The following is a 144,179-nucleotide window of genomic DNA, read 5'->3' as shown; positions in this document are numbered from 1 at the left end:
ACTCTATCATGACTCTGTTGCAGTAAGTGAATAATTACACAAATTAACAGCCGCCACAGTAACAACAAGCTGCAAATTTAGCTAGTTTCTTGTGTTATTTTGGTTTTTTATATTAACACACAAAAAACATGCCGACTCATGGAAATTAGAATTATACGCAGAGAAAGACCCATGTGACCAATTTATTTTCACTAAAGTTTATTATATGTTCAGACAAAACTTTAAATTGACTCCCTAAAATTTTAGGAATTTTGCACATTTTTTAAATAAATTTAGATTTTTTTGCAGTATTAAATTAGTATAAGAAAATCACACATAAGTATATTTTATTTCAAAATTGTGGTTGTTACTGGTTTAAAATTCTTAAGTCTCAATAATTCCAAGAAATCGTCATAATCATTACCTGAGACAATGTTGACTTTAATGTGGACTACATGTTTAAAGACATACGAATATTGTGTGTCAAATTAACACGACCAACTGTCAAGTATTCAGGAGAAGGAGAAGAAACATAAGTTGCCTAATGTAAGAAATTTCTATAGGTAGCGTGCGAACTGAAGATCTGAGACAATACTGAAAAGTATAAGAATATCTTTTCTGTTATGAAATGACATTTAAAGTCAACGAAAAGAAAAAATGGCAATCCTTGAAAAATAGGTCTGAATAGAACTTTCCATACTAAGAATCTCAGTCAATATGTACATATAAATAGTTCACAGAGGAATTTTTCATTGATATTCTTAAACCTTGACATGCGACGTTCGCAATTTAGAGAGTATACTGTTGATGTTATTTGGCTCATTGAGAAATGATATCTACCTAATTTGCGTTATATTTTGAATCATATATATATCTTTGATATATATAGCATTGATGGTTCAATTTACAGGGGGTTTTTTACCGATTATTTATCGTCTAATGAATATGCATTACCCATGCTATCAGAGATGTGAGAAATTATAAAAGATGTCGAAGTGCTTTGAGAGAACAGCTGCCTTGAAGACCTAATTTCACTGTGGTATTTTTCATCCACTGGGTGAGCATTTTTAAAGACTATGGGATGGCCTCTGAACAGCACCTAGAGTCGTAATCGGTAGACCAAAGCACGAATAAATAAATAATAAAACTTGGTCTTGTTCTCACACTGTGATAAATCTCGTATGAACAGCGTAAACCCTTAACATATCCGGACACTTGTATCCATCACCATTCAACGCAGCATTCTTATCATTCATCCAACTCACTCATTCTAGGTTTACGGTTGGGCAAGGATTGCATTACCTTACATGCATCCCGTATCATATACACTTGAAACCAAATTATTTACAATGCTTAGTCCCATAGTGACTCCTCTGTGGGGTATCTGTCCGTTCATCAGTATTTTTACCAGCATTCATTGGGTTTAAACCATAGCCACCACTTGCACCCCGAAAGGACTTCTCCGGGACAAGACAAAGTCCGAAGAGGCTAAATGTTCCGGTTCCCATGGCATCAGAATTTGTGGTTCTCTGGTTCGACCCGATGTCAAATCATTCCAAGGAAAGTCCGGAAAAACATTTGATAATCAACAGTTTATAGTCCCGGCAGACTAGAAGTACTGGTAGCACATCTTTTCCCGGGATTGCAATAACACCAAGACGAGGGTTTTTCATCAAGGTAACATGCCTCGGCTTTGTCTAATCATACGGTGTCCAACCAGTATCCCTTTAAGAAGTCTTAACGAAAGACAGTTCCCGAGAGTTTTAGATATCCGATATGTGATAAAAGTGGTCCGCGGGATTGCAATAACACCAAGACGAGGGTCTTTCAACAAGGTAACATGTCCACGGCGGCGTGCAATCATACGGTGTTCAATTAGTATCCCTATAAGAAGTCTTAACGAAAGATAGTTCCCGAGAGTTTTAGATATCCCATACGCTTATTTGTCGTTTCTAGTTGATATCGGAGCCAGGAGAAAATTACTATTATTTGTGCAATTTAAAGGACATTACGATGTTATTACATTGAAACTAAGAGCCTAGACCTATATTCAATCATTGGATTCTTTCTTCAAAAAAATACTATTTAAAGAAGACAAAGACTATTCTAGATAATTCCTGAGCCAATGTTTTGAACCTCTAATATATGTAGATTGGTCTGTTATGAAAAATACAACAATTTCTCAATGCGTTCGACGAAATGAGTTCAAGAACTGATTTAGTGGAATTGATCTATAAGTATATGTAGGTCTCACGGACGGTCTATAATTGTTTTCAAACTGAACTGTGGTGTAGAACTCATTGCAGCTAATAAAGCCCGTAGTTTCATCTTGTAAAAAGATGGGCTTTTTACCTGCTAAGAATAGAAGTGGCAGATGGCTTAACACATTTTCCGAATAACGTTTCCACGACATTGGGCTTATCCATTAAAGATAATCTAAATTTTAGGATTTCATATCTTCTAGTTGGTTCCATTATTTGTAAACAAAATAAGAACTTACTTTTTAACTGTTTCTCTAGAAATAGCTGCAAAAAAAAGAAACTAATATTGAGCGAGAGAATTTTAATACTGTTCTTCTGCCACAAGTGGAGAGGAGTAAAATGTTTCGCAGTTTTGGTTAAATATATGTTTTTTTTTGCTGCAAAGCACTGTTTATGGTTGTTGCTGTATTTCCTTTAAAAAAAAATCTAGAAAAAATAAACAAACATAGAAATGATCGCGAACCACTTTCCAAACTCAGCCAGACAAGCAGATGTTGTTGGTTTGTTAAAGTTGCACTTGGAGCTAGAAAAAATGCAGAACACATACACACATATATACATATGGCTACCAACCAGCCATATACTCGAACATATACATAAGCTTTGCAAAGATTTACTAAATAAAGCCAGACGAGACGAGTTAGTAGACTTTACTTAACTGTCTTAGCCTGATTGTTGTTCTAGTACCTCTGACTATTGATGTTGCTATTATTGTTGTTTTGGTTGTTGTTTCGTCTTCTGTTTGCCATCCAAGTTCCAGAAGCTTGTATTTGAAGAGTTCTTCAAAAGCTATTTGTAATCAGCACAAAAAGTGGTAGTACGTCGTTGTTGTTTTGCTGTTGCTATAGAATAACAAAAAAAAAATTAAAATACATTCAACAAATTTTCGTTGAAAAAAACAGAACAACAACAACAATAATTAGCAGTTGGAAAATAACAAACAGTGAGAAGGAAAATCTGTATGATTTTTTACACTAATACTACATTAACTAGGCAGTGTGTTTGTCTCTATCGATCACCAAAGCTTCATTTCAAACGACCATGTGGAAAGTATGAACTGTTGTCGAATTGCTGGGTTATAATATCGATCTGAGATACATAGATGAAAAAGTTAAATAGCTTGAGGTTTTGGTGATCTTTTAAATCGTTAGTTTTTTTCCAACGAAGAGTCCCACGGTCACCCCTCTGTGAAGTACTGAACTTAACCAGAATTGGAAACATTACCATGTTTCAGTGTTTTAACTGAGATTCGGAACTCTCTAATAAGACAAAGTCAGAGACTTGTGGGCTACTGGTTGCCGTGATACTAATTATGTGGTTCTCTGGTTTTTGCTACTGGTTGTCGTGATACCAAGTATGTGGTTCTCTGATTCGACCCTATGTCAAGGAAAGACCAAGGATACATTTGGTCATCGCCAGTTTACAGTCCCGGAAGAGTAGAAGTATTGGTAGAACATATTTTCATCAAGGTAACATGCTCTCGGGGATGAGCTTATCTTCAGAGTATTCGAAGACTGAGAGCTCTAGTGGACGATTGCAGGATGACTCGCGAACAGATCTACACTTGCCGTCGGTACTGAGTTATTTTAGCCTTGCGACGTAACTTTAATACTGTTATTTCTACTTTCCATCACAATCCCTTTCTGCCACCTGCGGACGCGCTTGGTCTTTCCTTGGAATGATTTAACATGGGGTCCAAACAGAGCACCAGATAATCAGGTACTACGGGTGGCCTATTACCCGCAGGACTGGCTGGTCAGTTGGTTGAGGTTCCTTCGGGATCCACGTAGTGGCTGCAGTTGTAACCAAAACTCGCGGGAATAAATTTCTAGCAGCGGTCCAAACTACAGGGTGAGGGTGTGGATTAAAAAATTTTTGGATTTGATAACGCAAAAATTGGGTACTAGTTGGTGTATGATGTACCATCGGATACTTGTATCTGATGGATGAGAGGGATTCTGAGTTGTTTTTGAGGCGTGGCCACTGTAGTTCCTTGTGGCCACTGAAATAAGTTTTGTCATTTAAAATGGACCAGTACATCGAGCATTCTACTAGTTGTCGTTGCAGAAATAAGGGAGCCATCTCGGTAGTGTGATTGTGCGACTTTAAGAGGTAAAGGAATGCGCTGGGGTGAGTCTTTAGATGATGATAATGTTCTAGGGATAGAGATTGATACGCCCCTTTAATTGACTCTAAACAAGTGATTGTCTTTTCCTTTTGAGGGGTATGTATTGACTCTTTGTCGAACTGCAGGGTAGTAAATGCAATGTATGTGTATGTACTTTGTCGAATTGGTACTGGTTCCAGAGCATGGGTTGAGGTAAAAACTTGTAGCAAAAATACTTTTCCAATTTTCAACTTCACTGTAACTTATCATGCACAAAAAAGATCTAAACTACATTCATAAAATCAAACACACATACACACATATTCACAAAACACTTAGAAAGCACAGACACATTAATGAAATGAAAAAAAAAACAACAACGACAACAAAGAAGAAGCAGATGAAAACAACAACAAAAATCGCACAACATCTAGCGGTTTTCTTTTGCAGTTATTTACAATGAAAATAAAGTCTCAAACTGGCAGCAGAAGCAGCAAAAAAAGCTAAGTTTAAGCTTGCTATGACAGATACTCTTACATGGATATACATATAAACATAAGTATGCGGTTGGAGCACAGAGCTATACCAGCAGATTACAAGGTACTGGGATACTTACACACATCTATTGGTAGACGGTTGGCGAATGCTGGCTGTCAGGCAGCATTTAGACTACAAGACAAGTTAAATAAACGCCTCAATATGCGACGAATGGAAGGACGGACCAACTAACAGAACTCACCGAAACACAAGAAGCGAAATTAAGGAAAATATCATACTGACTGGCGGAGATTCGGTAATATGCAACAATGTCTTCTAGTTTGACGCAAAATTTCAATGCAGAAAAATTTATTCAGAAGATCTGAATGCAAAGGGGAAACCAAAAAGGAGGGAATACAAATAAGAATTATTATTTGCGCGAAAATGATCAAGGAGTACCGGTTAACTGTTTTCGTATGTATTCATTATGAAATGTTTTCAGCAATTTTCATCAAGTAAATATCGGCCTTGAGCAGCCTAATATTAAACTGGATTTCTATTGCTGACTAAGGTTCCATGTTTATTTACCAATATTTTACTTAAGGTATAAAAAGTTTAAAATTTTACAAAGTTCCTAGGTGAACTCATACCGAGCAAACATTGCTTAAGATTACACATTGTGATTGACCACCAGTTGAAGCTACTTCTTCTAGTTATGTTATTCAAACAGAATTTGTTAACTTAGGAGGGGCAAAATGGTCTCTTATTATTTTTCTCCCTGCAAGTTATTGCTGTTTTGGCCACCGACTCAATGAAGTTCAAGTTCATGCTTGTTGATTTAGTTTCACTCAAAATGTTTGAGTTAAATATCTCAATGTTTGTGATCTGGCAAAGGTTTTGTGAGTTGAAGTTATGAGTCAAGAGAACAAGTATGGCAAACATCTCTGCTGCTTGTTTCTGTTTTTTTTTTGTGGCTGAATTTTTGTCTCTACTTTGTTGCATTTATGTTAGTCGTTATTGCTGTTGTAAATTCCTACAAAAATTTTGAAGAAAATTTCTGAATAATGTTGGAGTTTGGCAAATTTACGCATGCGCAAAACATTTTTTAAGTTGTTTCTTCAAATATTTTTTCGGTTGTTGTTTTTTCTCGTTTTTTAAATTTTTAATAATGTTGTTGTACCTGTGTTATCACCTGTTTTTTGGTATGTGGTTTTAGGCTTGTGTTGCATCTCCCCATTTTGCTTTGGCATCGTATGCTTGTGCCTGGTTAGGGCGTCAGGTAGGTTGGGAGGCTGTCACTGGGTAGAACTGTTATGGTGGGAATTGTATCTTTAAACTTGATTTGTTATTTTTTATTCGTTTACTTTTCTTGTTCAATTTTTGAAGGATTGTTTGGTTACTCGGCTCTGTTATAATTTGAAACCGTTTTGTTGCTTTTTTATTTTGTGTTTTTTGATATTCTTATTATGAAATGTTCGTTCTTAAATTGAATGCTTTTGCAGAATCGTGATAATACTTTAAACGTAGTATTTAGTTTTTTTTGTTGATAATAAAATCAATTCTCATGCGTATAAAATGGGAGTTACAGAAATTGGTTGCAGTTACATATTTATGTTTAAAATATAATGTTATGGAGAGGGTTAGTTGTTGTAGCAATTCATTTTTAGACTTTAACTTTATAATCATTTTATGGGTTGTCTTTAAAGATTAGGGGAGCAATATTTGGAAGATTAACATAGATTTATTTCGTAAGTATTTGAAGGATGCACGAGTTGTGTTGCCTTTGAGTAATGTTGCAAGTAGAAACTCACAGTGATTTTGGGGCATTTTAAATAATAAACAAATATACTAGTATATTTTCCTTAGTTATGAGTTATGGACCAATTTCAACAATTTTCAATAGGCCCCGTCCGGAAAATATGTATGGTCCAAATTTTATCAAAATATCTAGCAAATTGTGGCTTGTACGAACATTGCATTAATCTAATCAGAAAGTGCTTCTGAGTCCATCGTTATACTTTGAGGTGGTAGGACCAATATGTGAGTGCGTTACAAACATTACCATAAAAATTTAATACATATAAAAAGGTATACAAAAAGGTACACAAAAGAGTTAGTTAGTTAGTTAGTTAGTTAGTTAGTTAGTTAGTTAGTTAGTTAGTTAGTTAGTACATATATTTCATCAAATCCAGTTAGGATGGAACTCACTCACTATGCTATAGGATGTTGGTTTCACTTTTATAGCAAATCGGCAATAAGTGACCGTCTGAGTGCAACATTGAGTTTAATGAGGGTATTAATTGAATTTCAACATGTTAACTGTTTTTTGCAGTTGAGATTTTGAAAATGCTTATTTCGTGTTACAGTTCACATTGATGTACGTACTTTGGGCTTATCTGCAGACATTTCATATTTACTATTAATATGGAATTTCATGACATATTCCCTTTTAAGGTAATATGGCGTTTTTGCACATGACTTCTTCGGTAGGTCTAGTACTGTTAACGACGTCTTAAGGGTATGTAAAAAACGGCGGCAAAGTATTTCTTACATGTGACATTCATATTGAATTCCCCGACTTTAACTAGAGTCTAACTTTGTATAAAGATATGAAAAGAGATGGAATTCAAAAATATACATACATATGTATTTTAATAAGTCATTTTTTCATACATATCAGAAACTAAACTAAATATTTTATTAAAATGTAAAAATATTTACAATTTTTCCAACTAACTAGAATAAATACAATATTTTCATTCAAACAATTTTCACTCTGTCCGACTACCATAAATTATAATGAATTTAAATGAATATATGTAAGTACATATGTGTATACTCTATATATATACATACACACTTACAGCAGGAGGAGATGTTATCATGAACGTTAAGAAATCCACATTACAACATTTTCTTTAAATTCATTACAATTCGTTTCTTTTTTTTGCAATCACGACATTTCCACCTGTTGTAAGCAGATCTTTACAACATTTTTATTTCTTTGCATAATAACTCTTTTTTGTTCATTTTTTTCTGCTGTTTGTTGTATGTTCTACTGTGTAAGCAAAAAAATAAATAAATAAAATGAAATGAAAGAAAAAAGGTTCAAGGTTGTCCATGTAAATCTTGGCAAATATCGCAACGAATGCCATCATCATCGTCATCTCAACCTCCTTTTAATCTGCTCCTCATGCTACGAAACGAAATCAATCGTTTTCGAAATTCGAATACAACTGAAGATATGAGCAAAAAAACAGCAACAACAACAATTTGTGTATGCAAAAAATTAAGAAAAAGATACATTTTAAGAAGATGAAGAAAAAAACACAATCAAGACAACATGCAACCGGATTTGGAAGACATTTGGTGAAAAATCACGGTATTGCAACTGCAACATTCAACAAAACATGAACAGAAAAAAAAATCACAAAAATTCAATACAAACTAACCAAAAGCCGAAAGTCTCGATTGACAACTTTTCTTCTGCTAAAAACGGCTAAAATCAAAACCAAAAAACAACCAGCCAACCAACAACAATAACACAAAACATACATACATACTTCTTAACTGAAAAGAAATTGTTTGTAGACGAATAAAATACAAAATACGACTTTTCAACTTTAATTGAGTACAACCAAAATCTATGTAGAGAAGCTGGAATTCATCTTTTTTCTTTTCTTGCTGACTTCTTCTTTTTTGCTTTAATACCAAATAAAATTGAGTCAAGTGCAACAAAAAATATTTAACATATAAATCTTTGAATTTTTTTGTGAATGATTTTAAAAGAAAAATCACATTTCAATTCAACTGAACTCAATTTTTTCGCTGCACACAGAAATTCACTCAAGCAGATAAAAATTTAACTCAAAATTTGTTCAAAATCAAAAATCCATTACATGGTTTACAAGTTGGTGAGAAAAAAGCTGCCAAAGCAAACTACTCGTACATGTGTACGGCGCATGAGTAAATGCTGCAGCCGCTAGCTGCTTATAGCCGACAACTTTGGTAACAGCAACAGCAGCAGAAGAATGAAAAGAACTTGATGATGGTGTTGTTGTTGTTTCTTCTTCGAGTTGAATCGGTAGCAAAGAAAGCAGACCATCATCATGAAAAGCGTCTGTCTGTCTACTGAACTGTGATGCCAACAAAGTGAAGGTTTGAAAAAAAAGCGTTTGAAGAAGTCAGCGACTGCTCGATAGACTTAATAAGTTAAGTCTAATTTGAGAAAATCACTGTAATGTCGTTCTAAATTATGTGCTTTTTCAGCAATTATTGAGTTAACCAGCAAAAAATCCGTAATGACTTGTCCTTATATAAAAACTTACATTTCAGTGACTACTACATAACGTCTGCATTACTTTTAATTACTCTTGTGACTTACACCTAAACAGATCCGTATGAGTTTTGTAATTTTTCAGGAATTCTAATGAAATATTTTAATGCACGTATCAACCTCATTATATGTATATTGGCCCGGTTCCATCCATGTCTACTAGATCAATTTTTCTAACCCAAACTATGGTATTTTTGTGCAATGTTTATGAATAAAAAAGTTTTGGAATGTGTGTTTGTGTTTGAAGTCTATAGACTAATAACTTATGGAACGATATTCTTGAAATTTTTATAGTGTCGCCTATTGAAATTTTAAAGGGGCTAGGTGCCACGCCCACATATAAAATAGGTATTAAAAGTCGTATATACATAGGAAGGAACCTCAACAGCTAGAAAACATAAATTTTTCGCGGACAATTTTGACATGTTAGAAACATTAATAGAGGGCGTGGCACCTCCCGTATGAATGAAATACTAAAATTCGTATGTCTGGGTAACAATAAGAGCTAGAGTCACCAAATTTCGTTCCAATAAGTTTAATATCACTATAAATAGTCAGAATAAAAATTACCTCATATAACATAAATATAAACCAAATAGCAAGATACTAGGAAATTATAATAGCTGGAGACCTCAAATTTTTTATGGTCATCTTTGACTTTCTTATAACTTGTTGGAAAAAAATTGGATCAGTAATAGTGGGCGTGGCATTAATATTAAAATTAGAATATCTGGGAAACTAGAAGAGCTGCAATCTTAAATTTTTTAAGAGTAAGAACGTTTCTAATATCAATATTAAGAATAAAAGTAGACCAGCAATACATAGTGGGCAGGAAACTCCCTGTTAAGCACTAGTCACACAGTCATTTCATTTTACACGGAAAACTATCAATTGAGAGCATGCAATCTGAGGGTAGAGAAGCAGACACGGTATATCTAGTTTACAACAACAATTTATATAAAAGCATGCCAAAACACAATACAAATTTACATTAAAACTTTCGAAATTACTATCACCCTTATCTACTACAGGGAGTTCAGCGTACATACTGCTTGAGTATAAGTGTTGCTACGTCAACCAAGGCTCTAGAAACATTGCTAGATATTCAATCCATATATGAGGCGGCATTTACAGCCGAACGGCTCATAACTTACACGTCTTCATTGTTTACTGGACACATTGGAAGGCTATACATAATCATCGGACGTGCCTTATAGAATACCAAACACATAATATGTCGAAAACTTTGAAACACTAATCCCAGATAGAATGTCATGATCAAACGGAACATTAAAGCAAATACACGTAGGAACTCGTTACAACACGGATGGCTCTAAATTGATCCTGGAGTTCTATATTGAAGACCCAGATAGTTCTGTATCTACAACACTACACTATACTTCACAACACTAGCTTTCAGGTAGAAGTCAGAGCAATAACGTAATGCGTAAATTGGATTAGAATAAATTTTGCGCCCATAGGGCTTAACATATTTACCGACAGCCAGAAGGCAATTAGGCGTTATCAGATGATATAGTTAAATCTAGGACCGTATTGTATTGTAAAAAAGCTTTAACCGAATAGTCTCCCAGAGGTAAGGTAAACATTATATGGGTACCAGGTCACTCGGGAGTAGTTGGCCACGAAAGAGGGAATGTAATAGTTTTAAAGGGAAGGGAGCTCGAGGTAGTTAATCTGACGAACGTAAAACCATTCAACGAAACGAGGGGAGAATTAAATATATGGATGAGAGAAATTCATAAGGGCTCCTGGAATAATGAAACGGTGGGTAGAATCACAAAGATCCTTTGGGGTGAACCTAACGAGAGCAGGACGAGAATAATCCTCAAAATTAGCAAGTCTGAGGTTTGTATTCTGATCGGAAACACAGGATTACGGGTACAGCTATACAAAATTGGACGTGCCGATTCAGTCGAATATAGAGCATGTAGAGAGGACTGTGAAACTTTGGAGTACTTTCTTTGTTATTGTCAAGCTATCGCCCAAAATACATCCAAATATCTTGGGAATGATATTCTTGCGGATATAACATTTAGCACGAACTCTGATTGAAAATTCTTAGCAATTACGTCGAGGAAATTGAGTTTCAAAAATACTATATAAGGTTTATGTTTTTACCTACAAGCTTTTCCATTAAAAGAAGAGCACAACAGGCCCGATAGTGGCCTAGGTTTATTTATTCGGATTTAATGTACATCTTCGGATTTAGATACATCTTCTTATCAAACTAACCTTACTACCACCGTTATTTTTCATTAAAACTTCCGCCATTACATAGAGCGATTCATTGTGTGGCGCCATATGTTACCTATTTTGAAAATCAAAATACTTGAGTGTTAAAATTTACATACAAAATAGGAACATTTGAATCTGTGGATTAGAATATATTTTATAATATATCTGTACTATCTTTGTAAACAAAAGTTATTAGTTGACCTTAGGCTATTAAAACCGTTAATTATTAGAAAGTTCCATAATAAAACAGAACAACAAAAGCGTCTCTCCAAAACAATTAAAATATATTAAAAAAAACCGCTAACATTAGCATTACTCAAAGTAATCTAGCAGCACTACTACCTCCAGCAGCAACCGTAAGAAGCAGGCAGATGTGGATGGCTGGCAATATGACCAACAGTTAGACAAATACGAGGCCAAAGAAAGTATCGCGTTTTCATACGCGTATTTTGTCTTCGTCGTTCGTTCAGTTAACACGTCTGTGCGGTTGGCTAAAATCCACAAGATAAACAATATTTAACGTTTTATTTTCTTTTTTTTGGTTTGTTCTGTTTCTCGTTTACTGTCTGTATAAATATTTTTGTTGTTCTTTTATTTGTACCTACGAATGAGCCGAGATCAAAGTGTGTCTCAAGTTCTGTTGTTTTTTTTTTCGCCCTGTTACGACGATTCATGTAGTGAAAAACAAGTGCTTTTTTTTGTACCGTTCAGTTCAGTTCTTCTTAACTTGTTGGTCTTTTGTTTCGTTTTACGTTTAAATTTTGTGAGCGTTTGTGCATGAGTTTTTGAATCTGTTCTGATTCTGACCGACAGGCACTTTTAACAAAAAATTGTGTTGAAAATATACAACAAAAAAAATCTAAAGAAAAACGAATTTGTGCTAAAATTGCTCAAGTACAAAACCAGCTACAAAAAAACAACAACAACAACATAAAAGTTCTACATAAATAACAAAAAAATTTAAGTGTTTTATATCGTGTTTAAAGAAATTGTGAGTGTGTAAAATTGTTTTGGCTCCTCAAATTTTTTCTTTCATACACATTTTCTGTGTTTTATTGAAATAAATACGCGGCATCATTCAAAAGAAAAAATAATAATAAAAAAAGATTTAAACACAAAAAACCTAAAGCAAAAAAAAATATATAATTTAAACGTTACAATTTAACATTAAAAATCCCTCTGCTCGTTATCTACAGAAGAAGAAAAAGAAACAAAATAAAAACCAAATTGCAGTATCAGCTCCAATTCCAGCTCCATTCAATTCAATTCAACTCAACTGGGAGATTGAAAATTGTGTTAATAAGGTGCGAAAATCAAAAGAATTTTTTTTTATTTTATTTTAAAGAAAGCAACAAAATGAAAATGTAAAATAAACATGAATTAACAACATTGTTAATGGAATAATTGGAATATTGTTGTGGTTATATGTATGAAATTTATTCATTTAACATTTATATTATATTTAAGTTTTTTTTTCTCTTATTTTTCTGTTTAAATTAATTGAAATTGTTTTACTATGTAAGTGTGTTAACAATTTTAAATTAACTTTGATTTGTGAAATTATAATCAAGTTCAAGTTTAAAGAAAAGAAGTTTAAATTTCTACAAGATACTTATCATCAGAAATAATAATATCAAGTAATTTGTTTGATACATTTGTTAAGACAATTTATATATCATTAAATATGATTGCGGTTGATTATTTTCAATAAGAGTAGATTTTCTTTAATATTTTGGGTTTTAGTATTTAGAGCTTTTTCTTGTTGATGATGACAAATGGCTGCTGATCTATGAAATGATTTATAGTTCAATGTTTAGAAAATCAGTTTTAGACCTAGTTTCCTGGAATTAGAATTTTCAAATCAGTGTTCTTGAGGGAAGAGAAAGTATTGTACTTTCCATTTTTTATAGTTCTTAGGGTAAACTAAGAATTCGCACCATCCATACCATCATACTAAAATCGGTCTTATTTATCCTGAGAAGGCTACTCGTCTTGCTTTGTAAGTGGCCGTTAAGTTTTCTTTAACACATCGAACAGTTTTGCATTCGTCAGGTCAACTTCCTCAAACTACCTTTCCATTATAGCGCTAAACTTTCATTACCCCTGATATTTAATTTAATTAATTGTACATATTCCGAGATTGCATTGACTACCGCCTAAACATTAATATTGGTTGGATAAGAAATAAATTTCAGACTTTAAGTATATTTCCTCAGAACCGCTTGGGTTTCTTTCATGTTCCGCTAGAACAAGATCTTCTATCTGTGGCAATTTCACACGGTTTCCGACAATTTATGTTTCCGCCAAGCTTCGGTCAATTTGGGGCTAACAAATTTTTAACGAAGAGACCAAAGTATACTTTCTTTTAAAGGACTTTATTTTAAAGTCGATAGATTGGACTTTTAGATGACATAACAGATTTTATAAATAAAGGTATATTCACACTGCTATAGCGTCTCAATAATGGCCAAGAAGGGGGTTTTATCAAACTTCCTGAAACGATATGTGGAATAAATAATGGACAAATTCTGAAAACAGATTCAGAGTCAGCGATGGTCAATCCCTTGTACTCTGGGTTTCCACATTTTACATTTTTTTGACCTGTTTTATTAATAGAGGATAATCGATTACAACAGTTCGGGGTGACTGTGCCTATTAGGGTTTCTGTCATCGTCATCAAGAGGACTGCAATAGTCGCTACTGTGTTATCGGCGGTTAAGAATATTGCATGAAAGGTATATGGAAATTCTCCTGTCTACCATCAAATATATTTACATATTAAATGGCCACTGATGGCTTATAGATCGTGCTATTAGTTATGGAAAGGGACCACAATTCAACTCAATTAGACCGTTACATTTTATTGGTTTTCGCTATATTGTACAGATTTCTCAAGAGGCTACCATGTGTCTGGATTACGAAAGAATTTGTACTCTCAAAATGACTTAGTTTGTACTCTCGAAGAACACAGAAGGTGTTCTAGCGCTTCATCACTGTCCAAAAAACTTGCTCAGAAACTATTACGTATGGACTGACATGTGCCCAATCATGCAACGTATAGAAATTATACCTACAAGAAGTCTGATCTTATGAATCTAGTCTAGTCTATAGTCTAGTCTATAGTCTAGTCTATAGTCTAGTCTATAGTCTAGTCTATAGTCTAGTCTATAGTCTAGTCTATAGTCTAGTCTATAGTCTAGTCTATAGTCTATTCTATAGTCTAGTCTATAGTCTAGTCTATAGTCTAGTCTATAGTCTAGTCTATAGTCTAGTCTATAGTCTAGTCTATAGTCTAGTCTATAGTCTAGTCTATAGTCTAGTCTATAGTCTAGTCTATAGTCTAGTCTATAATCTAGTCTATAGTCTAGTCTATAGTCTAGTCTATAGTCTAGTCTATAGTCTAGTCTATAGTCTAGTCTATAGTCTAGTCTATAGTCTAGTCTATAGTCTAGTCTATAGTCTAGTCTATAGTCTAGTCTATAGTCTAGTCTATAGTCTAGTCTATAGTCTAGTAGTCTAGTCTATAGTCTAGTCTATAGTCTAGTCTATAGTCTAGTCTATAGTCTAGTCTATAGTCTAGTCTATAGTCTAGTCTATAGTCTAGTCTATAGTCTAGTCTATAGTCTAGTCTATAGTCTAGTCTATAGTCTAGTCTATAGTCTAGTCTATAGTCTAGTCTATAGTCTAGTCTATAGTCTAGTCTATAGTCTAGTCTATAGTCTAGTCTATAGTCTAGTCTATAGTCTAGTCTATAGTCTAGTCTATAGTCTAGTCTATAGTCTAGTCTATAGTCTAGTCTATAGTCTAGTCTATAGTCTAGTCTATAGTCTAGTCTATAGTCTAGTCTATAGTCTAGTCTATAGTCTAGTCTATAGTCTAGTCTATAGTCTAGTCTATAGTCTAGTCTATAGTCTAGTCTATAGTCTAGTCTATAGTCTAGTCTATAGTCTAGTCTATAGTCTAGTCTAGTCTATAGTCTAGTCTAGTCTATAGTCTAGTCTATAGTCTAGTCTATTAGTCTAGTCTATAGTCTAGTCTATAGTCTAGTCTAAGTCTAGTCTATAGTCTATCAAGTCTAGTCTATAGTCTAGTCATATAGTCTAGTCTATCGTCTAGTCTATAGTTCTAGTCTATAGGTCTAGTCTATAGTCTAGGTCTATAGTCTAGTCTATAGTCTCGTCTATAGTCGTAGTCTATAGTCCTAGTCTATAGTCTAGTCTATAGTCTCGTCTATAGTCTAGTCTTAGTATATCTAGTCTCTAGGTCTATAGTTGTCTATAGTTTAGGTCTATAGTCTTAGTCTATAGTCTAGTCTATAGGTCCTAGTCTATAGGTCTAGGTTCTATAGTTAGTCTATGTAGGTCTATAGTCTAATAGTCTAGTCTATGTCTAGTCTATAGTAGTCTATGTCTAGTCTAATAGTATAGTCTAGTCTATAGTCTAGTCTATAGTCTAGTCTATAGTCTAGTCTATAGTCTAGTCTATAGTCTAGTCTATAGTCTAGTCTATAGTCTAGTCTATAGTCTAGTCTATAGTCTAGTCTATAGTCTAGTCTATAGTCTAGTCTATAGTCTAGTCTATAGTCTAGTCTATAGTCTAGTCTATAGTCTAGTCTATAGTCTAGTCTATAGTCTAGTCTATAGTCTAGTCTATAGTCTAGTCTATAGTCTAGTCTATAGTCTAGTCTATAGTCTAGTCTATAGTCTAGTCTATAGTCTAGTCTATAGTCTAGTCTATAGTCTAGTCTATAGTCTAGTCTATAGTCTAGTCTATAGTCTAGTCTATAGTCTAGTCTATAGTCTAGTCTATAGTCTAGTCTATAGTCTAGTCTATAGTCTAGTCTATAGTCTAGTCTATAGTCTAGTCTATAGTCTAGTCTATAGTCTAGTCTATAGTCTAGTCTATAGTCTAGTCTATAGTCTAGTCTATAGTCTAGTCTATAGTCTAGTCTATAGTCTAGTCTATAGTCTAGTCTATAGTCTAGTCTATAGTCTAGTCTATAGTCTAGTCTATAGTCTAGTCTATAGTCTAGTCTATAGTCTAGTCTATAGTCTAGTCTATAGTCTAGTCTATAGTCTAGTCTATAGTCTAGTCTATAGTCTAGTCTATAGTCTAGTCTATAGTCTAGTCTATAGTCTAGTCTATAGTCTAGTCTATAGTCTAGTCTATAGTCTAGTCTATAGTCTAGTCTATAGTCTAGTCTATAGTCTAGTCTATAGTCTAGTCTATAGTCTAGTCTATAGTCTAGTCTATAGTCTAGTCTATAGTCTAGTCTATAGTCTAGTATATAGTGTAGTATATAATCTAGTCTATAGTCTGGACTATGTACGAAGTGAATTAAAATTTTTCTAATTAAAGTTCGTTAGGGATGATACATTTGGAACAATATCACTCCGGAGACATTTAGATCTAGTTTCGGCGAAAGCTGGAAAATATAGTGTTTCAGAGTTTCACTGTCTGTTTCTCATTCTCTACATTCGTATCAAACCACTCGCTTAATCTTCCGCAATACTGTGTGAACACAGGATCATCACGTTAACCTTCTCGTCCTTTTATCATTAGGGTTGCCCCATTGGATCCTTGAGGTTCAATCCATTGGTTTATTAATCCAACAGTATTTGGTTGGGACTCTCTTCGGCTTGGAATATAGTTTTGCAAATAGGTAGAATGTAGTGTACTTCTGGTTCGCCTGCACATACTCTGTTATGTTGCACATAATTATTTAAGGTGCTTTTACTTTAGATTTAAAATTTCTCTAACATTTCTTTGATTTGCTTTAAATCTCGACCCACTATTTGTTACCAATAAACTGATCTTTCACAACTAGTAAATTCATTTAATCTGTAATAAAATAAAAATTGACAAACATTATAAATTTCTTTTATTTTATATTTAAAAGAAATAAACATTTTCTATTTGTAGCTATTCAAATAGAAAAACTTTTCTGCATAGAATTACATTTGAATAAGAAAAGACTTAAGACATAAACATGTCTCAGTTTTTATGGCGGTAATAAAAAAAATGAAAAAAGACTTAAGAAACATGCAGCATTATTAAATTGAGAACAATGAAAGTTGTTGTTGTTGTTGTATTTCTTTTCGCTCTCATTTGACTGCTGACATTAAAAACCTAAGACTTAGAAAACGAACTTTAGAAAAGAATATAAAGCTGTTATTGTAGTAGTTGTTGTTGTGGTGTGTATTGATATCTTAAGACTTAGGAAACGAACTTTGTTTTCATTTAAATGAGTTCAATGGAATTTTCATTCATATAAAAAACTATTATTGAATGCATTTTGTTTAGTATAAAAAACAAATGAAAGGAAGTTTTTAAAACTCATCAATGATATTATAAATTTGAAAAATTTTAAAAGAATTTATTGTTTCTATTTCTAGACATTAAAGTTTAAGTTTTAGTTTTTGTGGAAAAAGAAGTAAAAGTGATATTTCTTTTAAGATTTTTAAATCAAATTATCTTTTGTGTTTTATTTTATATTGTTTTTTGGTCAATATTTTTTATAAACTTTTTGTGTTAAGAATATGCTTAAATAGTTTCTATCAAACAGGAATAATACATTGGCACCTGCTGCTTACTTTTTAATAACATTTATGTAAAACAAGGTGTAAAACAAATTGCAACTCATCTTATTTTTAAAGAAATAACAAAATATTCATTCACATGGTGGTCAGAAAAGTATAAAAGAAAATTCCCATTTACATAATTTCTTATTTACTTACGCACACTTTAAACTAAAATATATTCATTTAAATTCAACTGAAATTAAAAATTAACTGGAAAAAAATTAAGAAATTTTCATTAAAGCGTGTTACGTTCTTGTTATTCTTTCGTAGCCAGTTAAATAAATATTTAAACTCTTTATTAAATTTAATTAACGAAAAAAAAAAAACATTAATGTTTTCTTTATCAAATTAGAACCCCTTCAATTGGAATCATCATTTATGGAGTAAATGTCATGCTTTCTAATTTTCAAGATTCTGCTTTTATCTTGAAATTCTTGTCTAATGAAACTTGCGTAACGGCGTTCTAATAGCAAATAGAAAAAAAACTAGAAATATTTTAGTTGTTTTTTTTTTTTTTATTTTTTTTGGGTAACACCAAAATAAGCCGTTAACAATGTAAACATTAAAATAATGAAAAATTAAAAAAAAAAATATTTCCACATACGGAGAATGAAAAAAGTGTGTGTGTGTGTATGTTTTTGATATTTTATGTATGAATTTTTGGTTTTTAATAACACACCTGCTTAAATGAAAATGAACATACACACAATAACCCGGCAGTTTTATAGAGAGCCAAGGTATCCTTAAGAGTCAACATATTAAACCATCAAACATTACTTTAGAGAACTTAATCTAGAAAATAATCTGCATCTTTGCAATAAAAGTAAAGTCTTATCCTAGTCCCCCTAACAACCTGCAGGGCCACCTGACCAGCATATACTCATTCGCAGACATACAGTTAAAAAGATGAAAAAAAAACGTATGAACACAGAACAAGTAGAGATTTTCTCTAGATACCACACGCTCTTGTACAAACCGATGGACAGACAGAGTGTGTGTATGTGTGTGTGAATATCTTCACATGCAAACACACTCGTTTACATATGAATAATGTTGTTGTCAAAGTATTTTAAGTGGTGCGCTCTGTTGATGGTGGCGGGTTTTCTGTCGTTGCATTTTTTTTCAAACTTGCTGCTTGTTGTTGTGGTTTATGCCACAACTTTTCTTCAACCACTTCTTTTACAATTAAAATATTTTGTTATTTTAGCGACAAAGTTAAATTTCTTTACTTTGGTTTTCATTTCCTTTGCTTAGTTGTTTTTGTTTTTTTTTTTTTGTGGTATTTCTTTTATTTTGTGGTTAAAATATTTAACATTTTTAACTTTATGGATTTTTCATGTTAATCACGTGTAAATTTGCGGCTTTCGTAAACAGTTCTCAGGACTTTAATAACACAGGTGAAGATGGATAGTCGTTAGTGATTTCTTGCTCTACATGGGTGTACAAAAAATGACTTACTTTAATTATACTGATCAATAAATGTTTAACCCAGTGTTAAAAGTATGCTGTTTAAAAAGACTGAGCTGCTCTGAAGTTATAGAGGTATCGTGTCCTTAAAATTTAAAAAAAACCCAGTTTTTGGTCATATTTAAGACGTTGTAAAAGCGAAAACACACTTTTATTTATAAAATCTGTCGACTTCAAAATAAAAGTTTAAGCCCTGTTCTTCATCCTGCTTCGAGATACCTTAACCTAAAACTTGGAATAGCCATAAATTAAAAAGAAACACAATTTTGAGGTTAAATCTTTATTTTAAAGTCGACAGATTGGATTTCAGATGTTGCGGAGAAGTCAGGATTTCGTCCTGGATTTCGACTTTGAACAAAAATCGACATTATCAATATTAAGCTTTTATACTGTTTTCCATATTCAGAAGAATTAAAATTTTATATAAAACTAGCTATACCCAGTGTGCTTTGCTATCCTAAAAGCAAAAAAAAAACCACTTACACATGGGAGATGCCACTCAAATTATTGCAAGTTCCCCAATTTTTCCGTATTTAATTCATATGGGAGGGGCCAATCGCACCCATTGGAAGTCCGCCCATTTTTCTCTAAATGTTCACATGAATGTCAAAGTTCTTCATGTAAAATTTGAAGATTCTAGCTTCCACAGTATATCAGATATCTAGTTCTATTAGTTTCTTAGAAAACATATTTTGTTGTATTTAATTCATATGGGAGGTTCTGCTCCCCCCATTGATAGTCCGCCAATTTATTACCCAAAATATTTACATGGATGGTAAAGTTCTTTGTGCAAAATTTGAAGCTTTTAACTCTAATAGTTTCCAAGATAAACGAATTTGTGTATTTAATTAATATGGGAGGTGCTACGCCCCTTGCTGCTAGTCCGCCCACTTTTTATACTAACTAATAATATTTAGACTTATGTGGCTCCGACCAAATTTGAGGGCTCTAACTGTTACATTTTCCGAGATATACTGATTTAATATTTTCTTAATATGGAAGGTGCCACGCCCACTATAGTCATTCCACCCATTTTGTCCAATAATATTTTTGTGAATGTCAAAGTTGTCCGTGCAAAATTTGAGAACTCTAATTGTACCAGTTTCCAAGATAATTGACTTATAATAGTTATTTAATAAGTAGGCGTGGCACCTCGCCTACTCGAAATTTTAAAATAAAAAGTAGCCTATAGTTCCGTCCAGATATAAAGGAAGGTACTGTTAAAATTTCAAGAAAATCGGTCCCTCCGCTTAGCCGTCTATAGACTTCAAAAAAAAAAAAAAAACCCACAAACAAATAAACACACATTCATTTTTATATATATAGATAGATATAGGAATATTTATTTCAAATTATTATTTGTAGCAAAACCTTTTATAGGTTTTTATTTACGTCGGGATTTACATGCTACATTTCATGTTTCTAGATTCAATATTATAGAAAACTCAAAAAGACCCAGTTAAAAAACGAAAAAGTACCAAAAAATAGTCCTCAATACCAGATTAGTATATTTCACTGTCCTCCCCACATACTCTGAATCCGCACGTCCAATTTTGTATAGCTGTGCCCGTAATCCTGTGTGTCCATTCAGAATACGTACCATCATACCAAATTCAGACTTGCTAATTTTAAGGAGATTTCTCTTCCTGCTCTCATTAGGGTCACCCCATATAATCTTTATGTTTCTACCTACCGTTTCATTATTCCAAAAGCCTTTATGCAATTCTCTCACCCATATTTTTATGGGTTATAGATTAACCATCTCGAGCTCCTTTCCCTTTAAAGCGAATACATTTGTCCTTTCGTTTTCGTCTACTCCCCAGATCTTCTACCTTACTCTGCTGGTCTATTTGAATTTCGCCTATTGGATTACCGGCATTGTAAACTGCACAGCAGAAATCGAACCGCAGTCTTTTCTTAGCGCCTAGCTTCTTCTTCCTCACTTTTCGCCGCTTCTTTTGAGACACCTTTACATTGGAGGTTGATTTCACCGATTTTGCTCGCAGTATACTGACTTGAGGTACCTTTATATGAGGTATGGCTTAGTTTAGGCTGTAAATTAGAGGACCGGGAGCTCTTTTTCTTCATAGGTTTATTCTTGGTTGCCAAGTATTCTGGAGAATTGGTCCTCTTTGCATCACATATTGAGATAATTTTAATGATCTCCTGAAACATCTTTTTCAACTTCCTCCTCTGTGCTCCAGAAAGCCTTTTATTAGTAATAGATAGTTTGGTTATGCTATCACTCACCTTTTGTACCATTTGCTCTACTTCATCCTTTTTCGGATTTGCTACAACACCATCAGGGTCGGAACCCAGCCTATACTTAAAGTATCGGAGAGAGCTCTAAGCTACACCAAGTACATCTTTCTCATTCACCCTTATGTTTTTGACATGCTGTACGCTTGATGCATTGTCCACAATGCAGGACTCCGTAATAGTCTTTTGCTCACTATTGCAGGATGATGACGACACATGACTCGTGAGCAGATCAACACTTGCCGCCGGAACTGGGTTATTTATGCCCTGCACAATCTGCCCTCCCTCAGCTTAAGTAAAACTATAACTGGAAGAGGACAGAGATACTACCACCCCCTGTTCGCCACCCGGGATTGTGCTCGGCAGGAAAAACATTATACTAAAATATTTCGTACAATTTCGTATATACTACGAAACAATTTCGTGGTGCGAAACAAGAAAGCATTCGTACAATGTACGACATTTTTCGTATATAATAAACATGTATTTTTTCAGTTTATGTAATTACTAGCATACCCTGGGTGCTTCGCTACCCTAACTTAAATTAAATACATACAAAATTTTGTTTACTTTTATAAAAAAATTAAAATTGATTAAACATTTTTTTAATGTTTCAGTTTTATACGTTCAATATCACGTGATTAAATTCGCATTCAGTAAGAAGCTTGTATTTTTAGTTTCATTCGTTTAGCTTCCACATTATAGAAAATTTCGAAAGTACTATTTGAAAAAAAAGTACTATAAAATACCTCTAATAGATTAATATTTAATCAAAAATTGTATGTTTCTCTGTTCAAAATTATATACAATTCAAAAAATATAGTTTGATGAATGAATGATAAGTATTAAAAGTCCCTTTCAGTAGATTCTCATTCACTAAGGTCCTTACATTTTAAATTTTATTTTCAATATCTATGTTCAATATTGTAAAAATATCAAAAAGTACCATCGAAAAAACGAAAAGGTACAAACATTTTTCTCAATAAATTCTCATTTAATAAGGACCGTGTGTTCCGGTTAACCATTATAAAGAATCTAAAAGTTACCATTTGATAGAAAAGTACCAAATAGTTCCCACTTAAAGAATATTATTTACTCAAGACCATGTATGTTAAAATAACGTTCCTAGGTTGAATATTTTAGAAAATTGAAAAAGTACCATTTATGAGATAAAAAGTACTAAAAAGTTCTCTCTCAAAGAATCTTATTCAATGAGGACCGTGAATGTTTAACAATCATGTGTTTTAAATTCATATTATAGAACATACAGAGTATCATTTGAAGAATGAAAAAGTACCAAAAGTGGAATAAATTTTACCTTAGTGGAAAGTACTAATAAAAATAGTACAATTTTTCCTCTTTTCGCTTAGAAATATACTTTTTTGAGAATTAAGTTTACAAAATGTTCCGTACTTATGTAAAACTATATATAACAGATAAAACTCAAACGGTTCATATCTGCATTCATTTGTTCCAGAAAAATATTGCTTTCAAAAAGTACCAAACAATTTACTCGAATTTGGTCCTATATAGGCCTTAGTACTCGAATTCCAAAATAATATACCAATAGCTTATTTTGTGTGAGTAAATAAACTACTTTTTCAAATTTTATAAAAATTGGCTCAATGAGTTTGAATAAAATTAAATTTCTCGTTTTCCCCTTTTTGGTACTTTTTTCCCCAGTGAAATAGCAAATATTTTGTTTCAACAAATATTACAGAGTTGGTCCGTAATTTAATAGGAATACTTGAATAAATCGAAAAAGTTTTCTTAATGTGCTAAAAAAAAGTACCAAAAATACAGTTTTCACCCTTTTACACCCAAAAATGGCTGAATTTTAAAAAAAGTACGAAACAGGTGTCTCCTAATTTTTGGAGATATATTCAAAATATTTACAAAAATTGTATTTTGTTTATTAGTTAAAAAGTTATAAAGGACCAAAAAAGGTACCAAAATCACCTTTGTTACACATTTTCACCCCTTAAAAGTACGAATATCAAAAAAGTACCAGACACCCATCAGCTCATTTTAAGAGTAGATACATGTGCATTTAAAATTTTTCTTGTATCACTAATATTGTGTAAGATAATTAAGAAAACCTGTTTTACCCGTTTTTCCCCTTTTTACCCGTAAATGTACAAATTTCCAAAAATTCCTCCTACATAACCAAAAACACACATCTACTGTCAAAATTTCATGATTCTAGGTTCAGCCGTTTGGGCTGTGCGATGATGAATCAGTCAGTCAGTAACGCTACTCTTTTATATATATATAGATTATGCCTCAAGCCTGGTACATGGATTCCTTTAAACAAAATTAGTTTAATAATATTAAGAATACAAGTTTAAGGTTTAGAGAACCTTAGTTAGGGGCAGCCTTAGAATACTTATAGGATTAAATATTAACACGATAATATAGTCTTAGATACCATCAATTCATTCTTGGTAATGCTGCAGCTTCTGCATAGTGGCCAGGATATTGTGTATGTATATAGAATTAATGATTTTCACTGCTACAAAAAATGCATTTCAAAACTTATTAGAATGAAATAATTTTGTGTAATTAAATGAAATAAGTTTTATATTTAAGAATCTACACTTGAACAGAGAAATATATGGCATCAAATAACTCTATTCGTTTTCATAAAAATAACAAATTTACTATACTTCATAGAAATATTTCAAATTATTTTTCTTATAACACATAATTACAATTGGTATAAGTATATCTTTATACACTTCACACTCCCCCAGTTACAAAAATTGGATTTTTATCTCAAGTTTTAACAAACAAACCTCTACTTTACCAGTAGTACTCACTCTATTCACATATTTTTTTTAACGTCTATGAAGAAAATTTTTTATTTTTGTTTTGTTTCTTGTTGTTTTTCATATTTTTTTTTCCAATTTACTACTTTTTCCATCAGCATACTTCATTCTCAGATACTACAGTTTTATTATTTATTTAAGTTTTATTGCATTTTACAGATCTTGTTGACTTGTTGAGCACGCGCAGCTTTACGTATGAGTAGATTTCGTATACACGAACAACAGCGTATGAGTGTGTCTGTCTGTCTGTTTGTTTGTCTATCGTTATGTGTGTAAGTGTGAATATGATTCTCTGATTTGTCTAGTGCATATATGATCATAGGAATAAACATTCCATAAGAATGAACAGAAAAAAACTCGCACGAGTATGTACTTTTTTTACAACCATCCACACATAAAATTATTTTCATTTTTGATTATTTATGCTACCATTTTTCTCCGTAAAAATTTTATGGCAACAGACAGACAGACACACTCACTCACACAAAACGATAATGCAGTTGCAACAATAGATCAATGCAGTAGATGTTTGTTGCATGTTAATAAAACTTAAGAAGATGAAAAAAAAAAACAACTCAAAACGAATGCACTTGTTTCGTTCGTGTGTGAGTAAAAATACGATCATGTTTTTATGCCATTCATCATATTTATTGGAAAAAAAGTATAAAAGAAAAGAAGTAAAACAACGTTTTAAAGAAAATACATCTGTATGCCGCATTTGAGCTGTAAATGGTGGTAAAGTGCTTGAATGTATCTATCTATTCTCTGTCTGTCCGAATAAGTTGCTGCTTCATGTTGCTTTTGTGAAATTTTTATCGTTTGTTTTTGTTTTTGTTTTTTTGTGGGCTTGATAAACAGTCGTTTGTTTTTGCTTCATGCCATTGATCTACTGATCTATATTTTATATTAAAAACGTTTGTTCGTTTGTTGCTGCTGCTGCTCGTTGTTGTTTTAGTTGTTGTGTTGATTTTTGTGCTCTTTTAGCTAATTATCAATTTTTTCCCCATCAAATGTAAAACAGAAAACAAAATAAACCTCAACAATGTGTTTTACTTATTTAAGTAGTTGTTGTGCTTGACTCCTCACTTCAGTTGCAGAGTTTTTTTTCTTTACCCAATAAACATAAATTGCAAGTGTTACGATAATGATTTAGATTAGGAATATCTTTATTATACTTATAACTATTTATACATATACATAGTCAGTCAGTCATACATATCTATAATTATATGGCAGACGAAATAAAAACATAAATGTAAAAACTTGTTAAAAACTGGATGATAAAAGTGCAACTCTCACATTTGGCATTATTTTTATAATTTTTTCCCCATTTTATAAGTTTTCATAAATTAATAAAATATTAGTTTTTTTATATTTATTAGATTTAATATCTTTGTAAAATTATTAATTTTAATGAAAACTGTTTGATCGAATATTTTAATAAGTTTCGAACAGTAAAGTTTGAATATTGAAATTTTAATAACTCTGACTACACCACGATAAACTTAGAATGAATATCTAATATGGGGGACTAGACAGGGAACTTTTTTTTTACCAAAATTAGGGTCAAATGAGGCCTAATCATAACGAAAATCATCAGTGTCATTTAGACTTTGTTGACGAATTAGAACATTTAACCTAATTATGAGCTTAAAAGCCCTAATATACCAATTTTAAGTATTTTCAATACGCTTCGTCCTTGGGTCAAGACACATATGTGCCAAATTTCGTCCAAATATCTTGAAAGTTGCGACCTTTAGTCTGCGCACAAGCTTTACAAGGACACATAGACAGACGGACAGACAGACAGACGGTCATAACAAAATCGACTAAAAAGAGATTCTGAGCCGATTGCTATACTTTATGGTGGGTATAGGACCAATATTTTTGAGTGTTACAAACAACATCACAAACGCATAATACCCTTCGCACTATAGTAGTGTAAGGTATAAACTCATTTGTTTTAATATATATATATTTTGAATATATAGTCCATACTATTCTAGTATATACTTCGCCCAAAATAGTGGGCGTGGGAGCTTCTATATAAAGTAAATTTCGTGTATTTGGGAAACTATAATGGCTAGAATCCTTAAATTTTTTTACAAAAGTTCTAAATATTTGTACTGACAGTAGAGTAATACAGTCAATACAAATATTTAGAACACAAATTTGAGGACCAAAAATAATGATGGGTGTGGCACTTCCCACATAAATAAAAAATAATTTTATATAAAAGGAATACTATAAGAAATATAATTTTGAAATGAGTAATATTACTATACATTGAACTAACTGTTTGGGATCAAAATGGGCAGATCAACAGTAGTGGGCGTGGCTTCTAATAATATTGAAAGAGTGGAAATTACAGCAGTAATTACTATAGTTTAGCGAATCACATTAAATATAGCCAGCATAACATAAAATCTATATATATAAAAGAGTATCGTTACTGACTGACTGATTCATCATCGCACAGCCCGAACGGAAACACCTGTTTCGTACTTTTTTAAAATTTAGCCCTTTTTGGGTGGAAAAGGGAGAAAACTTTATTTTTGGTGCTTTTTTTTAGCTCATTAAGAAAACTTTCTCGATTTATTGAAGTATTCCTATTAAATTACAGACTGACTCTGTAATATTTATTAAAACAAAATGTTTACTATTTCACTGGGGAAAAAAGTACCAAAAAGGGGAAAAATGGGAAATTTAATTTTATTCAAACTCATTGAGCCAAGTTTTATAAAATTTGAAAAAGTAGTTTATTTACTCACACAAAATAAGCTATTGGTATATTAGTTTGGAATTCGAGTACTAAGGCCTATATAGGACCAAATTCGAGTAAATTGTTTGGTATCTTTTTGAAAGCACAATTTTTCTGGAACAAATGAATACAGATTTGAATCGTTTGAGTTTTATCTGTAATATATAGATTAACACGGAATAATTTGTAAACTTCATTTTCGAAAAAGTCTATTCCTATTCGAAAAGGGGGAAAATTGTATCTTTTTATTAGTACTTTCCACAAAGGCAGAATTTATTCCACTTTTGATACATTTTCATTTCTCAAATGATACTCCTTGTATGTTCTATAATATGAATCCAATACACATGATTATTAAACGATCCTTATTGAATACGATTATTTAGCATGTTTTAGTACTTTTTATCTTTCAAATGTTACTTTTTGAATTTTCTAAAATATTCAACCTAGAAACATAAATTTGAAGAGGAATGGTCCTGACTGAATATTAATCTGAGGGTGGGGACTCTTTGGTACTTTTCCATTCTTCAAATGGATTCTCTATAATGGGGAACCGGAACACATGTCACACAGTCCTTATTAAATGAGAATTTATTGACAGAGATTTTTGTACTTTTTCGTTATTTAGACGGTACTTTTTGATTTTTTGATGATATTGAACAAAGCAATATAAAATTTAACATGTTGGGACCTGAGTGAATCTTTCTCGTTTCCGATTCCCTCCTGGTGTTTTTGGAATTCAACTGATCTATTTTAACCATTAGCAGATCTACCCCCTTGGTTTCGTAAAAGTTTAATCGTTTTATGAGGAAGACATAGTCGTAGTAATCATCCAAATGCATCGTGTCTTGCCTAGTCAGTTCGGTAGCTCATCCCGGAAAGTTTGAAAGTATTTCCACTAATTTTTTTGAATTTGAATATTGGAACGAGAAAAAATATTTTCTCGTTAAAATATGCCTCAGTGTAATTAAATATTTTTTTAATTGATAGAGCAACTGTTCTTATCTGGGGGGAATGTAAAGAATGGACGCGTTTTAATATGTTGCATTAAATTGTTTGCTGGGTAATGTTTTGACTCATTTTTAAACACATCAAAATCAGATTTTTGTTGTTTTATACGGTAAATATTTGTTTTATATTTGTTAGTTTAACGTTACTTTTCATTCTACTTGCTATTTTTATTTATTTTTACAATTTACACATTTTAAACAATTTGGCTGGCGTCTGGCCAAAATAATTTACAAAAAAAAAAAAAATCTGTAATGTTTGGTTTACTAATATCTCATTCACATGCTTTGAGAATGTAATTATTTAAGACCTAATTTTTTTTAGAAAAATGTACTTATATAAAAATATTGTTAAAAATTATTTTGATACAAATAAACAGATTCTAAGTTAATAATGCTTTTATATACTTTTTAAAACTTTGCGATTGAACTACAAATCAAAATTTAGTCATAAAGAAAAAATTTTGTATTTAATTAATTGTTTTTTTTTATAATTTTTTATTTTAGTTGCAATATTCATTGCCGCTTAATTGTGGAAAATTAATTTGATTAGTTCCGGATACAGAGACAAAATAATTAACTTTGGAGTCATTTGAGTCGTTTCATACTACACATCTTTATCGTTTCTTGTTTTTTAAGTGGTAAGTACAATATTTCTTCTTTATATCTAGAATGGATTAGGTTCAAAGGTTCTCTGTTATTCTCTATTTATTATTTTAAATATACACCACAAACTATTGATGTAAAATTAACTACCTAACTTCAATTTCTTGATTTCTCACGATTCAGTATTGACAAATATCCACTAAATCACAAGCAATTACTTGGCAAATTTGTCTGGGAGCCATAAACTTAACAAGCATTTAATTTCTTAAATTTATTGATTTAAGCAAAAAATAAAAAAAAACAATTAACTTTTTTTGTTCATAATGTGCCCCTTAAAAGCCAACATTATAAATGTTCAATAAACTAACTTTTGCAAAAAAAAAAGAACAATATTTTTTCAAGCTCCTTCAAACAGTCAAGTCAATCAATTTCTGAAAGAATTATTGAAGAAAAACTAGAAAGTAAAATGCGATTCTTTCTTTTCTTTTCCTTTTCAAAATTTGAATTAGTAACGTATAAGATATAAGATATTCAACCAATCGTTCTCACAATAATATTCTGTCAAAGTAAAATGTTTTGTTTGAAGACAAATAAAAAGAAATTTAAACATCAATCATTTCGTATGAAAACAAGTTTAGTTGAGATGAGAATGAAAATTAAAAATGAATATTGTAGTTCATATTTTAGATGTATAGGTATGTGTGTGTGTGATGTTTTTTTCTGACGTTTTCTTTGTTTAAGGTTAAGTTTAGTAGGTTAAAGATACATTCACAATATTTAAAATAAGAATTGTAAAAAACAAAAACACAAATCTCAAAGACAAAGATATACAGGTTGAGATTGAGTTGATGGTGAATACTTGTATCTGAAGCATTGTTTTCGATTGTCAATACACAGTTGCCATGCAAATGGATGGATAATGAATGTATGATTTTCTCTAGAACTTTTATTTCTGTTTAGTATTTTTTTATGCACCCTATAATATACTTCAGAATGAATAATGGTAATAAAGTGATATGTTTTCCTTGAAATATCTAGAATAGGACTAGGTTCTTCAGAAATTTCCACAGAATTTGTATAATTTTCCTATTTAGATAAATTTTTAGAAGATAAATCGAGTTGCAGACTAGGTTCTATTTTGTATCCAAAGTCTCCAGAGTAAACTTTTGTAAAGAGTTGAGCTACGCTGAATCTTCACACTAACGTCAGTTTTTTGAGATATTGGATTGATTGGAGGATGTATGCCACTTGAAATCTGAAGAAATACTTACACCTAGGACACCTATCTCGCTGAACTTTTGTACGCTGCTTCGTATGGAAAATGTTTTTTGGAAGAAAACCTTAAATAGTGATGTTATTGTCCGAAGTTCAAAAACTCGGTTTCCTGATGCAAGTTCTTAAGAATTTTCCCATCAGTGTTCGTGAAGGACGTTATATACGGAATAATATCGATGCCAAGATCTTTGTGCTTCCTAGATTCACTGTCCTATTCACATGTTCTACCTTTGTCTGACTTTGCAAGTCCAACTTTGCATAGTTTTCCTGTATATCTATATAGAATACTTAGTAACCTAGCTTTTGTTCATTCCGAGAAGGCTTAACCCATAGGTTCTACCTACTGTTCCTATATTCCAAGTGGCTTTATTCTATTCTCTTGCCTATGTAATTAATTCAACCCCTGTTGAGTCGAACCGTTTTGCGTTCAGTAGTTTATCTTCCCCTTCCCTCTATAGCAAGTACATTCATTCTTTAAATACCTATTATTACCGAGTGGCCTGTTAAGTATATAAATCAAAGCTTATCTATAGGAAAGTATTTGGTTAAAGTTCTCTTAACCCTATCACTGATGGTTCCAAAATGGAATCCGGCACAGGTGCAGGAGTTTATTTAGTAGATTGTAATATAAAGGTGTCATATACACTTCCGGATGAATGTAGGATTTTCCAAGCAGAGATCTTAGCGATCTGAAAGGCTATGGAACTGATAAAGACACACATTAGAAGGGGGGTCGGAAGTGATAGTTTATGTTGATAGTCAGGCAGAACCTAAGGCCTTGAAATGTCATGTAGTTTACTCCAGATTAGTAAGCAGCTGCACGGATGCTATTATTATACAATTAGGTTGTGTTGGGTTCCAGGGCACTGTAATATACAGGGTAAAGAGATCGCAGACGAACTGGCCAGACAAGAGTCAGATCTGGACATTAATAGTGGAGTTAGGTCGGTGAAACCTCCCATCTGCCACTACTACAGGTTAATCTCCGATAAATTTGGGAACCCTTCTAACCAATCCTGGTGCAGATGGAAGGTCTTATAGCCGAGGTTGAATACCAAGGCAACCAGTATACTATTAGGTTTGGACAGTAAGAGTATTAGAATTCTTGTAGAAGTGATAACCGGTCACTGCGCGATAGGAGCCTTTTTGGGTAATTGGGTCTTTAACACAAAGGAGTTTTGTAGGTTGTGTGAGGACAAAGAGGAGTTAGAGACATATTTTGTGCGACTGTCCTGGTGCACAGAGTCTGAGGTGAAAATGGCTAGGAAAAAAATTCCATGATGATTTAGAAGATGTAGCTAGATGTAGTATAAGCGACATTCTAGGTTTTGCCAGGGGAGTGGATTGGCTATTTAGGAGTCGGACCACGTAGAATTCCCTTCCAATACTAACAACATTCTTTCTCTATTAGGATAGAAATTCATTAATTTCACACTTATCTCTCCCGGCTTTTCTATCTTCTTTCTGTTTATTTTTTGTTTCTTCTTAAAGGGAATCACAATGGATCCTCTTGGGTCTCCGAGTGGATGTATACCTTTTTGGTATACAACCCTTTTAAACTAAACTAACACTATCATCTGATATGACGCTAATTGGCATCTGGTTGTCGGTACATACATATGTTAACTGCTATTAGTGCCATATTTATTCTAATTCAATCTATATATTCCGTTACTTTGAAGCTGGTGTTGTTATTAGGTAGACGGTAGTATATTTCTAATTCTGGGTTTTTCATATAGAACTCCAGTTTAGAACTATTCCTATAGTACCAGATTCCTACAGATATTTTTTCAAAATGTCCGTTTGATCATCATATTCTATCTGTGATCAGTTTTTCAAAGTTTCCGAAATATTTTCTACCTAGTAGGCGATTGTGCATGTCTGATGTCTTCCAAAGTGTCCGGTATACATTAACGACGTGACCCTTTACTGCCTTTTGTCTCTTTGCATAAAGTTAGGAGCCGTTCAACTGTAAGTACCGCCTATATTAATTGGTATATTTTTGTATTTCCTTTATAGATGTATATTCTGGGTCCTTATTAATTTCTAAGGCTGTCTAGCCTTCTCTCCGTATATTTGTTTGTCTGTTTGTTGAAAGCTCAAGAGGGTTGGAACAGAAAGAGTTAGACAGCAGAAATTTTCCACAAACATTCTTTATAAAAACGGTCCACGATTACAACGGCGTCTTCCCAACGTCTAGGTTAGGATAGGTTAATAGGAGGATGTATCAAAATTAAATCCGAAGAAATGCACCTAGGTCACTATCGGGCCTTTGTTCGCTCTTTTTCATGGAAAATGTTTGTTTCTAAAAACAAAAGCCTTATAGAGCGTTCAATGAATGCGTTACCATCCGATGTTCAGAAACTTGTTTCCTCTAAGTAATTCCTAAGAATTTAGCAATCAGTGTTCGTGAGTAATGTTATATCCGGAATAATATCACTCCCAAGATATTTGGATCTAATTTCGGTGAAACCCTGATAATGGCAAAAAAGTGCTCCAGAGTTTCACTGTCCTCTCTACATGCTCTACATTAATTTGAATCAGCACGTCCAATGTTGTATAGCTGTGTCCGTAATCTGTGCCCCTAACCCCAGACTTGCTCATTTTGAGGAGGATTCTTACCTGCTATCGTTAGGGTCACCCCATAGGATCTTGGTGGTTCTACACACCATTTCAATATTCCAAGAGGCCTCAAGAATTTCTCTCACCCATATGTTTAATTCTGCCCTCGTTTGGTCAAATGATTTTGGGTTAATCAGGTTAACTACCTCGAAAAGTCTAGGAATCTCAAAAGCCTGATGTGATGGTGAAATTCTGAGGTAGGATTTGAATTCAGAAATCCTTTATATACATTAACTAGTCGGTGGATTTTGATCTTTTAAAGAATATTGTCGGCCTGCAAAAAGGGATTGAGAATACGATTTTCTGATACCTTTTAACATCTGTTGCTATAACTTGTATTGTGTATATTATGACTTAAAACACACATCGGATACAGGATGCTAGTATTTTGTCAATGATAGTATTTTGTCAATGATGACCCATGCGTGCCTGGCGTGTTTATTAAATGATATGTAGGGTATCATTATAATTATAACTTTGAGTTTTTCAGATCATTATAAAACACATCTTTGACACACTAATATTTGCATATGAAAATAATTCAACGAATATTCTTCTCAAATTGTTTAAAATGTAAAAATTCTATATAGAAGTGTGTTTTTGTTACATGATTTCAAATCTCAACTCACAATTTCTGTATTTAAATTGTGGTTTTGTATGTGTTTTGTTTTACAATTTTAATCTTTGATTATAATTTAAAACAGTTAACGGTTTTACATTCATTTCAACAACAACTTGAGTATGTATACAAAACAACTTGTAAGTTTTTTTTCTCTCTCTCGTAGTTTTGTTTAATGAATGAATGTATAAATGTGTGTATGTGGAATTGTATGACAACTTGTATTTGACTTTAAATGTTGAAGATGGCAACAAACGTGACTAAATATTAGTACAACTTGTGTACGCCCGACTTTTTATCTTCAATAGAGCAGTAGAGCATCTGTTGTTCCTTGATTGTGGCATGAATGGTAAATAGAAATAGAGATACAAAAATATTAGAGTTAAGATTGTGATTATTATGTGTTTTAATTTTTACTATTTGACATAGAAATTTAAATGAAGACTTTATGTTTTTGTTGTTGTTGTTGTTATTGCGGTTTTTTGATTTAAATGAGCTGCTGCTTTAAGTAACTGTTAAAAAAAATCATTTAAATCATAGAAGAAGAATTTTGTTTGTCACATTTCAAATGAATTAAGAAAAATTGTTAAAAAGTAAAAGTTGCTTTTTTAATGTGCTTAATCTTGGAATTGTTTATTTTAACTTTTACTAATATTAAGTATTAACAGTTATGAGTGTGTGTATGTGTTAAGTTTAAACTCTATGTGTCTTAATAAATTTATGTATGTCAAGCATGGAGGTGTGTATGTTTGTTTTTCAACTTCTTAAGAATTTAGTTTAAACTTTTGCTTTCGGCTTTAGAAATTATAATAAACAACCGGAAGTTTAAAGAAATTTTATGTTTTTTTTTTATTGGCCATGATAGAATTAGAATTTTCGTTTGAATAGTAGAAACCTTCATAGCGAAAATGACTTGGTAATGACTTATACTTACCCTACTACTTACATTTCAATGACTTTAACATCCGCATTACTTTTAAGTACTAGCACTTTAAATCATTATTTTAACATGACATTGGAGGCAAGTACTTAACACGCATGCTTACAAATAGGGATTAGGTAAGTACTTATTACGATCGCCTGCAAATAGGGAGTTACATAAGTAGTTTTCATTAGTTATATTATTATATTAGTTTCCAAAAAAGAACAAGTACGAAAACAATATTTCAAGGCTACAAAGTAAGTACTTACATAATATATTATTTGTAAGTTATTACTATACTCATTCTAAGTTATGCAGGTATTAACTGGAAAAATAAATTGTGTGTCCTAAGTTAATAGAATTCAGTGTATAGAATGCTTCCTCTTTTGAAAATGGTTAAAATCGGTCCATTATTTCACCTAGCCCCCATACAACAGAACCCCCCAAAAAGGGCTTCTGAGCTCATAATTATGTTAAATATACGGATATATCGATAAAATACGGCACAACTAAGTTTTATAGAAGTCTTGATGACCCTGCCAAATTTCATAAAGATCGGGCCACATTTGACCCTAGCTCCCATACAAAGTCCCCTTCAGAAAATTACTTGAATGTCCCAAATTAACTTATAAACACAAATATCGCGATGAAATTCAGCACAATAAAATATTATGTCAATATAAATATATTCACAAATTTTTTTCGGGCTTGGTCCATATTTGCCCCTAGCCCCCATATAAAGCCTCTTTCAGAAAATTAGTTTTTCATCCATAAATTGCTTAAATGTATCGGAACAAGGGAATATTGAAAATAAATGCTTTACTATGAAAAATAAATCACATTTAATATTCATAACTGGTGTAGGGTATCATATGGTCGGCCACGCCCGACTATAATTTCTTACTTGTTTTAATTCAGCTTTTGTTGCGTCGAATGGTTTTGTGTTCGCAGGTTAACTACCTCGAGTTCCCTTTCCTTTAAAGCTCTTACATACGCCCTTTCGTTGAGGACTACTCCCGAGTGGCCTGGTACCCATATGATGGAAACCTTACCTCTGGGAGAATATTCAGTTAAAGCTTTCTTACAATCCAATACACACATTCCATTATTGCTCTGACTTCTGCCGGATGTTTTTGTTATGATTAGGTAAACGTTGATATATTTCTATTTCTGGGTCCTCACTTTGTCCTTCAATTTAGAGCCAACCGTATAACAATGGATTCCTATTGGTATTTGATATAATGTTCAGGTTGACCTAGACAATCTATCTGGAATCAGCGTTTCAAAGTTTTCGACATATTCTGTGTCTGGTATGCGATCAGGCACATCCGATGCTTGTGTATAATTTTCCAATGTATCCAGTATACATTGATGACGTGTCCTATAACCACCTTTGGCAAGTTCGCCTTGGTTGAAGTGCACAGAGGGAAAAGGAAATATACACCCTTGGTACCAAATTGACACCAAAGAGTTTATAATTTTTCAATAACATCCGTTGTCAAAGTATACATACGACAACACTATGTAATATTGACAACGAAATGTTGTCAACATTGCAACAATTCGTTGTCGAAATCTAAATTTTATACACATCCGTTGTCTAAATGTTAACAAACGTGGTAAGCTCACTATTGGCAAAGGATTGTTTGTCAATAGTGAGCTTACCACGTCTGTTAACATTTAGACAACGGATGTGTATAAAATTTAGATTTCGACAACGAATTGTTGCAATGTTGTCAACATTACATTGTGTTGTCGTACGTATATATATACAACGGATGGTATTGAAAAATTATAAACAGTTTGGTGTCAATTTGGTATCAGGCGTGTATATTTCTTTTTCACTCTGTGTAGTACACATGGCACCGCTTATACCCGGCACCGCTTATACCAAGCAGCAGTACTTGTCATTGTCACCGGTATCTTCTTGCCTAAGAAGCAAGGTTCAGTATACGTAGAAATTTTTGTTTTTCTTGTGAAACATTGAGGCACCGGGTACATTTAAACTATACCCTGGGTGCTTCGCTATAGTAATTGAATAGATATTCATGTCAATGTTTGAGTTTTTTACATTTGTTTGAATTCAATTATCAAGCCCAAGTCCATAAATTTTCAGCTTAATATATATTTTTGCGTGGTTTAAAAAGGGTTAATTAAAATTTTCTTATTAAAATTATTCGTGATATTTTTTTCCAAATTCTTTACACAAATATTTATGTAAAAATAAAACATAGAAGAATAAAAATTCTAAAACAGGTTTTATTTTTTTCGTGTATATATGCGAAATATGTTTAATGTGAAGTTTTTAGGTTTTAAACACATTTTCAAAATATTTTCCACTTAAACATGCAATATGAAATATCTTTTTATTTTAATTTTCCTCAAACAACATAAATTCTGGATTTATTCTACTAAAAAAAACACACACACACAACCATACATCATCAAGTAGTTTAAAATAATGATGAATATGATCGTCATTATCATCATCATGTTTAATAAGTAGTATAAACAGTTTTTTCTTTAGCCTGTAAAATGGTTCTAATTCTATTTATCAGATACAAGTGCAAATTCATACTAAATAATTTTTCTATATTTTTTTTTATTTATTTCATTATATTTTATTTCTCTTTATGATGAATGTGTGTTTTTGTGTTAATTATTTTACAATTCTTCTTTCTTGTTAAATATAGAGAAAGAAGAAAAAATTGAAAAAAAAAATATAATAAATAATTGCCAAGTTTGAGAGAAAATTTCAAAAACAGTCCATAGTATAGTAAAGAATTGCAGACAAAAATGAAAATTAACTGTTCATTAATGCCATAATTTCCAATTAAAGATTATGGGGTTTAAAACATCTCGTAAATAGAATTAATAGAAGAAAAAAAAAAAAACAACTTTGTTTAGATATATGAAGACAACAACATGACATTATGATGATCAAGAATATGATTATTTAGTCCAACTGACCATCTACAAGAATCTCGGTTTTGTGCCATTTGTGGTCAATGAAAAGACATGTTTTTTTTTGCTTGTCTTTGGAAAAAAATCTATGATTTTGAGATTAAAATTTTTCAATTTTGTAAAATTTTCATATCTATGAAAAGAGATTTTTTGGAATTAGAAAAAAATTCTGGTGGAAAGTTGTATGTTTGTCTTTAATATGTGGAAAATTCTTATATGACATACATAAATACATATATTCATACATACTTGCAATTGTAGATGTTTAAAATGTATAAATTTATAGTTGAAATTTATATTTTTAAGCGGCATAATTACTATATATTGCAAATATATATCGCAATTTTATATATATCAATCTAGCTTACCTTGGGTACTTTGCTACCGTTATCAAAGTTGAATTAAACTAATGTGAATAGTGGGCGTGACCTCCTTCCTTTAAAATTAATGTTTTAATTAATATCTAGAATAAATCGTGTCCCAAAATTGTATATGAGAAATATCATTTCCACTTTATGCAATTTATATAAAAATAGGCAAAATTAAAATAGTAGGCGTGGCACTATCTACAAAAATAAATTGTTATTATTGTAAATTCTTAAATGTTTAATTGTTAAATAGAGAATCATTCAACAGTATTCAACCATTTTAGGTACATCTTCAGTACTAGAAATAAAAATGGGCGGTATATATAGTGGGCATGGCGTTTCACTTGAGGAGTAACTTTTTTGTTATTAAAAATTATAAGTCATGTTATAATAAAGCCCACCATACTTATCTTAAATTATTATTTTTAACGTATTATGTCATTATTATAAGAATTATCGGGTTCAAATAGTGGGCGTGACACCTAAATTAACCCAAAAAGTGGAACGAAAGGGCAGACTATTTTAGTAGTTTCCCAATAACAACAAATCAAGTTTTCGAATAAAGTTAAAATGTTGACAAATCCCGTCGAATTCCGAAAGTTACATTCCAAAAAATGTTAACAGGAAGAGGGTATTTCCTATAGTTAATTTCTATTAAAGGAGATTTGTTTAGGCCACTAAATATCTTTTTTCAGTAAATACAAACAAACTTTTTTTTTAATTAGTAGGATTTTTAACCCTTAAACGTCCTAATTTCGCGAACTTGTATGTATTCGTTATTTTTCATTTCAATAAGGTACGAATGTCATATAAATTTTACTTCTACGTTTACTGGCTTAAAAGATACATGAGCTGCAAAAAGTACCAAAATACAGTTTTCACCCGTTTACTCCTTAAAAGAACCGAATTTAAAAAAAAGTACCAAAAATATTCTTTGCGGATTTACATAACGAAAAATACATCTACTGTCAAAATATAATGATTTGCGAGGTTCTATAGGTTTCCTAACAGATGTCATATCCAGAAGATTTCGAAATATAATGCACACCAATAGCTTTCCGAAGCTTATGACGAATGTATTTCGTCGGCTTCGGTTTGTGTATTTCGGAAGAGGTTTGAAATAAAAATTGCCCATAGACCAATTAAGTTTTGAAACGAATCATTAATGGCGAGGAAAATGGATCCATTACGATAAACTGAAAGGGAAAAGATCACTTATGAAGCGCGGCTAACCAACAGAATTGTCAACAAAGCCAAACATCCTTGGCGCTATGGTAATGCTCTGTATTTAGAGGGATAAAAAGGGTCTCATTTACCCAGACCATCACCCCCCGGGGCATGTTTCCTTGATGAAAGACCCTCATCTTGGTGTATTGCAATCCCGGGGTAAAGAGGTGCTATCAGTACCTCTAGTCTACCGGGACTATAAACTGTTGATGTCACTTCACTCCTCGGCTAGTCCTTGGTATTTGGTTTAAACCCAAATTCGCGGAAAGAGTTGTGATTAAAAGACTGACGTACGTTGTAGTCTATATTTCGGTGTTGTTGCCGAATGACAACAGATATCCCACAGAGGAGTGACTGTGGGACTAAGCGTTGGAAATGAGTTGCTGGTAATTGTATATGATACAGGATGAATGTAAGGGTATACAGGCCTTGCCAACCCGTATGCCTAGAGTAAGTGTGTCGGATGTTGTTCTCTTATGAGTGTCGGGTAAATGAGAAGTTTGCAGGGTTGAATGGATAAATGAGAAGTTTGCAGGATTGAATGGTGATGGATGAAAGGTATCTTATACAAGTGATACCATTGAATTTTCCTTCCTTGTCCAGGTATGTTCAGAGTAAACTCTTTTCATACCAGAATTAACACAGTGTGTCAATGTGAGTAAGAACAAAGTCTCGGCTTTTTTGATGGATTTATATTTCGGTCTACCGGTTACGTCTCTAGTTACTGTTGCCGACTTAACATAGGCCATCCCATCTGCGTGGTTGTAAACGCAAGTGATGTTTTGCATTTCGGAAGTTAAGCAACGGGACAGCAATGGTCAGAGATTAGATAGTTCGAACACAGTGCACGTATACTAGACCGGAAATTTCATATACGTAAATTGCCACCGGCGTGTAAGAAGCACCATGGAGCGGTGGTGAGTCGTTGCAAAAGCTCACCCAGTGGTTGAAAAAGACCACCGTGATATAAGGCCTTGAAGTTAGGTGTTTACGTAAAGCACTTCGACTTTCGTGCCCTGACCATCATCGGGAAACAGCACAGAAGAAAACTGATTCGTTAAAAGCGAACATTGGCCAACAAATGCCCGCTTATTCAGGGCAACGTTAAGCCACATGTTGTTATTCATCTCTCTAGTCCATGTTTCTGTTTAGGCGTTACTTTCAATACGTACACAATATATTTTTTTCAGTGTAGCCACTCATAACTGCTTTCATTTAAATTGAAAACAATTAAATGTCATAATAATGATGACAAATTTTAATATTAAATAGTTGGCGTTAAATCATTCAAATAAAAATTCAATGATTCATAACAAAGAAAGTTCATAAAGTAATTAAAGCTCCAGTGTTTTAAAAAACGAATCTATTAATTTATTGTATGTATTTGTATCTAAATAATTAAACATTGTTTGCAAAACTATAAATTGGAATAATAATAAATAACTGTTAAAATCATGACCATATAAAGCAGTAAAACTCCTCCAAATGAAAGTGAAAATATTTATGATTTTTTCAAGTTTCGAGTGCAAAAAATAAAAAAAAACACTTTTATAATTATTATTATTTTTTTTTGCTTTTTTTTATTAACCATTAAACTATTCAACATTATTAATTCATATGAGTAAAATTATTATTTTACGATTTTGTTACACATAAATTGTTTTTTTTTTGGGAAAGAAAACTGGTTAAAACCGTAAGAAAAAAAAACATAATTGTAACGCCTTTCAATGCTGCCCATTAAAGATAGTTGTAGTTGTTGTTGTTTTTGTTAAAAAGTGGTAATTTAAAAAAAGATTTTCTTTTTGTTAAATAAATATATTGTGTTTTTGTTTAATATATTATTATTAGTTTTTTGAGCCACAAACTATAAATCTGTTTTGTGGCCATTGATTGAGTTTTGAAAGTAGATTTGAATTGATTTTTTCTTTGCTTTTGTTTTGGTTTTTACCGTTTTCCTTTTCAAGGTGGAGATGTTGAGGAAAATAATCATAAAAAAACATACAACATAAATGCTGTTTGTTGCAGTTGTAGATAAAAGTGAAATTATTAACTTCAAAATTCGAAAGTGAAATGATGTGGTTGCAAATCAATTCCATAAACTGTGTTTAACCGTTTTTTTTTTTCAAATTTTTATTAACAAATGTGTAAAGAAATTGATATTTAATAAGTATATGGTGATATATAATCTACTTGTTATTGGGTGAGTATTTTGATGTTTTTATTATTACAAAAAAGTTTTTTTTTATTGTAATACAAATTTGAAATATCAGGTCTGTTGTAACATTTTTGAAAAATCAGTAATAATTGGATTACAAATCTTTATAAATTTACAATAATATTATCAGAAAAACCCGTTATTTTTGTAACAAGATCAGTTGTATTACCCAATTATTTTTTGTAGTTAATATTTTTTAACCTACAGCATTATAATTTGGAGGTTAATATGCATTTGTAGAGATTTTATAATGATCATATTATTAAGAAATCAGTTGTAGAGCAGTGAGTTTTTTTCAGCCTAGATATGACTCAGTTAATTTATTTATGCGGGAGGGTAGATGAGGCCCTAAATATGGCTTTCAGCTAGGCACGAAAAAAATTGCTGAATGTCAACCCAACTAAAATGGAACCCAACAACAATAAACACCAGGACACTTCATCAATGTATACTGAACACCAGACGTTAATAGTGAGATATTGGTCACAGATAGGAGATTGTGGTTTAGCAAAGCCCTGTGGGAATCTGTTGTTACTCGATCTACTCTAGGTTTTAAATACAAAGGGAAGCCACTTAATTGAACAGCTTATGTATATCCACCAAATTGTGGTCCCGTTATGATAACCTAGAAGTCATAAGAGTCGTTTATAGTACTACTCACTACTTTAAGAGTTAAACCAACTGGTTCGTTTTACGAAGTTTATGACGCTCTTCAGATTTATCCCAGATTTCTCCTTCATGTCTAAGAGAAATGCAGAACTAAAATATTCCTTCCTACTCTCAATGAATATCGGAACAGGGAAGATGAGTTATAGACTCTTCTTACTCTTCGTTATCATTGGATTCTAGACCCAGTCACCTGGAATGATTGCCAATAATGCAGTGTCCCATAACTGCCAATAACGACGATCTGATCAGCTTCTTACGAAGTCTTAACAGTAAGCTTGGCTTAGGGGCGTCATATAGAGACCAGGTTGACCTTGAAATAAGGCTTCACTAAAGCATCTGATATGATACATTTCATATAATTCAGTTTGAACAATGACTCTAAACTGGGACGCAAAACGGATCTGGGGATACACATTGAAAATCCGGAAATTAAAATATACTAACGTACTGTCATGGAATGTGTTAATTGGACTGGATTTAATTACTACCCAAAGGGGTAAATTTAAGACCTCATTCGACTAGCTCCATAAAGGTACCAGGCCACTCGGTGATGCTCGAAAATAAAAGAGCAAATCTGCTTGTTATGTGTGGAAGCGGGAAAAACGCAAAATCGTTCGAACCAACGTTGGGTTTCCTAGTCTTTTTCGTCGAAGTCACCAGAGTTTAGTATGATGTTACGTATTCTTAGTTGACAGACAGGTTTGCGGTCACAAACATACAAAATTGGATAAACGCATTCAGACTTACTCCGAGCATAGGGAGAGGATGGTGAAATGCTAAAAGACTTTCTCTGCCATTGCTAGACTTTCGTTGAATAGAATACGTAACATATCTTGGAAATCAAGGAAACTAAATTTAACGATTTTTAAACTATTTGTAAACCAACTTTTTTCCATGAAATGTGTACAACAGCCCCTATAGCGGCCTAAGTTTATTTTGTTCGAATCTAATTTTCCTCTCAACCTAACCTCACCTCAAGAAGACACAATGAAATTTAGAAACCGTTTACTAAAAGAAAAGTAATATCCGACTTCCTCTCATTGACGCTGAACTCGCAAAAGCCTGCTGGGTTCGGACATATCATCTTATGAAGAGAAACATAGGGAAAAAAGATATCAGAATAATATTTGAGGGTTACAATTACTGTCCATTTTCTTTGGGGAAAAGTGCTTGTAGGAAAAATTGAAGACAATTTAAAAAATTACAATAGCTTAGAAAATAATTGTTCTTATTTTTTAATTAAAAATTTGAACCTTAATGAAAGTGTAATTAACTTAATTAAAGAAATCATAAAAAGACAAAATAACCAAAATATTTAATGGCATCTAGTTTTGGTGGGAATTTAAAGCTGTTTCTATTAAGTGTGAATATGAAAAAAATAAATATGCTGGTCAATTCTTTACCGGTAATGACTGCTAAAAAACGTGATATAAATTAAAACATTAATTAAATGTTTTTAGCATATTCTCACAACAAAAAATTAATAACCACCAAGTTCAATTCAGTTTTTACTTTAACTTTAGCTTAATCCAGCTAAAAATACGCCTTAAGCTTAAACCTGACAATTTCCCACCAAACTACTACTAAATTCAAACATCTGAGATAGAAAATGAGGCATACAAAAAAACGCCCACTTTCCAAACCCCAAAGACAAGAATTTTCGAATCAAAAAACTAAAAAACATTAAAACACATGTACGAAGTACAGTGGACGTCCAATAGTACGTATACTCTTTATTACGAATATCCAATAATACGAATGGCAAAATTGTTGCATTGTCTACTCTATAGTACGAATAAAGTCACAATTTTTCTGTTCGATAGTACGAATAACGCATTTTTTTTATGGGAATTTTGGTTTTATTTACGTATGAATGAAGTTTTTATTATGTTTTTATTTTATTATTTCGGTATCATTCACCTTAAGCTCAGTAATTTTGAAGTTTTTTTGTATTTATTACAAGTGTTTTGTATTTTTAAAAATCCTATACATACAATTTACTGCATGTATATTTACAAATCAACAATTATTTAGTGTTATTAATTTATTTTATTAGAATTTTGATGACCCAAGAGAAGAAATTAATTTGGATGATAACGCCAATGAGGAAAGTATTTTATTAGTTCCCGACAATAACTCTGCTGAGAACAATATTGAAGCCTCAAAAGCGCTGTTATTGAAAAAGCCATAAGAATCATTTTATAATGTAATAAACATCGATGTTAAATGATGGATTTTTTAATAAGTAAAATGATATTTATATACATATGTATGTATGAACTGTTAATTTTGAAAGTAGTGTGACTCCACATTCCAAACAATGGGTTTAAGGATAACTATTCTAATTTTTAAGAGAAAATTATAAATTAGAGAATTGTGGTATATTCCATTCAAGTTTGTAATAATAGTTTTATGTAATCTGAACATTTTAATACATTTTAGAACACATATGTAAATTGCAAATTGTCTTTGGCACACATCTTTTTAAAAACATTAAAATTTAAAACCTTCTACATATATCTCATTTCAACCATTGGACTCACGATACTTTCAAAATTAACAATTCAATTCCCTTTTATGCCTGTTTATATACAAGAAATTTATTTAAAACAATACACATTTATTATATTTTGTTCCGTTATGTAATTTTTCATGAAAAATAAAACAATAATAAATAAAATCCAATATTTTATGCGTATTATTTGAATTTAAACATACAAAATGTGTTGTTCAATAATACGAATTTTTCGGTATTACGAAAGGGCCTGACACTATATAATTCGTACTAGTGGACGTCCACTGTATGTACGTATGACAATAAATCATTTTTGTTTGTAATGAAATAATTTTCAAACAAAATATTGCCGCCACAATGGGAGGACCCAGCCGTTTCAACAAAGACTCTAAATATATATATATATATTTATAGTCTTTGGTTTCAATATCTGCTTGTAGAGATCTTTGGTCTGCATTTAGTGTTGTTATTATACAACAACATTCAACATAAATTTGTCATAAAAGGTGTCAAAAGTGTTTGGGAAACCTTTGAAATGCTTTTGGTTTTTTTACAAACATTTCAAAATTTAGTTTTAAAATAATCCAGTTTTATGACCAACAATTACTAAAATATATGTTTAACGTTTTTTCTTTATGTTCATTTATTTGTAACAGAAACATTTCCTAATTTCTAACAACTTGCGTACGCCCATTTTATGAAAGATCTTAGATTTGTCAGAATTTATATACAGTGCAAACTCCCAACAGTTGAAGAGTTAGTTTTCGCAAATAATTTATTTATTGTTTAAAGCAGTATGGGTGAATCCATATCAAAACGGACAGAAAACACCAATTTTCGGATTTACCATCTCCGATTTTAATGAAATTTCCCACACATATTATGGTTTCAAAGTGTTCTTTAAATCAATGACTTTTTGATCGGAATCCCATTCCAGACCAAAAATATCGCGCTTTGAAAATTTAAAAATTGTCTAAAAGTATATACAGTGGACGTCCAATAGTACGTATACTCTTTATTACGAATATCCAATAATACGAATGGCAAAATTGTTGCATTGTCTACTCTATAGTACGAATAAAGTCACAATTTTTCTGTTCGATAGTACGAATAATGCATTTTTTATGGGAATTTTGGTTTTATTTACGTATGAATGAAGTTTTTATTATGTTTTTATTTTATTATTTCGGTATCATTCACCTTAAGCTCAGTAATTTTGAAGTTTTTTGTATTTATTACAAGTGTTTTGTATTTTTAAAAATCCTATACACACAATTTACTGCATATATATTTACAAATCAAGAATTATTTAGTGTTATTAATTTATTTTATTGGAATTTTGATGACCCAAGAGAAGAAATTAAATTGGATGATAACGCCAATGAGGAAAGTATTTTATTAGTTCCCGACAATAACTCTGCTGAGAACAATATTGAAGCCTCAAAAGCGCTGTTATTGAAAAAGCCGTAAGAATCATTTTACAATGTAATAAACATCGATGTTAAATGATGGATTTTTTAATAAGTAAAATGATATTTATATACATATGTATGTATGAACTGTTAATTTTGAAAGTAGTGTGACTCCACATTCCAAACAATGGGTTTAAGGATAACTATTCTAATTTTTAAGAGAAAATTATAAATTAGAGAATTGTATATTCCATTCAAGTTTCTAATAATAGTTTTATGTAATCTGAACATTTTAATACATTTTAGAACACATATGTAAATTGCAAATTGTCTTTGGCACACATCTTTTTAAAAACATTAAAATTTAAAACCTTCTACATATATCTCATTTCAACCATTGGACTCACGATACTTTCAAAATTAACAATTCATATACGTAAATATGTCCCTTTTATGCCTGTTTAAGTACAAGAAATTTATTTAAAATAATACACATTTATTATATTTTGTTCCGTTATGTAATTTTTCATGAAAAATAAAACAAAAATAAATAAAATCCAATATTTTATGTGTATTATTTGAATTTAAACATACAAAATGTGTTGTTCAATAATACGAATTTTTCGGTATTACGAAAGGGCCTGACACTATATAATTCGTACTAGTGGACGTCCACTGTACATATATTTGCCCATAACTTTGAAATTCCTTTAAGTACAGGATAATTTTTGATTTCGTTATAAAACCAAAGATATTGTCTTTAAAATCGTGCAAATAAAATATTTTATATTTTATTTTAAAAGGTTAAGGGTCAATTCGTATAGTGTATTGTTCGATGCCAAATATATCAGACAGCCCCATATTAAGAATTATAGTAGGACATGGTATGAGGATACCTATACCCTCTTCTATATTTTAGTGAAATTTTTTCGATGGAGACTCGTGTAGTTCAGGAGTTATTAACCAAAACGTAATTTAAAGCAAGTTTTTTTATACAAAATCGTATGAAAAATTAAACAAACAGAAAAAAATACAAAGTGGAATCAATTCAATTTATATGGAAAATGCTATGTATCTCTTAAACTGCAGGACCAATTTAAATAAAATGTACAAGAAAATTATTAAGAACGATTTAACCTTACTGAAAATTTACCTTGTTACCGCCCTGTTAAAATACAAGGTGAGGTATGTGGTGTTAAAAAAATATTAAAGCTTCATATAAAAAAATATAAAGCTTCACAAATCTGCAAATAAGGACCGATTTGGCTGAAGTTGAATTTTTCTTATAGTAGACAATACGGGTGTTATAAAACTTAATGGTAGTACTAAGTTATAAGTAAAATTGAAAAATTATTTTAGTTTAATTGTTTAACTTTTGTCCACTACTTTATTTAAATTATATCTCTTAAACCCTTAAATTTAATTAGTATTGCAATATGGATCTAGCTTTACTGTATTGTATAGATTACGAAAAGTTTATGATCAGTTAAATTTGATCTCATTTATAGATGATAGAAGCTTTAAAATAATTTTTGAAGTCGAAGAGTTAACTTCTTAAACGCTGTTTTCCACCTTTTATTTTAATATTGTGATGACAAAGGATACCTCCAGTAAGGCCTGATCGTCCTTCATAATTTTCTTGCACATTTCATTTAAATCGGACCAGTGGTTTATGAGATACAATGTAATTTACCATATAAATTGAAAATGATTCTAATGTGTATTTTTTCTGTTTGTTTAATTTTTCATACAATTTTGTATAAAAAACTGGTTTTAAATTACGTTTTGGTTAATAACTCCTGAACTACACGAGTCTCCATCGAAAAGTTTTCACTAGAATATAGCAGAGAGTTTAGGTATCCTCATACCATGTATTTTTATAATGTTTAACACGGGGCTGTCTGACCTATTTGACATTGAATTATACACTATGAAAATTGACCTTTAACCTTTTGGAAGTGAAATATTCTGTTTACACGATTTTAAAGACAATATCTTTGGCTTTAATATGAAATCAAAAATTATGTTGGACTTTAAGTAGTTTCAGAGTTATGGGCAATTATGTGTATGTACATTTAGGAAATTTTAACATATTTTTCAATTTTCAAATCGCGATATTTTTACATTGGAATGAGATTCCATTCAAAAAGTCAATGATATGTGGAACATATTATATATTTTATATGTGTGGTAAGTTTCATTAAAATCGGAGATGGTAAATCCGACTGCTGTCCGCTTTCACATGGATTCTCCCGTATGTGACTTGTATGAACATTTTTATTTTCATGACTACAGATTAGACTATAGACTAGACTATAGAATAGACTATACACTAGACTATAGACTAGACTATAGGCTAGACTATACACTAGACTATAGACTAGACTATAGACTAGACTATAGACTAGACTATAGACTGGACTATAGACTAGACTATAGACTGGACTATAGACTAGACTATAGACTAGACTATAGACTAGACTATAGACTAGACTATAGACTAGACTATAGACTAGACTATAGACTAGACTATAGACTGGACTATAGACTAGACTATAGACTGGACTATAGACTAGACTATAGACTGGACTATAGACTAGACTATAGACTAGACTGTAGACTAGACTATAGACTACACTATAGACTAGATTATAGACTGGACTATAGACTAGACTATAGACTGGACTATAGGCTAGACTATAGACTAGACTATAGACTGGACTATAGACTAGACTATAGGCTAGACTATAGACTAGACTATAGAATAGACTATAGACTAGACTATAGGCTAGACTATAGACTAGACTATAGACTAGACTATAGACTGGATTATAGACTAGACTATAGACTAGACTATAGACTGGATTATAGACTAGACTATAGACTAGACTATAGACTAGACTATAGACTAGACTATAGACTAGACTATAGACTAGACTATAGACTAGACTATAGACTAGACTATAGACTAGACTATAGACTAGACTATAGACTAGACTATAGACTAGACTATAGACTAGACTATAGACTAGACTATAGACTAGACTATAGACTAGACTATAGACTAGACTAGACTAGACTAGACTATAGACTAGACTATAGACTAGACTATAGACTAGACTATAGACTAGACTATAGACTAGACTATAGACTAGACTATAGACTAGACTAGACTAGACTAGACTAGACTAGACTATAGACTAGACTATAGACTAGACTATAGACTAGACTATAGACTATACTAGACTACAGACTGGACTATAGGCTATACTACATACTAAACTATAGACTAAACTGTAGACTGGACTATAGGCTAGACTATAGAACTATAGACTAAATTATAAACTAAGCTATAGACTAGACTATATATAGTCTAGTAGACTGGACTATAGACTAGGCTATAATGAGCTCTATAAGCTAGACTACAGGCTATAGAAAAGTAATACAGTGCTAAATTAGTCAGTACTAATCAAGGCGAATTAGTAGGCTATTGTCCACATTATGTAGTACATATCAGTCAAGACTATAGAATAAACTATAGTCAATGCTATAAGTTTAAATGGTAAACTATTGTCATAGCTGTAAAGTGGATTTTAGGCAAGCCTATAAGTGGAATAGGCCATATGCAATACTATGTGACAATGTGATCTTTGACACTTTCTAATTAAGCATTAAAACTGCAAATTTTGTTTTCCAAAAATAATTGTCAGTTAATAGTTTATAAATTAAGCAAATTATAAGTAGATTTCCCCCCAAAAAAGAAAGGTGTGTTTTAACAATTGTCGTTAATAAATTAAACAAAAACCACTTCAAATGCAGAAAGTTGTTTCTTAGTTTATGGACAATGAGTTAATGGCTAATTATTTAATTGATTTAAGCAAAAACTATTTAAAAATACATTTTGTAAAATCAGATAAATCAATTTCGATTGAAGTGAGACTAAAAGAAATATATTTATATTTTTTTTTTTAAATTAATTAACACAATTTACAACAGATTTTACGTATTAATGTCAGTGACCGCAAAACGTTCGAAATTAAAATTATTAATAAGCATTATTCTTTTTAAAAAGTAATTGAATTGTATTAATTGAAAAAAAAAATATAAAAATACAAATGTGTAATTATGTCAGAGAAATCTCTAGATTTTTTATAATTTTTGTATAGTATTTCTTTTTTTTTAACGAACATTAATTTATAAGATTCTTTTTTTTTTAAGAAAGATGATAAATATTTTACACATTTTTTTATAAAATCAAAAGTAAACAAGATAAAATAAACATTAAAAAAAGAAAAACACAAAAAATGTTTTATTATCAAAATGTCTATTCCAATGTGGAGTTAATAATGACACACAATGATTTACGCATGAGCAGCAGCCACTTGTACATCATAACCAGCATCATTATCACTTTAAACATTTAAACAATAAACCCCCAAAAAAAAATTCAACTAAAAATCTGTTTACAAATTGTATTAAGAATGAAATGTTTTGATATATTGTTAAGTCTTTATAAATGTTTTGAAATATAAAAAAATTTCACTCAATTATAATTTACCTTCAAAATTCAGTTCTTCTTTTTATTGGAGTTTATTTATGGGATTTATTTCTGTTATTTTTTATATTCGTTAAAAAATTCAAATCAAAAAGACATAAAACGTAGTTTTTTAAAAAAAAACACATATGATTTTGTTTATGAGTTTAACTGTTCTGTATTTGTTGTATTAAATAATAACAGCTTCTTCGGTTTTGTATTTAAACCATTTTATTTGTAACGGTTTATTTTGAAAGTGAAATAATGAAATGAAATTTAACGAAAAAATAAAATATAGGTTGCCAAAAGAATTTATCAAAACAGTTTCAATTTACCTCGGAAATACATAAATTTTTACAGACAAAGTGTTGAAAGTTGATTAATTAACGGCTGGTTAATTAAATTAAATACTTAAACTTGTTTGTTTCTTTTTTCAAAGAAATTTTTAATTTTCGTGGTATGGAAGTGTGAGTGAAATATTTGGCACTTGTGTGAAACCAGATAACGGTAACCTGTGCCGCACTAGGTTAATCTCTACTTCTAGATTAGACTGACTGATTCATTGTCACCTGAAGCTAAAAAGATGATATCCCGCTAAATTGCTCCAAGTATCAGTAAAGAAGTACTTTAAAGTTATAATTTTTTCCTTTTGCCATTATAGTGGCAAACTTCTTAATTAACTTTCAATCTTCCTTAAAAACCCCAAGTTCCAATAAAAATCCAAATACTTGTCATCACATGTCATGACAGTGACTTAAACCAAAAACTGCACTGCATACCTGCATCCCACAACAGACACACAAATCGTATACAATTTGAAACAAAAAATCTAATCCATTTTAATCTTCCACTTTTCATTCCAAACATGATCTCCATTAAAATTTCTTAAAATTTCACTTGTCTAACAAAACCTTTTGGAAAAAACAAAGAAAGGTGTCTGCTGTGAGTATGAATTTATGCGATAAATATTCGTTTGGTCGTGTGGCAATATTCATATATGGAACACATTGTTCCAACTCTACCTCTTTTAATTTTGCCAACTATTCGTTCAAATAACCTTGTTACGTTTCTTCATCATTTCCTATGGTTGTTTGTTTTTCATCTCAATTGTTTTTTATAACCCAAAAGGAGGTACTATTGACTTCATCATTCCGTTTGCAACATGAAATATTTGCTCTCGAAAATATATACATACATGTATTTATGTACATCTTGGTTCGTAGAAAAGTTCGAAAACGTTCGCCTTAAGTTCAGGCTTAAATTCAAACTTCAGTCCTTAGTCGAGGCTGTAATCTATAATCCTGACTATATCCTATAATCCAGACTATAATCTATAGTCCTGACTATAGTCTATAGTTCCGACTATAGTCTATAGTTCAAACTATAGTCTATAGTACCGACTTTAGTCTATAGTTCCGACTATAGTCTATAGTTCCGACTATAGTCTATAGGTCCGACTATAGTCTATAGTCCCAACTATAGTCAATAGTCCCTACTATAGTCCAGATTATAGCCTATAAACCCGACTCTAACCTATAGTCCAGACAAGAGTCTGCAATCCAGATTATTGTCTATAGTCCAGACTATAGTCTAGAGTCCAGACTATAGTCTATAGTTCAGACTGCAGTCTATAGTCAGACTATAATCTATAATCCCTAATATATTCCAGACTATAGACCCGACTATAATCTATAGTCCAGAATATAGTGTACGCTCCAGACTATAGTCTATAGTACAGATTATAATCTGTCGTCCAGACTATAGTCTATAGCCCAGACTATAGTCTATAGCCCAGACTATAGTCTATAGCCCAGACTATAGTCTATAGCCCAGACTATAGCCTATAGCCCAGACTATAGTCTATAGCCCAGAATATAGTCTATAGCCTACAGTACAGATCATAGTCTATAGTTCGGACTTCAGCTGGTTCAGAATATAGTCCATAGTTCGAACTATAGTTCCGAATATAGTGTATAATCCACACTGATCTCCATAGACCAGACTATAGTCTATAGCCCGTATTTTAGTTTATAGTACAGATTATAATCTATAGTCCACTCTACAGTCTATAGTACAGTTTATAATCTATAGTCCAGACTACAAGCTATAGTGCAGACTATAGTCTATAGTCCACACTATAGACGACGGTCTATAGCCCCGATTCTAGTACTGACTATAGTCTATAAGTCCAACTATAATCTATAGTCCAGCCTATAGTCTACAGTCCAGACTATAATCTACAGTACAGACTATAGTCTATAGTGCATTCTATAGTCGATAGTCCAGACTATAGTGTATAGTCTAGACTATAATCCATAGTTTAGACTGCAGCCTATACTCACACTATAGTCCAGACTATAGCTTAGAGTTCAGACTGCAGTCTATAGTCAGACTTAGTCTATAGTCCCGAATATAGTCCAGACTATAGTCTATAGGCCCGACTATAGAATATAGTCCAGACTATAGTGTACATTCCAGGCTATAGTCTATAGTCCAGACTATAGTCTTTAGTTCACACTCCAGTATATAGTCAGACTATAGTTCAGACTACAGTCTACAGTCCAGACTATAGTCTACAGTACAGACCATAGCCTATAGTTCAGATTTTAGCCTATAGTCCACTTTAAAGTCTATAATACAGTTTATAATCTATATTCCAGACTATAAACAATAGAACACACTCTAGTCTATAGTCCACACTAAAGACGATAGTTGAGGCTATAATCTATAGTCCACACTGTAGTCTATAGTCAAGACTATAGCCTACACTATAGTCTATATTCCATACTATAGTCTATTATCCAGTCTAATATCTATAGTCTAAACTATAGTTAATATTCCAGACATAAATCTCTAGTACGGACTATAGGCTATATTCCGAAGAAGCAGTCTATAGTCCAGATCATTTTCCTGTCCATATAATATTATGTAGCAAAAAGTGTTTGGATCTAAATATGCTTGTAGTAGCATATTAAGTTCGGTACCACCCAATAACTAATGCTCTCTGGGTTGCTTTTTGTATTTTGTGGCGATTTTCATTCAATCTCCTTGACTTGTGTTTAATTTTCCTTTTCTGGCCATCGAATAAACAAAACCATTTATCCAGTCAGCCATATTCCATCCCATCCACTCTGCTGACACTACTGGTACCTACATACATACATGGGTACATACGTGTACATAAAGTACTTTTTTATACATTTTCAATTTTGTTAGTTTTTCATTGTTTGTGGTACATCTTATAAATACAGATTGATTGTAATTGATTCTCGTTTGATGTTGAGTAAATTGTTTGTTGTTTTGATATTGCTGCAGCGACGACAGATTTTTTATGGCTGGTATATGTTACAAATGACTGTTGGCCGGAATGGATTAGAGTGTGGGTGGGTGGTAAGAAAAGGTCTTTCTTTTTTCGTTGTTGTTGTTCTGGCCTGTCTGTTGTTGATGATGGTTTGTTTTATATTGTTGTGGCTGTAGGTGGATTATTTACCCATAACGACAATTTTAAGTGGTTGCCAAAGTTGTTATTAATGCTGCTGTTGTTATACATATTTGTTGTTATTGCTGCTGTTGTCGATGTCGGTGTCAGTATTGTTGTTTATTGCTAAAGACTTTGATGAAATGATAAGTACAAATAATAACAACAACAAAATTATAGTAACCAATTTTATGGCAACTTTATAGACGAATGGATAGGATATCAATTGCAGAAAATCGTTGTTTAGAATAACAACAAAAATCGTACAAAAAATTTGAGCAAAATAAATTGAAATTAAATGTTAAAATGAAGAATCGATTATGAAAAATGTTTTTTTTTTCAATGGCGTATCATATGTAGTGGCAAGTGGTCATTTTTATGAAATGTGATCATTAAACAAATATGTACATAATAATAGAAAATAAATGCTTAAATTTTCCCCAAGAAAATTTTCTTCAAAAGTCTAAGCAGCCATTTTTCCTATAATTTTTTAAAGACCTGCTAGTGATACTGATCTAACTCCTGTCTTTTTAAATTTCAAAATCCCTTTTAAGTAAATTTAAAGGCCGACCTTAAGACTCAAATCAATAAATGTTTATGTCAAAAAATCCAATTTATTGATGAACGAAAAATTACGCATTTAAACCCTTTCAAATCTTATTAAATTGCTCCGCACGTTAAGTGTAACACGTATGCCTTCTTTTCTCAACTCAACTTACACATACATACAAACATAACTCCCTGCTACAGAAACGTGCAATTTCATTTTTTTCTCCAGTCAGTTTTTTGGTTTATTGGCCACTAAATGGCATGTATTAAAAGATCATTGAATCCATGATCTTTTACTAATTTGTGGTCATACAAGTATTATTATGGCACACCCAGTCGGCAGGCCAAATCGTAGAATTTATATGTTCGTAACAAAATTTGGCAACAAAAAAAGTTCCCCCAAAAAAATTACTGAAAGACAAAAACTCATAAAAAATAAATGTTTAACAAAATCGTGAGCCATAAACAGTTAAAAAAACTGAAGTAAAAAACGGGCCTAAACTTAAATATACATTTGATGTGCCTTGTACCTTGTGTGTGAGTGCAACAAAAAAAAGTACAACTATAACAATTTGTTGAACAAAATATTTGCAAAAAACTACTGATGTTGCAATATCAGCGAAATGCTTAGTAACAGACAAAGAAATATAAAAAAAATAAAATTTTCTTTAGTGATGAGTAGGAAAGTGAAAAGGTACTATTCTCAACATATTGTTAAATTTGGGTACAATTTTAAGGGGAAAGAATATATTTATATTTAAGAAATGTTTGTGAAACTGAACAATAATTGTTAGTTGATACCTTTCCCATGAAATCAAAATTTCATATCAGTCTTTTGCGTTAAACATGAAAAAAATGGAAAAAGTTTAAAAAAGGACCTTTCTATCATTTGACCCTTTGATAAATGACATCTTAGAGTGAACCAAGCTTTCATTTTCGACGGAAACAGGGGCTTGTATTTATACCAATCTTTCTGAAATTTTCATAGCAACTTTCATAATAATAACAACAAGAATATTTTTGTAATTATTATACAATTACAGTTATATGTATTTGGAATTAAAATGGGCTGGGTCATATGTGGGAGTTGAGTCTCTCATTATCAACTATTTTGATAAATATTGAACTGACAGTATCAAACTAAAGAAGAATTAAATAATAAAGTATTAATTCGTAAGAAATGAAAGTAAGCAGTATTTAAATAGTGGGCGTGGCATCTTCTAATAAGATTAACTCTTTTTTGGTTTCTACTATTGAATATTTTTAAATTTTTAACTGTTAAATATAGATTCTTTCAACAATCTTTCTTCAATGTTCAGTAATAGAAATAAAAATGGGCGGATATATAGTGGACGTGACGTTTCACTTGAGAAGTAACTTTTTTATTGTCAAACATAATGAGTAATGTTAAAATTACGCCCACCACACTTATCATAAACTATTATATTTATAACAGTTTATGATATAACGGGGACCATGAGAACACCTCCTACATTTGCCATTGGGTCTATTCTTCACATTCCACCTTAGATTATTCTTATTAAAGATGAGGCCTGTAAATCGGTAATCCCCAAAACGGAAATCGCATCACATGGATGGTGATACTGGAGCGCGCATTTGTGGTCCTAACTTTCAGAAGGCAAACTCCATGGGAAAATAACCCTCAATCTTTCATACGGAGTGCCTGAGGAGAAGAATAAAGGGTCTAAGATTTTATATAATGTCAGACAGCCAAGCTTCGCTTAAAGCCTTACCGTTGCATGAAGTCAGTTAGGGTGTTGTAATGTACTGTGTGTCATCACTGAACAAACTGGCTTATCACAACAAATTAACATTGTGTTGGATACCTGCACAGAGGGAAAAAGAAATATACACGCCTGCTACCAAATTGATACCAAACTGTTTATAATTTTTCAATAACATCCGTTGTCAAAGTATAAACATACGTACGACAACACTATATAATGTTGACAATATTACAACAATTCGTTGTCGAAATCTAAACTTTATACACATCCGTTGTCTAAATGTTAACAAACGTGGTAGACTCACTCTTGACAAAAATCCGTCGCCAATAGTGAGCTTACCACGTTTGTTAACATTTAGACAACGGATGTGTATAAAATTTAGATTTCGACAACGAATTGTTGAAATGTTGACAACGTTGCGTTAGATGTTAAAGATGTTAATCGTCCAATTATCAGCCCTAAACCATTTTTGGTATCTCACAGGCATACGCCACATAAAAGTGCGAATCGTGAGTCGAATCGGAATTTGCTCGCCACTTTAAAAGTACAACTGGGCTTAGACAGACTAAGCGCATAATTACGCTACCAAAGGGACACTGTGGTCTCAAATATCACCAATTCATCCTAGGAAACGCCATATCAAAGCTAAGTAGATTTTGTGGCTATCAGGAGGAAACCTCTGAGCAATTCTCCAACACTAAGGACTCGACGAAGGATGCATTCAACCTCTCACCAATCAAACGCATTACTTTTATGCCTGAATTAAATATGTTATGGTGAACCAATAGGCTGCACAAAAGATCCAAAACAAGGTCGTGGTGCATAGGGCCCTCTCTAACCTAATATGTCCACAGACATACAGTACTGTAATCAATAGACTGGTCCATAGAATATTCAATATATTGTTCCTTAAGTGAGTCAATAGACTAGTCAATAAATTAATCAATGGACTAGTAAATTTGCTAGACTAGTCCAAATAATAATTCGAAACAAAAGGCCAGTAAATAGACTAGTTAAAAGATTGTACTAGTCCAATGATTAGACTTGTCAATATACTAGTCTATAAACTCGCCAATAAACAAAGTCAATGGACTAGTCCATGGCGAAACTAATAAGTAGTCATTTCAACAGCTGATTGTTTTTTTGTCCATGGAAATTTAGCCCGAAGTTGTCAAACTCAATATAAAAAAAATTCTCTCTCAAACCCGACGCTGTCAAACTACATATATAAAAAATTTCATGAATTCGCCGCAAAATTAAATGACTTCACCTTATAGTCTATTCGCCTTGGACTAGTCTTAAGACTACGCCATGGACTATAAAAGAGACAAGACTACTCCAGAATCTTCTTTTCAAAAGTTCCAAAAATGCGTAAATTTTTTTAACATAAAAGTACTTTAATTCAACAACTACCATCAATTTCTACAAAACTTAACAAAAGTTTCCTTATTAACGCTGTAAATGCGATCTTTCAATGATCAAAGTGATCGTATAGCAATTATTATGACGAACCAATTTGGACAAACAGCCACATGTAGGCTTAAGGCCAAATTTATAAAACAAAAAAAAAAAAAAAAACGTACCAAAATCCGTTGTGTATTTCTTTGTGAATTTTTGTTATTATTGGGTTATTCGTTGGTTAAATAAAGGTTGATTATAGTGAAGCAAAAGATCTCCGAAGGAGTAGGCCAAATATACAAACAAATTGTATGGTAGGCCATGGCTAACTGTTTTTTTACACACACATGCATGTTCCATTTATCCATGCGGTATATGGTGCAGGCTCACCAAACATTGACCACTAAAGAGCAAGAGGTCGTTCAAAGTTGTATTGTTAATGCCAGGAAAAACCTAAATATATTGTTGTTGGTTGTACTGTCGTATTTGGTTGGCTGGTTGGGCTGTTTGTGGTTGTGTTTAAGAACTAATTTAAATTGGCATGAAATTTCATATAAAGGCGGTAAATTTACTTTCGAAACACATACCAGCAGAAAGTAGTATCCACAGAAAACAACAGCAACAAAAATTACATTCATTGTAAGTATGCTGAATGCCCAAATACCTGGGAAACTTTGTGGTTTAATGTAATTTTTTTTTGTTCTCGTCTCTTTGATGATTAAAAATTAAATGTTTGATTTAACAGTTTTTCTTTCTTTATTCATTTTGTTTGGTCTTTTTTTACTGTAAAATGCAATGAAAACTGAAAGCTGTAAAGAAAAAAATGAAAAAAGTAAAAAGGGCTTTTATGTCAATTTTTTAAAGAGTATTTTGAGCTCTTTTTTGGCTTGTGTATAATAATGTTGTCTTACCAGATTATTCAGACAAGCAGTAACATCTTTATATGTGATTTTTTGCGTTATTTTTTTAAAATTTGTTAAACCAAAAATATTTTACAAAAATATGTTTTAAGGACTGTTTGCCTTACAGGTTAAATGGGTAGTGAAAATTTGTGCAACATTTTTTTTAACATCTTACTTTTCTGAATTCAGGTTTTTTAATTGTACAAGTTTTTGGAGAAGAATATTTTGGACAGACATGGAAAATTCGCACTTTTGTCAGTACTTTTTAAAATGGCAAAATGCCTCAATACTCCCACGAGATTTCCGGCAATTTTTCTAACATGTAAACTTTCGATAAATAAGCCACATAAAAGTCAATATCCCAGTCAGTCGCCTAATCTATAGTCAAGTATATAATCTAGTCTATAGCCTAGTCAAACGTGTAGTCTATAGTCAAGTCTATAGTCTAGTCAATAGGTAGTCTATATCCAGTCAAAAGTCTAGTCTATAGTCAAGTCTATAGTCTAGTCAATAGGTAGTCTATAGCCAGCCAAAAGTCTAGTCTATAGTCAAGTCGATGGTGTACTCTATAGTGTAGTCTATAATGTACTCTATAGTCTAATCTATAATGTAGTCTATAGTCTAGTCTATAGTCTAAACTATAATGTAGTCTCTAGTTAGTCTATAGTCTAGTCTATAGTCTAGTCTATAGTCTAGTCTATAGTCTAGTCTATAGTCTAGTCTATAGTCTAGTCTATAGTCTAGTCTATAGTCTAGTCTATAGTCTAGTCTATAGTCTAGTCTATAGTCTAGTCTATAGTCTAGTCTATAGTCTAGTCTATAGTCTAGTCTAGTCTATAGTCTAGTCTAGTCTATAGTCTAGTCTTTTTTTTTTTTTTTTTTTTTTTTTTTGTATAGTGGAGGTGGAAACCTTACATAGGTCCCAAACTGGGTATGTCGGATTCCTACCGACTAAAACCACCTCCATCGTCAACACCACACTCCGCGGAACTGCCACCAGGTACTACTTCGCGGGGTGGTCAGCCTTTTAGCTGATATTCTTTAATTCACTGCATTTGTTATTGTGTGAGATTCATCCTGCAATTTTCGAGTTATTTCTGCATCTCGCAATGCATTATTTATGGCTGTTAAATATGCGTTTACCATGAACCAATTGTGTTCTGACGCCATCATGATTCCGATTATGTTTCCTGTGTTTAGTTCTTCTCTTATGCATGACTCTAACCATGTTCGTAATTCTGAGAATTGGGGGCAAATAAAAACTACATGCTCCGCAGTTTCATCTTCCTCTGGGCATCTTGGTGAGTTATCATGCCCAAAGCGGTGTAGATAGCTCCTGTAGATTCCATGTCCTGTAAGGAATTGCGTCATATGGAAAGTTAGTTCGCCTTGTCTTCTATTTATCCATGCTCTGATGTTTGGGATAAGTTTGAAGGTCCAACGTCCCTTAGTTGAGCTTTCCCATCTCCTTTGCCATTCTGTCATGTTTTTTTCTCTTTCTATGTTGCTTATTTCTTTCTTTGTCAAATCTGGATTTCGAAGTCTTTCTTCGTAAATTGCCGATAGTTCTCTGGCTGCTAGGTCTATAGGTATTATACCTGCTACTACGTTTGCTGCTTCTGCAGAGATTGTACGAAAGCCACTACACACTCTCAGACAGCTTCTCCTATGTATGGAGATCATATCCTTCGATATTGTTTTAGTTAATGCACTTTCCCATATTGGTGCACCATAAAGAAGAACTGAATTCGTTACTCTAGAAATCAGAATTCTTCTGCTCTGTCGAGGTCCGCCAATGTTTGGCATCATTCTTGCTAGGGCGTTTGCTACTGCTGTTGCTTTCTTGCAAGCGTAGTTAACGTGTTTTTTGAAGTTGAGCCTATCATCAACCATTATGCCTAAATATTTAAGAGATTCGGCTGATTTAATTACGGATGTTTCTACTGTAAATGAGAGAGTCTCTCTTTTTCTCTTTCCGCTTATGAGCACGGCCTCTGTCTTGTAGTCTGCCAGGTGTAGATTCATAACTTTCATCCAGTTTCTTATAGTTTCGAAGGATTCGTCTGCATATAGTTGAACCTCGTCCAATTGTCGTGCTCTGATAAGAATTGCAATGTCGTCCGCAAATCCTACCAAGGTCGCTTCTTCTGGGATTTTTAGGTTGAATATACCGTTGTACATAATATTCCATAGGAGCGGACCTAGAACCGATCCCTGGGGAACTCCTGATGAGATATTGTACGATTCCGTACCTTCGTCTGATTCAAACCACAATGTTCTGTTAGAGAAGTAGTCTTTAATTATATTTATTAAATACTCCGGGACATTAATTGATCGTAAAGATGATATAATATGTTTCCAACCAGCAGAGTTCAAAGCATTTTTTACGTCCAGTGTGATGATAGCACAGTATTTCCTGTTCTTGCCTTTTGCTGTAATTGCTTCCCTTGCAGAGTCAATTACAAAGTTCACTGCGTCGATTGTTGACTTTGCCTTTCTAAAGCCATACTGTCTCTTAGAAAGACCTTCACTTTGTTCGACGGCATCCGATAGCCTTGTATATATAATGCGTTCTAAGCATTTGCCAATTGTATCAAGAAGACAAATTGGTCTATATGCTTGTGGTTCACCTAGCGTCTTTCCTGGTTTTGGTATCAGAATGAGTCTTTGTTTCTTCCAGATGTCTGGGAATTTTCCTTCTCTGAGGCAGCTGTTAAACAGATTAGCGAAGATTTCTGGTCTTATCTTAAGAGCCATTTTCAGGGCCCTGTTAGGGATGAAGTCTAAGCCTGGAGCTTTGTTATCGCCGATTTTTGAACAAAGGTTTACAATCTCTGTCTCTGTCACTACAGTCACGTCTTCATGCATTGGTAATTGTAGGTCAAAATATGGATCTCCTTCCGGAAATAGAACGGACACTATTTCGTTGATAAGTTTGGAACACGTTATTTGGGCGGACTTTTTCCCCTTTAGCTTCGACATTACCACTCGATATGCATTGCCCCATGGATTGGCATCGGCTTCGTCGCATAGTTGTTTAAAGCATTCAGCTTTACTGAGTCTAATGGCTTCTTGTAGATTTTTTCTGGATTTTTGATAGGCTTTCCGGTTTGTAATAAAATCAGGCCTTCCTCTGCTTCTTTGATATTTTCTCCTTGTTTTAAGGCATTCTCTTCTTATCTTCGCAATGTTATCGTTCCACCAATAGTTTTCTTTTCTTCTCTGACTCGATCTTTTTCTTGACATAGATGCGTCGCATGCCGTTTTTAGCGCCGCTGCGATTTGTTCGGCCATATCGGATACCGCTCTATTTTCAATCCTTTGACAAGAGAATGTATCTGCAAAAACATCTTCATCTAACTTATCCTTCGCCCATCCTTGGAATTTGAATTTTCCGTGTGCTAAACGCGATTGTGTATTGGCGTTTATTGTGTATACTATAGCCTGATGATCGCTGTGGGTATAGTGTTCACTCACCTCCCAATGCATGTTTTTTGTTAGGCTTGTGCTTACGAAGGTTATATCGACTATTGACCCATAACCTGCTCTCCGAAATGTATGCGTTTCTCCATTATTTGCCAGTACCACGTCGAGTCTAGAGAATGCTTCTAAAAGAATTCTGCCTTTATTGTTCGTTCTTTGGCTACCCCAGTCTACTGCCCAGGCATTGAAATCCCCTCCAATAACGGTTGGACGATGTCGGGCCGCATCATTTACTAAATTATCGATTATTTTTTCGAAATCATTTAGTGCTATATTAGGAGATATATAGCAACTGTATATAAATATTCCACCGATCTTTGCTCTGACGAAGCCTTGCTCTAAATGGTTCATTCCTTTCTCTATTGCTTTGCTTCCGCATGCCCACACCGCTGCCTTGCTTTCTAAATCTGTTTCCCAGATATTTCTTTCTAGGTTTTTGTATTGCTCGCTTACTAAGGCAACGTCAATGTTTTTTTCACAAATTGTCTGTTTTAGAAGCTCTTGTGCTGCACTACAGTGGTTTAAGTTTAGTTGGATAAACTTCATTTACATCTGGTACTTAACGCCTCCTTGAAGATTGCGCATCTATAGCTTCCAGCTATGTGTTTTAGGTCCCCCTTTCCATCTGCTTTACAGAGCATACAGCTTGGTTCTACATGACAATCCTTAACTAAATGTCCCTCAAGTCCACACTTTAGGCAAAGTTTCGACCTATCAACCTCCGATTTGCAGAATCTTGAAATGTGACCAAATTCTAAGCACTTAAAACATTTGGTGAGCGTTACAACTTCTCTTAAGCGGCAGATGGACCAGCCAATTTTTATTTTGTTTAGCTTGAGTGCTTTTACTGCAATTTCTGTTGGGAGGCTTATTTTGGCCGACTGTGTTCCTCCATATGTTTTTCGGAGTGACTTTACACTGCTTTCCTTCAGGTTAGGAATCTCTAATGCTTTTGAGAGGCATTGACATATTTCCAGTTTTGTTGTAATGTCATCCATATCTTTGCATTCTATTACCATCTCATCTATATGTGTTCTTACTTCAACTGATCCTTCTAACGACGTTTCGATTTTTTTATCAAACCTCTCGGATAGGTTTTTGCTTCCGGTCTTTAACTCTAAAAGTAGGTCACATTTCTGGGTTCTCCTAATTTTATTAACTTCTTCACCTAGATCTTTTAGTTCGGGATCTGATCGTAGTTTCTTCAGAATATCAGCGTAGGAGATTTCATTTTTGGCTGATATTATCATCGTATCTGGTCTTGACTTACGTAGTCTGGGATACCTTTTCTTCTTTATCACCGTCCAACTTGTTCGTTTCTTATCCGAATCTGGACTGCTACCAGTAGCTTCTACACATTGGAATCGCTTTGGCATACTCTCCTGGGGGTTTTGTTGAGAACTTTTCGGTGCCTTATCCGAAGTTTCTGCAGATGAGGTTTTTTTGTCTTATTTTCTGGGCGGGCTTGTTTTGCCCTTTTTGGAGTCGGCATTTTTGGGGTTGTTTTGTCATCCATATTTCGTTTGGGCTCTCTCTTGCTGGGCCATATATTTGGGGAAGTCTGTGTAGACTGTTCCACTTCTTCCCGTTCTGCAACTGGTCTTCTATGACCTATTTCTTTGCTAGCTTTATTATACACAGCTCGTATAGCAGTAAGCTGACCTTTAATGGAAAGGTGTATATTATTCATAGGTTTTGTAAACGCTATTAGTTCACCTATTAGTTTCCCCAGTTTGGTAAAAGAATCACTCTGGACGTCGTCTTTATTATTTTGTGGTGTTCCTTCAATCGCACAATTACTTTGAGGAGGTGTTCTTTTTGTAGTCGCACTTCTGTGAAAAGGATTTATTTGATTTCTTCCTTCAGGGTTTAAGGCACTATCTGATATCCGCGGTAAACTACAAACTGGAGTGAAGTAGAGCTCCAATCCACCTGGAGGTCGGGTTTTAGTATTTCCTCCATTATCCGGTTGATAATGTTTGCTTGTAGCAGTATCTGTTATCCCAGCCAAGCTTACCGGGGTAACATTGCAGGCGCTGGATGACGACGACTGGTAGCCTGCTTGCGCACTACCCATAGCCGCCGGTACTGGGGTCATTACTCCCTGCACCGTAGTATAATTTTTATTAGTTGACTTTTCCATGTTTGGCTTTTATATTCCGGGATCCTACCCGTAGCGTTTTTGTCCTAGCCGCCAGGATTTTTCGCAGCCGCCCCTAACATGGGAAACAGACGCTGACCAGGAAGCCACTCAATATGAGACAGACGCTTCTGGGTTTTGGAACGACTAGAGGAACCACGAAGACGTCACCCTTCTTAATTACACCTCTCTAGAGGGTACCTCTTGTAGACTATAGACTAGACTATAGACTAGACTATAGACTAGACTATAGACTAGACTATAGACTAGACTATAGACTAGACTATAGACTAGACTATAGACTAGACTATAGACTAGACTATAGACTAGACTATAGACTAGACTATAGACTAGACTATAGACTAGACTATAGACTAGTCTATAGTCTAGTCTATAGACTATATAGACTATAGACTAGTCTATAGTCTAGTCTAGTCTATAGTCTAGTCTATATAGACTATAGACTAGTCTATAGTCTAGTCTATAGTCTAGTCTATAGTCTAGTCTATAGTCTAGTCTATAGTCTAGTCTATAGTCTAGTCTATAGTCTAGTCTATAGTCTAGTCTATAGTCTAGTCTATAGTCTAGTCTATAGTCTAGTCTATAGTCTAGTCTATAGTCTAGTCTATAGTCTAGTCTATAGTCTAGTCTATAGTCTAGTCTATAGTCTAGTCTATAGTCTAGTCTATAGTCTAGTCTATAGTCTAGTCTATAGTCTAGTCTATAGTCTAGTCTATAGTCTAGTCTATAGTCTAGTCTATAGTCTAGTCTATAGTCTAGTCTATAGTCTAGTCTATAGTCTAGTCTATAGTCTAGTCTATAGTCTAGTCTATAGTCTAGTCTATAGTCTAGTCTATAGTCTAGTCTATAGTCTAGTCTATAGTCTAGTCTATAGTCTAGTCTATAGTCTAGTCTATAGTCTAGTCTATAGTCTAGTCTATAGTCTAGTCTATAGTCTAGTCTATAGTCTAGTCTATAGTCTAGTCTATAGTCTAGTCTATAGTCTAGTCTATAGTCTAGTCTATAGTCTAGTCTATAGTCTAGTCTATAGTCTAGTCTATAGTCTAGTCTATAGTCTAGTCTATAGTCTAGTCTATAGTCTAGTCTATAGTCTAGTCTATAGTCTAGTCTATAGTCTAGTCTATAGTCTAGTTATAGTCTAGTCTATAGTCTAGTCTATAGTCTAGTCTATAGTCTAGTCTATAGTCTAGTCTATAGTCTAGTCTATAGTCTAGTCTATAGTCTAGTCTATAGTCTAGTCTATAGTCTAGTCTATAGTCTAGTCTATAGTCTAGTCTATAGTCTAGTCTATAGTCTAGTCTATAGTCTAGTCTATAGTCTAGTCTATAGTCTAGTCTATAGTCTAGTCTATAGTCTAGTCTATAGTCTAGTCTATAGTCTAGTCTATAGTCTAGTCTATAGTCTAGTCTATAGTCTAGTCTATAGTCTAGTCTATAGTCTAGTCTATAGTCTAGTCTATGTCTAGTCTATAGTCTAGTCTATAGTCTAGTCTATAGTCTAGTCTATAGTCTAGTCTATAGTCTAGTCTATAGTCTAGTCTATAGTCTAGTCCTATAGTCTAGTCTATAGTCTAGTCTATAGTCGTCTATAGTCTAGTCTAGTCTAGTCTATAGTCTAGTCTATAGTCTAGTCTATAGTCTAGTCTATAGTCTAGTCTATAGTCTAGTCTATAGTCTAGTCTATAGTCTAGTCTATAGTCTAGTCTATAGTCTAGTCTATAGTTCTAGTCTCTAGGTCTAGTCTATAGTCTAGTCTTAGTCTGTCTATAGTCTAGTCTATAGTCTAGTCTATAGTCTAGTCTATAGTCTAGTCTATAGTCTCGTCTATAGGTCTGGTCATAGTCTAGTCTATAGTCTAGTCTATAGTCTAGTCTATAGTCTAGTCTATCGTCTAGTCTCTAGTCTAGTCTATAGTCTAGTCTATAGTCTAGTCTATAGTCTAGTCTATTAGTCTAGTCTATAGTTCTAGTCTATAGTCTAGTCTATAGGTCTTCTAGTCTATAGTCATAGTCTATAGTCTAGTCTAAGTTCTTGTCTATTAGTCTAGTCTATAGTCTAGTCTATAGTCTAGTCTATAGTCTAGTCTATAGTCTAGTCTATAGTCTAGTATATAGTCTATAGTCTAGTCTATAGTCTAGTCTATAGTCTATAGTCTAGTCTATAGTCTAGTCTATAGTCTAGTCTATTGTCTAGTCTATAGTCTAGTCTATAGTCTAGTCTATAGTCTAGTCTATAGTCTAGTCTATAGTCTAGTCTATAGTCTAGTCTATAGTCTAGTATATAGTCTAGTCTATAGTCTAGTCTATAGTCTAGTCTATAGTCTAGTCTATAGTCTAGTCTATAGTCTAGTCTATAGTCTAGTCTATAGTCTAGTCTATAGTCTAGTCTATAGTCTAGTCTATAGTCTAGTCTATAGTCTAGTCTATAGTCTAGTCTATAGTCTAGTCTATAGTCTAGCCTATTGTCTAGTCTATAGTCTAGTCTATAGTCTAGTCTATAGTCTAGTCTATAGTCTAGTCTATAGTCTAGTCTATAGTCTAGTCTATAGTCTAGTCTAGTCTATAGTCTAGTCTATAGTCTAGTCTATAGTCTAGTCTATAGTCTAGTCTATAGTCTAGTCTATAGTCTAGTCTATAGTCTAGTCTAGTCTATAGTCTAGTCTATAGTCTAGTCTATAGTCTAGTCTATAGTCTAGTCTATAGTCTAGTCTATAGTCTAGTCTATAGTCTAGTCTATAGTCTAGTCTATAGTCTAGTCTATAGTCTAGTCTATAGTCTAGTCTATGGTCTAGTCTATAGTCTAGTCTATAGTCTAGTCTATAGTCTAGTCTATAGTCTAGTCTATAGTCTAGTCTATAGTCTAGTCTATAGTCTAGTCTATAGTCTAGTCTATAGTCTAGTCTATAGTCAAGTCTATAGTCTAGTCTATAGTCTACTCTATGGTCAAGTCTATAGTCTATTGTCTAGTCTATAGTCTAGTCTACACTTACACAAACTGGTTTATACAATAGTACAACTGTTTCTATTAATAGAGAATTTATTAAAATTTATAAATATAAACAATTTAAACATTAATTAATATACAATTAAATTATTTCTGTTTTTCAGATTTATCATCATACGATACAGCTCCAGGATGTGGAGCCCACAAAAAGGTCCTACACGACTGTGGGACCTTAGGTTTAGTCTTTTATTTATTTTACAATTAATGGTAAGTTTCACAATTTGTGTATAATTTAATTTCAGTTAAGTGAAATTTTGAGAATTTGCTTTTAAATTATTATATTTTAAAACACTTATAACCTTTCGCCTAAAGGTTTAATTATAAGTTCATGGACCTAGAAAAAAAATAAAATGAAAATATTCCTAAAAAAATAAAATCTGTACAATTTTACCTGAACATGAGAAGGAGTTTGTAGACAATAAACTACAGCATCTGCTACATCGGAGGACTCTAGAAAATTTGAATTTTTCAGTAGTTCCCAGGCTCTTTTGGGGAAAATTTCTGTACGCACTAAACCCGGACTAATGCTCTAAAATAAAATTGAACAAGCAACTAATTTAATAATTTTCAAATTAAATAATAAAAATTTTACTTACGGTTATTTTAATTTTTGTATTATGCATTAAAAACTCATTCCGATAGACTTCAGTCATGGCTGTAAGGGCATGTTTCGAAGCTTGATACATATTTGTAGACATGCCACTGAAATGTTCTACCTTATGGCCGCCTATGCTATTTATAATAATCACATGACCCTGACTATTGTTATGCTGTGACATTGTCTTGAAGGCCTCTCTAGTACAATAGATCACACCCATGACATTTGTTTCGATGGTATCACGTATATCTTGTGAATTATTTTCTCTCACCAGCTCGGTATCACGTATAATACCAGCATTATTTATTAGCACCGCTATGGCACCATGTTCTTGAACGATCTTTTTAAATGTCTCAACTACTTCGTCTTCATTGCGTACATCACATTTGTGAGCATGAAAACGTTGTTGTTTTTCTTCATCACCCGTCCAAAAATCACGTAATTTTTCTATACCTTCTTGGCATAAGTCCAGACCCACAACAATCATGTTGTGCTCAATGAGTGCTTTACAACAGGCCTCTCCTATACCGGCACTAGCTCCCGTCACTACGGCTACTTTATTATGCCACTTTTCCATTCTAAATGGGATTTGTGTTTTTTTAGAACAATTTATTATGTTATTTATAAAGAGTGACACAATTTTTATTAAAATTTAAATCCGTACATTTTAATGTTTATGTTGTGATAATTTCAGAACAACTGAAATTAATGCATAGAATTTAAATTTGAAAAATGCAAGATTTACACATTTAATTGCTTAAAGAGGTCGTTGGTCAAGCTTTCTGCTCTCTGCAACTTTGTTGTAAATAGTTTTGAAAAATAATTTATATGCATATTATACTACATGCAACCAACCCAGCAAGTATATTTTTTTGATTTGCTTTGAGCATTATGTAGTCTACAAAAATATGTTAATATTTGAGTGATTTTATATTGCAACAGAAACTTACTTTGAAAAGTAATGAGTTAAAAGGCTATTATTCACTACTTACTTATTCTTATTTTAAGTAATTATTTTAACACTGCGAAGTCATGTGAATATGTACTGATAAAAGCTATTACCAATTGAGAGTTAAAAAGTTGCCGACACCGAATCTTAGTCTATCAGCTGTTGTCGTATTCACAACATGAGAGCGAATGCAGTCGTCATTTTGCTGTACCGAAGGCAAACGGGTAGAGGATAGAATTTCGAAATTTGTCTTGCCACGGTTATTGGTGCAAGTGCAAGGTTCAATGTTACTTTGGTGTGCAAGTGGGGCAGTGGTTTAAACTCAAAAAATTAGGAAATATATTGGTGGTTAAAATACTGATACAAGGTGAAATCTATATTTCGGGATAAGTTCGGTGCTGTTACAGACACCCTTCAAAGATGAAACTGTAAGGGCAAGGCATTGGGTATATGTCGGTGTTTATTTAATAAGATAAAGAATGGCTCCACCTGAATACCTAGATATGTATGGATATTGTCAGGGTTTACTCTGTTCATATCAGACACCACAGACTGTTCTCTATGAGGAAGAATTTGTCTTTGGCTTATTTAATGGATTCGTATTTCTGATTATGTCTCTAGATGCCCATCCCATCCGCATGATTGTAAACAAAAATGTTTCTGCATCTCGGAAATTAAGCTATGTTGCAGCAATGCTCATAGAATAGAAAGCTCAAGTACTCGAGTAAAATGCTTGAAGGTAGACCGTCAGAACCAAGTACAAGGCACAAAAAGAGGCGATGATGAGTCGTCTCAAGATCACCCTGTTGTTTAAAAAGTACCACAGTGAAATAGGCGGTGTTCGCGTAAAACACTCGACTTCAGCCCATTTTAGTCGAAGTATGTTTGCTGTCTCCAAAGAGTCAATTGACTTCCTTCTAGATCATGCCAATGTCAAAAAAACTAATCACCAAGCTGGTCGTATGGCTAGTGGCGATCCTAACTATTAGGTTATCCGAAAATTCTGGGTAGTAGAAGAATCTTATATACCGACGATCGGCTCTCGGCTCATGTGAATCGAAAGTGAATTTCAGGAGGTGACTCGTTATATGAACTTAGATCAATCTTTATTACAACTCATTTCTTCTAGCTTTTGCGACTATAATTGATCTCATTTCAAGCGCCTTTTAGGAGAATATTTCTATTCTTATTTGTTGTTATTAAACGATTTATTTAAAGTCGACCTAATTTTGATTTTGTTTATATATTTAAATTAAAATTTTTATGACTTTTTTATGGCTATTTTTACGGTTAAAATTTTTATTACTTCCAACAACAAACTAGGTTTAGTGCGCAATTGTATTTTTTGTTAAATAAATCGGTGTGCATGTTTTGGACATTCATTTATATAATCTTAGGACTAAAGCATTAACATCAAGGAACAATAATTTCTATACTAAATATAGACTACATGAGCTACAACAAACTTATTCAACTAAAATGTACCACCCAAAGGTCGTATCATTAGTTCATGTATTTGAACATTTGGTGGGGTTTGCAAACAATAAACTACAGCATCGGCTACATCTTGAGGCCGCAAAAGTGAGTATTCTGCCGGTAAATTTGAACATTCACCCAGTATTTGTGTATTAACTGCACCGGGACTTATACTCTATTAAGGAAAATCACAAACTGATTAATTTCTTAAAACTTAAAAACAATCTAGGTACTACTTACCGTTATTTTGATTTTGGTTTGTTGCATTAGGAACTCCTGGCGTAATACCTCCGTCATGGCGGTTAGAGCATATTTTGTGGGAGCATATAAATTTAAACTAACACCCGGCAATTGGGGTACATAATGACCCACTAAACTATTTATTATAATAACATGTCCCGTATCACGACAATAGTTTTTCATTATGGCAAAAGCTTCACGCGTACACAAAGCTACTCCCAAAATATTTGTATCTAAAACATCTCGCAAATCTTCAGTATTATCGGGCTTGACAATTTGGGTATTTTTCAAAACACCAGCATTATTGATGAGCACATCTAGGCCGCCCAAATGATCAGCTATCCAAGTAAATGTATGACGTATATCGTTCTCCGAACGAACATCACACTTTAAGGCATGAAAACGATATCTCTGATCAGCTGGTATATTAGCCAGCACCTCACGTTCCATTAGATCTTGACGACGAGCCAAACCAACGACTATCATGCCCTGCTGCAGCAAAGCTTTACAGCAGGCGGCTCCTATACCCGAACTAGCACCCGTTACTACAGCAATTTTTAAGGGCATCTGCTTAGGATGAGACATTTTAAAGACTAAAGATGAGTTTTCAGAATTGTCATGTTTAAACCTCTAATATTGTTTATTTAGATTTGAATACGCACTAGCAATTGATTAAATATATTGTTGTTTATTTTAGTGAAAATACTGATAAGAAGACAAGAGTTTTGTGTTACTGCAACATAAAAAAAATACTTGATAATACTTATAGATGAGTTTGAGTATAGTTATTTAGTAATAAAAAAATAAAGCCGGTAAAGTTCGATTATATAATGCCCTACAAAGCTATTATAATACCCTATACTACTTTAGTGGGGAGGGTATATTGGGTTTGTGCTGATGTTTGTAACGCACAATAATATTGGTATAACCTTAAAGTATAACCACCTTAAGTAGAATCATTTTCTGAGTCAATTTAGCTATGTCCGTCCGTCTGTCCGTCCGTCCGTCCATGTAAATCTAGTAATCAAACTACAGGTCGCAATTTTGAAGATAATTCAATGAAATATGGCACATGATCTTCTATTGCGCCATAGACTATTATAACCTCCATACAACTGTACCCCCGAATAGGGCTTTTAAGGTTATGATTAATATACTCGTATGTTGACAAAAAGCTGAAAAACCAAGTTCTATACTAGCCTTGATGACCCTGATGAATTTTATAATTATGGGTCCTCATTTAACACTAGCCACTGTTTGTGTGAAGTTACCGTTATAGTATATATCATATATAGAACAAAGATTGCTAAGAAAATACAGATTTTCAGAAGTTGTTTTTATATAAGATACAAATGTAGACCGTTGTGGAAATAGGTGAACAATTTATCAATTTCAAACAGTTCCAATCGTCTTTAAACGGTTTTCAGGGCCTATTGGTATTCCTAAGATGGGTATAGGACCAATATTTATATGTGTTCCAAACATCTGCCCCCTAAACTAATTGTAGTGTAGGGTATAGTAGTAGAAAACAAAATACAAATAAATCGATAATGAAATGTAGAGCTTGTCTCAAAGCGTTTGCTGTGAACTTCGACACTAAATCTATTAAGTGAGAAATGTTATCATTACTCATATATTTTTTTAATAAAAAATCTGTATGGCAACTCTGTATATAAAAATATAAGTAACAAATCGATTAGAGAGCACAAGATACTTAGATAAGGTGGAAATTAGGTAAACAAATATTGATAAATGGGAGAGAGATGATTTTTAAGAGAATGGACTAAGAGAGTTTTTAAAATATACACAAATTATGAAACTCTTAATATATAGTAACAGCAGGTTTAAACTAATTAGTAACCACATGTTTTTAATAGAAATTAAATTTTAAATATTAAAAACTGTGGTTTTCATGTTATCAATTTTTGTTTTAAGGTTATAGACTACTATAGACTTTTACACATAATGACTCTGCTGCCGGCTAAGCAAACCAAATCACGTTGAAGTTCGGTATAAGCAAATTGAAACATTTCATAAGGGTCGGCGTATAAAAAATGTTTAAACCAGAGCAGGTCTTAATCCGAATCTGGTATCAGAATTTCTCCATTACATCTGGTATTCGAGATATTGCATCCAGAATTTTGAAAAAATTCAATTTTTGGCCCTTTTTGAGACGTTATAACAGCTCTAAGACAACTTTTTATTAATAATTATTATTGTATGCCTTCTGAAAGTCCATTATGTCAGTTTTAAAATAACGGCTTACCATCTGACATATCAGATTCGGATTCAGAGCGAGTCAGTCCTTCCGAAAAGAATCACATCTTGCAATTAATTAATAATTTATAACTAAGTAGTTTCAAAATATAAGCAAGTTTTATAAGAACCATGACCCAATCTTTTCTATTTGAAAATCAATCATAATGCTCATATCGATAAATAAAGAAATATTCAGAATAATAAACTCTCTGGGAGTTTGTTCCCTCTCCTATACACAAAGCATGCAAAGGGAAACAATTACTCTCCCAGGGAGAGTATATTATTATCGGCCTGATAATACATAATATATTTTAGCATACATTTAATCAATTACTCTTTTACTCTGTTTCTGTATTTTTCTCGAATCGAGAAGAAAATTAAAATATAATAGTCTTCCAGTTTTTAACAGGGTGACTCTTATTATTTTTAAACTGTATTCAATAACATTTAATAAGAAATGTTTGAAATCCTTGTTTCACCCTGTTTTACACAAGATGATCATGAATTTTTCGACAGATTTTCTCGATGCAAGAATTACAGAAACGGGGTACTGGTAATAAATTTCAAATATCCTTCAGAAATTCACAAATTTAGAAGATTTTAGGTAAGATTGGGTATTATTAATAACAGTGCCGTGTGAACATGATATTAAACATTTTGATGATCAATGAGCACTATTAAAAAAACTTGAAATTATTTATAAATTTCTGAAACAAACACAATAATGTTGTAAATAATTATTCTTAATTAGTTTATATTTATTCATGTTACCCCAAAATTTCAATAATCAAATCCCAAAGGGCGTATAAATAAATCGTGTATTTGAACATGAGGTGGTGTTTGTATACCAAATACAATGGCATCAGCTACATCTTCAGGATTTAGAGCGGGTATTTGAGAAGGATATGGAATATCATCACCCAAAATACCAGTACGGCAGGCACCAGGACTAACGCTCTATGCAAAAGAAAAATAAGTTTCTTAATCTTTAAATCCATGAAGTATAATCTTTACCGTAATTTTTGTTCTAGAACCTTGAGCTAAAAGCTCCTGTCTTAACACCTCCACCAAAGCAGTAACAGCATGCTTAGAGGGTGGATATATATTTGTACTTTGACCCGGTATATTTGGCACTAAACGACCACATATGCTATTGACAATTGTTATATGACCATCGACATTACGTTTCTTCATATTTTGAAAGGCTTCTCGTGTGCACCAAACAATTGCCAGAAGATTAGTATCTATGGTGTCTCTAATATCTTCTGAATTATTTGGATTTAGTAGAGCTTTTTGTCGTATAATACCAGCATTATTAAGACAGTGGAAATTATTTTGTTGTTCCATGGCCAAAGTAGGTTTCACTTGTGTTTCTATTTTATCAAGACGTATATCAAGACCCACCACAATCATACCCTTTTGTAAAAGAAGTTTACAGGTGGCAGCACCAATACCAGAACCGGCTCCAGTTACCATAGCGATTTTATTTTGCCAACGCTCCATTTTGGGGAATATTTTATGTGTTGAGTTGTGTTTAGAAATTATAACTGAATTCAATTTTGTTTTAATTAAATTTATTTAAAAAATATAAATTGCAATTTTATAAGTAGTTTTTTATCTTATCAATGCAATGGTTGGCCATCATTATCTTATCATTATATATGCGAAATTCTAACGATTTAGTAGTTTTAGAATAATCAATATGTTTACAAAACTTAACACGGAGGTCTTAATAAAATGTTTTTTTTTAATTTCGAGAAATTAGGGTATAAAATAATTTAATATTAACTCAAACCTAATCGGCATTAAACTATCAAAAATCTTCACCAATTGGTTTAATAATCATTTCATGAATTTGAACATGAGGAGGAGTTTGTATACAATAAACTATAGCATCGGCAATATCTTCGCTTTTTAAAACGGCCAAATCGTCAGGGAATTCCACAATATCTGTCTTAACTGCACCCGGGCTAATGCTCTGTAAAAATCAAAAACGCCCCAAAAAATAATAAAAAAATATTTTCCTTTACCTAAAAAACAAATGACAAACTCACCGTAACTTTAATTTTTGTATTATTCGCCAATAGTTCCTGCCTTAATACCTCTGTCATGGCTGTAATGGCATGTTTACTGGGTGGATAAATATTTAATTTTAAATCCGCTATATGTGGTATATAGTGACCCGTCAAACTATTTATAATCACCACATGACCATCAACTTGTCGTTTTTTCATATTCTTAAATGCCTCTCGGGTACACCATACTACGCCCAAAACATTTGTGCTAAGGGTTTTTGTTATATCCTCCGTATTATTTTCGGTCAACAAAGTGGTTTGTTTATAAATACCAGCATTATTTATCAAGACATCAACCCCGCCAAAGTTCTGTTCGATCCAGTTAAAAGCTTCTTTAACACTGGGCTCATCACTTACATCACATTTGTGTGAATGGAAATTCGCTTGTTTGTCAGCTGTGATAGTGGGTCTAACTTGTGATTCCATTTTATCGACACGTCTGGCCAGACCTATTACAATCATGCCTTTCTCTACTAAAGCTTTACAGGTGGCAGCACCTATGCCCGAACTGGCACCGGTTACCACAGCGATTTTGTTTTGCCAACGTTCCATTATCTAATTATTTTTTCCAGTAAATATTGTGCGATCGTTTAAAGATCTTAATAGAAACTAAAGTTTTATTTATATTAACGACATCATATTATTTTATTTAAAATTTAAAGATATTCCTCAAACCATTTTTTTGTGGATTTATTCGCTTCATTAGCATTCTTCTTTTGTTTTTTTATCAATTTAATTAATACTTATTGTACGTATCTGTCAGTGTTACCACATGAATATTAAGCCCAAAATTGTTATCAAAATCTACCAAAATTTGAAATTTGTTTGAATTTTACTATAAGTATTTATTTAACGATGTATGCAACTCCATCATAGGGGTTCTAAGGTACATCTTCTGTGTAGTTGTAATTGCAGGAGATCATTGTGTCTTAATCCATATTATCCCCTGTACTTATCTGAATAATCCCATATATGTAATTTGGTAAAAAGAATGTCAAAATGACAACTCTACTTCATACATACATAGTAGTAAAACACATATGTTTATAGCAGTGGTTGGCATCCATAGAAACAAGGACCCGAGCTTAGTAAGCTGTTTAAACCCTGCAGTTCGACAAAGAGTCATTTCCAATAAACTGGTTGACTATAATTCGCCTTACGTCAAGAATGTACTTTTTGTAAAGACATTAACACTTAATTGTGCCTTCTGTAAGTGAAAGCGAAGACAGTTTTCACTTTACTGTCCCCAAGTAATCTATAGAGTAAATACTTAAAGAAACTTAAGCCATTTATTGACTCTTTTGTAGTATCTTTTTGACTGTATTTTTGTTATTCATGGAATGATGATTAATTGGAAAAGCACATGTTAAAATTGCTAGTCAACTGAGTTGGCTAGGGCAACCCTAAGTGGTAGGTTAAATAGCAAGTTCGGAACTGTTCCGTACTGCTGGGAATAAACACATCACATTTGCCAATAAAAGCTTTTAAAACTGAGCTTTAAAAGGAAACCAATATATACCATATACTCTTTGTGCCGACCACAGGTTTATATAAACATTTAAAGAATATTAAATGTTTTTGTTAGATTTTTTGTACATAATTAGTTATTAAATGTAAATAATTATTATTAGAAAAATTAAATATTAATTCATATAAAATTAATTGCCATATTCAATTCTTTATGTATTAGTATTTTAAACATGATTTTTGACATTAGCAAATACACTTCTAACTCGCTTCTACTACAAATTTGTCGAAACTTTGGCGCTAAGAAAAGAATGTTAATACGCATATCATGAATTACTTAATACTTGTGAGCAAGCTTTTATAAGGTATTTATGAGTTAAAGCTGATTAACATTTTTAACAGTAATCGTACAACTTAAATATGTATTTGCATATTCTAATATCTTTCTACATATTCATAACTTAATAAACAAATTTTTTTATTTTTTTCTATCTTAACAAAAATTTTGTATGTTTAATTTATTGGATTACTGTTCATGCATATTTATAATGTTTATCGCACCCCCAACAGAGTGTGCTTATCATACTTTTAGGTATAATTTAATGAAATTAAAAGTGTTAACATTAAAAACGATTTTTTTCTATGTTTTAAACGCGTGACAAATTTTGAAAGAAGTGTTAAGAAATTTGTTATACACTACACTCGAAAAAAATAAGCAATATCGTTTCATGCTTTCATTAGACTATAGACTAGACTAGACTATAGACTAGACTATAGACTAGACTATAGGCTCGACTATAGACTAAACTATAGACTAGTCTATATACTAGACTAGAGTATAGACTAGACTATAAACTAGACTATAGACTAGGTTATATTCTACTCTATAGACTAGACTATAGATTATAGACTACTCTATAGACTAGACCACAGACTGAACTAGGTACTTGACTATAAGCTGGACTTTAGAATAGAATACAGACTAGACTATAGACCCGACTATAGACTAGACTATAGACTCGACTATAGACTAAACTATAGACTAGACTATAGAATAGACTATAGACTAGAGTAGACTATAGACTAGACTATAGATTAGACTACAAGTTAGACTATACTATAGGCTAAACTATAGACTAGACTGTACTATTGACTAGACTATAGACTAAACTATAGACTAGACTATAGACTGGACTATATACTAAACTATAGACTAGACTATAGACTACACTACACACTAGACTACAGAATGTGTAGTTGTAGGTGTATTGATTACTATGTTGACTATTTATCATAATTTTATAAGTTAGAAAAAGTAACGATAATGTCGGAAAAAATCACCAAAGTATTGAAATTCCCATACCTGGTTGAAACTATAAATAATGCTTAAAATTATAAATTGCATAATATACATATTATGTATATATGTATGTATGTATGTATGTATGTATGTATGTATGTATGTATGTATGTATGTATGTATGTATGTATGTATGTATGTATGTATGTATGTATGTATGTATGTATGTATGTATGTATGTATGTATGTATGTATGTATGTATGTATGTATGTATGTATTTTAGTTCAAATAATCAAAACTTCAAACGAGGGCTTATCAATAAGTACATTTTGTATTTAAAGTGATATATTAAGTAAGACCGACTAACTGGATTTTGACTTAAAATGTACCAAAATAGTGGGTTCTAAACTTACTTTGACATATGTAAATTCATAAGTACTGTGAAAAATTACTATACATTTTACAATGAACATCATTTATAGGAACTAATATTGGATTTTTATATGTCTTCAAAAAATAATTTAGAGTTCGTGTAACTCCATAAATATAACATACACATAAATGTCTGTTCAGGTGTGTATGATTTTACTATATTTTGTGGTTTATCAAGTTTTACATTAATTTGTTCTATATATCGATAGCTACATATGTACAAAGTAGCTATGAAACCAATAGTCTTAGATATTTTTATCTAATCGGTTAAAATTATAGCTTCTAAACAACAACAACAAAAGTATCTATTTTTAATACTTATCAATACATTGAGTATTTGTTACATTGTAAGTACAAGCCCTTTATAAATTGTATCGATAGATAAGAAATTCATAAAAAACTAAGTGATTAAAACTAATTAAAAAGGTTCACAAAGTTTAATAAATAAATTTTAATCAATTCTATGAACTCAACATAATTTTGTATAAACACACATTTTTCAAAGACTTTTAGTAAAACCCTCGTTTTTCTATTTTGTTTACTAATTCTACGTCACTGTCAATGATTTGGCGTAATTTCAACCGACTAGTAGTAGACTTGTTGGGGTTGCCTTTTATATCGTTGATAATAAAAAAAACCTGTTCGTTAAAAACTACTACCAAATTATCAAATCATTTTTTGTTTAAATGACTATTGATTTTTTCAGTATTTGTTATCTCAACATTGTTGTATAGATATTTATTTTACCAAATATACTTATATTCGTACCAATTCGTTGGACATGATGATGACTCGATTATTTCTCTGGCTAAACAATAATTATAACTTTATAAATAAATAGCTCTGAGAAATTTGTCAGTATTCGAAAAGTGGTAGAGCAAGCAAGTATGGAACGTTGGCAAAATAAAGTAGCTGTGGTAACGGGTGCCGGTTCAGGCATAGGTGCCGCCACTTCTAAAGTTCTCGTGGATGAAGGCATGATTGTTGTAGGTTTTGACATACGTTTGGATAGCATGGAAACGAAAGTTAAGCCTACAATGGCAGCTGATAAACAGCACAATTTCCATTATTACAAATGTAATGTGGGAGACGAGGAGAGTGTTAAGGAGGCTTTTAAATGGGTGGAAGAGCAATTTGGTGGCGTAGATGTTTTAATTAATAACGCTGGTCTTATAAGAACAAGCAGTATATTGGCTGAGAACAATTCACAAGATCTTAAAGATATTATTAATGTTAATGTAATGGGTGTTGCTTGGTGTACACGAGAAGCATTTCATTCAATGAAAAAACGTCAAGTCGATGGTCATGTTATTCTCATTAACAGTCTAGCTGGACACAAAGTTCCACTTTTGCCTGGTATGAGTTTTAGCATTTATTCACCCTCGAAACATGCTGTTACTGCCATGACTGAGGTATTTAGGCAAGAATTTAAAGCTGAAAAGACTAAAATTAAAGTAACTGTAAGTTGTTATAAAGATGATTAATTTGATTTGTTGTTGTTGTTTGTTGTAATTAAAACTTTTTGTTTTTATATTTATTTAGAGCATTAGTCCAGGTGGTGTTAATACCAATATAATGGGCAAGGATTACACAATGCCTGATGATATACCCATTTTACAACCTGAAGATTTGGCTGATGCTATTTTGTTTAGTTTAAAAACCCCACCTCATGTACAAATTCATGAATTAACTATTAGGTCGGTGGGTGAATTAGTTTAATGTTTATTTATTATTTATATTACAATTCTTTTTAAGGAATTAGAAAATTGTTTGTTAAAAAAATTTGTTTTTGTTTTAATTAACCTAGATTTGTAAGACGTTTTATAAATCCAATAAGCTCAGTGTTAACACAGACTTACACCTGGAACCTAATGTTGTGCTTACGATTTCTATGTTCGGGTTTTCGAAATACATAGATCCCTAGACCCATTTCGTCTCCCAGTTTGATGACATACGTGTAACAACAGATTATCGCAGGGGTTCGCTCTAATGTTCTGAATGCCCCCTATCTCCTATTTGGTAGTAATATCTTACCATTTCTGTTTCCAGTATGAGATCACGCACATCTAGTGTTTGAGTATAACTTTATAAATAATATTTGCTCTAATGTTCTAAATGCCCACAATCTCTTATTTGGAACCAATATCTCACAGATTCTTAAAATTTGTGTTGCCTTTATGTGATCGGGCACATCTAGTGTTTGGGTACAACCTTTTAATATCTAGTTTATATTAAAGATAAATATAAAAGCCGCCTTACATGTATTTCGATCGGAGAAATATCCAGCAATATTTCTCAAGCTTTGATTGAATTAGTGCTCATGGCCACACTTACATCCAGGCAACATGTACTCTGAACTCCCTGTAATAGTATTTTGTGACTATTTCTACCCAAAGCAGTCCAACAGATATTTTTGAATTGGTCTAATTACAGTTTTATAAAACTAGTCTATCATAGTTGGAAATAGATCTAATTTCCAGTCTTTGGTTCTTCTACACAGCGCCCAACATTGATTATTCTATATGGTAGTCCCATTTTAGATTCTGATCAAGGGTATAACTCTATCGGTGTCTGATATAGTCCTATTGAAGAACCTTTCAAAATTCAGCCCTCTTACAACTTTGGTATCGCCTAATTTGGGTTTCAAGATTTCGGGATAAATACTACCCTTGCTTGATTACGAATTTTAATCATCGGGATCCGCAGCATTATATGGTGCAAAACTTTTTATTGCATTGAAGAATTCTCTTTTTTCTAAGAAATTTTCTTGAAATTCTTTACATCTTAAAAATTAATATTTTCGTTAATATAAACATAACATAACAGCACTATACGGATCATATTCGTAATGACTTATCAAAGGTTTATGGGACAAATTATTATGAATAATAATCTAAAACTTTTAAAGATACACGTTTGACTTAAATTCTGTTTAATTGACGTCACCGTTAATTACACATCGACAATAGATTTCTTGTGATTGCACTTTTTATATGCTTCTGATTAAAGGCTTGTCCATTTTCTCTATATCAAATTATTATCTCTTAACAATTGTCGAAAAAATTGTTTCCTTATCACTACACTTTTGATTAGATACTTATACCCATGCAATGATAATTCGATTATTTCTTTTGGTTATACAATGTTTAAACATTTTGCCATTAAACTAAAAAAATATGAATCGCCAGTAACCAAAGAGCATTAGAACAGTAGAGGATTATGGAACGTTGGCAAAATAAGGTGGCTGTGGTAACGGGCGCCAGTGCTGGCATTGGTGCCACCACTTGCAAAGTGTTAGTAGAACAAGGTATGATTGTTGTTGGTCTAGCCAGACGTTTGGTTAAAATGAAAACTAAAGTTTTGCCAACCATCGCCGCTGATAAACAGCACAATTTCCATTGTTTCAAATGTGATGTGGGTGATGAGGAGAGTGTTAAGGAAGCCTTTGAATGGGTGCACACACAATTCGGCGGTGTAGATGTTTTAATTAATAATGCTGGTGTGGTGAGGTCAACCACTTTATTGGCTGAGAACAACACACAAGATTTGAAAGACATCATTAATACAAATGTTATGGGTGTTGTTTGGTGTACGCGTGAAGCTTTTCACTCGATGAAAAGGCGTAAAGTCAATGGTCATGTTATCATCATCAACAGTGTGGCTGGTCATAAGGTGCCCATTTTACCGGGTATAAGTTTAAATATTTATCCATCGTCCAAGCATGCCGTCACCGCTATGACTGAAGTATTTAGGCAGGAATTTTCGGCAGAAAAGACAAAAATTAAAATCACAGTAAGTTTTTCCTTGCAGATAAGAGATGATTAATTAATTGTTTGTTTGTCTGTGATGTTGTTAACGAAACATGTTTATGTCTCTATGTATTTAGAGTCTAAGTCCTGGTGGTGTTCAAACAGAAATAATGGGTGAAGATACTACAATGCCTGAAGGTATGCCCGTTTTACAAGCAGCAGATGTAGCTGATGCGGTTTTGTTTTGTTTAAAGACTCCACCTCACGTGCAAATTCATGAACTGACCATTAAGCCAATGGGTGAAATGATTTAAAATATTCGGCTGACCGATGCCATCATGTTGGATGATTAGTTTTGTTAATGATTTATTTAAAAAAAAACTAAAAATGTTGTTATGAAAATAGGTTATTTGGTTTTTTTATAAGTAATGGTTTAAACGCCAGAAGAGGTTCGAGGAATTTAAGCGTTTGTTTTTTTTAATTTTCCGATATATTTTACTACACAAGACTAGACTAGACTATAGCCTAGATTAAAGACTAGACTATAGACTAGACTATAGACTAGACTATAGACTAGACTAGACTATAGACTAGACTAGACTATAGACTAGACTATAGACTAGACTATAGACTAGACTATAGACTAGACTATAGACTAGACTATAGACTAGACTATAGACTAGACTATAGACTAGACTATAGACTAGACTATAGACTAGACTATAGACTAGACTATAGACTAGACTATAGACTAGACTATAGACTAGACTATAGACTAGACTATAGACTAGACTATAGACTAGACTATAGACTAGACTATAGACTAGACTATAGACTAGACTATAGACTAGACTATAGACTAGACTATAGACTAGACTATAGACTAGACTATAGACTAGACTATAGACTAGACTATAGACTAGACTATAGACTAGACTATAGACTAGACTATAGACTAGACTATAGACTAGACTATAGACTAGACTATAGACTAGACTATAGACTAGACTATAGACTAGACTATAGACTAGACTATAGACTAGACTATAGACTAGACTATAGACTAGACTATAGACTAGACTATAGACTAGACTAGACTAGACTAGACTATTAGACTAGACTATAGACTAGACTATAGACTAGACTATAGACGAGACTATAGACTAGACTATAGACTAGACTATAGACTAGACTATAGACTAGACTATAGACTAGACTATAGCACTAGACTATAGACTAGACTATAGACTAGACTAGACTAGACTAGACTATAGACTAGACTATAGACTAGACTATAGACTAGACTATAGACTAGACTAGACTAGACTAGACTATAGACTAGACTATAGACTAGACTATAGACTAGACTATAGACTAGACTATAGACTAGACTATAGACTAGACCTAGACTTAGACTAGACTATAGACTAGACTATAGACTAGACTATAGACTAGACTATAGACTAGACTATAGACTAGACTATAGACTAGACTATAGACTAGACTATAGACTAGACTATGACTAGACTATAGACATAGACTATAGACTAGACTATAGACTAGACTATAGACTAGACTATAGACTAGACTATAGACTAGACTATAGACTAGACTAGACTAGACTATAGACTAGACTATAGACTAGACTATAGACTTTTTTTTTTTTTTTTTTGATGCGCCGGAGGTGTGGAATCTTCAAAAGATGTATCCAACCCGTATTGGAAAACATGCACGACTCGCCTAGGCGTCTACGTACTAAACCACACCCCCTTACGTCCCCCGTCCCCGCGGAACTGCCAATTGGTATTACTTCGCGGGGGGGTTTGCCCATTATTGGGTACACTTCGTTTGTATTACAAAGAATTTGTCAGCACACTGTTGCGGGATGCTTTACGTGCTGTTTCAGCATCACGCAATGTTTTGTTTATATTGCTAATAAACGTATTCACTGCGTCCCATTGCTCTTGAGATTTCAACATTATGCAAATTAAGTTGTTCACTGTAATCTTTTCTCCTAGGCTAGATTCTAGAGCTGTTCTGTTTCTTAAGAATCGTGGACATGCAAATGCTACGTGTTCTGCAGTTTCATCATCTTCGGTGCATTCTGGGCACCTTGGGGAGTTGTCGTGGCCAAAGCGATGCAGATAGCTTCTATAGCCACCATGACCCGTGAGAAATTGTGTTAAGTTATAATTTACTTCACCGTGTCTCCGATTTACCCAAATATTAATAGAAGGGATAAGTCTAAAGGTCCATCGGCCGTTAGGAGAATTTTCCCATCTTCTCTGCCAACTTTCAATACTTTTATCTCTCTCGATTTTACAAATTTCCTTTTTGGTAATCTCCGGATTTTCAAGTAGCGTTTTATATATATTTGATGCTTCCCTTACTGTAATATCTATGGGTACGATTCCTGCAACAACATTTGCTGCTTCCCCTGATATAGTCCGAAAGCCACTACATACTCTTAAGCAACTTCTCTTAAATAAGGACATCATACTTTTTCTTATAGATTTATTTATTTATTGGAGTATTGAGTTAGTTACGCGGGATATCAGTATTCTACGGCTTTGTCGCGGTCCTCCGATGTTTGGCATCATTCTTGATAATGCGTTTGATACAATCGTCGCCTTTTTACATGCATATTCCATGTGCTTTTTAAAGTTCAATCGGTCATCTATCATGACACCTAAGTATTTTATTGCTTCCGAAGACACAATTGTGGTCTCGCCTACTTCTACTGATAGTGTTTCTCGTTTCCTTTTTCCGCTAATTAGAACAATCTCTTTTTATGTTCGGCTAGATTCAGGTTTACTGATGACAACCAGTCTTTGATCGATCTGATTGCTTCGTTTGCGTACAGTTGGACTTCGTCAATGTATCTCGCTTGAACAAGTATTGCAATGTCATCTGCAAAGCCTACAATAGTTGCTTCTTCAGGTATTTTTATTCCAAAAATTCCATTATACATAATATTCCACAACAGGGGTCCTAGGACAGAACCCTGAGGGACGCCTGATGTGACATTATAGGTTTTTATACCACCATCAGTATTAACCCACAAAGACCTATTAGAAAAGTAATCTTTGATTATTCTAATTAAATATTCTGGGGTATTAATATATCTCAGCGACGCTACAATATGTTTCCATCCAGCGGAATTGAAGGCATTTTTAATGTCAAGTGTTATGACAGCACAGTACTTCCTTTGCTTGCCCTTGCCAGCAATTGCTCTCTTGGCATTGTCAACGACAAATTTAATTGCATCAATAGTAGATTTTGCCTTTCGGAACCCATATTGTCTATCGGATAAGCCACGAGCATTCTCAACGACATCCAGTAATCTTTCATATATTAACCTTTCAAGGCATTTACCTATAGTGTCCAGCAAGCATATTGGTCTATATGACTGCGGTTCTCCAAGGGCTTTTCCCGGTTTAGGAATCAAGATAAGCTTTTGTTTCTTCCAGTCATTTGGAAACTTTCCATCTAGGAGGCATTTTTGAAATAGGCGAGCGAATACGGTTGGTCTCAATGTAAGCGCAAGTTTTAGAGCTTTGTTAGGGATACTATCTAATCCTGGAGCTTTGTTGTCACCAATTTTCGAGCACATGTTTGTTATTTCTTCTTCAGTAACTTCGACATCGAAGGATTCTATCACAGTTGGAACATCTGTGTATGGTTCTCCTACGGGAAAAAGGACTTCTACTATATTGTCTATAAGGGAGGGGCATGTAATGTTTTGCGATTTTTTGCCTTTAAGTCGAGCCATTACTACGCGGTAAGCATTACCCCATGGATTGGCATCGGCTTCCCTGCACAATTGTTTAAAACATTCAGCCTTGCTGGAGTTTATGGCATTTTTGAGGTCTTTCCTCGCTTGATGATAATCTTTTCTTCTTGTTGGTAGTTCATACCTTGACTTACATCTCTGGTAAAGTCTTCTAGATCTTAAACATTTTTTCCTTAACAAGGCAATATTGTTATTCCACCAATAGTTTTCCTTCCTCCTATTGTTTAAACGTTTCGTTGGCATAGATGCATCACAGGCACTCTTTAGTAGTGCTATGACTTCTTCTGCCATATGTTCTACCTCACTCTCTTCGATTTGGTGGTTACTGAAGATGTCAGTAAAAACATCGGAGTCAAATTTATCTTTCGCCCAACCCTGAAAGATTGTCTTTCCGCGAGGTATTTGCGAATCCCTTCGAATAGAGAACACAATAGCCTGATGGTCGCTGTGGGTATAGTGCTCACTTACTTGCCATTCTATATTCCTAGCTAGGTTTGTACTTACAAAGGTCAAATCAACGATTGAACCAGTGCCAGCTCTTCTAAAGGTGTTGGTATTCCCGTTATTTAGAAGAACTACATCTAGCCTTGAAAAGGCATCTAAGAGTATTCTACCTCTCTCATTAGTTATACGACTACCCCAGTCTTGTGCCCAAGCGTTGAAGTCTCCTCCAATAACAATTGGGCTATGGTGCGCAGCGTCTCTCACAATGTTGTCGATAAGTCTCTCGAAGTCTGCGTGCGGTATATTGGGAGATATATAACAGCTATAAATATAAATTCCACCGATTTTTACTCTCGCGAAACCCTCTTCCGGCTGCCTCATGGCATTTTCTATGCACCTATTTCCGCAGGCCCAAACTGCTGATCTACTTGAGGCGTCTCGTTCCCATACATTCCTGTCCAGGTTCTTGTATTGTTCGCAAATGATTGCGACGTCTATTTTTAGCTCCCGTATGCTTTGTGTTAAGAGGTCTTGGGCTGTGGCGCAGTGGTTTACGTTAAGCTGAATAAAGTTCATTTGGTTTTCTTACTTGGAGCCTTCTGGAAAACGGGGCATCTGTAGCTCCCTGCCACATGTTTAAGATCCTTTCCCCCAGTCGCTTTGCATAACATGCAATTTAATTCTCCTTTACATTCTTTTGCGATATGCCCTTCAAGTCCACATTTCAGACAGTGGTGAGATCTATCGGTTTCAGCCTTACAGAACTTCGATATGTGGCCGAATTCCAAACATCTGAAGCATTTAGTTAATGTTACCATTTCCCTTAAGCGACAGATAGACCACCCAATTTTGATTTTACGAAGTGCGAGGGCTCTTCTTGCAGCTTCTGTTGGGAGAATTATTTTGGCAGATTGGGTACCTCCGTAGGTCTTCCACATAGACTTAACAATTTTCTCGTCTAGCTCAGGCATTTGCAATTCTCTGCTAATTGCTTGAGATATCTCTAGTTTTGTAGTTATATCGTCCATATCTTTACATTGTATAATGGTTTCTTCTTTGTGAGTCTTTACATCCACTTTTCCATCTAAAGATGATACAATCTTCTCATTGAATCTATCAGTTGTATTTTTACCGGTTGGCTTTAATTCAAGTAGTAGGTCGCCTTTCTGAGTTCTTCGTATTTTGCTGACCTCTTCACCTAACTCCTTCAATTCGGGATCCGTCCTAATTTTTCGGAGGATATCGGCATATGATGTTTCACCTTTGGATGATATTATCATCTTATCGGGTTGAGGCTTACGAAAGCGTTTCGTCTTTCTATTTCTTACTTTCGTCCATCCTTCCGATGTAGTTTGTTGATCTTCACTGGGAGGTTTGTTTTTGGAAGATACCTCTGTACTCACGAAGACTGGGCCTTTTCCGCTTGCAAGTTGTGGGTTATTCTTTGCTCTCTTCGGTGTTGGCACTTTAGCCGAGTTTTCGCTTTTGTCCTTTTTACGCTTCTCCTCTCTCTTTTTCGGCCAAACTAGAGGTGACGTTTGAGTTACCTTGTCGGCAATAACTCCGCATGATTTGGTGGTGTCGCGGTATATCTCGTCTTTCGCTTTGTTATACACGGAACGCATTTTTCTGACTTGCCATTTTATGGCAAGGTGGATGTTGTTTTTATCCTTAAAGAAGTCCAAAAGATCAACGATAAGGTCTCCTAGTTCTGTGAAAGAATCGGGCTTCTGGTCGGGATACTTCCTCGCTTCTATTTGTGTTGGGGGCGCACTTTTATCCACTGGTTTTCTTTGTGGGGCACTATTCTCCGCATTCTCGTTTTTGCTTGTAGCATTATCTGTTGTCCCTGCCAAGCTCGTAACAGGGGTAACATTGCAGACGCTGGATGACGACGACGGGTAGCCTGCTCGCTCACTACACTCAGCCGCCGGTACTGGAGTCATTACTTCCTGCACCGTAAGTAAATTACAATTCTCAGACTTTTCCATATTGGTTTTATTTTCCGGGATCCTACCCGTAGCGTTTTTGTCCTAACCGCCAGGAGTTTACGTTGCAGCCGACCCTTACATGGGAAACAGACGCTGACCAGGGAGCCGCTCAATGTGAGGCAGACGCTTCTGGGTTTTGAATTGACTAGAGGAACCACGAAGGCGTCACTCTTCTAGCTACACTTCTCTATAGTGTACCTCCTGTGGGGGATGCTTACTTAATGGCGGCATCTATTCGCCATGACGCAGAGTCGTCTTCAGGCTCTTGTAACTTTTTTATAGCACGCCCTCGAACCCTGCCGCTCATGGTCGGGGACTGCTTATCTATCGCAGCTGGCCTACATATCTGCAGGTCGTTCAGCTATCCGCCACCCGCTGACCCCGATAGTAGCCAGAGCTATGGCCCTATCTATAGACTATATACTATAGACTAGACTATAGACTAGACTATAGACTAGACTATAGACTAGACTATAGACTAGACTATAGACTAGACTATAGACTAGACTATAGACTAAACCATAGACTAGACTATAGACTAGACTATAGATTAGACTATAGACTAGACTATAGACTAGACTATAGACAAGACTATGGACTAGACTATAGACTTGACTATAGACTAGACTATAGACTAGACTATAGACTAGACTATAGACTAGACTATAGACTAGACTATGGACTAGACTATAGACTAGACTATAGACTAGACTATAGACTAGACTATAGACTAGACTATAGACTAGACTATAGACTAGACTATGGACTACACTATGGACTAGACTATGGACTAGACTATAGAATATTCTATAGACTAGACTATAGACTAGACTATAGACTAAACTATAGACTAGACTATAGACTAAACTATAGACTAGATTATAGACTAAACTGTAGACTAGACTATAGACGAGACTATAGACTAGACTTTAATTTGTATTATTTGTAAAAAAGCTTTTACCGAATAAATCTGCAAACTTCCCGCTGACAGCAAAACCGCAATTGCCATTTCAAAAACGTCAGATTTGACGGAAAAAATGTCAAATTGGCAATAGTGATTATAGAAAAAGTAAGATAGGCAACTACACATTGTTGTCTTATTTTATATGATTGACACTTTTAGTTTTCGCATTTATCAAGATTTTTTTTACAAAAAGTAAAGTTAATAACTTGTAAAACATAGAAATATGTGAAAAATATATGCACAACTTCCGATTTTCAAATCAAAACAGTTTAAACATTAACCTCACTTTTTATTAAAAGTTGCTAACTCCTCTGTAACATACATGATGTGTTTTTTTTCTCTTATTTATCCATGGGATTTACATATTTTCTTTTTCAATTTGGCCTTCAGGCATAATATTATATTTAATATAAGAAAAAAATTAAAAACATAGTTGCAAAAATCAGCATGCCACAACAATATTTACAGATACATTTACAAAGATACGATCATATATACGGAATACCATACTACTATCGCGATTACTAACATACAAAATACAGTTGGTTTTCAAATAAATCTAATAAACTGTTAAGTTGGTGTGATGACAGGAAATTCTGGTTATTTTTTTCCTCTCTCCCTCTCTCTTCTGATTCTATGACAACATCAGCATCAATGCCACTATCACAAGTCGCCACTGTTGCACCGTTTAAATTTGTTTATGTCAAGCAACCAACTGGCTTAATTGTGGCTAGTTGTGATTTTCCTTTCCAACATCAATTGTTGTTATTTTCTATTCCCATAAATCTAATGTCTAATTATACCCTACATAATGTATGATATTTTTTCATATATATTCGATTCGTTATAGTATTTGCTGCATGTTGGATATCAGCTGAAAATATATGTTGGGAGTAGTACAAAGATTTGACAGTTAAAGTAAATTGATTTGATCGCATCACATAACCCCAAAACTAATCAAAATCGGCAGTGTCTGAGCGAGAGAATGATTCAAAATTTGACTTCTTGACCTTGATCGCAGAAGACTATGAAATATACTGGCAATATCCACTGAAGAAACTTCTACAACCTCTTGTTTTAACAAAATATCGAAATTGTGAGATTAATTATTTCAGGAAAGGACTAGGTAGCATTTTCTCCTAATCGGTCTTAACCAGCCAATAAATTATCTCGTTTTGTTTCTTCTCTCGCCTTTTGTACAAAGTGGTTTTTGTCATTTAAGTAAAAGTAGCCATATTTATTAAGAAAATGATGAAGGAGAAGAAGACGACCGACCGACGCATGAACGAACGATATTACCATTCCAAGTTTTCTGGTGACCAACGTCTGCCAAGAAAATAAGGACAGACAGACAACAGCATACACAAATATGTCATTAAAGTAAAAAAAAGGAAAAACAAAAAAGAATGTTTAAGAATTCTTTAACGATTATCATTAGACTAAATGGTGCCATTTTGTCTACAAAAGATGTCAGATGTAGAAAAGTTCTTCTTCTTCTTGTTGTTGGATTCTTGAGCTGTTTTTATTTAGACATTTGTTCTTTCTATCTTTTTGCATTGTTTTTCCTTCTTACACAGAAGGTATAATAACTTGGAGTGTGTGTGTGTGTCTCAGAAACTATTATATTCTAGTGGATGCGAGTAAGTATTTATGACCAAGTTAGTGTGTGTGTGATAAATTCATAAAAAATAATTATTATTATTACCCGTACTTAAATAAAATAAAAATTGTTCTTGTTTCTTTATTTGTTGGTTAGTGTTATTCTTGTAAGAGCTATAAAGGACATTCTTTTTGTACTCAAGCAAAAAAATAATGGTTTCTAACAAATATCACAAGTATGGAAGTGTGTTTTTGGTTTGAGTGTTTAATTCCTTGGAATTGCATTGTTTAACAAGTCGTCTTTAACATTTAATTTTTCTACTTATTCTTCCTAAAAAGTATTCAAAATTATGGCAATTAGAAAATTGTCTACATTCCATTTAAATACTTGTGTACATTCTATTCCTGTTATAAGATTCATTCGAATACCATTATCATTGTTGCTGCTTTTGTAACTGTTGTTGGGGAAAACAATGCAGAAAAAAATAAGAAAAACTATTATGAAAATCTGTTATAATTTATATGCATTTCACCATTATTATTTGTCAAAGTGGTAATTGCAGTTTATACTCACATACTAAGCCACTCACTCATTCGCACACAATTTTGTTAGCGAATACACTAAAAGAAAATGTGTTGGCAAATTATATTTCTCTCGAACGATGAATCAATCTACCAATATGCCAAATTTCCCAGTATAATTTCGTGTGTACAGTGTACACGAATCAGAATTTGTCAATTCCTCGCTATGTTCACGAACCCGATGTTTTAGCCAACTAAGGCCTATATTCCTACAAGGTGCAACTGTTTCAGAAATTTTTCTAAAAATTGTCCATCACTCTTTTTTTTGCGCCAGCTCTCAAAGGATGACCCCTTTTTTTGGAACTAAAAAAATTTGATGGGAGATAATTAATGTTTGTGTACATTCGATTCAGGGAATCTGTTTATATTTCAGGTGACAGAAAAGACACAGGAAATTTATCCCTCAAAGGGACAGCAAGGCTAAAGAACTATCTATCCCTGTTATACATGTTGCCAATCGATCACAAATGGCTATGTTCTGCGAGTATCGGGAACCAGTTCTCTAATTTTAGAGAAACACATGCCATTGTAATAACGATAGAAAAGTGACAGATACCCTACTATCTCCGAAAATTACTTTCGCCCTATCCTTAACGCTGACGAATAGACCCCAAAATCAATAATCTTGTATAATCTACCAACTCCGGTAAGTGTTTTCACCCTTTACTGTAGCTGACGAAAAGACCCAAAATAGTCTTCGAAGCATCGGCCCATGCATGAGTGTTGGTTGGACATTGAACTATATTCTCATGCTCGAAACAGTAAGAGCCTATAATTCCTTTACATTTAAATCATCTGTAAATTAAGATGAGATAAGTTGCTTCTGTCGTGCGTTCAAATACAACATTGAGTCTAACGAGTATTGAAGTAAAAAATCAGAAGAGTTGGATACCCTACTATCAACGATAAGCACCTTCGCTCTATTCTATACGACCCAAAATAGTCTTTAAAGCATCGGCCCATGCATAAGTGTTGGTCGGATATAAATGTATGTTTTTAGTCTAACGGACATCGCACTACATATCCATGCTCAGAATAATAAATGTCTCTAATTACTTCACATTTACACCATTCATAAATTAAGATGAAGAATGTAGCTTCAATTGCCTTGAGTCTTTCGTGCATTGAAGTCAACTCTATTCTCACGAATCCTTTTTATAGATTGTTATTAGGTCTCCCTTAAGCGAATCTTTCGTGTATTGTCTGTCATTCATGGACGTTTAACATAGAAAGTCATAACAAATAGAGAAGGCGAAAGAGTAGAACCTTCAGTTGCCCGAGAATGTTCGATATAAATCGAAAGAAATGGTTGCCGATACCTAAAGCAATCAGTTAAGATAAAAGTACACCATTCCATTCCTTGGAAATATCTAGAGCCACTACTTTACTTTCGCCAAAATGGAAGAAAGCAGGGCTAGTACGTCTCCCGTAGACCAACACTGATGTCCTACTGGCGGTCGTTAAGTAAATTGTTGGTCTCTAAATACCTGACAAGATGAAAGTTATCCACACTTTCCGTAACATTGGAAAGTACAAAATACTATTGGGCGATAACTCCCTTTTAAGAATTGATGTTACTTACATTACGGCAAGTTATAGAATGCTAAAGAGATAAGCTAATGGACGAGCTCCTTCAAATTTCTTTTAACTGCTCGAGTTCGAAAGAATATGTTTGCTAAAATGTTGTCTTTATCAATCGGGCAGGAAAATGTTTGGTCTTCCCTATTAATTCGGAATTGAGGATTTAGTATTATCTTTTACTCTTTTGAAAAGTTACCAGAAAGTTTTAATGATCCGGGGAGCAGTATATAAAGCTCCTTCGAATTGCTTTTAACTGCTCGAGTTCGAAAGAATATGTTTGCTAAAATGTTGTCTTTATCAATCGGGCAGGAAAATGTTTGGTCTTCCCTATTAATTCGGAATTGAGGATTTAGTATTATCCTTTACTCTTTTGAAAAATTACCAGAAAGTTTTAATGTTCCGGGGTGAAGTATGTAGAGCTCCTTAAAATTTCTTTTAACTGCTCGAGTTCGAAAGAATATGTTTGCTAAAAGGTTGGCTTTATCAATCGGACAGGAGAATGTTTGGTCTTCCCTAAAAAGTCGGAATTGAGGATTTAGTATTATCCTTTACTCTTTTCAAAACCGACTAGAAGGTATTTCTCCTCCGGGGAGCTTGAAAAGCTTCATAATAATGGTTGCTCTTTAAGCCTAAAAGAACATTCAAAGAAGTTAACTGTCAAACGAAATGTCAATCTGCGCATTTATAACAATAATTATCAGTATACATTCTAGTAAATCAGCATGAATTGATTGACGGTTGAACAACGCTACCAAATTATCAAAATTTACTTTTAGAATCAGTCATCGGTGTTTTACTGATTTTTCCAAAAAGTAACATCAATCCGGTCGAGACTTGGTTTCAACTGGAGGACATGCAATATGGTGACAGCTACCATTGATTTGTTAAAGTCTAAATTTGGTTTGATAATTTGATTCCTAGTACTGAACTTGACTTGATAGATCTTTTCCTCTTTAATCAGTAAATTCTCTAAAATTTGATACAATTTCAATTCAATTTCTTTCTAGAGAATTTTAAATTGTAAATTTTTCTAAAATCCTTTAAATATTTAAAATCTAGATACTTAAGTGTATTCCTTCCTGCCTTGATATGAATTTTGCCAGAGCGACTTTTCTTCGAGTATTTACAACAACATTCTTTGAATAGCACACATGAAAATAAATCATGTGTTGCAGCTGCATTTAAACTGCAATTTGTTTGTTAAGAAGTGATGGTTTTCAACCCTCTCTTCCCCTGCCCTCTGAGCGCTTACACCACTTATAAAATATCTAATATATGTAAGAAAAAAAAAGAAAAACTAAACTTGAAATCAGTTCAAGTTTAAAGCAGTTAACACAAAAAGGCGGAGGGGAAAAATATAGTAAAAAAATGTCTTTAATATACAGGCACGTTTTGTCAGAGATTAAAAATTATGAACAAGAAAATCTGGTCAAAATAGTAAAAGTTTTTGTAGTCATATTTCGTTTTTTTTTCTTCAGTGATTACCATGATTATTTAAGTGAAACTTTTATTTTGTTTTTTATTTTCTAGCGTTATGATTTGCATTTGCGACAAGTTTGTATTGATTTGTGATATAAATCTAATAAAAAATTAAGACAACTTAATTGTGATAAGAGTTTTTTTGTAAAATAAACAAATTTAGTTTATGACTAACAAAGTAATTTTTTAAATTGAAGTCAATAAAGAGAAAATCTTTTTTTTGGTATGTAATTAAAATAAAATATTTATACAAACGGTTGGTTTTCTTTTAGGTTTTAAGTGAATTTTTGCATGTTAGTTAAGGAAAATTAACGTTTGAATGCTTTTGCTATTATAATTTCCATTGTTATGTAGAACTTAAAGAAAATTTTCTGCATTTTCTTCAACTAAATTCTCAAGTACTTAGTTATTATACCCTACACCACCATAGTGGAGAGGGTATTCTGCGTTTGAGCTAATGTTTGTAACGTGAAAAAATATTGGTCGGCTCAAAATCACTTTCGATTAAGCTATGTCCGTCCGTCTTGTTTATGAAATTTGGAACGCACATAATTGTTTAAATCGGTTCATCTAGCCTCCCTAAAACCGCACCCTCCGAATAGGGCTCGAGACTTGGTTTAATAATGTTAAATGTTCTAGTTTCTCTACAAAATCGGCACAACTTAGTTTTGTATACACAGCTACTGTTACATTATGGACTAGCTTTCTAGCTTACAAGTTAGTTAGTTAGTTAGTTAGTTAGTTAGTTAGTTAGTTAGTTGGTTAGTTAGTTAGTAGTTAGTTAGTTAGTTAGTTAGTTAGTAGTTAGTTAGTTAGTTAGTTAGTTAGTTAGTTAGTTAGTTAGTTAGTTAGTAGTTAGTTAGTTAGTTAGTTAGTTAGTTAGTTAGTAGTTAGTTAGTTAGTTAGTTAGTTAGTTAGTTAGTTAGTTAGTTAGTTAGTTAGTAGTTAGTTAGTTAGTTAGTTAGTTAGTTAGTTAGTAGTTAGTTAGTTAGTTAGTTAGTTAGTTAGTTAGTTAGTTAGTAGTTAGTTAGTTAGTTAGTTAGTTAGTTAGTTAGTTAGTTAGTTAGTTAGTTAGTTAGTTAGTAGTTAGTTAGTTAGTTAGTTAGTTTAGTTAGTTAGTTAGTTAGTTAGTTAGTTAGTTAGTAGTTAGTTAGTTAGTTAGTTAGTTAGTTAGTTAGTTAGTAGTTAGTTAGTTAGTTAGTTAGTTAGTTAGTTAGTTAGTTAGTTAGTTAGTTAGTTAGTTAGTTAGTTAGTTAGTTAGTTAGTTAGTTAGTTAGTTAGTTAGTTAGTTAGTTAGTTAGTTAGTTAGTTAGTTAGTTAGTTAGTTAGTTAGTTAGTTAGTTAGTTAGTAGTTAGTTAGTTAGTTAGTTAGTTAGTTAGTTAGTAGTTAGTTAGTTAGTTAGTTAGTTAGTTAGTTAGTTAGTTAGTTAGTTAGTTAGTTAGTTAGTAGTTAGTTAGTTAGTTAGTTAGTTAGTTAGTTAGTTAGTTAGTTAGTTAGTTAGTTAGTTAGTTAGTTAGTTAGTTAGTTAGTTAGTTAGTTAGTTAGTTAGTTAGTTAGTTAGTTAGTTAGTTAGTTAGTTAGTTAGTTAGTTAGTTAGTTAGTTAGTTAGTTAGTTAGTTAGTTAGTTAGTTAGTTAGTTAGTTAGTTAGTTAGTTAGTTAGTTAGTTAGTTAGTTAGTTAGTTAGTTAGTTAGTTAGTTAGTTAGTAGTTAGTTAGTTAGTTAGTTAGTTAGTTAGTAGTTAGTTAGTTAGTAGTTAGTTAGTTAGTTAGTTAGTTAGTTAGTTAGTTAGTTAGTTAGTTAGTTAGTTAGTTAGTTAGTTAGTTAGTTAGTTAGTTAGTTAGTTAGTTAGTTAGTTAGTAGTTAGTTAGTTAGTTAGTTAGTTAGTTAGTTAGTTAGTTAGTTAGTTAGTTAGTTAGTTAGTTAGTTAGTAGTTAGTTAGTTAGTTAGTTAGTAGTTAGTTAGTTAGTTAGTTAGTTAGTTAGTTAGTTAGTTAGTTAGTTAGTTAGTTAGTTAGTACTAACCCACCGGAGGCCACAGCTTACATAAGGAAAAAGGCAATGAAATTATCAAACGCGGTCTTAATGAGTGAAGCTGTAAATTCGATTATGATTAATTAAATGGTTTAAGGTGGTCTATCACTTGCACAATATTTAAAAAGTTTTGGACCACTTACATACATATCTATGTACATATGTAATATGTACACATGTATGTATGTATGTATGTATGTATAACAATGTAGCACATCTCGTTCCTTTTTTTGCCTTTGCCAATTATTAAAATATTCTTTGAAATATTTGTTTTTTGTTTTTCTCTACTCATTTCTTTACATTTACTTTTAACCCAAGTTTTTGTTCTATTTTCGAGAAAGTTTTTCTGCAGACACAAAGTGATTGTTTTAAGCAAAATTATTATTTACAAAGCAATTCTCATAGATTTTAATTACAAATTCCATTTACTACACATACATAAAAACATACAAACAAACACATATTCATACACTTTATACACACATACATACAAACATACATTGCAACATTTATTCAAAAACTATTGTTTACAAATTATAATTAATTATATTTTTTGTTCTCTTTGCATTTACAGTTTAGTTTAGTTTTAGCTGGTAATGAATTATGGCCAATGGAAAGGCCAGATGGTATGCCAAACATAGTCTCATTAGAAGTGATGTGCGGTAAGGATCACATGGATGTACATTTAACATTTTCCCATCCATTTGAGGGTATTGTTAGTTCAAAGGGTATGTTGGTTGTTATAAAAGCAACTGTTTTAATTTAAATTTATTTTAAATGTTTATATGTTTCTTTGTTTTAGGTCAACACAGTGATCCACGTTGCGTTTATGTACCCCCATCGACGGGTAAAACGTTCTTCTCATTCAGAATATCATATTCAAGATGTGGCACAAAACCAGATTTGAATGGACAGTTTTATGAAAATACGGTAAGTTTAAAATAAGTTGATTTTAAATGTAGGAATCTATATAGAATATGCAACAATAAAGCAATCGGGAACACTAGTAGGCCATTTGGTACATTATAGTCCATTTAAAATAATTCAATTCTAATTTGGGTATCATCGAGAAAACCAGCATAGTATACCCTTAAAAAACAAACTTAAGCTTTTTGTCTGTCTCTTCGTAATCTATGAGGTGATGATTGATTTTTTCGTTGGACAAACACATGTTAAATTAGCTAGTCACCTGGCCCGTCAATGGCTAGGGTAAATATGTAGTTGGGGACTGTCCTACCGAACTGCTGGGAGCCGGCACAAATAAAATTAAAATTGCATTGTTCATAATATCTGCATTCTTGTAGAATATGCCTAACACAGAGAAGTCGTTCTACCGATTCGTATTTTTCGCCTGGATAACGTTCTGAAATGTGTTCATTGTTTTTGACAAACGTACTGGACACTGTGTGATTAGACACATGTCGAATCAATAACAAGACGAGAAAGAAGGATTTAAAGGATTCCTATTAGGGTCAAGTTCCTACATAATAATGTTCGAAACATATTCATCCAATGGAATTGTCCTAGGCGCTGAAACCCATATCAGGAAAGTGTAGATTAATTGGTGCTTTCTCGGACTAATTTTGCGACCATATCGCTGTAAAACTATTAACCTAGAAAAGGTACAGACCAAAGAGAAAATTCCAACTAAGAATCCATAGCCCCGAAAGATTCGGAATGTAGTTTAATATGTCTATTATTTCAATTGTCTTCCTTTTTAGCCGATTTAGCAGAAAAGCACTTAAAAGTTGTTTCAAGGGCAGTTTCATGTTATTTTTGTGCACGTAGTGCCTTACTTTTTTGAAATGAAATTTTTTGCTAAAATGTTCTGAATTCTGAAATCAAGCACTAATCGCGCTTAAATCAAATATATTTTGGGATTAATTAAATATTAAATATTAAAATGGAAATGAAACTACTAGTGTACAATTTTGGAACACAATTTATTCTAAATATTAATTAAAAGCATTACTTTTAATAAATGATGCCCCGCCCACTATTCAGATCCCGTCCATTTTTATTTTTTATGAATTAATAATTATTTATTGAATTCTTGCATTGACTTGATACTGTCACTTCAATATTTTTCTATATAGTCGATAATGAAAGGTGCAACACCCACTTCATGACCTCGCCCACTACAAAAAGTTCAATTGTTAGTTTTTGTCACTTGCAGAAATCTGTTATGGTCTCTATAGCTTTTCGCCAGAAAAAGAAACGAGGCTCAGAATATATCTTATGATCTCCATGTTCACACAGTATTTAATGCTATCTTAAAGACTACCATATCATTCCGATGACTTAGGCGCAGGAATAAAAGGTACTACTTATTGCCTCACATATTGGACTCTCAAAGAGCTTAAAGGCCTTATATTAGGACAAAACAATACGATAAAAACATGTAGGAAAGTATAGTCGGGCATAACCGACCATACACCACTGAGTATGTTAAAAATGTGGATTATTTTTAATAAAAAAGCATTTAATTCCGAAATATTTTAACAATTTGTTGAAAAAAGTGATTTTCTAAAAAAGGGGTTATATTGGGGCAAGGGTAAATATGGGCCTATCCTTATAAATTTTGGTACATGGCTTTACGTTTACATTAGAGTTATGTATGCAGGATTTCATCGTGATACTAGTGTTTATTAGTGAATTATTGACCTTCAAGTCATTTTCTGAAGGGGACTTTGTATGGGGGGCTAGGGTCAAATAAAGTCCGATAATTACGAAAATAGGTAGTATTATTAAGACGTATATAGAACTAAGTTTTGCCGATTTTTGTAGAGATACTGCAATATTTAACATAATTATGAACTCAAAAGCCCTTTGCGGGGGGTAGGGTTGTATGGGGGCTAGGTGAAATAATGGACCGATTTCAACCATTTTCAATAGGCTTCTTCGTATGGTCCAAATTTTATCAAAATATCTTGAAAATTGCGACCTGTACCTTGCACACAAGGTTTACATGGACAGCCAGCCAGACGGACGGATATGGCTTAATCGACTCAGAAAGTGATTCTGAGTGCTGATGTTTGTGCGTTACAAACATCAGCACAAACGTATAGTACCCTCCCCACTATAGTGGTGTAGGGTATAATTAAAAAGAAATATAAAGTTTTCTTTTAAATAATCCAGCGCCATCAAACAATATTTCTTAGGCACATGCGAATTATTTAATAATTTTGCATTTTTTGTTACAATCTCCATTGGAATCGTATCTCTATATATTGCTGTGTTTATGTCATAAAGAACAATAATTTTACAACAGCACTTTCTACAGCAATACAAAAAAATTTACAAATCACTGATTGTTTCAAAAACCAATAAATCTTTTCCACACAAATAAACAATTAAGCTGATTTTAATCGTTTAAACATACATGAACCTCCCAAAACAAAAGACCCTTAAAATCAATAAAAAAAATCGTTTAAATAAAACCGAAAATTGTTGAGATCAAAAAGGAATAAACCCTGCAACAAAAGCTTCATAAAAGAGCAAAAGATTGTTATGACAAGATATTTTTTAAACGGTTTTTATTCGTTCTTTTATTGCAACTTTTTGGGGGGTTTACTCAATGGATACAAATTTGTTTGCTATAGTTTCAAGCAAAAGACTGTATAATATCGAAAAACCCACAGGATAGTTGCACTTGTTGTTTCGGTGGTAAAATGTTGCTTGTTGTTACTTGTACTTTTACTATATGTATGCTGGTGCAGCTCTGAACCATTTCTGATGTGCTGCCGCTAAAAGTTGATTGCAACTTCATGTAATTTTTTTCATTGTTTACATGTGAAATATTTTACTGGTGTTTTTTTATTGTTTTCAACTCCGCGTTTTTTTGTATGATTGTTAAATACAAATATTTGTATGTTTGTTTGTATTCATTCATGGATTTTGTTCTTCTTCGTTATCCAGGTGGTCGTGCAATATGACAAAGATCTGTTGGAGGTCTGGGATGAAGCGAAACGTTTGCGTTGTGAGTGGTTTAATGATTATGAGAAAACAGCATCAAAGCCACCAATGGTAATTGCTGATCTAGATGTAATACAATTGGATTTCAGAGGTGAGTAAAGACTTGTAAATACCAGAAAAAGAAAATTAAATAAAACGTTATTTTTTACCAATGGGAATACATTGTAGTTCCTTGGAAGTACTGTTTAAATAGTTTAGTAAAAGAATCGTTTCTTCTTTCACAGGCGATAATGTTGATTGTTGGATGGAAATACAACATGGTAAAGGTCCATGGGCACCACCTGTTAGTGGAATTGTTCCTTTAGGTTCTACTCTTACTCTTGTGGTGGCGATTAATGATTATCGTGGTAAGTATTTATTTGCTATTTAAGTAAGTTTCAATTTAGGACAAATTAATACAAATTGAGTTTAAGATTGAGTATTAAGGGCCCTTCCCATAATGAGAAAGTAAAATTAAATTCCATCCGTATGACAAAAAATAGAATAAAAATCGTGTAAAATAGTAACAATATATTTAAAACAGCTGTTTTCCTTTTTTCCTATGTGTTTATATAAAAATACATCCCTGATCTTATGCGACTTGCTGGTGTTTTGAATCATTTCAAAAAATGAAGAGAGCCATACGAATGTCAAATTTTCCATCTGTATTTTCTCTCAATGTGTAATGGATCCATTCCGTTCTCTTCTACACAACATTTTGACAGATCATATTACTTTTGTACTCGTGTGAAGAGCGCTTTATTACTGACAGATTTTTTGCTATTACTCTGCGTGTTTAGGTTAGATCACAAGAATGTGCACACCAGCTTTAAATCTTTTTCTCATTCCTAATTTTGGCGTTCCTGAGGTTTTGTCAAACGTCCACAGAATATATTTTCGAGAAAATTACTACAATATTAATCTCTAGGAAAGACATAACCATCTTTTTTAGTGGTTAGCAATGTGGGTTTTATCGGTAAAGAAATATTTCATACAGTTGCAAACCGTTTGGTGTAAAGAAACCATGGGCAAGAGGATCCCACCCGATCGCCTGAGATAATAGAACATTATTAAGTAGGACAATTTGATAGTATTTAAAACACAAACGATACGTTCTCTAAAGGAGCAAGAAACAACTTCTCAATGGAAGCAAGTCTGAGGTTATTTTTAGGGCACATTTAAACCAATTTGGATGTTTGGAATTTGAAGAATGCTGAGCATGTTGTGTGAATATAATATCCCTTAGGAACAATAGTATTTTCTTCAATTTCTCTGTTTCATGTCAGAAATGTCTAGATGCGCGTGTTTCTGAAACGGGGATCTTATATCAAAGTTCTTTACTTGAATACCTGCCGTTTTGGCCTTATTTCACGATGGTACTTTTACAACCACAATGTCAGCTTTTTAGACTCATCTAGCACACTTCTTATTTATCGGAAACATTCGTTTGAAAAACATACGACACACTCACTTAGGCATACGGATGAGGGTATACACTTGACACCAACTCGTGTCCAACGCCTAGTCTCACACTCACTCTTCTGTGGAGTATCTGTTGTCTTGGCAGCAACACGAACGGACCTCTCCAATAACCGGGACAAGACAAAGTCCGAAACTACTTCCGAAACTATTTCGATCACAGGTCAAATCATTATAAGGAAAGATCGATGATATATTTGGGACCACCAGTTGATAGACTGGCAGACTCTTTTCCCCGGATTGCGCTAACACCATGATTAGAAAGATTATCAAGGTAACATGCCCCGGGGAAGAAGAAATAGGGCACAGGATACTGAGTTTTTTAATTATAGGATACAAATTTTCCTTTAAAGGTGATTCACTGTCTAAGATTTTCAAGTAGAGGAGCGCACAAAAGACCCGGTAGCAGCCAAGATGAAACTTATTATGTCTTCTTCAACATATATTTGCTACTTATGGCTCATATCTCCTCTTTTAGGAAGAGATATCACCTCAGATGGTTGGAACTATTTTGGTTCCTTCTATTTTTACATATAAATCTTCGGAATCAGATGATATAGTAAACTTCTCCTTGGCAGGCATGCAACAAATAACTATAGCAAGTTTTGACAGGACCTTTTGAATCAAAATACTAACAAGAACGTACTGAAAAGGAGCGCAGTTTCGTCTTGGTGACAAGATCTATAACAATCTAATAGTGTCTTAAATATACGAGACTAAAAAATTTTATTAAGTTTATTGAAACGGTTCTCACTGGAACCATAGGTTTTACAAGATCGTCCAAATTGGCGAGAGATCTTTTTCAAGGGTATCATAATGGGTAAAACGTTACCGATCTTCCTTGAATTAAAGCTTGTTGTTCAGACGGTCACTGAAAAGTAAGTGGTTGTGTAAGCACAAGTCATTACCGAATTTAAGCTTGGATTAATTGCAGCTTATTTGATATTAACAGCTTTTAGTCACTGATCTTTTCATTAAAAAGCTCAAAAAACTTTTACTATTAATACATTAGAATACTTTGCATTACACAAAGTTTTGCGGATCCAATCTATCACCCACTACGACAAAAAGTTTGTAAATCAAGGTCATTGTTTTAAGATCAAGTGCAGACTTTAGAATTAATTTACATTATAATCTAAAAAAGATTTAATCTGTTTAGAAAAACAAAATTTTTTTTATTAATTTACACAAAACATTAATAAATAATTTTGTTCTATTCTGCAGGTGAATTTGATATGCGTGTTAAATCCTGTGTAGCTTCTGATGGTTCCGGTCATGTCATCAATCTTTCGGATGAGTTTGGTTGTGTTCTACGACCTAAAATGATATCACGTTTCCTAAAAGCCCGAGCTCCCGACGAGAGAGCCACTGTCATAACGTATGCTTTCTTCCATGCCTTCAAATTTCCCGATGCTCTAAGTGTGCATATCAAGTGTAAGGTGGAGATTTGTAGACATGGATGCTTGGATCATTGCCAGCTAAATGATAATGCCAATGAACGTAAAGATGTCCTAATGAATGATAATATGATCAATCAGAATAATTTGTTAAGTGATATGAGCAATGGTGGTTTAGGTGGTGGTGGCGGAGGAGGAGGAGGATTAGCTGGTGGCAGTTTGAGTGGAGGTATGGGCCATAGTCCTAATGGAGTACATCATAATAGTATGGGTGGTCAGACCAACGACATGGGTATGGGCAATCCTGAGGCGGGACTTCATGATCATGACATTTTCTACGATGACATTATACATAATCGCAAACAATTGTCTCAAATCAATAGTGGCATTGCCAATATTCTGGATCAATTTAATAATGTTCATGAAAAGAATGCCAATTTACCACCACGACCAGTGCACGAAGATCCTGAAGAGGCGGATTTGGAGGATATTTTCGGTGAGGAAGAGCTAGCCGAATTGGATGAAGCTCAATATATGGAATTGCGCAAGAGTGGTAAATTCCCTCATGGTCCGCGACAGTTGGCACAAAAACGCATGGGTGTACCTATGGCAGGCCCCAGATCTTTAGAACCTAAAGACAAAGATGAACAGCCAAGACCAGTTTATAGACCTCAAGCTGAGGCTCTCAAACAGTCACGAGAAGATCATATTGATTTGGATCAGCATGAAGAGGAGGAAAAATCGAAAGAAGCCGCCAACAACACCCAAGAAGGAACACCTCGTCGCAGAAGACGTTCCATAGTAATATCAGATCGTAAAGTGCGCAGTGCTGATGTAGGTGTAAGTGGTCTTTATGATGTTATCTCCGAAGCAGATTTGGCCTTCTCACCCGATACAAAACAGGAGGCAGTCACAGTTTTCCAGGGCAAAATAAGTGAAGAAGTGGTGTATGGCATTTGTATGCCGGTACCTGGTTTCAGCATACTCTTTATTGTGGTCATTTCGGCCACTATAGTGTCGGCTTTAATAGCTGGTTCCCTGCTCTATCGCTATCAACTACAAAAGGAGGCCATGGAGAAACAAACACCCATGCCTCTGCAGGGTACTCTGGCCTCATGGATGACTCTCAGACTATTCCGCATGCGTGAACAACAACATCAGCAAAGTGCTCAAAATGCTGCTGCTGTGGCCGCCGTTCAAAATTCTCTAGCTGCCGCCGCTGCTGCTGCCAGTTTAACCCATGAATCCGTACAATAATTTAGGCTTTTCTCGGAATATATTTTTCTATTTAAAACAAAAGTCGTTGGTTTCATAGAAAATACTTAAGAAAATACAAATTTCGTTTGGATGTATACAAAAACTGACTGAAAATCTAAAATTGATTTATTTTATCTATAAATTTCGGGCATAATTGCAATAGTTAATGTTTTATTTATTATTTCTATTTCTTTTAATTTATTTTATTGAATTGATTTTTCTTTTGATTTTGTAATTTGCAAATTCAACTTTTAATTTTTGTCCAAATTTTTTATTATTTAAAAAATTTAATTTTTTTTCCACTAGATTTTAAGGCTTTAATTTATTATTCTTAAATTATTTTATGTTTATTTTTATTTAAATAAATATTTATTTATTGGTGCTTTCTGTGGTGCATTTAGTTAAATCTACACAAATCATACTTTGACTATGAAAAACTTCCATTTCAACTCAAAATGTTTAAAACTTGTTTAACACACTTAGAGAGAAGGTAATTTGTAAATCTTAACAATAGTAACCCTTAACAGAACTTTAAATTTTAAGAAAACATTTTTATAAAAATATTTTTTTCTAAACATTGCTTACTTACTTAAATTTTTAACTAAAATTTTTAAAATATTAAAAATTATACAAACTTTTCTCAAAGTGTATTAAACATTATTTTCGTTTTATTTATTTTTTTATTAATTTACTTAAAAATATTTCTTATTTTCCTTTCATTAGTTTTTTAAGTTTCTAAATAAATAATACAATTTGTATTTAGTTAATAATTTTGGGTCATTATTAAAATAATAATTGAATATTTATTTCTTATTCGAAATTAAAATTATTTTTAAATTAAGTCGTTATAAAAGTATTTTTGGAAATTTATTTAAAGCAAAGTCAAAAAAAAGAAATGCTAAATTTTTGTAAATTTTAAATATAAAAACAATAAATTTTGTATTCTTGAAAGCAAAAGCAATACAAACTTAAATAAAGAAATAAAAACTAATTTAATAAAAAAATATATATAATTTTGTCATTTATTGTCTTGAATTAGATCAACTGATATCCTGATATTTGCTAGTGGGTAAAATTAGGTATTCAGATTAAATATGTGTTACTTTAGTTCTGCCAAAAAATTGCATAGTAATGAATATATTTCTAAGTCATTATTTTAACACGGTGAAGACATTAGAGGCAAGTTTATACCACGCTCGCTTACAAATAACTACTTAAATAAGTACTTACAACTAGGGTGTTATGCTGCTATGAGAGTTATGAGAGTTAAATATGGACGACTTTAATGCTGGAAAGGATTCAATTATGATCTAATGTCAGCCATACAATCGCAGTATGACTTCCGGGTACCTAAAACAAACTTATGCAAAATTTTATCATGATTGCTGTATATACTATATATCGGGTCTACTTGTATTAAGTATAGGTGAAAGATTTTCATTAAATTAATACTTTTGATTTTGTTTGAGAGACAAAGAAATATCAACCATATATTTTTCTCACACACAAAATCAGAAGTCTCCCAAAAAAGTTTCCCTCTGTTAACCGGCACTTAAACGCGGTTCATAAACAGCAACTTTTTAATCTGTGGAAGAGAGAAGGAGAAATATAATTATTCTCTCCCATGCCAAATCATAAATGTATATAAAAATCAGTTTACGATTTTAAAGATTCTAACTATGTATAACAGTTTTTCAGATATACATTTTTCTACATTTTGGAAATGCCACGCAAATTATTTCAAAGGATTTTCGCCAATTTTTCCAAACGTTAATATAGAATGAAAAATTTTAATAATATAATAGTTTCCCAGATGTACGAAATTTTTTATTTAATTCATATGGGAGATGCCAAGGTCCCATTGAAAGTCCGCCCATTTTTCACTAAATGTTTACATAAATGTCAAAGTTTTCCATGTAAAATTTTCTAGCTCTAATAGTTTCTCAGATATATGAATTTTCTATTTAATTCATATGGGAGGTTCCAATATGCTAGTCCGGCAATTTATTAGCCAAATTTTCACATTGATGTCAAAGGATTTTTGCTCTAATAGTTTCCCAGATATATGATTTTTTTTTATAGCTCCTTGCAGACCTGCAGGATGACACTGTGAAAATTTCAGAAAAATCGGTCCAGCCGTTTAGCTGTCTATTAAGTCCAAACAAACAACAAACAAATATAGGGGAACATACACTGAAAATTTCAAGAAGATCGCTTAAGTAGTTTAGCCTCCCACAAGGTACAAACAAACAAATAAACAAACATACATTGATTTTTATACATGTATATAGAATATATATAGATAGATTCAAAAAGTAACTTTTGAAGAACGAAAAAGTACAAAAAGTATATATAGCCTTCTTACGAAGGTGAAGGCTATAATAACTGTACAATATCAGATCTATAGCTCTTAACTGGCAGGCGAACGGACATAGCTAGAAAGTCTTAGAATTTAATAAAGATCCAATAAATGTATATATACTTTTGAGGGTTTACGATTACTATTTCGATGCGTTACAAACGGAATGACAAATTCAATATACCCTGTAACCTATTTTGATAGTGTGTATAATAAGTAAAATGTGTGCAAAACTATTTTGTGTTTCTGTACATATTTTGTAGTTTTCTAATAGCCTTTCTAAAATACATACTTTGAGGCGCCTGATGATGGAGTTTATTCAATTAGTATTGCAAATAATATTAAACAGTTTGATCTGGCAATGCCTAAACGTACCAAGTATAAATTTTGCAGAAAAGTTAAATTCATGTAGCATATCTTTAGGAGGTATTGTAAATTTTTAACAGTTCAATGTTAAATATTCAAACAAGTATGTATGTATTAGGGATGCCATCCCGTTTCCGAAAATGCCGGTATTTTCAAAAATATAAAGTACATACATATATATATACAGATAGCGGAGACGATTAAGCCATGTCCGTCTGTATGTTGAAATCAGTTTTCAGAAGACCCCAGATATCTGATCCGAATCCGAATCTTCAATAATTCTATCAGACATACGGTTGAATAGAACGCAAGTTAAAATCGGTTCATAAATAAGGAAGATATGAGCAAAAATCTGAAAATTTCATCAAAAATTGAGATTTTTTGTTCATGCACAGACAAAAACAATAAACAAACAAAATCAAAACACATAACCATACGGTAAATTTTGTTATTGTATTACTTGTTTATAAAAAAAGCAAAGCAAGAAAAACAAATATGAAAGAAGCAGTGTGTTGTTATTGGCTAGAAACATGAAATTAAGTTTGTAGAGCCCGAATTAAATGAGAAACTATAAAAGGGGACTTTTTGGTACTTTATCGTTCTACAAAAGATACTTTTTGAGTTTTCTAAAATATTATACCTAGAAACATGAAATTAAGCATTTAGAATCCGCATTACTTTGATATGTTATTGGAAGCGTCTCTCAAAGACCTTTCGTATGATACCAAAATCATTCCTTTGAAAGAAATATGAACAAAATTATAAAAACCTCCATAAAGGACCTTTATATCCTTTGATCCAGCTCACCAAATATTGACGCCAGAAAAAAAATTTTGAGAAACGGTATCTTAAAATCAATTATACTTTGAGACGACTCATCAACGCCCCTTTGTGTATCTTACAAGCGGGTGGTAATTTTTATACATGGTTCTGCAGAACTTCCGAGATGTAAAAACTTCACTTCCGTTTACAACCACGAATGAGGACATATAAAAGAGTACTTTTTCGTTCTACAAAAGTTACTTTTAACATTTTGTATAATATTGAAGCAAGAAATATGATATTTTTGATTTTTTTTTACTTTTTCGTTCTAAGGTACTTTTTGAATTTTCATTAACATTTTCTATAATTTAGAACCCGGATTAAGTGAGAACCTATAAAAGGGGACTTCTTGGTACTTTTTCGTTCTTCAAAAGAAGAACATGTAAAAGAGGTCTTTTTAGTACTTTTTCCTTCTTCGAAGAGTATTTTTTGAATTTTTTATAATATTGAACCATATTAGTCTTTCTACAAATCTGAACGATATCGGTAAAGGCAAATTACCTAACGTCTCGAAAAAGGACCGAAAATGGTGTTTTTTCATACTTCCAGTGATGATATCTTGAATCCCAGATGTGATGGAGAAATTATGATACCAGATTACTTCGGTGTCTGGGTAAAAAATTCGTAGGCCTGTGTTATTGACCTTCATATCATTTTCTGGAGGGAACTTTATATGGGGGCTAGGGCTTAATGTTGTCCCATCATAACGACAACCGGCAATAACATTTAGACTTATAAAAAACTAGAACATTTAACGCTGAAAAGCCCTATTTGTGGGGTACCGTTTGTAGGGAATGGACAGATTTCAACCACAGGCTTCGTCCTTGGGCCAAGAGAAAAGTATGTGCCAGATTTCATTAAAAGCGTGCGCACAAGGTTTACATAGACACACAGACGATCATAGCTTAGTCGGCTTAGAAAGTGATTATGAGCCGATGGGTATGATTTTAGGTGGTTGTAGGACCAATATTTTTGGGTGTTACAAACATTAGCACAAACGCATAATACCCTCCCCACTATAGTGGTGTAGGATATACAAATACTAGATTTAGCCTTGAAAAGGCTAACCTGACAAAAGACGATAGGAACTTGTAAGTAGTAGTAAAGCTTTAAAATGTATAATTCGCTCTAGAGTATTTCACAGAACATTTGAAGTTCTTGTATCTGATAGTGAAGCAAAAAAGAGACGGCGAAGTATTGTTCGTGCAAAAAACAAGACTGCGGTTATTTATAGTCCAAATTTTCAGTGAAACTGGCCATGAAAATCTAAACAGGATGAGTTTCCATCGATAGGGGAGGTCGGACTAGAAACTTAAATATTCTTAAAACAGTGTGTTTCTTGGGACCATATGAAATAGACAGTAGCTCTTGGGTTTATCGCAGAAGTTGCCCAGTTATTATCGCTAAATAATGGCAGTACTTCTTACAGCCCATTCAAGTAAAGTTACAACGAGATTATGTAGATTCTCTAACCCCTAATATTCCTTATGGAGGACTGTATTGTTTCCAGTGTAAAATATTGAAGGGAAATCATTGAGATGAATACTTAGACTCCCAGGTTTTGAATTACTATTTAATTGGGAAAAACTCTTTAGCTTTCAAAACATAATTTTGGCTCTCGGATAGGCCAACGACATCGTAAACCAATATAAATAAGACCAAGTATGGTTCAGATTTCTTAATTCGGAGTGATGTCGAATGGATAAAAAAACTGTAAAGCAATTTTATACTTTTAATCTTGTATTATTTTTTAAATCAATGATATAACTTATTTAAAAAAAAAACAACAGTAAAACACACTTTTAATATTCAATTCTTTAAAATGGTTTCTTTATTTATTAAAATTGTTTTTTTGATTAATACAAAAAATCAAACGATTTTAGCGTTTTCTTTTCTGGTTTCGCTTAAAAATTAAGAATGAAATAAATAAATAAATTAAAGTTAAGAAATAAAATAAATAAACTTAAATAATAAAGACCGAAAAATTGTCTAGAAAAAATTAAGATCTCAGTCTAAATTATAACAAAAGTTAAAATAAAATCAACTTAATATTAAAAAATAAATAAATTTTGAAATTTTTAACAGAATAATAATAATAATATATATTTTTTTCGTTTAAAGAGAAAATAAATATAAAATAAATATGATGTAAAACTTAAACAACTTAAAATATTTAATGACTACCATGAAGTGAATTTTCTTGTTTAATAAATAAGTAAATAAATAATAAATTAAATAAATAAATAAATTAAATTAAAGTAAAAACAAAACAGACAGTCAGTTTATAAAAAAAAGCGAAAAAATACAAATTCTATGGAAAAGATTTGAACTTTTAAATATGGCTTAGCACCAGAACAACGTTTACTTGTGTTTGTGTTTATTTATGTTTGTGGGTGATGTTTTCGGTTGGTGTTTGTGTTTCTTTGTAGATGTTTGTGTACGTTTGTGTATATGAGGTGTATGTTTGTATGTATTGTGTGTTTGTTTTTAATTTAATAAAATTAATTAATAATATAGGCTTAATTTAATACTTTGCACAGTGATTAAGACAGAGACAAATAGATTTACAGTCTAATAGATCAAGAGCTAAAGTAAAGTTAAAACAAAGTTAAGAACAGTGAGCCAGAAAGCCCCTTAAAAGTGACTACCACCTTGAGAAAGTTAAACTAATAAAAGTAGACCCAAACTATATATAAATACTTCGTAAATAAAAGAAAAGCCAAAAGTTTCGTTGAGGTTATGTTTAAAAAATATTTATATAAAAGAACACACAAAATAATAAAAAAAACATCATCATCTATTTATTAAAGCTTGTAATTAAAATTTAATTGAAAAACAAACAAAAAATTTAACGAAAACTTAGGCTAGTCTTGGAAGAATTATGTATAGAACTGAACTGAAAATTAAAGAAGAGTTTCTTTAAAACAAAATATTTATACTAAAATAAAGTTTAATATTTACCATGAGTTGTAAAAGGAAATTTTAAAGAATTTTTATAGTCAATTTCAAACATAAAAAGAAGAAAGGAACGAAATTGCATTTGTTATTGTGAATGAGAGATATTTCAAACAAACTACAGTATAAAACTTTTGGTTATTGTGAATAATTTCTATTTTGTATTTGATTGCCTTCAACTCATTATAAACATTAATTATCTTATTTAATATAAACATTTTATTTGTTTTATTATTCAAAAAAAAAAAATAGACTAATTCCCAAAAGGTTTTAATAACGACGATACTCAACAACCCAGTTGTTGAGCTCTTCATATTCTTCAATTGTTTTTCTCCCAGTTTATTGTTAATATCTGTTTTTTTAATATTTCTTTTTTTTAAATATACCCTTTTGTTTTTCAATAAAAAGTCTCATATTTGTACTAAAAACTGTCTAGTCTATTTATGTATGCGTCCGATTTTTCGACAGGGTACCATGCCCTGGTGGTGGTGGTATTTGTATGACAGGTAAAGTACCTGTTAGTTGGGGATTCGTAAAGGCTACAGCGCGTTCTTTTTTCGTAATGGTCGAGAAGGGTCTTAAGCGTACATAGAGAACGGCGGAAATGAGACATGAAGTTATTAGAATGCCTAAGAGAATAATCAAAGTTATCGCAAAGCCGGGTGTAGTCATACAAATGAGACCATCTTCCCGGGCGGGGAAGACCATGGTCTGGGCAGCTGCACTGGCAGCACTACTATTGGCATTTTCCTCTATGGCAAATGTTAGATCACCGGAAGAGACAACTTTAATGATGCGATTGAGACCCACTTCGGGTTCATTATCTACGGCACGAGCCCTACGTTGAACACGACGTTCATCACGCCTTTTGCTTATGGAACTGCCCACATGATAAGTATCCACATGTAGTTGGGGCGGTGGTGGGCCATATTGTGATTCTGGTCCCACCTGCAAGTGATGAACCTCTTGCAAGTTAGGATCAGAACACTGATCAGGACACTGATAACGACAGATTTGTATGGTACATTGGAAATGCACCTCCATGGAGTCGGGAAATTTGAAAGCTTGGAAATGAGCATAGGACAATACCGAAGCCGAGGCACCGAAATTCTTAATCTTAGTGAAACGTGACATTAGTTTGGGTCTAGTAACACAACCTCTTTGATCTACCAGCTGTATGGGTGCCCGTTTACCATCATGAGCCACACAATTTCTTACCAACATATCGAATTTAGAATCATCATCCTTAATGGCCAACACCATGGTCATAGTCTGACCAATCTTAACCAAACCAGAGACCTCAGAAGCCCAAGGTCCCTTGCCTACTTGTATCTGCATCCAGCAGCCAACATTATCGCCAGCAAAATCAGCCCTAACAACATCTAGCATATCGACGGGGAAGGGACGGAAGGTAACACTCTTTTCATATTGGTCGTGCCAAGTACAACGTAATTTTCTGGCTTGATCCCAAACTTCTTGTACCTGAGGATCGTATTGTATGACAATAATGTTTTCGAAATAAGTACCCGAACCCGATTCATGACCATAACCATAGAGACCATTTTCAGTATTACCCGATGTACCGCATTCGTGTAGACCAATATCAAAGGTGGCCGAAGTACGACCTAAACCCGATGGTAAATGAACACAATTCATATTGCTGTAGTGGCCTTTGGAGAAGACAATACCGTAGAAGGGTTTGTCGAATTGTACAAAAACTTTCATGCCATTCTTTTCACACTTGACATCGAGCGAAATTATTTTCGCCATATCCTGTACGGGCGAAGACCATATTTCATTGGTGGACGAAGCACCCACACTCAAGTCGGGTAGTGATTGTGGCACATGCACCTGCTGTTGTTGTGGAGGCTGAGGCGGTGGTGGAGCTTGTCGTTGAGGTGGCAAAGGTGGTGGTGGTCCCTGGTAAGCCAACTGTGATGGAGGTGGTGGTGGACCAAATGGCTGTCCTAAAGCTAAAGGAATACCCTTGTTATTGCCTGTAATGAAATAATTTAAAGAAGCTAAATTTAACGAGGGTAGGTAAGCAGTCTTTTAAAAATATATCTAGTGGAAGAAAGGAAGTTTCTTAAGCCATTTTCTTACTTCTGGCAGGACCGGGACCCTGTTGTTGCTGCTGCTGTTGTTGTTGCTGTTGTTGGATGTTATGTTGATATAAAACCTTTTGATTTTGTGAATCGTGCTCACTTTCTAAGGCCACTTGATCCACTTCATTGTCATGATCGGACATTTCCTCGTTACCCTTGACCACTTCGACATCATCGGCTAAGGCAAACTAAAAAGAAGATTGAATTAAAAATAAGTAAATTAGTAAAATTCCAGTTAATGTCAAGGAAAACACTTTCTCTTAATTATTACACACAAAAAAGATGCTTACATCAGTTGACACTTAAATGTCAAACGGATATTACAAGAATGTTCTTAATATGTCAAACATTAAGCAAACATCTCATTGCATCGTGAGAAAGTTATTATTGTGTATGGGAAAAAGCCTTCAAATGATGTTTTGCAATTTTTAGTTGTTGTCATTTCATTTTAACCATTTTACAATACGGAAAGGTGTAAAATGGTAAGTGGACTAGTTAAAAAACAAAAGTAAACATTTAACTTTCATTTCATCTTTCGCTTGGTTTTGTCTTCTCGAAAAACAAAAAAAGTGATAAACATGTTTCAATGTCCTAAATTAGTTTCTTAAAATCATCAAATAAATCAAAAAAGGAGATGATAAAAAAAATTTTAAACACTGCCGTTGTTGCAAGGCACAACAGCGACTCCACTGGTACTCGATTCAGTAACAACTCTACACATATGTATCAGTATGTATGTACGTAGTATGCCTGTATGTTCATTGTACATATGCGCTGACAAAAACCAGAACAACTAAATTAAATTCGAATAAAAATATTTTATTTTCAATTCCGGTTCCCACCATATAAAAATCACTGCAAATCTCTAAATATTTGTGCCAGCAGTGTGTGCATTGCCAGCCATCTTCATACGATTGTAAATCTCTATGGGATGGAGGAAGATGGGTTTTTTTTAAACCAAAGAAAATTTTACTTTTTTTTTAATTAACCACTAAATAAATTAACAAGAAACCTGCAGGTAAGATAAAGGAATAAGAAAGTGATGATCTTGGTTAAATGGTAAATGTTTAAAATGTTTGGAATTTTGATTTGGTTTTTAAGTGAAATTAAAAGATTTCACTTTAAATATAACAAAATGAATTGATTGATAAAAAATTCCTGAAACCAATTTGGGGGTATTGTAATGTTTTTTGATTTTAATTAAGGGACTAATCCTCTAAAGGTGAATGAAAATTTCTTTATTTACTAAAGAAGCACTAATCGGTGTGCTTCGCTACCAAAAGTACCAAAAAGTTTCCTTTTATAGATATTCATTCAATATTCAATATTATACAAAACTCAAAAAGTACCAATTGGAAAACGTAAAAGTACAAAAGAGTTCCTTTTTAAAGATTTTCATTCCATCACGATCCTATATGTCTGATTTTATGATCCTAGGTTCAATAGTCATAAAAAATACCAAGTGTATGATGAAAAAGTACCAAGAAAGTTCCCCTTTAAAGAGTACCAAAGAGTTCCCTTTTCTAGATTCTCCGGGCTCTATATACTTAATATTATGTTTCTAAGCTTAATATTATAGAATGCACATAAAGTACTATTTATGGAACGAAAAAGTACCAGAAAATACCCTTTTATAGGTTCTCATTTACTCCGTGCTCTACAAGTTTAATTTTATGTTTCTAGGTTCAATATTATAGAAAATTAAGAATTACCAACATTTCTCTTTTTAAATATTCTCATTTATTCCGGGCTCTAACTCTAGAACTCAAGATCATTGATAATGAAAATTATGATACTAGTATTGGGCCTGAATTTTCCAATCAGTGTTCGTAAGGGATGTTATATATGGAATAATACTACAGAGTTTTACTGACCTCACCAAATGCTCTATATTTCTCAGGATCCGCATGTCCAATTTTGTATATTTGTGCCCGTAATCCCTTGAGTTCACTTAGAATTTCCTCAAGGATGACATTAATTACTGTACTCTGTCGGCTCCCCCGGGGAAATGTTATCTTGATGATATACCCAATCTTGGTGTGATTCTGGGGAAAAGGGTTGCTACCGGTACCTGTAGACTGCCGGGACTAACAAACTGGTGATTATCAAATATATCCTAGGCCTTTCCTTGTAATGATTTGACATGGGGTCGAACCAGAGTACCACGGGAACCGGTAGCCCGCAGGGCAGAGTTTCGGAATTTGTCTTGTCCTGGAGTGTACATGGTGGCGTGGGTTAAACCGAAAGTCTCGGGAAGAGGATGTCGGTTAAAAGACTGATGCGCGGGGAAGTCTATAATTCTGTATAGGTTTGGTGGTGGGTCGTCTAGCCAGCTCACCAATTGGTTGGAAAAGTACAAACTTCATTTATTGCAAAATAGCAGAAAATACTCTTCCATTTCATTTCACATGATCACTTTTTGTTTATGTGCTAATAGCAAAACAATGGGTCTTTAACTCGGCAGTTGGACTTAGTGCTACTGGTGCTCGTAGGATACACAAATTGTAGAATACAAAATTAAATTTTGAATATTATTTCCCCACTTTTCATCGTGGTTAAAAATTCATTGTTAGCTTAAAGAACGGGTCATAATCTGCCGATAATAATACCTTGAAAATCTCCACAGATCGATGCATGTTTACAAAGGAAACTTCAGCCAGATGAGCGGTATCATGGTGAAGATTCTATAGGACATATAAACTAGGTGACTGACAACAACAAAAAAAAAGAACTACTAGAACTTGGACTTTCTTCTCGGGGTACTAGATAATTCAGAAATACCTTGAAATGATTATCTCGCAGAAGGTCGGTAATTATTATACTGGATGTCAAGACTGACTTGATAACTTTAAGCTGATCATAGATTGGGTTAACGATTTCTGCTTTGTCAGGGATTAAGACTGCTATCTTGGACATCGGTCAAAGCTATTTCAGAAAAGTCTACAAGTGAAATTCTAATTGGATAAAATTCTTAGTGAATAATATAAGCCGAGGTGAACATGATAATATTTATTGTGTCACTCGTTGTTTAACTTGTATCGTCCAAGTTGTTGCATGGATCAATGATGACGTTGTGATACATTTTTGTGAATTCTCACCTATTGAATCTAACTAAGTATTCCGCATCAAAATTTGATGTCTATATGAGAAATATTCCGGTTCGAACATTTAATAAATACTTTGGTAGGGATACACTTATGGTCTATTCCATGTGTTGTAATAAAGTTTTTTGAACGGATTTGAGCATAATTGTCCGTTCCGTTGAATTAGGCAAATTTGTCAATTTTTATTCTCTAGCTCAGGGTATATAACCGAGTTTTAAAAGGATAAATATTGAAGATAGTTTCACATGATATATGATGGTTTTTCATTTAAAAAATAAATCAAACTTACACTTATTAAAACGATTACATGCTTTCAGACATTCGAGACTTTTTACACATCTACATACATATTTATTTTATTGGCAGATGCGTGCCGCCGACTCTAACTACACAACAATAACAACAGTCGCTGTATAAGCGACAACAATTACAATAACTTGTTGGTTGGTTCAAACGATTTAGATCAACATTGGTAGACTGACTGGATGGTTTTTCAATTGTATTCAATACGAATTATTTTTACAAGTATGAATGATGTTTAAAATAGGGCAACAACTTTTTCAATTGTTGTTGTACAATGTACATACTGGTATGAATTTTTTTTCTTTCTAGTACAATATTCATTGACAACATACCGGGGTACATATTCGAACCTGTAGTAAGTATGTGTTTGCAGTGAATTAATAAGACTTGAAGTATGTGGTTTACAAATATTATGCATTGGTGTCGCGTGATCTTATATATATTTATTTTTACTTGTATTTTTTTTATAAGTTTGCATAAATTTTTATACGTTTTTTTTTTTCATCAGTACGTCTCACTGTCTGACAGTTTGTCCCATTGTTGGTAAGTCTGTTGCCGGTTTATTTTTTATATCTTACTTGATCTACAGCACAATTGTATCAATATAAATAGTAGTATACTGTTGCTTTCTTGTGATTTTAACATTGAAATATGGCACTAGATTATGCGGATTTATTTACTTTTGAATAACAATTTAGATAGAATAAACTTTTACTCTTTTCTTTTAAACTTTTTTTTTTGCTTTTGGTGTTTTTGGCGGAAAACACTGTTGTGAATACAACCTGTTTTACGATCAACAAAATTTATATGCGAAATTGTATTTGCCTTTAAATGAAGATCAATTTAAAATATGTTAAATATTATAAGTAAGTACGTATATATTTTGGGTTTCACTTTTTTCGAAATCAAGAGAAATTTTTTGTTGGCTGAAGTTAATGTGCTCTGCAATTAGGACTCATTTATATGATAAATTTGGTTGTGGTTTTAATTACACATTCTTAAGTTTCACTTTAAGGAATTCATACTGATCTTACAGGTCAAGGAATTAACTGGAACAACTAGAAAATGTCCATCAACAAGTATAAAAAAAATTTCAAAAGAACAAAAATTATTTCATGGCATCAGTACTGTAAATCTATTGCCTACAAGCTATACAGATTCCAACAAATACTATCCAAGGATCTAAAGGTAATACTGGTTTTGGAACCCTAACTCTACTTATGGCAACAGATATTTCCTGTTGTGATGAAGATGTGGTTCAGATATATAAAGGAGATAGGCTGTAGGAAAAAGTTACAATAGGCGAACAATTCTTTTCACCCTTTCAAGTCATCAGTGACGGAAGGCATTTTTCTTGCTCTACTAAGGGACTTACAAAGTAGGCCTAGGATTCTATTCTATTGAAGACCCAGAAACAGATATATACCACCGTTTACCTAATCATAAAACAAGCTTTCAGGCAGAAGTCCGAGCAATAACGGAATGTGTAAATTCGATTAGAATAAATATGGCGCCCACAGGGCTTAATATATTTACCGACAGCCAGAGGGCGATATCAGGTGATAGAATTAGATCTAAGACCGTATTGGATTGATTGCAAGAAAGCTTTAACTGAATATTCTTCCATAGATAGGATTTCCATCATATGGGTACCAGGCCACTCGGGAGTAGTCGAAAGGGCGAATGTTATAGCTTTAAAGAGAAGGGAGCTCGAGGTAGTTAACCTGACGAACGCAAAACCTTTCGACGCAACAAAAGCTGAATTAAAAATATGGGTGAGAGAATTCCATAAGGCCTCTTGGAATAATGAAACGCTAGGTAGAACCACAATGGTCTTATAGGGTGACCCTGATGAGAGCAAGACGAGAAATCTCCTCAAAATGAGACGAATGTAGAGCATGTATTTGCCACTGTCAGGCATTCGTCGAAGTTAGATCGAAGTATCTTGGAAGTGATATTATTCCTGACTAACACTGATTGAAAAATTCTTAGGAATTACGTCAAGGAAACTGAGTTTCTGAACATTGAAAAATAATATATTGAGTGAAAAATTTTTCATGAAAAGGAGAGCACAACAGGACCGATAGTGGCCTAGGTGTATTTTTTCAGATTTGATGTAGTATACATAATTCTATCAACCTAACCTAAGGGACTTACCTGAGGCCCCTTTTTCTGCTGGTTATTATTTATGGGAGACGCCTTAGTAATGCATATTTATCAAAGATGTGGAGGGTTATTATTATACCCATGGACACTCAAAGCCAAAGGATTTTGGACTTATCAGCCTATCTTCTTTTCTCGTGGAGACACTTGAGAGACTAATATACCTACATTTTAGAAAAAATATTGATACCCACTTCGTTAGCGATGCGAAAATCTTTTGAAAGTAAACTGCATGAGGTGGTAAGTTGTATTAAGCACCGGTTGAAAAGTAGGGACTATACTCTTACAGGGAATATAGAAGAAACAAACGGAATTCCTATCCACGATCAGTGACATCATATAGATTGCACTAGGAGATTGCTTGATATTTGCGAAAGCAAAAGAAGTGGGTGTTAAACATGGGAAAACTGAACTGGTATTATTAAACAGATGGTATAAGGTAGGCAACTTCAGACTGCCAATGTAAGATGGTTTCGAACTACTTAAGTTTATCTAGATGGACTAAGTATTTAGTGATTTTCCTTGATAGGAATTAAAATATTCAGGAAAGAATGATCAATGCCTACTACACATGCAAGAATTCTACGGGAAAGAATTATGGTCTGCAACCAGATATGGTAAATTGGATTTACACATCTGTTATTAAACCTATTCTTACTTAGGTTTACTTATATATTCTGGATATCTCAAGAAGCACAGTTATGGAAAGATGATTAATAAAGGATACTGGCACATGTGCCGGCTTAGTCGATGTAAAAAGTTCCTAAAGACTCCCTGAGGAATGTAGTGTTTCCAAGCAGAGATCCTACCGATCTGGAAAGCGACGGAACTGATACTGAATCAAGTAGATTTAGGATCAGTTGTGACAATTCATGTCGACAGTCAAACTGTTCTCAGAGCATAGTCATATCATACGTTACATTCGGTACATTATGAGAATATTTACTATATGGCTGTGTTGGCTGCAGGGACTCTGCAGTGTGCATTGTAATGAGATTGCTAGATTATGTACGAATCTTGAAATTGATGATAGGGAAATAGATTGAGACCATCTATCTGCCACTATTATCGGTTAAAGACCTAATGGCCAATATTTAATGTGATGACTACCAACATATTTACAGGACTGAATAAACGCAGTCTAAGAATTCCGACATTGATCTTAACGGGGTATTGCTCGATCAGGGCTTTTATCAGTAAATGTGACAGTAATATACCAGACTACTGCATGTTATACGAAGAAGCCGAGGAACTGTAAATGATGACGAACGGGGGGAAATTTTGGGACTGAAACTAGGTTTTATAAAGGGAATTAGTCATTTCTTTGACTGGGATTTATAAGTGGATTCAGATTCTATCACAATTCTTTCTTTATGGAATCAATTCGGTGAAACTTCCTCCCATGGGTTTTACAACTCGACAATACATCCTCTCATGTATGCATGAGAAATATTACTAAATTAAATTTGAATTTGCTGAACTATGTATCACTTCTCCTTTGTAGTATTAAAATATTATGTTTTATTTCTGTTTACATCATAGTTATTAATATAATTTATTGTTTCAAACAATACATTTCTTAAAGTGTAGCGGTTATTTGCTGATCTCCATTGATCATATTGTTTTCATACATTTGTAGCGAATATCTTTGTTTTTGTTAAACTTCATTTTTTAAAATTTTCATTTTATTATTATTATTGTTAATATTAAACGTGTACAAAATGATCAATTCGAACATTTATCATAATTTCAATTTTATCTTTCAACATAAAGTAGTTTGTTGATTGACTAAGTGACCATTTAAATCATTGTAAGTATTCCATGCCATAAATGAAACAAATGAAAAAACACCTCTATTGACCAGACGACATCAACAATAGCCACATGCAAGCTTTCATTTCCACAACAATTCCAAAGTCTAACTTTAAAACGAATAAAACAATTCAAAACCAAACCGAACCAAACCAAACTAAAAACGAAAACAAATCCCACTAAATCATACTCTTGGAGTCAGTCGTACGTCTTCCACAAAAACACACAATGAGATGCGATGCGATGTGTGCAGCACTTTCGTGCAGAGTATAAAATACAAGAAAGACATTTATGTATGATGGATTACAGGTCATAATCTCCAAAGAAAGAATAAAGAAATGTACAACAATATATACTAGAGATGGAGAGCAGTAATGCCAAAGATAGTTTGTCATCTTTTACCAGAAAATACTCATATGAAAAGATAAATTGTCTGTCTCCACTTTATGCCAAGAGCAGCAAAATCTTTTGGAAAAGAAGAAAAAACAAAAAGACAACAAAAACGACGACGTCTATGATGACGCTGATGAAGTGAAAGATGTTGTAAGTAATATTGTTTATGATCTTAGGAGTCTTATATATCATGGGCTGTACAAACGATTACTGGTTGATGGTAACTTGGTAAGTTGCATTTTACTTGAAAAAGTGGTAGTCGTTGTAGTAGATACTTGCTGTATATGTGGATAATTATGATGACAATTTATATTTATGTTCATCGTTGTATGCTGGTATATTCGTATACGCATGTATAAGCCTTTGAGAGATTTATCTAAACACTCACAGTAAAATGTTAGTTGGAAATAACTGTAGATTCTCTTTTTTCGGGGTATTCGATTACTACTTAATCTTATAAAAATGAAGTAGTATAGTACTATACCAAACGTTCTGATAAATCCAAATAATAGTCGAACGAGACAAAGTCTGGTCTATAGGCTGTTGAAAAAAAAAAACAGGCAAATTTAAAGGGAATTTCGGATGGCGATCCTATAGATTAAATTTTATGTCTTTTTAGATCAATTCTTTCGACAATTACTATTTATTACATTAATGAACGATTTTGAAACATTTATTGACAATAAACTATGAAAGTCATATTTAACAAAATAATTAGGCCGACTGGAGAATGTATACTACATCAAATTCAAAGAAACTTAGGCCTCCATTAAACCTGTTGTGCGCTCCACAAAAACTTTATATAGTGTTCACTGAATGTAGTTATTATCGTCCTATGTTCAGAAACTCGGTTTCCTAGACGTAATTCCTAGGAATTTTCCAATCAGTGTTAGTGAGGGATATTATGTCTGGAATAATATTACTCTCAAAATATTTGGACCCAATTTCAACGAAAGCCTGACAATGTTTCACTGTCTTCTCTTCATTCTCTACATTTGTCTGAATCCGCACTTCCAACTTTGTATAACTGTGCTCGTAATACTGTGTGTCCACTCAGAATACGTACAATCATATTAGCCTCTCTCTTCTTCATTGTGAAGAGGATTCTCGTCCTGTTCTCGTTAGTGATAGTGAGGGATGTTATGTCCGGAATAATATTACTCTCAACATATTTGGACCTTATTTCAACGAAAGCCTCACAACGTTTCACTGTCTTCTCTTCATTCTCTACATTTGTCTGAATTCGCACTTCTAACTTTGTATAGTTGTGCCCATAATACTGTGCGTCTACTCAGAATACGTACAATCATATTAACCTCAGACTTCCACATTGTGAAGAGGATCTGTGTTGTTCTATGCACAGTTTGATTATTCCATGGGGCCCTATGGTATTCTCCCCCCCAAGATTTTAAATTTTCACCTCGTTGCGTTAAATGGTTTTGGGTTTGTCAGCTTAACTACCTCAAGCTCCCTTCCCTTTAAATCTAGTATATTCGCTCTTTCGATGTCGACTATTCCCGAGTGGCCTGATAGCAGTATAATGTAAACCTTACTTCTGAGAGAATGTTTGGTTGAAGCTATCATACAATCCAATACGGTTATACAATCCAATACGGATTTAATTGTATCACCTCATATCGCCCTAACTGCCTATGGCTGTCGGTAAATATTTATTCAAATCGGAAATGACTCGGATTTCTGCCGGGTAGCTAGTGTTATGATTAAGTTAACTGTAGTATATTTCTGTTTCTGGTTCCATGTAGCAAAGGATTCCTACAGGTATTGACTCTAATGTTTCGCTTGACCATGACATTCTATCAGTGTTTGCGAAATATTCTGTGTCTGGTATGCGATCAGTCACATCCCATGATCAATGATCCTGAGTCTTGGTTGACATATACCCAAGCAGCTGAACTCCTTATAGCAGTTTAATATTTGGTCCATTTGGTCCACCAGATTATTGAAACCTAAGTTAGAATTGGTATAATTACACTATTATAAAGCCAATGTGTCATAGTAGGATCAAGGCCCTATTTCATGTCTATATAGCGCCCAGTAGTGATACGGTTGAGCCCAACTCAAAGCAGACGGATCTAAGTCGTTTTTCGGTTAGGGTCTTAGACCAAAATATTTAACTTTTTACTATTTTAAATACTTTTAGTGTATGAATGGAAAATGAAGTATTTGGTCACCGATTTCTTCTTGTCCAGGAACGAGGCTTCAATATACTTAGCAATGTTTGTTTTTCTTGTGGAAAGATGGATTTCAGTCTTCGCCGGTTTAATATTGAGTTCTTTCGGTTGAGCCCAACTCAAAGCAGACGGATCTAAGTCGTTTCTCGGTTAGGGACCTTAGACCAAAATATTTAAGTTTTTACTAATTTTAATATTTTTAGTGTATGAATGGAAAATGAAGCAAAGATATTTATATTGTTTATAATAAGAGTGTTACTGTTAAAATATATGTCACTGGTATAATTTTTCTTCGACGTTATTTTATTTATTTTGTTTTTCTTATTTATACACTAGTTTTTCCATTTATATTTGCAACAACTTTTGTATGAATGTGTGTGTTTTTTCTATTTCAAAAGAAAAGAAATTAAATGAAATAAGAAAATAAATATTTGTTATACTCACACACACAAACAAGTAAAGACTACAACAACATTCTGCTGCATTCTAGCCTTGAACTTAATTTGAAACGGAACTCTTTATTTGATTTGAAGAAATATATAAACCTGAGCTTTAACCGGATTATTTTACAGTTTACTTTCTATTTTTTACAAAATATCTTGTTCCAAGACTTATATAACTAAATAGGCTAAGTCGTTTATTGTCATTTGTTACCATTTTAAATGATGATTGGGAGTCGGTCGGCAATTTGTATTTTAGATGTTTAATGCCATTTTTATTATAGAATAGTTGGGTGAATGAGCCAATAAAGAAATTAATTAGCAAATGTTGTTTTTATGTTCATCAATTGAGGTTTCTGATGTGGGTTTTTTTATTATTTTAAATGAAGCCATTAATGAGAGCGTTATACATACATATATTAGTAACGATTATTGACTATTGATCTAAATAGTTTTTTATCTCCAGGAATTTATCAATTTTCGATAAGTTTGAAAACATACATATTTCATTTCAAGAACAAAACAGTACCAAAAAATCCTTAATATAGGTATATTATTGCATTCCGGAACCTATACTGAGACAATTCCAATATTAAATTTCTACGGAGTCTCAAGAATCTCTTCTTCTACTAAATAATTGCTTCCGTGTGTTTAAAAACGGATCCAAGACAACGAATGAAGTTGGTGGTGACATATTCATTGAGGAATTTGGTATAAAAATCTCATTCCGACTCAGTGATGACTGCAGTATGCTTCAAGATGAATTATTAGCGATAAAGTGGGCGTCGAATTGGCTAAGGTACAATCGGATATCTAATAGCTATGTCAGAGTTTATACCGATAGTCAAGCTGCTATTTAATAGATTATTTCTGCGGTGTTCCACTTCTTGCAATAAAGATACAGATTATTTAAAACTACTCCTCTATTGCTCGTGACCGATGGTCTCGTGAACACACATGCTCAATAGCTAAAGCGCCTTGCCCCGATATAGATCCACGCAGGTCTAAATATATACATACGTACAACAATCCGTTGCCAATAGTGAGCTTACCACGTTTGTTAATATTTAGACAACGGATGTGTATAAAATTTAGATTTCGACAACGAATTTTTGCAATGTCGACAACATTGCGTTGTCAACATTACATAGTATTGTCGTACGTATGTATATACTTTGAAAACGGATGTTATTGACAAATTATAAACTCTTTGGTCTCAATTTGGTACCAGGCGTGTATATTTCCTTTTTCCTCTGTGTAATTGTTCTGCCTTAGCAGAGACCCAAATTCGGACGCTGGGATCGGTCTACTTTGACGATCGATCCGAATTGTCGAATAAGGCGTTAATTAATTTGTCAGAATGGGTGTAAACTTCGGTATTCCCTCTAATCAGGACGTAATCTTTACAGTCATGTTTTTTTGCTTTTTGCCAATTATGCCTTGTTCCTTCCCTTCCCTATTTTTCTTTTCTTCTTAGAGGTACTTTACAAAGGGATCAACTTGGACCCAAGTAAAGCTATATTGGCTACCTGCGATAACATAACCTAGCTATACCCGAATTCAATGGCGAGTGTATGTTTTTATTTCCAAGTTGGCCGTGCAAAGTTGTTGGAGATTATAGCACTAATCTAGAAAGATTCACGAACTTTTGTATTTATTTCATATGGAAAATGCGAAGCCTCATTTTTGTCTTAAATATTCATATTGATATTATATGGGAAGTGCCTAAATGTTCATATGAATGTCAATGTTGTCCATACAAAAGTTGATGACTCTAGCTGTTGCAGTTTTTGAGATATTCGAATAATAAGTGTGTGCGTGGCAACTCATCTACTTGAAAATTCAATATAAATCGGTCCAGATGTCGGACGTTTATACACACAAACAAATAAACATACATTCATTATAACCTAGAGCACTATAGTTGGGGGAGGTGGTGTTGGTATTATGTGTTTGTGTGATTTTTGCAAAAAGATTAGTCCTACACCCACCATCTCAGAATCACTTTCTGAGTCGATTAAGTTATGTCCGTCTGTCCGTCCGTCTGTTTGTATGTCTGTCTGTCTGTCCGTCTGTGTGTCCATGTAAACCTTGTGTGCACGCTCCAGGTCGCAATTTTGAAGATAATTTGATGAAATTTGTTTTCCACTAAAAATATTGCTGATGTAATTAAATATTTATGTAACATTTTCGATAAACGGTTTTTTCCTTTCAAATTCAAAACAATTTTAACAGGCTTATAAAACTTTTACTTTGTAAAACGACAACAAAATAAACATAAAGTTATTTAATTAAAGGTCCATTAAAATGTATGCACATTAATATTGAGTTAAATATTTATATATAGTTTACATTTAGCTAAATCATAAATTTTATCAAAAACTCATAAAATTATAAAAAATCATTAGAAAAAACATAAATTAATTTAACTTAATAAACGTTTAAATTGTCATGGTAAATTTACAAAACATTTCAACAGACCAGCGGACATGACGTACAGACAGACGGATAGACTCACTTATTCAAATACACAAACAATTTCAAATCAAATTAACAATATTGTACACAATCATAAGCCAAGTTTGTCTAAAAATATTAAACAGTATAACAACCACAACAGCAACAAAAACTAATAATGTGAAAAAAAAACGAAAAAGTATATTTCAATAGACAACATGACGACAGGACCGAATTTGTGAGTGAATGAATGAATGTTGTATGTTGACTTGTAGTTGCCACATTATGAGCAACCAACCAACCCACCAACGACCATAATGCGGAAATTAATAATGAAAATGAGTTGAAACAGCTCCAGACACAAAGTGCATGCCAGCAGACGAGGACGTTGCGGGGGAAAAATACAATAAAAAGCAAAAGTTTATCAAAAAAAACTTCAAAACAAAAAACGTACCAACAACATCCACAATAACAACAACAGCAACAACTGGTGACCTCCAAACGAAAGAAATGAAAATGAAGAAGAAAATGCCAAAAATTGTAAAATAATTTTCAGTAGTAGGCCTAAACAGACAAAGCTGTAACATTAACAATCCTTCTTCATTATCAACATCATTAAGGAGAAGACGTCGGAAAAAACACTGCCTGCCTAAGTCATTGGCGTTTTAGAGAGAGAAAGTAACGACATTTGAAGAACGTGATACTTACTTGTTCATTTTGCTGCTTATGGTGGGGAGTTTTATTAGATTCAGTTTTATTTTTCCTTTATCTTTTTCTATAAACTTCTTAATTTGGTTTGACTGCGTCTGTAGCCGCAGACTACGACAACAACGTCATTATCATCATCATCATCATTTTGTATTTTAAGTTTGTTTGAGCGAATCTTAAGAAAGAAGCTGTTGCTTACAACTACAGTTTTTATTGTTCACAACCAAAATAACCGGCCAAAAAATATTTATTCAACTCTAGTTTATTGGCATATATAACAGCCTTTATCATTTTTTATATGTATAAAGGAGTACTAAAAGATGGTGGTATTTTGATTTTATCATTCCATTTGTAACTCTTCAAAATATCAAACGTAAAATCCCGTTAAAATTCTGAAACAATCTAAAGGAGTTGTTTTTTCTTGGTCCACCACTCAGGAAATGATCTCTACTTATGCAGTGCATTGTGTTGGAATGAGGAAAAAAGTTTGTGGGAGGTAGGATAGACGTAGTATTGTTTATGGACTTTTGATTTAAATCTTCTTACTTCTGCAAGAACAAGTGTTCCCTAATTTCAGAGGAACGCACTCCATTGTAATATCGATAGAACAATGAACTACATCCGACATTATGACGGTACTCCTGAGAATCAATAGAGTTGACTACCCTACTGTCACCGATAAGTACCGTCGCCCTCTTCTGTAGACTTTCAAGCTCCGTCCCATATATGGGGGTTGTGATACAGGTATCGCACTGTATTGTCATGTCCAGAACATCAATAGTTTCCGAGTGAGTCGAATGTTTATCGCAATGAGTGTGTCGGATGAATTGAAAGTGTGATGGGTTGAATGGTGATGAAGGTAAGGTAACATGGAATTTTCCTTAATTGTCCGGGTATATCCAGGATTTACTGTGTTCATATCGGATATAAGAGTGTGTTCTCTGTGATTAAGAACTAGTCCTCGGCTTATTTGATGGATTCGTGTTTCAGTCTAGCGATTACATCTGTAGGTGTTGTTGCGGACTCAATAAAGGCCATCCCAAGTGCATAGTGGTAAAGGTAATGGTCAGAGATAAGATAGCTTGAGTAGTTGAACAAGCGCTTGTAGATGGATCGGTAGAACCACATTCACAAAGGCCGGTAGTGAGTCCTCAAAAAAGCTCACGCAGTTAATGAAAAAGACCACCGTGAAATTGGGCCATCAAGGCAGGTGTTCATGTAAAGAACTTCGACATCTTATCCCAATCTCTAAAGGAATTGGTCTATAATTGAATGTTAACGAATGGGATATAGTGCTGTCATCGGCAAAAGATATAGTTGAAAGACAAAGGAGGTCTTTTATGAAAATAAGAAAAAGAGTAGGGGAAAGAATGGTGCCTTACGGTACCCCTGAATTAATCTTGAACTCGTTTGATGAGATCCCATCTGTAACAACTCGTATAGTGCGATCTCTGGGAAAGCTCGAAATAAATATATATATGCAATTAGTTTTGAGATAGGAGCACCAGGCCATGCTCTATCAAACGCATTGAAAATATCCAGAGCCAACACTTTACTTTCGCCAAAATGTTGAAGGGAATGACATCATTTTTCGCAAGGAAGGCTAGCGACATCTACGAAAGCCATACTGGTGGTCCTTAAGTAAATTATTGGTCTCTAAATGTGGAAGTTACTTTCCAAAGATTTGAAAAGTGTGAAGAAAAAACTGCTATTGCTAGCTTCTCCCTTTCAAGGAATTGGCGTTACATAAGCAATCTTCCAACATGCAGGAAATTCGCTGCAGAGGCTGAAAGCGAACGGATCGATGATAAAAGCCAACAGGTAAGAGAGAATATATGGTTACATGTTACCCACTGTCGCTACTAAAATTGTTGATTTCTGTTTCGCTAACGAGACCCGACCGAGAATAGGCTTTATAATCTAAATAATGCACATTTTAATACTCTTGACTTACGTCCATCTGGAATCTATAATCGTGACCAGAATCGAATGCGGCAATCTGCCCCTATTGCTAGTCTGCCTATTTATTGCACAAATGTTCAGATGGATGTCAAAGTTCTTCCTACCAAATTTTAAGATTTCAGTTGCAATAGCTTCTCAGATTTTTTTATATAATTCATATGGGAGTTTCTAAGCCTAACTAATAAAAGTCCTGCCACATTCCTACATGAACGTGTTAAAGTTATTTGTGCAAATTTTGAAACTTCAAGCTCTAATAATTTCCCAGATAAAACAATGATTGTAATTAATTCATATGGGTGGTGCCACGCCTCCTATTGCTAGTCCTCCTATTTTTTGTCTAATATACTCATTATTTTCTAGTTCCAACACAGTGAACTGCATAAGTAAGGGTCATCCCCAGTAGAGTATTCTGAAGAAAATTAAACGATATAATTCCAAAAAATTCATCAGACATTTTTTCTCTATAAAAACTTTATCCCTTGTTTATTAAAACTGACGCTAGAGAAGAAAACTTTTTCTTCAGGATCTCTCAATGTTGCAAGCACTATGAAAAATCATGTGTCAACTTTTTCCAGTTTTTTTCTATAATTTTCTACAATACTCGTATCATCATAATAAATACTTAAATGTGTGCTTTTCTGGTCTGGTGGGATTTTTGCCAAAAACTACAGAATTTGAACGATTTTTATTTTCATTTGCTGCTGTAAGGCCAAAAGTCAAAGCAGCAACAACTACTAAACAGCATCAACTACTACAGCAATGAAAAAAAAACAAACTTAACAGGAAAATATGGCGAAGAAAATTAAATTTAGTAAAAAAAGGAAAACAAAATAATACTTTTTTCCAACTTGTGTTTATCATTATCGTCATAACGTATCAAAATAAAAGGAAGAGTGTTTTTCTTACTTATTTTTCCACGATTTTGCTGTTGTTGTTTGTGACTTGGAAGACGCCAAATAAAAGTGAAATTTTCCTTAGTTTCTTAATGATGTTTGTGGAAATATGCTAAAAGGCAAGTCAAGGTTTGAATGGCATGTTGATTTTCAAGTTTTTGATAAACCCTCAACAAATACATAAACCAGCTTAATAAAACCTCGAAAAAAATAATAAAATTGTGTCATTGAGGTTTCAAGAAGTTAATGAACTTTTTTCTTTAAATACGGCTTAAATGGACTTTTTATTTATGCTTACCAATCTAAAGGAAAATAAATGCAAAAAATAGTTATTTCAAATAATTAAGTCTAACTGTTGTTTTGTTTTTTGTTAATGCCATTAAAGGGAATACAAAAATTTGCTAAGCAATTTATCTCTGCAAATGCTTATGATTATTTAAAAAGCATTTAATTGCTATCATGGGCATTACTTAGGATAATAAAGCTAGTGTATGAAAATCATATTTAAAATAGTATAATAAAGGGAAAGTAAACATAAATGGGTAAATAATCAAAATTAGTTACTTAACCGCAGATATTTTATTGTAATATTTTTCAAGTCAAGTGGAGAAGTTTAGAGAAGAATGGAAAAGTTTTCATTATATAAGGCATGGAAAATTCAATACTTTTATCAATACTTTATGGTATTGGAAAATACACTTTCTAAGCTATAGTGTAGTCTATAGCACAGCCAATAGTCAAGTCTGTGGTCTAGTCTATATATAATAGTTTAGTCAAGTCTATAGTCTAGTCTGTAGACTTATTATCGATTATAGTTCAGTCTAGTCTGTAGTCTAGTCTATAGTCTAGTCTAGTCTAGTCTAGTCTAGTCTAGTCTAGTCTAGTCTAGTCTAGTCTAGTCTAGTCTAGTCTAGTCTAGTCTAGTCTAGTCTATAGTCTATAGTCTATAGTCTATAGTCTATAGTCTAAAGTCTAGTCTAAGTCTTAGTCTATAGTGTAGTCTATAGTCTAGTCTATAGTCTAGTCTATAGTCTAGTCTATAGTCTAGTCTATAGTCTAGTCTATCTAGTCTAGTCTATAGTCTAGTCTATAGTTCTAGTCTATAGGTCTAGTCTATAGTCTAGTCTATAGTCTAGTCCTATAGTCTAGTCTATAGTCTAGTCTATAGTCTAGTCTATAGTCTAGTCTATAGTCTAGTCTATAGTCTAGTCTATAGTCTAGTCTATAGTCTAGTCTATAGTCTAGTCTATAGTCTAGTCTATAGTCTAGTCTATAGTCTAGTCTATAGTCTAGTCTAGTCTATAGTCTAGTCTATAGTCTAGTCTATAGTCTAGTCTATAGTCTAGTCCTATAGTCTAGTCTATAGTCTAGTCTATAGTCTAGTCTATAGTCTAGTCTATAGTCTAGTCTATAGTCTAGTCTATAGTCTAGTCTATAGTCTAGTCTATAGTCTAGTCTATAGTCTGTCTATTCAGTCCTATAGTCTAGTCTATAGCTTCTAGTCTAGTCTATAGTCTAGTCTATAGTCTAGTCTATAGTCTAGTCTATAGTCTAGTCTACTAGTCATAGTCTAGTCTATAGTCTAGTCTATAGTCTAGTCTAAGTCTAGTCTATAGTCTAGTCTATAGTCTAGTCTATAGTCTAGTCTATAGTCCTAGTCTATAGTCCTAGTCTATAGTCCCTAGTCTATAGTCTAGTCTATAGTCTAGTCTATAGTCTAGTCTATAGTCTAGTCTATAGTCTAGTCTAATAGTCTAGTCTATAGTCTAGTCTATAGTCTAGTCTATAGTCTAGTCTATAGTCTAGTCTAGAGTCTAGGCTATAGTCTAGTCTATAGTCTAGTCTATATAGTCTAGTCTATAGTCTAGTCTATAGTCTAGTCTATAGTCTAGTCTATAGTCTAGTCTATAGTCTAGTCTATAGTCTAGTCTATAGTCTAGTCCTATAGTCTAGTCTATAGTCTAGTCTATATGTCTAGTCTATAGTCTAGTCTATAGTCTAGTCTATAGTCTAGTCTATAGTCTAGTCTATAGTCTAGTCTATAGTCTAGTCTATAGTCTAGTCTATAGTCTAGTCTATAGTCTAGTCTATAGTCTAGTCTATAGTCTAGTCTATAGTCTAGTCTATAGTCTAGTCTATAGTCTAGTCTATAGTCTAGTCTATAGTCTAGTCTATAGTCTAGTCTATAGTCTAGTCTATAGTCTAGTCTATAGTCTAGTCTATAGTCTAGTCTATAGTCTAGTCTATAGTCTAGTCTATAGTCTAGTCTATAGTCTAGTCTATAGTCTAGTCTATAGTCTAGTCTATAGTCTAGTCTATAGTCTAGTCTATAGTCTAGTCTATAGTCTAGTCTATAGTCTAGTCTATAGTCTAGTCTATAGTCTAGTCTATAGTCTAGTCTATAGTCTAGTCTATAGTCTAGTCTATAGTCTAGTCTATAGTCTAGTCTATAGTCTAGTCTATAGTCTAGTGTATAGTCTAGTCTATAGTCTAGTGTATAGTCTAGTCTATAGTCTAGTCTATAGTCTAGTCTATAGTCTAGTGTATAGTCTAGTCTATAGTCTAGTCTATAGTCTAGTCTATAGTCTAGTCTATAGTCTAGTCTATAGTCTAGTCTATAGTCTAGTCTATAGTCTAGTCTATAGTCTAGTCTATAGTCTAGTCTATAGTCTAGTCTATAGTCTAGTCTATAGTCTAGTCTATAGTCTAGTCTATAGTCTAGTCTATAGTCTAGTCTATAGTCTAGTCTATAGTCTAGTCTATAGTCTAGTCTATAGTCTAGTCTATAGTCTAGTCTATAGTCTATTCTATAGTCAGATCTATGGTCCAATGGACGAATTATCCGGTCTCCCTTAAAAGAGCTCTGAAACGCATGGTTATGTTAATCAAGTTTAATTTTCCGACAGCCAATCGCGAGTGTACTTTCTTACTTGTTATTCACTTACGTATGATTGATATTAGATTCAATCTATCAAGGCGTATACATAATATTTTATTCTTTACTTTTAAATTCCCCCTTTTATTATTTACTACAAAACTTATATCAATCTTTAAAACTCACCTGAAATAATAGACACAGCGCTATTGTTAAAGTAAATTTCTTAATCCTCATTGTAATTAAAAGGTGATTTTCGAAATCTGCAAAATAAAAATAATAATAAAATAAAACAAAAAATTTATAAAGTTAAAAATAGCTACAAAATGTTAAATTTAACTATAAATAGTGAAAGTTAAATGCAAAAATTTTGATTTTATTTGTATTTTTTATAGAATGGATCAATATTATCACGAGTTTATTTGTTATTCAGTTTTTCACTTGTGATTGTCGTTGTTGTTTAAATTTAACATGATTTTGCTATTAATTGCTACAAGTGTCGTTCAAAACAATCACAATAATAGCTATACAACAAAATAACCAACAACCATAGATACATCCTACCAGCCAAACCAGCCTCTACCACTAGTAGTTCCAACCACCAATAACATCTGACATGCCTTTAGGCCAAAATCGTATTGTAATTGTACTTTTTGTTGTTTTCAATTCATTGGTACGATAATGTATTTTAGCCTCAAGTATTCTGACAAGTGTTTATTTTTATTGTGAGTTTTGGTTCACAGTGATTTTTCAATTGTTTAATTGTATTTTTTGTTGTTATTGGATGCTTATAAACAAACAATAACATGAAATTAATTAAAATTAAATGAAATTTATTTGATTAAAACCATTAAACGTTTATGCAACATCAAAATATTGAACGTAAATCCACAAAAAAATAAATCTCTAGGTAATCTTCCTCTTCGTCAGTCTGTTAAAAACGTTATGATTTTGGTATGAACTTTCTTTTTACAACGAATGACTAATGCCAATCGTAGTTTTTATTGTCGATAAATGTACGAAACATATACATAAGTTTTCGATCTTTTAAATCCGTAAAATTTCAAATTTTTGTTGCCAATCGCCACTTGGAACATGCAACCAATAGATCTGGGATTAATAATAAAAATTTAATAACTTTTATCGTAAAGAGATGTTCAGAACTTTAACCAACGATCTGCAAGTGCCACCAAGAACAGTCTGAGAATACCTTTGACACTACCAGTTTTAGTCCCGGCAATAACAACAAGATGGAGAAAGTTCATCAAGTTAACATGCTCCAGGAGGCGCAAATGCAACACAGATTATGTTGTCTCATCATATAAGCTAGACTATAGACTAAATTATAGACTAAGCATTATGCTAGACTGTAGACTAAACTGTAGACTAGACTATAGACTACACTGTATACTAGACTATAGACATGACTATAAACTAGACTAAACTATAGACTAGACTATAGATTAGACTATTGACTTGACTATAGACTATACTATAGACTATACTATAGACTATACTATAGACTATTCTATAGACTATACTATAGACTAGACTATAGACTAGACTATAGACTAGACTATAGACTAGACTATAGACTAGACTATAGACTAGACTATAGACTATTCTATAGACTATACTAGACTAGACTATAGACTAGACTATAGACTAGACTATAGACTAGACTATAGACTAGACCATAGACTAGACTATAGACTAGACTATAGACTAGACTATAGACTAGACTATAGACTAGACTATAGACTAGACCATAGACTAGACTATAGACTAGACTATAGACTAGACTATAGACTAGACTATAGACTAGACTATAGACTAGACTATAGACTAGACTATAGACTAGACTATAGACTAGACTATAGACTAGACTATAGACTAGACTATAGACTAGACTATAGACTAGACTATAGATTAGACTATAGACTAGACTATGGACTAGACTATAGACTAGACTATAGACTAGACTATAGACTAGACTATAGACTAGACTATAGACTAGACTATAGACTAGACTATAGACTAGACTATAGACTAGACTATAGACTAGACTATAGACTAGACTATAGACTAGACTATAGACTAGACTATAGACTAGACTATAGACTAGACTATAGACTAGACTATATAGACTAGACTATAGACTAGACTATAGACTAGACTATAGACTAGGGACTATAGACTAGACTATAGACTAGACTATAGAACTAGACTATAGACTAGACTATAGACTAGACTATAGACTAGACTATGACTAGACCTATGACTAGACTATAGACTAGACTATAGACTAGACTATAGACTAGACTATAGACTAGACTATAGACTAGACTATAGACTAGACTATAAGACTAGACTAGACTATAGACTAGACATAGACTAGACTATAGACTAGACTATAGACTAGACTATAGACTAGACTATAGACTAGACTATAGACTAGACTATAGCTAGACTATAGACTAGACTATAGACTAGACTATAGACTAGACGATAGACTAGACTATACTACGACGAACAATAGACTAGATTATAGATAATATCAAAATCAATTTTAAATCTAAAAATATTTAAATTTGCAGTATGTCCTAATATACAATATGACTATGACCGTATGTAAATCAATATGATTTAACCAAATAAAATGTGATACAATTATTATCAAAGTGATAATAAGTAAATAATGACATGCAGTATATATACTAATTCAGATCAACCTATATAACTTTATAAGGAGCTATATTTAAATATGTATTATAATATACATACATAAATAATTTAGTCACTCTGTTTCAACTTAACACATTTCCAGTCCATCAGATATGCACAAAAAGTATTTATGAATCAAATATACAACTGTTACAAATAATAAGACATAATATAGTTTTACTTTCGTAGATCATTACATATGACTTTTAAAGAAAACAAATCACAAACGTTATAATCCAATTATTAAGCACCCGAAAAAATTTATGTTAAAACTCAACTCATGCGTTTGTCATGTGTTAATGTGTGTAAACAGAAAATACTTTCAATGTTTAAAACAGAAATTTTTATGAATGAAATAACAACAACAAAACAGAAGTGAAAATTTCTTTGTAATTTACATCACCAATAAAAACATCAAATAATTTCATCAAAATTAATGTGTTTACATTTCATTAATTTACAAAAATGAAAAAACAAACTCTTTCCCACAAATTATCAAATCTCACACATTCACTTAAACACCAATATTTTTCTTTCTTCTTTAATAAAACTTTTTAGTTTTTTTCCTCAACATCTTTTACTTAATCATCATCTTCATCTACCACTTAAAAAAAGACCGCACCTTGTCTGTAAAAGCAGACAAGAGCCAGAAAAGCTGAAAACAAAAAAGAGTAAAAACACTTTACCCGCTACTTGACTGCATGTCTCGAAAAAAAAGTAAAATTGAAATTGGGAGATCTTTTTTTTATTTGGAACCAAAACAAAGTTTACACACAAAGCTTCAAAAAAAAATCATGAGATATTATTGTTCAGAACATAAACAATGTTAAAGAAGAAATAAAACAACGACAAATAAGATCATGAACCATAACACCTGAATTCAAAGTGTTGACTTTTATGAATTGAAAAAAAAATAACACTCACACAAAATCACGTTATAGCGTTACTTTTTTCGTATTTATTGAAATTCAAATTTAAATTTTCATTTTGATTTATTTACGCTTATTTATATGGTTGCAATAAAATCATTCGCTATGGGGTTTTATTAGAGCTTATTTTGTAATAATAAAAAAATTTCATTTTCATTTAAAGTTTTTTTTTTATTGTTATTAAGCATCACATCAATTAATTTAGTTATTTAAATCCATACAATCTTTGATTATCTATGACTATTTACATACATAATAATAATAAAACATGATTCCTTTGGTAATTTCTCAATTAAAACGCAAGACTTAAGACACATACATGTTTATTACTAGCTGTTGTTTGTTGTTGCTGTTTTTGTAGCCCACATTAACTTGGCAAGACTTAAGAAACGAACCTTGTTTTTTTTACTTAAAGAGAAAGATTTAGACAAGAAACCTCTTTTTGCTATTACTCGCTATAATTTGAATATTTTTTTAACATCATTTAAAATTTTTTAAATATGTAGTTTAATTTTGAATATGTAAATTCGATGACGTTATTAATGTGTAAAATTTGCAATTAACTAAGCAATAATTCAGATAAATCCATTATTTGTGAAAAATTTATTAAATTCAATTTTAAATATTTATATGTTATTAGTCTTAACTATAGATGGGTCAATACTCTTGACTATAAATATTTTTTTTTTGTTTTGATTATACATATATCAATTATACATATATTAATACATATTTCAATCTCTAGTATTGACTATAGATCTGTCTATAGTCTTGACTATAGATCAGTCTATGGTCTTGACTATAGATCAGTCTATAGTCTTGACTATAGAACAGTCTATAGTCTTGACTATAGATCAGTCTAAAGTCTTGACTATAGATCAGTCTAAAGTCTTGACCATAGATCAGTCTATAGTCCTGACTATAGATCAGTCTATAGTCTTGACTATAGATCAGTCTAAAGTCTTGAGTATAGATCAGTCTATAGTCTTAACTATAGATCATTCTATAGTTTTGACTATAGATAAGTATATAATATTAACTATAGATCAGTTTACAGTCCTAACTATAGATCAGTTTATGGTCTTGACTATAAATAGGTCTATATTCATTACTAGAGATAAGTCTATAGTCCTGACTATTAGTCAGATCAATATAGATCAGTTTATAGTCTTGACTTAACTATAGATCAGACTATAGTCTTGACAATAGATCAGCCTATAGTCTTGACTATAGATCAGTCTGTAGTCTTGACCATAGATCAGTCTATAGTCTTGACCATAGATAAATCTACAGTCTTGACCATAGATAAATATATTTTCTTAATTATAGGTCAGTCTATAGTCTTGATTATTTATCAGTCTAAAGACTTGACTATGCATCAGTCTATATATATAATACTATAAGTCGGTCTATAGTATTGACTATAGATCAGTCTATAGTCTTAAATATAGATCAGTCTATAGTCTTAAATATAAATCAGTCTATAGTCTTAAATACAGATCAGTCTATAGTCTTGACTATAAATAAGTCTGTAGTCTTGACTACAGATCAGTCTATAGTCTTGACTATAGATCAGTCTAAAGTCTTGACTATAGATCAGTCTATAGTCTTGACTATAGATCAGTCTATAGTCTTGACTATAGATCAGTCTATAGTCTTGACTATAGATCAGTCTATAGTCTTAACTATAGATCAGTATATAGTCTTGACTATAGATAAGTCTATAGTCTTGACTATAGATCAGTCTATAGTCTTGACTATGGATCAGTCTACGGTCTTGACTATAAATATGTCTAAATTCTTTACTAGAGTTAAGTCTATAGTCCTGACTATAGATCAGTCTATAGTCTTTGTTACAGATCAGTTTAAACTCTTGACTATAGATCAGTCTACAGTCTTTTTTATAGATCAGTTTATAGTCGTGACTTAACTATAGATAAGACTATAGCTTTGACAATAGATCAGTTTATAGTCTTGACTATAGACCAGTCTACAGTCTTGACTATAAATCAGTCTGTAGTCTTGACTATAGATCAGTATATAGTCATGACCATGGATAAATCTATAGTCTTGATTATAGATCAGTCTATAGTCTTGACTATAGATCAGTGTATAGTCTTAACTATAGATCCGTCTATGGTCTTTACTATAGATCAGTCTATAGTCTTGACTATAAATCAGTCTATAGCCTTGACTATAGGTTAGTCTATAGTCTTGACTAAGCCACATTCTCGACTAGTCTATAATCTCGACTACTCTTGTCAAGAAGGAAATAATTTTCTAAGCAAAATCAATATCTAACCAGCACATAAACTTATAAAGAAGTAAAATAAATTTTATGATCGAACAAATACAATTAAAAATCCAGTTAACAACTAAAACATATACAAGATTGAAGTACCTAATAAATGCCAATAGAAATTAAAAATGAAAGTTAGAAAACGAAATAAATGAACAACTACAATTGAGTAATAAAAGATTATTACAGCTGCCACCTACTTTGAAATGAAAAAGATATAATTGAAAAAGCCATAAATCGCTAACTAAATATAAAAAATATCTGTTTGTTTATTAAATAATACATACAATTGTATATTTAATAAAAAAATATCATTTATAAATTCTTTGTAAATGAATAATCGAAAAAGAAACTCTTAACTGACAAGCAGTTAGCAAATTGTATAACACTGTCATTAATAACCCACAAAGATATAAATGCCGCAAACACCAAAGTAGGTTTCAAATTCCACAAATCTTTTGAAGATTTTTAATGGTGAATTATAAATTGGTGTAATTAATTTTAATAAATTAGCAAGTGTAAGATAGTTAATGGTATAAAATTATGAAGTAATTCTGAATCGTTAAAATTTGGTTGTAATATTCTCTTATTTGATATTGGAATCGATGCTAAGCTTATTTTACATTTGGCAGTCGTTTATGATCTTGAGTACACGTACATCGTCATAACTAATTTAAAAATTATTTTATAGATTTTTATAGCTTTAAACTTTTTAAGTTTCGTTTTAGTTCCAACACATAATCTAAAGAGTGTCGAATAAAGCACTCAGAATGGAACAACACAGCAAAAATAATCGAGTAATCCGTATTTCAATCAACCCAGAGTTTTGTCAATAGTACGTTAAGTACGATATTAATAAAATCAAATACAATAATACTTGATTCAAGTACAGATCCGTTATGTACGGAAAACCTAATTTAAGCTCTCTTAGAGTCAAAGTTATCTTAAGATATATCTTATTCAAGATTTCTCGGTTTGATCTAAGTCGGAATGCATACTTTAAGAATGTAAAGAAGTGAATTTATATCAAAATTTTCTTGTTTTGAGTTTGTTTCCTACTTGATTTCAGAATTCAGAATATTTCAGCAAAAACGTTCATTGTAGTTAAATTACTGTTATATAAATGTATATACACATTAGCATTTAAATATACATTTTAAATATGGCGATATCAATTGTTAAAAACTCAACTACTTATTTCAAGAACAATTTGTTAACTTTATTAAAAAGTAGTGTTTTTATTTAATTATAATGTAATTAATATTATTGTGTTTAAATTGGCTCAAATTTCCGAAAAAGATATTACAAAAAGTTTTCGTACTTTCGTAAAATTTGAAAAGAGTTTGCTTTAATAACATTTCGTATTATACACGAAATTTTCGTAAATATAACGAATTTTTTCTTTATAAAGTTAAGAATGGATTATTTTCAGTGTATGAAATCTATATCTATTAAAACGAATGTGTGTTTATGTCTGGAAGGAACTATAGGCTACTTTTAATTTTAATATTTCAAGTAGCCAAAATGCCACGCCCACATAGATAGTCAGTATTAAAAGTAGTTTATTTTAGAAACGGCTACAGCTAGAGTCCTCAAATTTTGTATGGACAACTTTGACATCCATATGAACAACTTGCCCACAGTTGTAAAATGGGTAAAGTGGGCGAGGCATTTCATATATAAACAAATTGGGCGGACTTGCAATTGAGGACCAGATACCCCCACGTAAACTAATTACAAAAATTCGTATATTTGGGAAACTATTATAGTTAGAATCCTCAAATTGGCGGATAGGGGCCTTGACACTCCCCATATAAAATAGGGCATGACACTCCTCATATGAAATAAGTACAAAAATTTAAGAATCTATTAGATATAGAGTCATAAAATTTTGCAAGAAGAACTTTGACATCCATGTGAACTACGGCAGGTCGTAGAGTTCAATAGTAGAATAAGAAGCTTTATCATCAATATGAACATTTGGTTTAAGAATAATTCTACTAGAAATAGTGGGCTTGGCTCCTCCCATATAAAATATGTACTAAAAGTCGTAAATCTGGGAATATATGTATAACAGATAGAAAAAATTTTATATAGGAATATGGTTTTAAGTGCAGCGAAGCACACTGGGTAAGCTAGTAAGACTATAAAAACATTTCAGTATAACTCGCTTTCACATTTGGTTAAAGAATTTTTGCTCTCGATTTGTTTAATCAATGACGATATGTTGATTTTAAGAATCCAGAGCTTAATTTTTAAGTACGCTTTAGGCTAAAGCTGAGAAAAAATAAGTTAAACTTAGTATGCGATTATTCTTTCTGTGTAGAACACTGGAAAATTTCGATGTAAACCGTATGAAAGAACATATAAAGCTTTTTTAGCTTCGCGAGGAAGATGACTTATTAGTAAGCAGTTATATAGCACATTATTAATAAGACGCTTTTTCACTGCTGCTATGAAAAATCCGCCTACTGATGTTTGATCATTTTAAAGAAGTGCTGAATATTTGCCACTTATATTCTGAGTTATAAAAATACATTCTGGAAATATTTAGGGCGATAGGAACCCTTCAACTGTGGCCTCCGGTAAGTTAATTTTCAAATCTGTTAGACTGGAGGTAGAGGGTTCGATTTCCATCTGAGGCGCTAGAAATTAGCACTTACTTTATGTTTTTGGATTTGAACAGGAAATAATTGAAATATCTATGTAATTATCGTTCCAAAAAGATATAAATCAAACTCCAATTTCAGACTTTCAAATATTTTCTTAAGCAAATTTAAACATTTTTAAAAAATCTTCTGATTTATTGACAATATCTCTCACAGTTTTGAGGATTTCGGAAAAAAATTGTAAATTTTTTGGAAATCATGTTTAATTCTTCAGTCTTATGCATTTTATGCAAAACCTTTTCAGAATATATATAAAAATAGGAAACATTTATATATCTGAAATTTTAGTAAAATCGAATAAAATTAATTAATTAAGGTCAATGTGAAATTAAATTGAAATATTATTTAGTTTTCAACCGATTTAATTGAAACTTAAGAAAAATATATATGGGTTTTAATTCATTTCGTTACATAAAAATGATTAAAACTATAACTATTTTTGTTTCCCGATTATGCAATTTGTTTATGCGTAGTTCCATATCCCAATTTTTTTAAATATTCATATTGAGTGTTGAAAAATGTGGACTCTTGCTGCAATAGTAACCCAATATCCTCATTTTCCTCAACATTCATATTAATACTACATTTTCCCAGAAAAAACGAATTATTTATATAGGAGGAGCCGCGCCCACTATTGGTTATCAGTCCATTTTTCCATCAAATGTTAAAATTGTTTCCGAAAAGTTTTTACTGGTTATTCATGGGTTTCAAACCAACGAACTTTAACTTTATATGTTAAACAAAATCTGTCATTCAAGCTAAGTTTAAAACATTTTAAATACGGTTAAAATTTTATATTTAATTTAGTAACGAAATTCAAAAATATCGCGATTCCAAATTTTCATTTTGATTGCAGATATTCAAAGTTATGCTTTACGTACATGAAATGTTTAATTGTTTTCAATTTGATTACATTATTAATTCATTTACACAATTTTAAAATAATAACTTTTTGTTTTCTTATAAATAAATTGCACTTACAATTAAAACTTTTATTAAGTTGTTTACGTATAAGATAAATCCAACTGATCTTTAATCCAACAAATGACCCACATTAAAGGCCGAATAGAATTTATGGGTATTAAAGTCCTTTACGAGTTAAAGCCCACTTAAGATTTTACGAAATTTCCAAAATTTTTTGTTTAACTTGTTTTAACACTTTTAATTTCTTTTACCAACAACAATATATTGTTATTTTTAACTTATTACACAATTGGTTTTTTAAATCCTTGTTTATGTTAATTTCCATAAGATTAGCATCTCTTTTAAATAAATGTTTAACTTTTTTTTGCAAAAATTTTTATGCTTTTTTTCTTGGTCTTGGCAAGCTAGTTTTTGCAATCGATCGTAAAGTTTTATTTATCAAAAGATTTTTTTTATATTTTTGAGTAGTTTTAAATTTTTGTAACTTCTTTTTATTTAATTTTTTTTTTATTAAAGTAAGAAAGAAAAAAATTATTGTATATTGTTTGAATGTGCGCGCGCGCGTCTAGTTCGTGCCATGGGTAACCGCAGAATGGTTAATACACCTGCTTTCTCATAGCGAATTACTTCGCATGCAGCGTAAGAAAATTTCTTCTTTCTTTTTCAGAAAGCAACAACTACTGCTGCCAGTACTTGTTGCTGTTGCCTCTTCTGTTGTTGTCGTCGTTTATTTCGTTGTTTGTTGTTACTTCAGCTACTGCTGTTGTTGCTAGTGAGCCAGCCAAAAAAAAAAAAACTGAAAAAAACTCTCACACATCTTTGATTCCGTTGGTCGTACATAGTAAAATTTACAGCAAATACAAATAATAACAACAACAACAACACTTGAAGCAAGTTAGTTAGTGTTTGTTGTTATTGTTGTCGAAATTGTTATTAAAGATCATGATGTTGTGTATGATGTACAACATCATTACCTTAATGATAATTAACTTTTCAAGTTGTTAAAAACATAAAACAAAGACGAAAGCATAAAGGTGTAAGTGATGTTTGCGTGCTTCAGTCCTTGCTTGGCTTACGGTCTTCATACTTACAAGGTATGTATATCGGTAAGTAATGCCAATGCCATTGTCAATGACATTGTTGAAAAGTGCCTCTTCAGTGCATATTTGTTGTTATCTTTATATTTTGTTGCCGGTAGTAGTTTTTGTGTTGATTTTATGTCTATGGCTGGCTTTTAAGTTGTTCGTTTATGTATTTGATTTGAAATTGTTTTTATAATTCAAATCAACGATTGTTATTGTCTTGAAAATGTATTTGTTGTTAGTTAATTTTTGGTTCAATTTTACAACAATATTTTAAAGATAGCTGAGACTTCAGATCCTTGGACCCTATCGGACTGTTGTGCAATCCTTTTCATAGAAAAAGTTTGTGGATCTATCTAAGTTCAGAAGATCAGTTTTCTGTCAGTGTTCCTGAAGGAAATAATATTTGGAATAATATCGCTTCTAAGGCATTTGGATATAAGTTCGATAAAAGTCTATCAATGATATAGAAAGTGTTCCAGCGTAATACTACTAGTACAAATGTTGAGGAATCCTACCTGTTGTAGTTTCCCCAAATATACGAACTATAGTATTAAATTCATATGGGATCTGCCACACCCCCTATAGCTAATCCTGTAATTTATTAACCAAATGTTCACAAGTTTAGATTCCAACTCAATAGGTGAGATTCCAACTTAATACTTCATTATATATACGATATTTTTGATGTTAATTTATATGGGAGGTGCCACACCTCCTATTGCTAGTACGGCCATATGAATGTCGAAGTTGTTCGTGTAAAATTTGATTATTCTAACTCAAATAGGTTGCCAGATATACCCATTTTTTCTTAAATATTCATATTAAATATATAGTGGCTCCAGCAAAATTTTCAGAAGTAGGCTATGTATATGACGGGTTCAATTATGGATCGATCCTTATTCAATATTGTAGAGCGATTTTGCATCATACAAAACTAGTTTATGTCGAATTTCATCACAATACTCTTATTTTTAAGATAGCAACGAGCTAGTAATTAACTTTAAAGTAATTTTCAGACGAAGTTTAAATAGGGGTCAGTTATCGACCCATCTCTATGTAATTCGGTTCCTATAAAAGTCGTATTTCATAACTGTTTTCGCATTTTTAAGCCAGTAATGAGCGTTAAAGTAATTTTCAGAAGAGGACCTTATATGGTGGTTAGGGTCAATAATGGGCCGATCCTCATGGAATTTGGTAGAAAGATTTTGGCTCATACGAAACTTATTTATGTCGAATTTGAGAAAAGTATTTGTTCAGTCTCTATCGGAGTTTCAACAGACAATCCGATGGAGGGACATGACCAGATCGTATTCGAATTTTATAAGGACCCAGAATATATAAACTTTTGTCGGTCCATAACTAATATTTCGAAGTGTTCAAAAAAATGAAAGACCTCACCTCTTTTCGAAGGTTTTCCTGTAAGAATAGCAGGCAATTTTGCTCTTTGCTTAGGACTTAGAGTCCAAAATGACGGCTAGAAATTTAATTTCCCTAAATAATAACAAAACTGTAACATCAAACCGAGTGTGACCTAACTTTGAAAAAAATAAAAGC

At 32.8% G+C, this 144,179-nt stretch overlaps 8 protein-coding genes across 11 annotated transcripts; 3 read left to right on the top strand and 5 right to left on the bottom strand.

Moving 5' to 3' along the window:
* The first annotated feature begins 28,888 nt into the window (after positions 1 to 28,888).
* On the top strand, positions 28,889 to 104,492 carry LOC119605507. Of its 4 annotated transcripts, XM_037958667.1 has the most exons (7): positions 28,889 to 28,960; positions 67,093 to 67,195; positions 96,574 to 96,727; positions 96,802 to 96,929; positions 99,918 to 100,065; positions 100,199 to 100,321; positions 102,657 to 104,492. In XM_037958667.1, the coding sequence occupies exons 2-7, from the start codon at positions 67,121 to 67,123 to the stop codon at positions 104,084 to 104,086; spliced, it is 2,058 nt and encodes a 685-aa protein (XP_037814595.1). In that variant the 5' UTR covers positions 28,889 to 28,960; positions 67,093 to 67,120; the 3' UTR covers positions 104,087 to 104,492. The 4 variants fall into 4 exon arrangements, with proteins under 4 accessions (XP_037814595.1, XP_037814597.1, XP_037814596.1 ...); XM_037958669.1 differs by lacking the exons at positions 28,889 to 28,960; positions 67,093 to 67,195 and adding an exon at positions 73,016 to 73,114; XM_037958668.1 differs by lacking the exons at positions 28,889 to 28,960; positions 67,093 to 67,195 and adding an exon at positions 90,346 to 90,366.
* LOC119605510 (farnesol dehydrogenase-like) lies at positions 67,094 to 68,283 on the bottom strand. The gene is made up of 3 exons (XM_037958673.1): positions 67,585 to 68,283; positions 67,380 to 67,517; positions 67,094 to 67,322 (listed from the first exon to the last, which is right to left on the bottom strand). The coding sequence occupies exons 1-3, from the start codon at positions 68,161 to 68,163 to the stop codon at positions 67,281 to 67,283; spliced, it is 759 nt and encodes a 252-aa protein (XP_037814601.1). The 5' UTR covers positions 68,164 to 68,283; the 3' UTR covers positions 67,094 to 67,280.
* Positions 69,905 to 70,993, bottom strand: LOC119605509 (farnesol dehydrogenase-like). Its single transcript, XM_037958671.1, has 2 exons — positions 70,252 to 70,993; positions 69,905 to 70,186 (listed from the first exon to the last, which is right to left on the bottom strand). The coding sequence occupies exons 1-2, from the start codon at positions 70,834 to 70,836 to the stop codon at positions 70,010 to 70,012; spliced, it is 762 nt and encodes a 253-aa protein (XP_037814599.1). The 5' UTR covers positions 70,837 to 70,993; the 3' UTR covers positions 69,905 to 70,009.
* LOC119605514 (farnesol dehydrogenase-like) lies at positions 73,273 to 74,068 on the bottom strand. Its single transcript, XM_037958677.1, has 2 exons — positions 73,525 to 74,068; positions 73,273 to 73,467 (listed from the first exon to the last, which is right to left on the bottom strand). Exons 1-2 carry the CDS (start codon positions 74,011 to 74,013, stop codon positions 73,291 to 73,293), a joined length of 666 nt encoding a protein of 221 aa, XP_037814605.1. The 5' UTR covers positions 74,014 to 74,068; the 3' UTR covers positions 73,273 to 73,290.
* LOC119605513 (farnesol dehydrogenase-like) lies at positions 74,068 to 75,316 on the bottom strand. Its single transcript, XM_037958676.1, has 2 exons — positions 74,565 to 75,316; positions 74,068 to 74,488 (listed from the first exon to the last, which is right to left on the bottom strand). The coding sequence occupies exons 1-2, from the start codon at positions 75,135 to 75,137 to the stop codon at positions 74,324 to 74,326; spliced, it is 738 nt and encodes a 245-aa protein (XP_037814604.1). The 5' UTR covers positions 75,138 to 75,316; the 3' UTR covers positions 74,068 to 74,323.
* On the top strand, positions 78,379 to 79,567 carry LOC119605512 (farnesol dehydrogenase-like). The gene is made up of 2 exons (XM_037958675.1): positions 78,379 to 79,245; positions 79,328 to 79,567. The coding sequence occupies exons 1-2, from the start codon at positions 78,673 to 78,675 to the stop codon at positions 79,502 to 79,504; spliced, it is 750 nt and encodes a 249-aa protein (XP_037814603.1). The 5' UTR covers positions 78,379 to 78,672; the 3' UTR covers positions 79,505 to 79,567.
* LOC119605511 (farnesol dehydrogenase-like) lies at positions 80,907 to 81,938 on the top strand. Its single transcript, XM_037958674.1, has 2 exons — positions 80,907 to 81,577; positions 81,672 to 81,938. The coding sequence occupies exons 1-2, from the start codon at positions 81,005 to 81,007 to the stop codon at positions 81,846 to 81,848; spliced, it is 750 nt and encodes a 249-aa protein (XP_037814602.1). The 5' UTR covers positions 80,907 to 81,004; the 3' UTR covers positions 81,849 to 81,938.
* A 4,952-nt stretch (positions 104,493 to 109,444) lies between the features above and the next one.
* LOC119605524 lies at positions 109,445 to 142,220 on the bottom strand. Its single transcript, XM_037958694.1, has 4 exons — positions 141,598 to 142,220; positions 132,182 to 132,258; positions 112,692 to 112,881; positions 109,445 to 112,609 (listed from the first exon to the last, which is right to left on the bottom strand). The coding sequence occupies exons 2-4, from the start codon at positions 132,230 to 132,232 to the stop codon at positions 111,030 to 111,032; spliced, it is 1,821 nt and encodes a 606-aa protein (XP_037814622.1). The 5' UTR covers positions 132,233 to 132,258; positions 141,598 to 142,220; the 3' UTR covers positions 109,445 to 111,029.
* Positions 142,221 to 144,179: the final 1,959 nt, after the last annotated feature.

Source organism: Lucilia sericata, unplaced genomic scaffold (assembly GCF_015586225.1).
Source record: "Lucilia sericata isolate MDLA Ls3-8-SP2 unplaced genomic scaffold, ASM1558622v1 Contig000493F_arrow, whole genome shotgun sequence".
Lineage (NCBI taxonomy): Eukaryota > Metazoa > Arthropoda > Insecta > Diptera > Calliphoridae > Lucilia > Lucilia sericata.
Note: the sequence above shows the minus strand (reverse complement) of the source record. Positions and strands in the feature narration are given on the sequence as shown.

Excerpts from the sequence above, each read along its gene's own strand:
- LOC119605507 (XM_037958667.1), top strand. The coding sequence starts at position 67,121 with ATGTGGAGCCCACAAAAAGGTCCTACACGACTGTGGGACCTTAGGTTT. Across the intron at positions 96,930-99,917 it reads GACAGTTTTATGAAAATACG|GTGGTCGTGCAATATGACAA; the intron begins GTAAGTTTAAAA and ends TTCGTTATCCAG. Across the intron at positions 100,322-102,656 it reads GGCGATTAATGATTATCGTG|GTGAATTTGATATGCGTGTT; the intron begins GTAAGTATTTAT and ends TCTATTCTGCAG.
- LOC119605510 (XM_037958673.1), bottom strand. The coding sequence starts at position 68,163 with ATGGAAAAGTGGCATAATAAAGTAGCCGTAGTGACGGGAGCTAGTGCC. Across the intron at positions 67,518-67,584 it reads ATACAAAAATTAAAATAACC|AGCATTAGTCCGGGTTTAGT; the intron begins GTAAGTAAAATT and ends ATTTTATTTTAG. Across the intron at positions 67,323-67,379 it reads AAACTCCTTCTCATGTTCAG|GTCCATGAACTTATAATTAA; the intron begins GTAAAATTGTAC and ends TTTTTTTTCTAG.
- LOC119605509 (XM_037958671.1), bottom strand. The coding sequence starts at position 70,836 with ATGTCTCATCCTAAGCAGATGCCCTTAAAAATTGCTGTAGTAACGGGT. Across the intron at positions 70,187-70,251 it reads AAACCAAAATCAAAATAACG|AGTATAAGTCCCGGTGCAGT; the intron begins GTAAGTAGTACC and ends TTTCCTTAATAG.
- LOC119605514 (XM_037958677.1), bottom strand. The coding sequence starts at position 74,013 with ATGGAGCGTTGGCAAAATAAAATCGCTATGGTAACTGGAGCCGGTTCT. Across the intron at positions 73,468-73,524 it reads GTTCTAGAACAAAAATTACG|AGCGTTAGTCCTGGTGCCTG; the intron begins GTAAAGATTATA and ends TCTTTTGCATAG.
- LOC119605513 (XM_037958676.1), bottom strand. The coding sequence starts at position 75,137 with ATGGAACGTTGGCAAAACAAAATCGCTGTGGTAACCGGTGCCAGTTCG. Across the intron at positions 74,489-74,564 it reads ATACAAAAATTAAAGTTACG|AGCATTAGCCCGGGTGCAGT; the intron begins GTGAGTTTGTCA and ends TGATTTTTACAG.
- LOC119605512 (XM_037958675.1), top strand. The coding sequence starts at position 78,673 with ATGGAACGTTGGCAAAATAAAGTAGCTGTGGTAACGGGTGCCGGTTCA. Across the intron at positions 79,246-79,327 it reads AGACTAAAATTAAAGTAACT|AGCATTAGTCCAGGTGGTGT; the intron begins GTAAGTTGTTAT and ends ATATTTATTTAG.
- LOC119605511 (XM_037958674.1), top strand. The coding sequence starts at position 81,005 with ATGGAACGTTGGCAAAATAAGGTGGCTGTGGTAACGGGCGCCAGTGCT. Across the intron at positions 81,578-81,671 it reads AGACAAAAATTAAAATCACA|AGTCTAAGTCCTGGTGGTGT; the intron begins GTAAGTTTTTCC and ends CTATGTATTTAG.
- LOC119605524 (XM_037958694.1), bottom strand. The coding sequence starts at position 132,232 with ATGAGGATTAAGAAATTTACTTTAACAATAGCGCTGTGTCTATTATTT. Across the intron at positions 112,882-132,181 it reads CGCTGTGTCTATTATTTCAG|TTTGCCTTAGCCGATGATGT; the intron begins GTGAGTTTTAAA and ends TCTTCTTTTTAG. Across the intron at positions 112,610-112,691 it reads GGGTCCCGGTCCTGCCAGAA|CTTCTTTAAATTATTTCATT; the intron begins GTAAGAAAATGG and ends CGTTAAATTTAG.